The 144,179-nt window shown below is 38.8% G+C and overlaps 1 protein-coding gene across 12 annotated transcripts; it reads left to right on the plus strand.

The window, feature by feature from the left end:
• Nucleotides 1–17,738: 17,738 nt before the first annotated feature.
• SCAF8 (SR-related CTD associated factor 8) lies at nucleotides 17,739–112,262 on the plus strand. 12 transcript variants are annotated; one of them, XR_008971807.1, is made up of 23 exons: nucleotides 17,739–18,117; nucleotides 40,600–40,683; nucleotides 43,500–43,544; nucleotides 47,280–47,441; nucleotides 50,339–50,495; nucleotides 52,104–52,234; nucleotides 54,356–54,532; nucleotides 58,558–58,637; nucleotides 59,063–59,180; nucleotides 61,619–61,750; nucleotides 61,893–62,005; nucleotides 62,467–62,660; nucleotides 64,659–64,759; nucleotides 66,360–66,473; nucleotides 67,141–67,297; nucleotides 68,456–68,586; nucleotides 70,271–70,415; nucleotides 70,955–71,035; nucleotides 71,610–71,831; nucleotides 72,470–74,183; nucleotides 75,980–76,071; nucleotides 86,481–86,668; nucleotides 111,111–112,262. XR_008971807.1 is itself a non-coding variant. In XM_057406211.1 (21 exons), exons 1-20 carry the CDS (start codon nucleotides 18,088–18,090, stop codon nucleotides 74,167–74,169), a joined length of 4,074 nt encoding a protein of 1,357 aa, XP_057262194.1. In that variant the 5' UTR covers nucleotides 17,739–18,087; the 3' UTR covers nucleotides 74,170–74,183; nucleotides 111,111–112,262. The 12 variants fall into 12 exon arrangements, 6 of the variants coding, with proteins under 6 accessions (XP_057262194.1, XP_057262204.1, XP_057262221.1 ...); XR_008971810.1 differs by lacking the exon at nucleotides 86,481–86,668; XR_008971808.1 differs by lacking the exon at nucleotides 75,980–76,071.
• The last annotated feature ends 31,917 nt before the right edge of the window (nucleotides 112,263–144,179 follow it).

The raw sequence follows: 144,179 nt of genomic DNA on the forward strand, positions 1-144,179 counted from the left end.
CTGAGAAAGTTGGGGCTGTTCAGCCTGGAGAAGAGAAGGCTGCATGGAGACCTCATAGCAGCCTTCCAGTATCTGAAGGGGGCCTATAGGGATGCTGGGGAGGGACTCTTCATTAGAGACTGCAGTGATAGGACAAAGGGTAATGGGTTAAGACTTAAACAGGGGAACTTTAGGTTGGATATAAGGAGGAAATTCTTTCCTGTTAGGGTGGTGAGGCACTGGAATAGGTTGCCCAGGGAGGTTGTGAATGCTCCATCCCTGGCAGTGTTCAAGACCAGGTTGGATGAGGCCTTGGGTGATATGATTTAGCATAAGGTGTCCCTGCTCACAGCAAGGGGGTTGGAACTAGATGATCTTAAGGTCCTTTCCAACCCTAACTAGTCTATGATTCTATGATTCTAAGATCAGAGAAGCAGAGGATGGAAAAGGAGAGTTTACTATTTTCAGTCCAACAGAGCAAGTATTTTTTCTGATGTTCAAAGTGGGAGGTTTGATTTTCTATAAAAAACAGTTTCAACATTCCAAGACACTTTCTCTGGCTTGTAGGTTCAAAGGAAAAATGTGACCAGCCCGGATGAAAAGCCTTGTTCAATCATGGCTGATAAGCACATGCTTTATGGCACCTGTCCTGTAGATAGAGTCCTTCACCTTTCACAGAACACTGTAGCTATGGGACCACCTAGAGCAGGGAGATGTGGGACAGGCCATCTCCCTGTTTACTGTGGAAATAAAGAATAATGAGAATCTACAGCTGTAGGTGCCTATTAAAAGTATTTTAGTCTGAGCTTTGTGTTCTTAATAGGCCAAGGAAACCTTGTTAGATTAGTTGCATTGAGTTTACAAACCCTTAGAACAAGTTACTTATTACAGCAATACAATAACAGCAATTTTGCTTTTTTACTGATATTTTCTTTCCATTCCCTTAACTTTTTATCTTCTGGTTCTTCTTGCCCTCCATTTCATCTAATAATTTTAGTAAAATGTTCAAATTTATTTACATTTCAAAAAGTGCAGATTGTTGCATTCCTTTTTCAGCTAGTTGGAACTATGTTAGTTTAAATACCTCTCACAATGCTTGACCTCCTCATTCCCAAGACAAGAAAATCCTTCCAGTTTTAATGAAGGAGAACCACTCTGCACAAAGCAGATGACTAGTACTGAGAATAGTTGATTGTTTTCCAGCTTTTGCCATGTGCTCCTTTGGTGTTTTCCAGGAATTCATTTTGCTTTGCTATGCCTCAGTTCCCCATGTATGAAATAGAAGTAACATCCTGCAGCACGATATAGGAACATTTACAATTTTGTTTTGTGGTTCTAACATCCTAAAAATAAACAAGGAATATATACCTTTTCCATCAGAGAAGAAAACATATAAACACATTTCATCCACAGCATTATTTTTACACATGGGAATAAGAACTGCATTTATAAACTGAAAGAAGCAAGAAACATTATTTATCATGCTGTAAGAAATCCCAGCAGAGACAGCTTGATTGATTGCAGCGATCTTAGCACCCTGAGCAATCTTTACATACATAAATGAAGTCCATAAGTAATCGCTGTACTTTGTTACATGAATAGGGGCTCAGGATATCTGCTTCCCCAGGGAACTCTAAAGAAAGAAAGCATTAATAGTAGCTAAGAGAAAATAATTATTACCCAGTGACACCAACTAAAGTCACAACAAAAAAATCCAGTGATAAGAAACATCTGGCAATAAAAGAGAAAGAGGGAGATGTTTCCTGAGGAATTTGAGCCTCTTCAGGGCCAGAAAAAAAAAACGGATGACACATACAGTTTTATAGAACATATCTACCACTGTTTACTATCCATTTGCCCCAGGGCAGCTAAAAGGTTCACATTAGGAGCAGCATTCAATAAATATTTAACTTTTTTTAGAATGGATTTTCAGTGATCAAGAATTTCCTTTATATGGGATACAACTTCTGTCACATTGGCTAATACTTCATTTTTCACATACCCAGAGAGCAGCCATAAGTTTCAAGTTACTTTGAATTCATGGAAAAAAAAAAAAATAGCAGCATATGGGGAAAAAAGTTATGTTGCCATGAGAAAGCATAATGTGCAACTTCCTCTTTGAAACAGCAGAAGATAGTGGCTCTCTCCAGCATTCAGCAGACTGCTAGAAATGCAAAGACGAACTATGCAGAAGCACAAAACTAATCACTGTGTTATTAGGTACTTCCTACAGAGAACTGGACATAGACAGCGCTTGTGCCACCTGGGGCCACTGGAATGATCCCTTGACTTTTCCTTTTTTTTGTGGTGTTGGCGCAATCTACACGCTCCAGACCTTCTAGGGAGCCTGAGGGCCTGGATCGCTGTGCCTCCACCTTCTGGCACCGTCATCTTCTGGCAGAGGCATAACTCTGCAGAAATGGTGCACGAGGGCAGTCCAGCACATTAACCACTCAGAGCCCAGCCCAAAGCCTTGGACCTCCTTTCCCCCTCTGTTAGGCTGGAGCGCTCGAGGGATGCAACAGGAAAACCGGATTTCTCATTTGGCGCAAAAATCTGTTCAGGGCTGTGTTTGCGGGTCCTCGGGTTGCAGGGAGCCCCTCAGAGCGCTGCTTGCCCTCTGACTTGAAGCATTTTTCCCAGAACGGGAGGTTGCAGCGGGCGACTCTGCCCCCCAGCGCTGGGCTCCCGCCTGCGCACACCACCGCTCCCCCCCACCCCGGGGCGGTCCGTCCGGCTGCCTCGTCACACCTAAAGGCAGCTCCGAAATCATGCCATGTCTTTCCTGAATCTATTCTATAGATGTAGATATATATATATATATATATATATATATGCCCATAGATCTATTTTATAAATATAGCTGTATATGTTTCATAGATCTATATACATCCTATGAACATATCTACAGAAATATATCTTTTAATATTTATATATACGTGTCTGCCTATGTGTGTGTATATATATATATATATACACATGTATATCAAGACACAACTGTAAATATTTACACTTGTCCCATAGGAAAGCACATTTCCGCATACCCATCCCACATTGATACTTTTATCCTCGTTTGTATTGATATCAGCCTAGGGGACAAGTAATACAGCAATAAATATACGGGGGCATAGTGCCAGACTTGGTGAAGTACTGATAATTCAAGCAATTCTCAAATCTGTAACAAATGAAGGTCCACAAGTAATGAAGGTGGTGCTTCGTATCCTCATTTCACTTTCACAGCTGAATTCCAGACCAACAGGGAACATCCTGCTTTGTAAATGCATGCTTGCCCTCTTCTCCTCCCACCCCCTCCCTGTCCTCTGGTGCTCTTCTCCTAAAGTTTTATGATTATTTTTATTCCAAACTTTCCATAAGATATGGATTGACCTTTTATACCCAGCAAGAAAGCCATAATTAAAGCTAAACATTCCCTTCAGCTAGGGGCTTGTGTTCCTGAGTCATATTTTCCTCCATAAAATGCTTGGAAGACTTCCGAAAGAGTCCTGCAACACTTCCCAACAAATTGTGTGACTTCTGCTGGGAACAGTCAAAGTGTACTGCTAGAAAATAAATCATGCCTTGTGGGTCTATAGCTACCCTCTGGAACAATCTCATTGATGATCACAACTGGATGTCCAGCTGCTAGAAACACAGTCACTTTTGAGTATATGGGTGAAATTTTCATATGCAGATTAACACCAGTTTTACACTTTATTCTATATCAACTCTGCCAAAACTCAGAGACAGCCACCCTGTGAAAACTACAGAGGAAAGTTTGTTTTGCCATCTGCCCTCCCTCAGGTCATCCCCATCCTACCATGGTCATGTAGGTTATCCTACCTGCATAGAGCCCTACAGCGGTGAGTGACCACTACCATTTTCCAAGGATATGACCTAAAGTAAGGACTTAGCCTCATTATTTTAAATATAATCATCTTATGCTTACCATAGACATGATTAACCTGAGATCTGCCATGCCTTGGCTGGGCTCCAGTGCCTCCAATGCAGAACTGCATCCCCACAACCTCTGCAGGAGAGTTAGTCTGCCACGATTCTCCCTGGGCCTTCAGAAAGCACTCACACCAGATCGTCAGGATGACCCAGTGAACAACCCTTACCTCTCACAAAAAGGAAACTAATTCAGAGACCTAAATTAAGATGACAGACCTTAAAAGGTATGCAGCTATATAGCATCACAGAAAACAGACACTTTGAATAAATACAAGAGCTGGAAGAGAAGGAGTTGTACAAGGAGTTACTCAAGGCAAAATGTGGAAAAGCTGAGCTGCTTCAGGAAGAGCACAGTGTTCTCTGGGAAGAGGCACAACAAATTGTACTTTCCTTTTGATTTAATTAAGGCAAAGAACACAACTTCGGGGATACCTCAGAACCGTTGTTTTAATTAGGAGATGAAATGATAAAATACATGGACAATTAGTTTGATTTCAAATGGTAAAAACCTTTGTTGTGTTACACATTTTCAAATAAATGTATCAGGGTTAGACAGCTGTTAATATTTATATGCTTCCTAGCATATTTATTAATTTTGACTGCATTCCAACACTGGACCAGAACTTTTGATGTTTTGAGTTCATCCAGATAAGTATAAAAATGCCCTGGTGTACATGTTGCCCAAATACAGAAGAAGAATTTTCCTAGTCATGCTAAGCATGCTTACTTACACTGTACTCTCCAAGAAGCATGGATCAACAGAAAGACTGGCTTTATTGCTTTATTTTGAAAATAAAAATTTCGAATAATTTCTTAGCTACATAGGCACATTGGGTGCTGTAATGCAAAGGAAAGCATTTTAAGTTTGGAATAGCGCCTCTTTGTTACCGTAACAAACCCCAAAACTTACCTAAAGTAGGATTTGGGATTTTGCTATTAAAGGGTTGCAGCAGAGTCACTCTAGACACAGTAATGGCCTGCCACAGTTCAGTAAGACAATACATTAATCCCTTAGACATTCTTAAACTAATTTTGGAAATTGCCCTGCCATTCATAACACAACACTTTGTCTTCTCATATCCATTTTCTGCTACAGCTAGCAGTAGTTAATACTTTTTGACACTCCATCACCCTAGCAGCTGTTTTGTTTTGGTTTTGATACTGCCTGTGGAAAATGTGACATTTTAAAGTAGAAGGAAAGAAAGAAGAAAAAAAAGAGGAACCAAGCAAGCACTGAACAATGAGAGACTTTGCCTTCATGTGAGGGTAGCTCCACCGGGATGGAAATAGGTGAACTAGCAGATACAAAATCAAGGGAGGCTTTCCGGTGATTGCTGAATCATTTCTTCCTTTGTTATCACTACAGGGCTTACTGTCAGCAAGTCAATAGTGCATTCAGGATACTGCTTAAAGGCCAGATCCCATTCACTGAGGAGCCCCAATTAGCCATGTGATATCAGGGGACCTTTTCACATCTAACACATTCACATTGTACCAGAATAATGTTTATCCACTTCCAAAAGTAAAGGATTAAAGAGAACTGGAGCACACTCATGTACCACTTTTGGGGGCTACAACAGATTTTTTTCAGTGTGCATATCAAGATTTGTTCTGTTCTTCCCTTTTCATCCATCAGATAAGCATTATTCAACAGGATTTTCTTGCTGTTTTCATTTTAAAGGAACAGAACATAACATAATGCAGGCCCTTTAAGGGAATGAATACAAACATTTTACTGAGAATAAAATGGACTGAATTCAAAGTCTGACAGTCACCCTTGGGTTTGGGGTTATTGGATGAGGACCTCCAGATAACTAAGACTGAAAGCCCATTCTGACCTATTCTCTGCAAGATGCCTCGATTGCCCCAAACAGCAGCACAGGCTGAGAAAAAGCTAGGTAGGTGCTCCAGCTTTAGGCTACAGAAAAATGAGGCAGGCATTATATGCAATTTTCACCAACAGCTGGACTTTGACAGAAAGAGTCAAACAAGGCTAACTAACCAGAGGAGCCACCTCTGTCTCTTAGCACAGGTCCCTACTGAATCTTTCAGCAGCAGAGGTCTGACACCTCCAGCCAACAGAGTCCCGGGGGCAGCCTGGTCCCCATCAGAGACAGACACCGAAGGAAAAGCGCAGATTTGAACTGAACAATCAACTCCCACTATTCTCAGCTGACTCTTGGTTACGCCTTGCTCATTTTTATTTTTCCACAAGAAAAACAAAACGGCTCAAGATGACAAAAAGACAGCATAATTGTTAACAATGAAGAAGCAAGACTGCAGAAGCACTTTCCACTCAAAAAAAGGCCTCAAGCAAAAGTTATTCACCACCATCACACTCAGTAACCCTAGAGAAGTACTGAGAAGTGAGAGGAGCATATTTGTTGGTGGTTTTGTTTGAGTTTTTTTTTAAAAGAGAAACAACTAAAAAATAAACACAGGATTTGTTCTGCAGGGAACTCAACAAATAAGACATTACAACATGGCAGGTTAAGGTTCCAAAAGGTTTTTGCTGCAGATTAGTATTTGCAGGGTGACCTATTATTTTATTTGGGAGGTAGCATAGCTGTTGCCCATACTACCAATTTTTTAACCTGTGCTTGGCTAAGATCTCTTCTGCTCAATGCATGTACCAGACAGCAATAAAACTTGCCAGGCTGTAATAACTCCTCAGTGCTTACTTACTGTGTTACATTAGAAACCCAAATGACAGTGAATAGAACACACATTTTATTAATCTCTTCCTGCTAGTTCCATCTTATTTTAAGCATGCATCTTATTTCAAATGATGCAGGACTTCAGTTCTCAAGTAACAGCAACAAAGAAAACCCACCTGTGCTGGCAAAAATTGAAGTGATTTTATGAACTGGAACTAAACAATAAAATGCATAAAACAGTGGCTATGTTTCATATAAAGCAGCGTACATGAAATCTGCAGCAACAAGTAACATTTTGTTTGAAAATGCCTGTATCCAGAGCTCAAACTCTCAGGAGTTTGCCCACATAATTCATATCATAGTTTCATTCCAAAAGGAAATAACTAAAACAAGGACTATGTAGCCTGTTCTATTACCAAGATTACATTTGATGTCTCTTTAAATCCAGCTATAGTTGTCATGTTTTTTTTTCTTTAATTAAGCTAATTTCTCTAAACTCCTCCTCTGTTATAATAAACTAAATATCTCTGTAGGAATATTAATTACCCCCTACATCACACTTTCAGCATTTTCACTGAGATTTGGAAGAAAAAGAAAGAGATGACCCCAAGACTCCCAGCAAGCATAATCTTACAAGTAGGGGAGTTCACAAATATTCAGTTTGATTCAAGTTTTTGAAGATAAGTGAACACACATGTGACGGCGTGTTTTACATCAGGGAGGGACAGGGGTTTTGAGTTAATTTCTACTCCTCTTAACACATACATTGTTATAAATTTCAGGGTTTAAAGTTTTATTACTTACAACTTCAGACAGTCCCATCTCAGCTTTCAGGGTAACAGAACAAACACACAATATGTATACACAGCTTGAACAAAATACACTAATAAAAAACAAACAACTGGGTGTTACAATGAAAATATGCTATGCCACATCAAGTCACTATACGCATCTAAATAAAATGTACTTTTTTTTTAATAGACAAACTACAGAGTGATTAAATTATACAATAAAAAAGTCAGTTAACTAAATAGCATAAGATTTTTTTCTTTTTGTACTTTCTATACGAATCCTTTTCTTAGACAATCTTAGTACTCCCCTTTCTTTACTCATCTTTCTAACATAGCTCTATTTTCATAAGGCATTAAGCTTTCATCATTTATATTAGTCTTTGAGACAGAGCATTCATCTTGATTAGTGACAAGCAAGAAGATTAGTGATGAACAAGATACACCCATAGAACACACATACCAGAACCTCTCAGCTACAAACCCTCAGAATCAGCTTTTTGATTTTCAGCATCCAAAAGGAAAAGACAAACTTACAAACAAATACCTCTAAACTCCTTACCTCAGAAAACAATATTTTAGTAGCTTACCACTATGAAGTAAATAACCAACTCCCCTCAATAAACTACCTTAAGTAGGTTTCTGTCACCAGTCTCTTTTATTCTCATCAAGCACATTAAGTTATCTATTTAAGGTGTTTGGGTTCCCTCCCCCCCCCCTAATGCCACTTAGAAGATAAGAAAAGCAGTAAAGTAAGGTAGTTGCTGTACTTCTCTGCTGTTTAGCAGCTTCTGTGCTAAATGGGTAATGTAGATTACAACATACTTGTCAAACTTACAGTATGTGTTTTGGTTGTGATAAAAAAAGAGCTGTTTTCATTGTTATGTAAATAAGGTAATGGTTTAAAGTGCTTCAATTTTAAAGAATTTATAAATCCCTGGTTTTGGTTGTTTTTTTTTTTTTTTTTATTGTCATCTATGCTACAGCTAACAGAACTCATACTGCACTTTGCTAATTTACTGTCTAATGGTGCTCAAGAATACAAGTGGAACTGATGTAGAAAAGCAACCTAATTCTGCTCAGTGGTTGCTACTCCATGGTAGGAAAACTGAATTTTGTGTAAAGCCAGTCTCCAAGAGCTGTAGTTTACAGCCTGCCATACTAAGGTCAACCAGCACTTAATACATAGTGTTGCAAACTATTAGGCCAGGAGATCTTTATTTGTAGCTCAGCAGCACTTTTCCCAAAGCTAGGATAAATAATCAGAGCAGAATTATTTCTGCTGAGTTAAGTCTGCCCATGCTCATGAGTCAACAAAGTAGTTTAGTTGACTGACATCACTGAAGTGGTTAAACTATCTCAGGTGCTTTCAGTGAAGCAGGTGCTGTTAGTAATCCATGTGTCTGAGGTAAAGAAAATACTTAATTTGCTCTGGGTGTCAAGGTGATGATTCAGGTGGGGTTTTTTACCTCTCTTCTGAGAGTGTTTTTCCTCCATAGATACTGTTGTACATAAATTACGTAGAGAGGAAAAAAAATTTGTTGTTTTTTCTTTTTTCTCATGGGAACTTAGGTAAAGTGCAAACTCCTCTTTTGTTCCTCATGTATAGGGAAGCTGTGATACACCTATCTTTACTAAGAAAGCTATTGTACCACTGTGGTAGATTTGGAGGTGAAAAGATGTATGTGAAGCTGTACCCAAAAGGATGGGATGTGGGAGAGAAGCTTTTGTTACAGGTATCAAAGCTGAAGCATTTGAATACCAAAACAGTTCTGGGAGAACTTTTCTATGTGTTACCTTTCAATGTACTTATTACATGGCTATATTTCAATTTTTCTGGTGTCTACCTTTCTAGAACCAGGGTACTACATTTCCCTGTTCTGTATCAACCTGAGTGCTCTCCCCTGTTTTCCTGTACTGCTAAATATTGCTATGTTTGTGGCAGAGGGAAATTGTTTGTGGCAGAGTGAACACCACTGCTTTAGAATGGTGTTCATCTGTTAGTATTTGGTATTATCTTACTTATTCTAAGAGAGACTTCTTTTTCAGGTAAGTGCTCAGTCTGTTTAGGGAACTGCTGGAGAAGAGACTAGGAAAAAGGATAAATGCCTAGCAGGAACACAGTGATCATCCTGTAGCATGTTCTTAACATTCTAGGTGTAGCTTCCAATTAAGGCTTTTGTTAAAACAAAAATTCTTTTTCCTTAAAGCAATATTTATTGTATACATAAATTTAAGTCAGGCTTTTTGTTCATGAGGAAAAGCTTTTAATTCTGTTCCTTCCATACAAACAGATTAAATGCATTTCTTTTCTTTTCCTGTGTAATTATCATACGTACCTCTATGGAAAAAGCGATGTTGTATTTCTCTTCTCCTTAGATCCTAGCGTTAACCGTACAGTTTGAAGTCCAGTTAGGGCTTCTGCTAGCCTGGAAATATAAATTGTTACACTGTGGCTTTGGGAGTCATGTTTGGGAGTGGAACGTTATGGCTGGTAATGATGCTTAAAACAAATGTGCAGGATACTTTCAAGATTATGCAATTTAGACATGTTGATCATAATTTAAAAATTAATGCAAGCCATGTTTATTCCCTTATTTGGTGCAGTGAAGTTTATGTAGAAGTGGTCTCTGGAGGGAAATGGTGCAGAATTAGTGATCTGAATGCTAGGATTTTTTTATAGGTTTGGCTGCTTTTCAACTACAGTCCAATCAGATTTGACCTGCTTTTTGAAGTTGTTCTACAGTAGCATTTTCTTCTTTCTACTCTTTTCCAGGTATCCCTCAAATCTCTAAGTCCGCGTCTAGTTCAGCTATTACAGAAAGAACAGTATGTAATAAATCACAGCAGATGAAAACTCAATCCTAATTTTTTGTTGATAAACTCTGTGAAGGATTGCACCAGCAACTGCCAAAATTTTAAGGTCTACCTCTGAGCTGTGACACTGAAACTGTACAATAGCTTTTATTATTTCATTAGAGAAACAGTCATTGCTTGTTTTAGTTTCACTGGCAACAGAAGCATGAAATTTAGGTTTGCCTGTGACTGATTCCTTATGTTGCAGGTCCAGCCAATCTTTACTGAAATAGATTTGAAGAGAAGTCCTGGGGAACTGTCAACATCAGCTACAATCATGCAGAGCCTGATCCTATAATTGGATGCCACTTTGTTCCTTTATGTAAAACTTCAGAGGATTGCTCAGATCCATGAACTCAAGCAGTCAATTTGATGTCAGATTTGAGAAGAGTTACCATACTGATTTATTAGGACAAAATTTTGTATTAAATGCTTTTTCTTTGTTTTTTTTTTTCTTTGTCCACAGGAAAGTCTACAATAAGACAAACGTTGTGTTGGAGACACACTGTGCTTCCTTTTCCCTTTCAAAAGTGTATTCAACTAAAGATTCAGAAATCAGGTTGATAGCAGGTATCACTTACAGGTTGTACAGTAGTCTAGCAGATCTGATAGCAATATATGACCTTTTTCCTAGTTGATAAATATCCAAACATGAATTTAATTATTTGGGCAGTGGTTTGGGGCAGTAGCATAGGTTCATTTCTTTCTTATGGTTGCCTACCATAGCACTTGTTATAAATGATTTTTTCATTTGTTATTTTTATTGCTGCTGCCAATTCTTTAGCACCAGCTACAACTAGTTGTTTTTTTAACATACAGAGAACTTGTGCTTTTCTTTTTTGTTGTACTTGGGTCATGAGTACCACTATGAAATTACTACTGGCTGGGTTCCCTTTATTAGAATTAGGGCTTTAATTACAGGATTGTCAGACCTTATTAAGCAAGTGAAGGTGCTACAGCTGATAAACCTTATGTCTGTGGTTATCATGCACTTTATCCACATACAGCCTTAGTGTGGTTACATTATACTACAGGTTCAGCCCTACCTAAGGTTAAATCAGGAGTTCAGAGTTGTATAAAGAAGCCTGAAAATGAACCAGTACTAATGACTAGGAGCTTTGAGAGACCAAAATTAAGTCTGGAGTCCTGTCTCTGTATGCTGAGTTAGAAGCAGTCATTAATTTAGTCCTTAGGTAGCCTGTGACTGAACCAGAGAGCTCAGAATGTGAGGCAAAATTAAAGAGGAGGAAACCAAGGCATTAAAATCAAGAGAAACGATGAGTTTATAAAGGCATTAATGGACTGTCAGGATCCTGTTTTGTAACTACTTTATATAATAATTTCTCCATAAATGACTAGGAGGAGATAATGCAGGATATCTCTAGCAGAGGTGGCACTTGGATTTTCTTCAGCAGAGCAATGTATGAACACAGTGACTGATGGACAAAAGGTGCGTTCACAAGTTCTGGTCCTCAGCATGCAAAGCACGCTGGGTGTAATCCTGTTATTAAGACAAAGGAAATTCATACAGATCTCAGCTGATTTGGAATACCTAAACTGAATACGAGGGACAGATACGCAGAGAGGAAGGGAACCGCTTTTTCCTTCCGAAAAAGACAGCCTTGTGGCGACGCTGGCTGCCCGAGGGAGCGCCGTTCCCCATTTCCCCACGCGAGGGACGCCGTTTCCCCGGTGAAAGGCCCCGCTACCTAGGCCGCGTTCCTAGGGAGGCCATCAGGTGGCGCCATTGCGCCGCCGCCAGCCTGGGAGCGGCGCTACTGGCGCGGGTTGGGCGGGGGCTTCCCGGGAGAGAAGCAAAGCTAGAACGTATGGGATTGGGGAAGGAAGGTACTCTTCTGTGAGGAAGGCGTGGAAAGGGCCGGGGTTAGGCAACCCATCGTAAACGCCCACTTGAACGATGATCGAACGTCGTCGAAAGCAGACGTTTGAGGCTTTTGGGGACGCCGAGCGCTGTGTTTGCTCTTGAGGGCTTGCAGGGCTGCCTCCACGGAGAGCCAGGCTGACTTCTAGTCCCTCAGGACCAACAAAAAAGGATCCTGCAGGGCTTTAAGGCAGCCTAAGCCCAGACCTAAAATACTGTAATGCTTTTCACCAGCCGCTTTTCCACTTTTAAAACTGCCATTGGAGTTACTCAGTTCTCAGTTTACAGCTGGATGTCCAAGGCTGGGTGCAGGCTGACTTACCTACTGTGCTGGGTTAGTGATCAGTTCACAATATCATCAGCAAGCTCCACAGACCTGAATCTCCTTCCTAAGGCTTTTGGAAAGCAGTTTTGATGGTAAAGCACTATGACAATGTTGAGAACAGGCTGTATCCCAAAAACCCAGGAGTCCACAGTGCAGGCTTCTGTAAGTCGTTAAACATATGAGGTAGGAACTGCTTGTGCAAATTCTCCCTTGGGGATGCTGTTGTAATGCATTTAGTAAACATGGTCAGCATGCTAGGCAAATAGAGACTCATGGAAATCTTTTCTCAGAAATAACTCTCAGTATCTCTTATCTGAAGGACATAATGTTATTTTTCTGTATATGGATTTTAATATAGCAGAAAAAAGGCATTCCAACTTTTTCAAACTTGGGCAAAAGTTATTAATACATTACGCTTTTTGAATTATTTTTGCTGTTTGATAGTTTTTTGCATTTGATTTATCTGTGTACCATCACCAGAGTTGTTTTAGATCACATATTCATGAAATTGATAGTTTTGCAGGTTGTACATTAGCTTCTTGTCAGTTTAATCTATACTCAAATAGATGCATATGGAGCTGAAATACTGAATTTGGTCATGAGTGAATTTGGGGTTTTGGCCAGTAGGGCACATACAATATTTCTGTTAATGTAAGAGTTTTTAAATAATATAATCTTGTTTGTGAACTTTGCAAAGTAAGCATCAGACTGTGAAGAATCACTTGGCTCATAACAGTTCATTCTACCAATGGTTAGGTTTCAGTACCTATGTTATGTTTTGTTTTTTTCTTTTTCTTTTTTATCTACTGAAAAGCTATTTATAACTTTATTTTTGTTTGAGCTTCCCTCAAGCAAAAAATGGACATGCTTGTAGTTGGAATTGGCTATACGACATTTATAATGCCTTTTTAAGGTATTTGCAAGCTGAGATCATAAGGATGTTCTATCTCATACCATTAAAATGAGATAAGCATGCTATAATTGCTGCTGCAAAACCATTGTCTGACCTTTATTTTGAAAGAACCATCTTGTTAGGAGCAGAACTAAATAGTGACTATGCAGCTATTGGAAACAACGATCACTCTACCTTGTAATTGTACACTATAATCAGAAGTATGGTGGCACAAAGTTAAACCTCAAGATTAGAAACCCATACAGAATAAGAAAGCAGTACCTGGCTGAGCTTATTTTAGCGATGTTGGAAGTATCACAATACGTGTGACTTGTATTGCCAGCACACTTGCATCAGGTTATTTAAATCTCCTACAATCAAGTCTGAGAAATGTTACATGAAGGTAATTTCTAAGTCTCTTTCTTCTGCTTTCCTGATAAAAGCAGTTCCCTTTGAAATCAACACAGTCTTGGTGTATTCATCTGAGAACAGCAGCTGGCCTGTAAATTAAAGCAGCAGTTGCCTTTGAACATGTTTTTCCAATAAAGTAGTCTTGAGGTGATTTCTGTGGAGTCATGCTAAGAAAGTCTGACATCATCATTCTAGGATACGTGCAAGATACTCAGGATAAGTCAAGTTTGACCAGGAGAAACTATGGCGAGAACTAACTGGGGCTCCCAATCAACAGTCTGTCATGAGTAACGAGGTTACAAATACAGTGGTTCAAAATTTCTCTTACAATCTCTGAAATACATAAGTACTACCAAAAAAAAAAAAATATCACTCCTTATGTGACCATGTCTGTAACAAATTCAGAGGATGTTTAACAGAAAATTTGTTTCTCTACTTTTAGTTACAAATTAAGAGCTTTTATGATGGTTATAAAGGAGGAATTTCAACTGAAAATATGAATCGAAGTGGAAGATGAACTGTGTAAACAAAGAGAAATGTGCTAAAGGAGGTCAAAAGAGAGAAATGTGCTAAAGGAAGTCAAAGGAGAGAAATGTGCTAAAGCTCAGTCAAAAATGTAAGCAGCTCTTTCAAAACCCACTGAAAAATTAAGTAGAGATTGGCAATGTGCACAAAGGATATTCTTGTGGCTGTACATTCAAGAAAAGTGTGGAGAGTTATTGTGAAGAAAGCTTAGTGACATCCTCTTACCTTGAAGCTACAAGTGGCTTTCCTCTGTTCTCTGTGCCTACTGGAACACTAGCTCTCCTTCCTGATACTTGCATGTGGTTTCCTCTACTTGCTTAGATGGAGGACTTCTTAAGGGCGTTTGATAATATGACACTTCTGATCTATTCAGTCTATATTTGGAATTGTCAGAAGTAGCAAAGCAGCAGGCATACCTATTTTACCTTCTCTTGGTGGGGGGAACCCCTCACTAAACAGCAGGTTAAAGATTTATTCAGTCTTTTCTCTCAGAATTGCAAAGCTAGGTGTTTGCATCTGCACAGGAAGTGTGCCCCATCACTGCAAATCCCACACATAATTCATGGACATGTTGGAAAGCAAGTGGAATCTTATTTGCAAACCTGAAGCTTCTGGTATGAGTTTCAGCAGTTGTGCAGAGCATTGGAACAGCAGACAGGCTTGTTCTGTACATCAAGCTGTCACTCATTCTGCTCCACAGCACAATGAGAAATCTCCCAGCTTTGGTATGTTATGAGTAATAGTGCAAGTCATCTAATTAGTTTCATAGGGCAAGGTGGCCTTGCCCCAGAATGGGCCAGTGCTTCTGCACAGTAATATTGTTTTGATATCGCTTCATTTGTATGCTTGCTTAATTTAGAACATTTAAAATTAAAGATGTATTACAATATTCATTCTATAGCCTATTTCTTATTCTTGGATGATGGCTTCTTATGAGATCAGGACTGTGCTATGCTCCATGCTTTTTTCTACTGCTGGAATTAAATGGGGTTGTTATAAGAGCTTTATTACATAAATGCTTTAATTGGAAAATACATTTGTTCAAATTTTTATTACAGACCTACAGCAAACAAACTAAATATGAGGGGAGGGGAACAACTTAGCTTCAAATTCAGGCTTTGTGCTTTTGAGGTCAAGGCTTTTGTGCCTTTGTCTCCAAGTGTAAATCCTATCCCTCCTTCTCTGGTTTCTCCTTTGTTCACTCTATGCCTTCCTTCACTGGAATAACTTACACTTTTCGAATAAATATTCTGGAAAAGCAACTGTGTGGTATTCCATCCATTTTAGTAAGGAAAACTAGACTTGCTTCGCTTTCACCTAATAAGAAAGCTATGGGATCCTGGAGGCTTGTTTGTTACTACAGTATTTTAGTAAGTTTTCCAAAGCAGTACAAACACAATTTTGCCAGTTACTTTCGTAATACCATAAGTCCATGTAAAGCCTCCACAATAATTTGAAGTGAGTTGTCTCTTCACACTTTATTTACTCAGAATTCCTGCAAGAAAAAGAACAAAAGAGGAACAAAAGCCTTGTTACTCTTGGTAAGCAGAGTTTTCTCCTCTTAAATCACCTGTGAAGGGGGACTGCTTCTGGCAGAAGACTGCCAGAAGTTAGCACTCAGCTATGCGGTTCATATAGTAACGGTATTACTCAGCTTAGGGGGGGACCTAGTTTGTTCTCTGGTTCAATGTCTGCCTCAAAGCCAGATGACCTGTGTGTTCCGAGTGGGTTACTGAGGGCTTCATCCCATGGAACCTTGGAAGAGGATGGAGACTGCACAGCTTCTGCTCCACTGCTTGGCCATTTTTGCAGTGGAAAAGGCTTTCCTTTGACTGCATTAGAACCTCCCCTGCTTTAGTTTGAGACCACTGCCTGTTGACCTCCTGATGTGTACCTCTGTCAAAAAGCCTTATTCAATTGTTTCAGGTTGACCAAAAATACTAAGGAGCCTTATTCAGCCATTTTACTTTGCAGGTATTGGCTGGTACTGGACGCCAATCCCCTCCCTACCCCATGGCTGTCTTTTATTTCTGTCTGAACAGAGCCAGCTATCTCATCTGCTTCACATGGCATCTGCTCTAGCCTCCTGGCCCTCTTGGTGGCCTGATGATTGCTAGAGATGGGCTTTTTTTCTCTAAGGCTTTTGAGGAAGCGGGGAGAGACACTTCTAATTCTGTTTGTAACAAGACTTAATAATGTCTCTTGTATTCCTGTAAGAATAGAGCTCTAGGATTACAGGTCTGCCTCAAATGCTGCGCTTAGTTTACTTTATAAGTTACCTTGTTTGTTAAGCAAAGCTCGCTTCAGTTTAGAAGTCCCTGACTCTGGCCTGTAGTGGAAGTATCCACTGTCTATGAAGGGCAGTTGTGGCTCCAGATTGAGAGGCGCTTATGAGCACAGGAGAGTACAGTCTATCCAGCATGTGGCCTATTCGTGACTGGAAAATAATGAAATGCTATTCAGATCAGAGCCTAATTCAGGCTGTCATAGCTCTCCTGTATTGGTACAGTTGAAGAACATAACCTCTTGGAAAAACAGCAGCTAAAGGCAAAGCTAAGATTTCATCCTCAGTGCTTCTGAGCTCCTTGAGCTTCCCTGCTGAAGGTGAGTCATATGGCAGCCTCTGTGTTTGAGGGAACAAAATCTGTGCCCTGGAAGTAAATCCTGTTTGATGCAGCTGTTGCTGCTGGCATTTCTCAGGTGAGGTGTTGGTGCTTCAGGGGAGGTAGGTACCCTGCTGGGCTGGCATGGTGGGAGAGGATGTAGGTACCACTGCTGTTCGTGGGGAAGCACATCCTCCTCAAACTTAATCTGAGAGTATGCCCTGGGTAATGGCGCAGTGGTGACTTAACACCTATGAATACCTGACGCTGGGTTTGGAGACTTCTTAGTGTCAGATGGTCAAGTTACAATATTCAGGTGTTAAGTGCATTGGGACTTGTTACTGATTTGCAGTATGATTTTGTTGGTTTTCTCCTTTTGATTACTATTATTTGCTCACCGTTTGTGATTTTTCTTTTTTTTTTTTTAAATTATTTTCTCCTATGTCCCGCAGATACTTTTTCCTGGTGTTTGTCTTCAAGCCTGCATGCAGTTCCCGGTTTCGGCGGCGGGCCTTGCCGTGTGGTGGGGCTCTGCGGAAAGGTATCAGTAGGACCACTCCTCCGGGGATTCCGGCCTCCGGCTGGGACGCTAAAACAGCGTCTTCTCCCACAACTCCTGGACTTCCTCCGCTGAGAAAACACCATGGCGTTTCTCACCTTGCGTCCGTAACCCGCCACCTCACGCCAGCTCCCACGACCGGGCGCGGATGAAGGAGGCGTAGCCGGCGGCGCAGGGCGGGCCGGGACGCCATCCCGACAGCACCTCAGTGGCGCGGCCCGGCGGGCGGACGGGTAGGCGCTGCCCGACAGGTGGCGCTGTAGCCTCCTGCGCCGCTCTCTGCTGCTCTCGGAGCTGCGCTGCGAGGAGTCTCCGTGTGTCCGCCATATTGGTGCCCGCGCCGCAGCCACTGCGCGTTGTTCCTCCATCTCCTGCCGTTGCGGCCGAGCGGGAGAAGGGACGGGACGGGACGTCGGCGCCGCTGCCGGGCGGGAAGCGGGGCGAGGAGGCTGCGCGCTGCCGGGAGGAGACGGAAACGAGCGGGCCCCGCATCCCTCCGCGGCCGCCCCCTGCGCCACCCGCCATGGCGAGGAGGCCCGGCGGCCCCTGAGCGAGGCGCACACGCACAAACAGACCGAGACTAGCCATCCTCTGGGCCGCGGCCCGTCCCGGCCGCTATCAGCTGAGAGAAGCCGCCCGGCTCCCGCCTCCACCACGACATGGAGGCCGTGAAAGCTTTTAACAGCGAGGTGTGTAACCCCTCTACCCGCTCCTTCCCCTCGGGGTCGGGGAGCGGGCGGGGCCCCGGGGTCCGGCGTCTTCGCTGCCCTCTCCCGCTGCGATGCAGGGAAGGGGCGGGAACGGGGCAGACGGCGGCGGGGGGGGGCTATCCGGTGTGAGAGGTGCACCCAGGGGTTGTCCTCAAGTCGGGCAGGAGCGGGACTTTGTCGTTGACGCTGGAAACAGGAGCGGGGAGAGGGTCATGGAGTCACCCCCCCCACCTCCCCGCTCCTCCTTCCGCCGTGAGGCTGGGGGAGACTGGCCGTCGGAGGGCAGATCTGGCGGCGAGGACACGCGAGAGCGGGAGAAGGCCGAGAAGGAAGAGAAGGAGGCCTCTCGTGCGCCCGGGATTGCGGTGGGGCGAGTGATGCCCGGCCAACTTCATGCAGTGGCCGCAGGGGAGGCGGGGGGGCTTCCTGTAGAGCCGTGCAGTGCTCCTGCCACCCTCGTACTCCTTGCTCCTTACATGTGTGCCCAGACCTCGCCAGCGCGCCCTTTAGCACTTTTTGTAGCTGTGCTTTCAATCTGGGTATGGGGAGTACAAAGGCCCGGAGGCTCGTCGCCGTTTGAGAATTGTGTATTCGCTGTGCTCAGGATGGAAGCAGGCATTGCCTATGTGTTACACGTTGCTGTGGTCGTGCACCAAAGTACCGCGCTGAGAGTGGGCTAGGGCACCCACAAACACTCTTGCAGGCTCAGGTACTACGCGTATGGCACCTGGCTTCTCTTTTGTGCCTGTAGTTAATGTTTATTTTACTGCAGGATAGTTCTTTTGACAACTCTGCTTTGTTCCTCTTCAACAAGAGTTTGTGTCGTCTATATTTTGAAGTTGAGGCAAGAGCAAAGGAAATAAATATTTTCTTTTTAGGAAGTCATGTGTCTTAAATTAACTATAGACAGTATCAGCTGTGGTTACAATGTATATACTTCTACAGGCTGCTCTTGTACTGGAGGTCTGGGTTGCCCTCTTGCTATCCCCAGTGGGGAGGTGGTACAGTTTTAATGATTTTAAGTAATACAGTGCTGGTTTGGGTTCTTAAAATGTTAATTTGATTTGTCGTGGAACAATGTGCCAACCATGTTGTTTCTACAAGCCACAATAAGAGAGATTTTTAAAATGGGTAGTTCCTCTCTAGTAACTCAGTAGCAGTTGGACATCCCTAACTGATGTGCAGTTCTAGATGTTGCACTTCATGCAATTTGAATTCTTAAGTAGAAGTCGCACTGTAGCTACTAGAAGAAAAATAAACACTATAAACTATTTTTTTCCTTTTATTTGATTGGCTTATGGGCTGTATTATTAAGTGGGGAAAAAGAGGGTCTGCTCACAAGAATGTAAGTAGATTAGAACCTTTTTCTTGTATATATCTACTAGCATAAGCAGTCTTCACTTTCATACTGAAAAACAACTGGCTGACTTGCTGAGCACTCAGGTATAAGTAATGTAAAAATAATTAACTCTGAAGACTTATGGTAAGAACTGTGCTAAGGAGGAGAGATTTAGAATATGCCTGAAACTTTCGAAGTGCTTGAAAAACAGTAAACTTAGGGGTGTTGGAAAAGCAAATGTAGGAGATCAGGCAATGACACTTTGACCAACTTATCTCCTGTGGTATAAATAGACAGCATCTATGAATAGGCTTGTTTTTATGACTTCTTTTTCAGTTTTGTTTTAACTTCTGTTTCTGTATTTGAATGATGGACTACACTGATGGGAAGGTTTTAAAGATGCTATGAGTAAACCCCTGATCCTGGAAGTAAGCAGTACAAGAAAGACTTGCTACATTTGGGGAATCTTGAGTGTCATGGCTAGCCACTCTAACACCTCTGTACCCAGTGTAGAACTTCACATTAACTTAACTTTCCATCATTGTCTCTGGTCTAACTGGCCTATATACACTTTGCATTTAGAACTGTGAAATGATTAATAAATATTTAAAGTAGCTGAAATGTGTGTCTGTAAATTGTATTTTGTGCTATATCTAAATGTGTTTAGCTTACACAATATTTGTCTTTCACATCTGAAAATCCTTTTCTTTGTTTATATTATGTTTTAAGGTCATATTGCACTCCAGAAATCACATCAGATTTCTGTTCTAGAGATTTTTGGCTTAAAATAGATTTAAATTAAATTTAGGAGCAGATGGGGTAGACTAAATTGTACAGAAACTTTTACCATACAGTCTTACACAGTTTGAATTTCATTAATAATTTTATAGTATTTTATATAGCTTACTGGTGAAATCCAGATGACGCTTTAGAAAGAACATTCCAAATACATTTAAACACATAAGTCTGCAGGTTAGGTACTTCTGGGGTTGGGGTGGTTTTTTTTTTTGTTTGTTGGGGGGGGGAATTGTTGTGGTTTGTGTTTTTTTTTTTTATTCTTAAGATATTGTGTTTGAATTCTGCAGTAAAGCTAAAATAAAGGCAACTGTCCTTTTAGGTAGGATAACTTACTCCAAATGTGTGTATATTATACCTATCCTATGACAGTTGCGATTGAAGTGATTAGCATAGGCTTGTCATTAATTTGATTAGAAAGAAATACCTGAAGTTTATTTGAACTCTGACGATTGGAGATAATGCCAGCTATTATGCAAAGCTGTTCAATGTCTAGTGATGGTACATGGCACTGTCAGTGCTGTACCTAGTCATATGTATAAAATTAGCGCTAAGATTGAAAATCTTGGAAAAGATAAATTTAGATGAGAAATAATCACACTCCTAAATAAAACATGCTTGGTATTCTTTTTATGTAATGGTTGATATTTTACTGTTTAGTTAAAACTGCTAGGCAACCAAAAAATAGAATATAATACAACTGACTTAGTATGAGGTAATTGAGAGTGTTTTATACAACATAGTTTATCACTTGCTGCAGTTGCCATCATGAAGGCTAAGTCTTGCAGGATCATTTTCTCTCAGGTCTCAGTTCAGGCCCTGAGTTTTTTTCTGGAAATCACAATATCAAATTCAACAACAGTTCGTGACAGAATGACTGAAATGTTTCAAATTCTTTATGCATTCCACAAAATGTATTTTGTTAGAAAGGAATTGGACTAGAAGCAAGCATGCGTACCATCATAGTTCCGGCACTGGGTAATATTTTAGTTGCAAACTTACATAATTAAAACTCAGTATTTCTTTACATAGTTCAGAGTTAAAGTCTTGCTGCCAGCTTCAAATCTAGCTATTACACTGGTTTCAGGTACTGTACCTGAAGTTGGTTTTGGGTGCTATACTCCCCAGAATTTTCTTGCAATACTTGGCCTTTGTGCAGTAATATGAGCTTTGTTAAGTCTTGCTGAGCATGATGCTGCCCTTACTGATTTTTTTCCTTTTTTTTCATTTTTTTAATTTAAAAGCAAATCTCATGCAAATACATATATATGTGTGTATGGAGATATATATATATATATATATATATATATATATATATATATATATATATATACACACACATGTAGTATTTCATTTCATCATTGTCAAGTACTTGTACTTTCTAACTTGCAGAGGCCGGCACCTGCAGGTTTGAGCTATGGCCATGTAGGTTAATAATGATGGAACCTACCTAGGGCAGTTTGATAGGTTAAAAAAATCCCAAACCATACCTAATCAAAGAATTTACATTGTTGAATTCAGTTCTAAAATTTGGTCTGAAATGTAGTGGAAGAATTTCAGGTTTTGTATTTGTCTTACAACACAATATATTATGATATTGGAGAGGTGATTTTGAAAAGGGCAATTGTATGTTTTTAAAAAGAGAAAAAATATTAAGGCAAAGCTTCTCCCTAGAAGCCCAGGACTGAGAAAGTCGTGTATCTTCTGATTCCTTTCAGGAATGCTGTGTTCATTTGAGTGTTTTTTTTTTTTTTATGAAAAGTTTTAATTCCTCTTCTCTGTACTATTGGGTGCTGATCTTTTTATATACAAGGGAACTGAATGGAAAACCGTCACAGATGTGCAATTTGCTCTGTCTTAAAATTTTTCAATATGAGGGTGCACATAAAACACTGTAAGATTAAGATAGTGATTACAGTTTGCTTAAGGAGTGATGTGGGTTCCTGTGCATTTTCTTTTGTTAATCTAAATGTCTTCTAGGGTGTCACAAATAAAAATTCCACAGCATTGCTCAGCTGGGGTTCAGCTGTTTCTAACAGTGAAAATGGTTGTCCTCGCATAGGTCATTATAAAGTAGAGTCACAGTGAAGATTTGATGTTAGAATGGTTGTGGGAGCCACATAAGCCGATAAGTGATCACTGCTACTTTTGGATTAACTGGTTCTCCTGAAATTGGTCAGTGGTGGGGACATAACTATCACTGATCATTTGGTGGCAATGCTGTGGTCTGTATACTCCACTTGTACTTCATTGTCTGTTGGTGACCTTTATGATGATGTTTCTTTAGAAGATATGTTTTAAGTGGCAGTGGGGAAACAATTTAGTGAACTACAATATTAGAAATGCGACCCTTGGAAATAACCCACATTTTAATTATTGAGGGTTGGAGTATAGGTGCAAAAAAAGCACAGAAGTGTAAATCAGATATTCTGGTTTAGACTGTTTTATTTAAATGGCATATTCTAAATCAGAGGCAGCTTTTTCATGAAAGAATGCCAGTTGGTGCTAAAAAGAGCTAAATATTATGCCTCATGAAGATGCTAAATAGAGATTGATGCTGAATAGCTGGGGAGAGCAAAAAAAAAAAGGGGGGGGGGGGGATGCTCTTTGAAATAAGGAGCCAGGGTTTTGATTAGCACAAGTAGTGATATTAGTGATACATTTGAGGAACAGTGGAAGGGTGGAAGTTACTCCTTGGCAAGATATTTTTCTTAGGTTCTGCTGCATCTTTCATGTTAGCTGAAATACCTGAAACATCTGCAGGGCTTTTTTCCTAGCTGCTGAGAAAATGAGAACACTTTTGTCTGTTTCCTCTTCTCTATAATATTTTGCCAGTCATAAAAATAATGCACAACATTCATTTTCTCTGCTATTTTGAAGGATTCTGCAACTATGATACATTTAAATAAGCTTTCTTGGTTTTTGTTTATCTGGTACTGCAGTTATGGTCTGATATTTGTTAATTTTTGTTGTAGCAGATTGGGATGAAAGCTTTTGGTTTACCTTTATTCTTACTTTTCAGGAAAAAAACCAACTCCGTGATATTTTGGTGTGCATGTGAACACACATCTGAAAAGTCTGTTTTTTATTCTTAACCTCTGGGATGGATGTGAAAAAGGTCTTCTGTTTTATTTTGCTGTGTAATTCCGTGGTGCTCCTCAGAGGAAAAATGTTTAATCTGTATAAACTGTATGAATTCCCTTAAAAGATAGCAAGATACGTAAGAATTTTGCTTTTGATGTCAGGAACATTAAGAATAATGTCAGTGAAATGTAAATATTTCCACTCTGTTGTATCCCAGCAAGAGTTAACTTTTCTGGCTTTCAGCTATTTACCTTTTTTTAAAAGGGTATAGGGAAAGAAAGCCCATTTCTCTTAAAGATACAGTAAACATTCAATTGGTGTTCACCTTATTAAATGTCTCCGTGTGTACTTAATAAATATTTACAGTTTTAATATCACATTTTCAAATACTGATCTGACCTCAGACTTTCTCCAGCCACAGAATCTTGACTCTTGGCTGTGTAAAGACATCATCATGGGACGCTGTGGTGAAGGCCAAAATGTTAGGGGTTTTATTTTGTCCATATCTTGCTCAAGGATCTAATTTCTTTTGTGTAGTAGTATAGGACAGACACTGATTATTTCCCTGCCTTTGATATGTACACTTTAAATTTTTTCTTAAAGTATGGTTTAGATTAGGTACCTGTGAGTCTGGGAGGGTAAGGTAGATCTGTGGATTCACCTGATGCTTTTGGATTGTAACTGCATAGCTTAAAGTATGAGTATTGATCTTGCCTGCTACTCTTTTAGAGTGCAGTGAACTGTTTTGTAGTTTAAAACAAATGCACTTCTCAACTTCATGACTTCATTTCAGATCCTTTGATTTTCACCTACTCAGGAAGACCATGCCTGGGGCTACAATCTTTAGCAAAGTACTTGAAATTATTTTAACAGGTCTTATTTGAGTTTGCCATCAGCAATCTGTTTTCCTGTGGCAGTTGTAAAAGTGAAGTCGAGTAATCCAAATGGCTTTTTTACGGGGGGGGGGGGGGAATCATACAGAATAAAACTATTTGATAAAGCAGGTCTTAAAATACAGTCTAGACACTTGATTACTTTTGTGAGGATTTTTTTCACTTGGGAAGAGGCCTGCTTTTTTTTCTTGTCTGTAAAATTGGTCCGTCATTCTGCCTCCAGACAGCTACCAGGAAATTTATCCCGAGTGGCTGATTCAGCCTTGGTTAGAGCCCATGTTCCTGGCCTCAGCAACGGCTGGTGTAACTCTGTTGTGAGGCTTAGGACAGTGGTGCGTGTCACATGTGTACCAGAGTTCAGCAAGTCTGGCTTTGAACTCATAAATCATAGCAGTCCTTGTTCCTGTATACAAACTTCTTGTGAATTGCGTGTGTGTTTCTTCCACTTCTTCGTGTCTTTGGAGCTACTTTTCTGCAGTATTTCTCTGGGAGCACTGGCAGCAGCAGCAGTCAGCTAAGTAGCTGACTTAACCTTATTCAGCAGCTGCATCTACACTCTAGGGTACATCTTTCTTAAAAGAGGATCTTCAGGTACTGCTCTACCAGTTCTTGTTTTTGCCTCTCCTTGCCAGATGTACTGACCAAAAGAAGACTTTTTTTATTGTTATTTTTTTAAAAGCAATTAAAAAATATTGTTAACATTTGGAGGACGTAAGAGGAAATGAGCTTGTTGCCACCATGACCCTCTGCCAGATTTCTCTCCAGCATAAATGTGTGCTTGTAACAGCCTACTCTTTGTGCTGTTACACTTTTGGCAAGTGAGCTACCGTTTGTACAAAAATGGCAACTATGGATGCACAGTTTAGCACTTTTCACTTATTTCAAGAGTTTGTCTACAAAGCTTACCTGGCTTTACTGGGTCCAGTTTTTGATAGTATGAGTTGGGGGTTTTCTGTGTTTTGTTTTTGTTTGTTTGTTGTTTTGTTGTTGCTTTTACGTTGCAAATGAGTAATACTGGATTGCTATTTTTTTCTCCTAGCTTTGTGATCATACAAAGGTAGCTAATGGGCATTTTTCTGATGCTTTGACATTCAGAAATAAAATGCACCTGTTTAGTACAATAAAATGCATACATGGAAGGTACAGCTTAGCACCTTTGTTAGCATGTTTACTGTTGACTTTTTTTTTTTTTTTTTTTAGCATTGGCAGAGGTTGCTTTGGTTCCCGTTTACAAAAGAGGACCAAAAAGAAGACACTTAAAAGCAGGGAGGTGGAGATGAAACTCAGGAGGCAGTGGTAGCAAGGGGTGGTCGTTTGGGGGGGATAGTGGCTAAGCAATAAAATGGTGTAGAGTAGCAATAGCTGAGAGATCTAAGGCACCTATTTTGGAAGTCTTAAGATTTCTTTTTTTTGTGAAGTTCTGCCTATAAATTGATTTTGAAAGATTGGAGTAAATACTCTTTTTTACAAACACTGATGACAACGGCACAGGGTTTTTTATGCAGGGCAAGAAACAGCTGTCTTACATGCTTGAATTGGAATTTTTAATTGATATAGCATGCAATTTTTGGAAACATATTTCAGAAGATCCATCATCTTGTGTTGTTTGGACTAGGGTTCAGTGTTTCCAAATACTCATTCAGTTGGAGTTTGAGTGGTAGGGGTTTCCTTACTTTTTTTTTTGGTTTTCCATTTTTAGTATTTATTAATTACTTTCAAAAACTGAAGTAGAAGTAATTACGTGCATCCTTTACTTTCTATCCTTGTTATTCTACAGCTCTTTTTTTTTTTTTTTTCCTTAAAGAGGTATAAAATACTGTAAATTGCTGCTTACTCTAAAAATACTGGTTGAAAAATCTTTTCCTTATGGTGTGACTTCAGGGATCTCTCTTCATGGGTAGTTTAGAAATTAGCATGATAGATAAAAATACTAATATGTTGATACTGATGTGATTGCAGTTTTAAAAAGAGAAATAATCATGCTTAGAAATGTCTTTGGATTTTCCAGATGTTAAGTCCAAAGAGCTTAGAATGTATTAATTAGATTGCTGGAGGCCTATGGAAATACCTGTCAGGCTGGCTTTTTAGAATGCTGAATCTCCTATACATATGAAGAAAACAAAGCTGTTCATCTGAAAAAGAATATGTTATTCTCTCAGTCTCCTTAAATTACAGCCTCAGATAACATAGCTTAGTTACCAGGTATACCGTAGTAGCCCCAGCTGCTTAATTTTCAGAAAAGCAAAGTGGAACACTTAGTAGGAAAGGAGGAACATTTGTAACACAAATATATTGGCTGGAGAAATCCAATCCACTAAAAACTGTGAAGTTTCGTTGTGAATTTAATCATTATACCATATCTAAGGAGAAAACATTTTGAAACCAGCACTACAGGACAGCTTTTGTTGTGAGCCACTAAAACAGTTGGTAGAGAAAATTTGTGAGTCTTTGATTTTCATGATGGTTTGGATCTGTCCCTGTATTTCATGTCACAGTTGCAGAGATGTGATCATATTTGACTTCTCAAAGTCATTTAAGTCCATACTGCACCACACTTTAGAAAACCTGTGTGTTGCAACAGGAATGAAGGGCACTTCTCCAGTGTGGGCTGCCCCAAAGCTCACCTGTGGAAATCTAGAGAAATTGACATTGTGCCTGAAGCTGATCAGTTTTGCTGTTGATGATCTGGAATTAGCTATAAAATAATGATAAAATGTTAAGGATGGGAATTGGCCATATGGCAGGAACAATGAGAAGACTTCAGAAAGTGAAATACCCCTGTTAATATATCTTGTTTTCTTGTGCAGTATCCTTTCAAACATCATCTGGACTTTTTGATCAGTCTTTTCTTTCTGTTGTTGGGTGTTTGAGCATTGGTGAAGCGCTTAGTCTAGCCTAGCTGTTTTATGTGGTCCATTTAGGTTTTTTTAAGCTTTTTGTTGCTGTGCAGGAAACATCCTAAATTACTACAAAGAGAAGGATGGGAGTTGTATTTTATGGCTTGTAAAAGGCTAGGAGCAAGTGAAGTACATTCTAGGGGCTGTTCTGAACTAAACATTTGTTCCGTAGTTACATGCAGTTCAGGAGACCAGAGTTGAATCCAGGGAGTTTCTTTAAATTCCAATTTTGTGTTCATAGTCTTATTTGTACAAAGCAGCCTGTACCAACAGAATTTAGAAACTTTCTTTGAAAGTAGTATTGAAGAGGGCTTAGAGGAAATTGTAAATAGGCTGCAACGTGCCTTTTGGTTTGAATTTATGAAAACTAAAATGGAATTGGCATTCCGTCTTAAATCGCTCAGGTTCAGTAAATCTGAAAGTCATAATTGTGCTTCCTCAAAATGAAAGGGGCAGGAGAAAGACTGAGCAAAGGCAGTGATGGTAACACCTGACCTCTTCATGCATTGAAATGTGGTGGCCTGAAAAGACTGCTCTATCTCATTTCACTTAATTGCTTATCCTCTCAGTTGGGATGAATATTCATATGTCCTCTTTAAACATAAACATATGTTAAGAGTGCTGTATAATACATCTGCCGTGTAGGGGGTAAGCTTTTTGTGTAAGTGTTCTTGGTTGCTTTTAAATTTTTTATAAATCAATTAAGTGCACCAGTAAAAGGAAGACACACTGGGATATCAAGCATATTGTCTATTATTTTATGTTTGTTAATTTAAACTACATCATGTGCTTTAAATATTTTAAAACAATTGTATTAAGATAGTTGCTGTTGACTTGCAACCCTCTCTTCTGTGCTTTTCTTAATGTTGGATTTTGGCAACACATATTGTCTTGCTTGATTACTGGAAGAAAATAACTTTTCATTGTTTTCTGTCTGAACTGAAATACCTTTATACATAATGGAGCATCTGCCATTCTGGTTGACCTACATACGCATCTTTCATATACGTTTTAATATTTCTGTGCAGGGCAGAGAGCAGGCAATAAGGTGCTGATTGGATTTAAGTAACAGTTTGGGTCGCTAGGTCCTAGTTTGCATGAAGAAAAAGTCCTATTCACTGAGGGATGAGCTCGTGTAATTTAGGTAACTTTTCCTAGAGGTTAAATTTCAGGAGAGTATGTAAAATGTAATGTAATAGAAATTTGTTTATTCTTTCCATTTTTTAATAACTGACAATACTCTTGTTCTTTGCCGTGTGGTGGTATAAGTATTTGGTAAGCAATTCAGTGTCTATTTCTGTATATACAATTGGATTTAATTTAATGTTGTTGAAATGAGAAAAAAAGAACTTGTTAAGGTAATATGTATTAAGTCGTGACTTCTAAGTATATATTTTGTCTTTTACAACTCAAAATTGCGTACATTTAGTATTATATACAGTGTCTGGTTAGTGTTGTGTCCTGGAGCAGCCAGAGAAAAATGTAAACATATTTCAGTAAAGATATGTGTAATTGTTATCCCTGATACTGCTTCTTCTTGTAATCTCAGAGATTGGTCTGAATCTTAGAGTATCAGTATTCAAATGCTAATTCCCTTAGCTGCTGTAACAGTTTAACAGGTATTCATTTATATGAATATCTGTTCCTTTGGATCGTGTGAGACCAGAGGTGTCCATAGCTTTCAAGCCTTTTAAGAGGCAGAACTATTCATATATGAAAAAATATTTCCAAGCCACTCTTCTCCCGCTTTTGTAAGATGTGGCCAGAGGTATGAAAAAGGATATATAATTCATGAATCTGTGTTTTAATGAAGTTAGTAGTTCATTTTAATTTTCATTCAAAATTTTGATAGGGAAACACCTGTCTTGTCTCTTTCTTGCCTGTTGAATAAGGGTAGTGAAAGATCTTGGAATTAAGTGGTGGGCTTTGTGGAATTGTAGTATGCCACCCATGGAGATGCAGTAAGTAACTTGCTCTGTAAATGACTGACCATCCAGAGGTTCGTGTGCATGCTGCCTAGTCTTCACTTGAGAAATGTTAGACTGTAGCTTAGCACCGTGTAATATACTGCCTTGTAAGTTACAGTGATTTGCAATAGAGTACGTTTTTTACTGATATTTACAATAGATTTAACTTTCTAAGCACTTTCTGAATTACAGTTGTGATGATAAAAACATTGTTTGCATTACTGAACAATCAAAAATTTGAAATGCACTGATGAATTCCCAGATTTTCCGTTATCTTTCTCTTGAAGACCACTTTTCTTGACAGAATTAAATAAAAAATGCAGAGCTGAAACTCTGCTTTATCTATACCATCAACAGTATTTTTTGCCTTTTCCTCCACTTCCATTGTGTAATTTATATAGCTTATTAAATCTTTGAGCAAGCCCCTATCTTTTTCCCCAAAAGTTTGGAAATAGGACTTTGTTTACTTAGGATGATGTTGGGGACAGGGGGTATTAATGATACTGTTAAGTTTAACTTTTATGTACATTAGAATATTACATTTTATGTAGGTTCGTAACTCTTGATATCATTATTTGATGTGCAATCATTACATCCATTTATCACATAGAGGAAGGTATGAAATTGAGTATGATCGGCCTTATATACTAGCTTGGTCTGTTCTTGGATATGATATTTAAATGCACCTTTATTTAATAAATCCATTGCAATTGAAACCTGTTCTTTCTGGAGCATGTGCATGAGGAAATACCAGTTTTTCCATTGCCCAAAGAATGCAAACTAAGTCCCTGTGAGGACAATTTTCCATCTATTTTATGATGATATTGATTGCAGTGTAGAGAGTGGTATGGAGGAAATGTTTGTTTTAGGATATGATACTAAAAACTGGGTCTTTTAGGATTTTTTTTGTTTTTGTTTTGGGATTTTTTGTTGTTATTGTTAACTAATGTAAGAACAGCAAAGATATCTCTGTTGGAGGTGATAAGAAGTAGAAGACTGAATTTGTTTGAAACAATACACAGGTGAATATGATAAAATGAGGAAAAATTGGTGTAAATTTTATGAAAGAAAATAATGTGTCATGTATATACGAGGTTCTTTGCGAGAATTGGGAGGCACATGGACAGGGAAGAACAAGGTGGTGTTACTTGGATTTCTGAAAAGTAATTGAGAAGTTCCATCCCCAAAAGTTTGAAAAGAAGTTCAGTTTCAATGGAAAGTGCATCCTTACATTGATGAATGACTGCTAAAAGAAGAGATGGCAGAAAAGTTCATGTGTAAAAATAAATAATCTTTTTTTCTTATATGGGTTTCTGCTGAGGATCTGTGCATTTCAATGTATTTGTAAATGCTGTGGAAAAGGGATAGAATGATGAGGCAGAGAAATTTATTGAGAATATTAAGTTATACAGAATGTTGGTACTAAACAGCTAGCCATGAGGGACTGCAAAAGAACATTGCTGTACTGACTGTTAGATGGCATCCTATAATTTCATCAAGTTAAAATGTGGTAATGCAAGCTGGGGAGTATGGAAAAGGCAACCCTTGATTTACGTACACAGTGATGGGCACTGAAATTCTATAAATTGGTAATTAATAAGATCTTGCAACTGAAATGATAATGTCTGTTCAAAGTTCATCAGTAGTGAAAATCGGAATCCTGAAAATTGCTAGGAAAGAAACAGAAACTGATTATGCTACCAGTACCTCTCTATCTTATGCTACATGCAGTCTAGTTTGCACCTCATGACCATTCTGGTGGAACTGCATGTACAGAGAAGGACAGAAAGAACAGCCGAAGGAATGGAACAGGTCTGTATGAGAAATTACTAAATACTAATACATATATCAGACTAGAGCAGAGTTGTTTGAAAGATGATGGGGTAGGGGTCTATAGTACTGTAAATACAGAAGACATAGATCACTGTCTTCCCCAGTGGAGAAGCTAGGTAAATCTAGTGTCACCAGTGAGATGGTGTCACCATTTATTTTTTTTTTCAAATATAAAAAAAAAAAGAAAAAAAAAATGTTTCTTTACACGTTTGGATTAAACTTTGCTCCTTTGCCAAAAGATGTTGGGCATGCTAAAGACTTACGTTTGTTGAAAAGTAAATTTGAATTCCCTAAGTGGAGGGAATTCAGAGATTTATGAAAAAAATCAGTGCTGGCTCAGGAATCACTGAGCCTGTAGGTTGCTGGTAGCTAAAATAATATGGAAAGTATCACTAAAAGGGCAACTATATATTACCTCCCATAAACATTCTCTATTGAATGCTGTTTCTTTTTGTTTTCTGTGAACTAGTGGTATACATTAGTAAATAACATTTTCTACCATGCCCTAGCACAAAAAAAAATGAGAAGTGGGGACAGAAAGGGGGGCAAAAGAACAGGTAAAAAAGGAGGTGGAATTATTATGGGAAGGTAGGAAGGTGTTAAGAATAAAAACAATATTCGAGAAGTGAACCAGAGAGGGTCAGAGAGAAACAATTCTTATACCAACCATCACTTCTTGGTGGGATCCAGGTGGGAGTGGTTGCCCTTTGGTAATGCTCAGCCCAGAGACATGATTAGACAAGGCATTGAAACAGTTCCCAGGTCTCTGTTGTCAAGCTTCCTGCTTTTCCTGACACTTGAAATGGCCAAGCTGACTAGGCCTGGGTGAAGTTTGACAAGAACATCCCAAGACTTTGTGAGACTTCGGAAGTGGAGGGTAAATTAAAAAAGGAGTGCATATGCAGTTTCAGGACATTCTGAGGAACTGGAAAAGGAACATGGCATATTTGATAGCTGTATGGTGAGAGGGTCTTCCTCTTACCAGGGGATGGGTGTGAGTCAGGATCACATGAGCTTCTCTGTCTCAAGTCCTCCACTGAGAATTTTCCAACTTGCATCCCTGTTAAGCAATAGACTTAGTTAACAACATAAGCTACCACACTGGGTATGGCAGTAAGTCATGCTACTTAATGTTTTAGTGTGACACAAGGCCGAGTTGGAGGAGTGAAGCACAGCTGGATAGGGATGTCTTTTTGAGGTGTGATTCCAAGGTGAATTGGGTTAGCTGTTACACATCCTACTAAAGAGACATGAGGAGAAATTATTGATCGTTCTGGAGGTGTAATGCAGATTTGACCCACTGTGTCTCTCTGTTGCATTTCTGTACAGTTGAGTTAGGGTAAGAACTTGTAACAACATTTATTTTTGCAATTCAGACAGTAACAAAACAGGTTTAGGGAGTCTTAACAAAATCAGAATAAAAATCCACCCTTAAAACTACCTATTACTTTGATAATCTTGAAGACTTTCAGTGCTATCTGTCTCATAAGGTGTTCTGTGCTTACATGGCCATTTGGCTTGTATCTGATTCACACTTTGCAAGATCATTACCTTGGGAATTGCTTTCATTGAGACAGATTAGGATTTGGTGATAAGAGTATCCTTGTGGATTCATTTTGTCCCTGAAGTGCCATTCAGATTCAAGCCTTCCCTTAAAGATTTCCTGTGATTTATATTGAGTGTTAAATCAGACATGCATACTTCTGTCAATGATTTACTGATTGTCCCCCGACTAATTATCAAAATGGTGATGTGTGTAGGGCATGGCTGGGTGGAGTCGTCATCCGGTAAAGTAGTAAACCAGCTGCCCCACAGACAAGTTTACTGCTAATTGATCTTGTGTTTTCTTTAGCTGTAGAAGGGTTGGGAAGATTGTTTACTTGTGTTTTGTAGTTTCCAGTATTGTTTACAATGTGTTTGGGGCTGAGCATGTTCAGACGTTTATACTTGAGAGGGGTGGTTCGGAGTCCGGTCCACAGCTTTCTGCAATAAACTAATAGAACATGAAATTTTCACTGACATTTAAATGTATACTGCCGTTAAGTGTGTGGAGTTGAAAAAAATCACTGGCACTTTTTACAGTAACTTAAAAGTATTCTCTTTACTTTTGCTATGCTTTTTTTTCTCAGAGAGGAAAAGCCTGCATTTAATGTTCCTTCTAACTTGATTATTTAACATTTGGCTTTGTTTGGGGTTTGTTTTTTTTTGTTGTTGTTTGTGGTTTTTTTTTTTATTTATTTTACCAGTAGAGTCAGACTTTTGTGACTTGTCTCTGATTGTGTTACACTCCCCTATCCCCCTCAGTCAAATTCTGTAGAAGTTAAGTCCTTGTTCCTTCTTAACGTTTGTTCTTTGGCAGTCATTAATGTTGTTTTCTTTAGCATCAGACATGCAGTTGCTTTCTGTTGCTCAGTTAATTTTGTATGTGATAACGCTGTTTACCTCTAGGGAGGAAATGTCCCACTTTTAGTTTTCTGAGTAATGTGCTATAGTTCAGAATACACAATGCAAAGTAATGCTTTGTATGTTTTTTGTAATGGATTTTGTAGGGATTTATCAGGGTTTAACCTTTCAATTTATTCAAGTCAGTTGGTCTTACTAAAGTAGCATTCTCCCAAGTGTTGTGTTTGTGTTGCAACTTTGCTCAGGAGAGCCTTTTTTGCCAGAATGGCTCTTGGGTGAATACACGGCCCTTTCCAGTATTCTTTTCAGGGCAAATATCAGGAGACTCTTTCTCCCCTTAGATATTAGGATAGCTGGGAAGTATTTGTTTTGTTTAGATTAGGTTTTTGTTTGTCTTGTTGTTTTTGTTTCTGGTGCAAAATCAATTAATAAATGAACTGAGAGGGGGAGGAGGGAGAATTGATCCAACAGTGTGTTCTGTGTTGGTGTTTTTAAATTATATTTTGATATGTGTATGTATCATCAATTGGTGACAGCTGTGCAGTGTTTGGAGAGAAATATTTATTCTTTTAGCATACGTTTTAAAAAGAGATTCCAAAGTGTGATGCTCACTACAGCAGTGCCTCAAATTACAAAAGCAAGTTTCTGTACTTACTGATTTTTCACAAAGGAAATAGTGCAAATACTTTCAGAATATAACTCCGTCCAAATGTGAACCCAAGAAAACTAGAGAAAACAGGTTTTGTTGATGGTCAGGTAGCTATCAGAAGTGACCAAACACCTTAAATACTGATCAGTTTTGTCTTTTGAGGCAATTGTTTTGTATAGAATCATAGAAAATGGTTTGGCTTGGAAGGGACCTTAAAGGTCATTTAGTTCCACCCCACCTGCCACAGGAAGGGACACCTTCCACTATACCAGGTTGCTCACAGTCCCATCCAACCTGGCCTTGGTCATTTCCAGGAATGGGGCAGTCACAGGTTCTCTGGGCAGCCTGTGCCAGCGCCTCACCAGCTTCATAAGGAAGAATTTTTCTTAATGTCTAATTTAAATCTGCTCCCCCCACCGTGGGTTTATGTTTATCCAGAAAAGCAGGTAAATGGCTAGTGAGTAGAATTAAGCAGATTTTCTTGACTCTTCACAGAGTCAATGGTAGCAGAGCCATAAAGCATGCTTTTTGAAGTCTGCATAATGGTTTCTGTGTCTGTCCCTTTGATTTCTTCTTCCAGTTTGTATTGTAAATGTGACTAGCATGCTTTGAAACTTCTGAAACTTGTTTTGGGTTTGGTTTTTGCCACTTGAAGATTGCAGCTTTTCACTTTGGACCCTCTTAAATGAACTGTGCTTTTATTGTGGGGAAAAAAATGCAGCTGCCTGATGTGCTCGTGCTTCGAATGAGTTCTTTTAAACTGAGCGCTGCATTTTATACTAGGATACAGATAGCTAACTGTATTTTGTACATTTGTTAAAAATTGTGAGTGTGTTTCCTTATGACATCTGGGCGCAGACTTGTCAAGGTGGTAACAGTTCAGGAGTGTGTCAGGTCACTCCAAGACATGCCAGAGCTGCCCTCCCAGGCTCAGGAAAATCATGTCAGGCAATCTGGAGCCATATTCACCTGCGTGGCACTCACTCCCTACTTATCTGCTTTGGTGCACTCCTCCAGTCCCTCCTTCCCAGCTGATCTCCACTACTCAGATTGTATTGATGTCTGCCATCCCTTTAGTAACAGTATTTACAGGCTGAAGAGTCCTGGCCAGCTTTGTTCTTCACTTAAAAGCTTCTCCATAATTTTCATTATCCCTAATGATTTCATGCCAGCCTTGGAGATTAGAGGGGAGGGCAGAAATTCCAGAAGTATGGAGAGATTAAACACCCTCTGGGTTAGTTTAAATAATGTTGTGGTTCTGAAAGTCCATTTGCAGCATTTACTACTGAGGTTTTTCTGGTTTACTGAGTTGATGCCTTGAAAGAAATTCACGCCCATTGATTCTTTCAGAGAAGGACAATGGATTGAGATGTGGCTTTTCTAACAGCTGGATGGAATTATCTGTGTGCTCACTAATTATCTGTGTGCTCACTAATTCTTTTCTGCTATTAGAACTGAACTCTGTTGTTTCCTAATTCTCCCCTGGAACCCTTGTCAGAAATTCATGTTGCTTTTACTGTCTCAGAACTACAAGACTGAGGCTGTTTTATGTGAGAATTAATGCATCACAATGACTAGATCTTTCATTCTTGCGTTCCATCCTAGCACTTCATTATTTTTCACATTGTGAGCTTGTTCTTAACCTTTTTATAAACACACTTGAGGAGGATTCTGGTATGGGAAGACTCCACAGTTTTTCCACAATGTGTAGATCTAAAAAGAGAAGTGGAGGACCCTTTTTCTGTAGGGCTTTTTCTCCTGTGCATTGTTTGCCCTGGAGGAGCACTAATAGATCTGCTGTTCCTTCTCCCTTTTGAAAAGGGCTGATTTTTATGCATTTCCCTGTTTGTTTATGAAACTTGATTGCCTTATTATATTTCACATAGTTTCCCTGACTTTACTATTTAGTGATGTTGCCATTTTTTGTTAGTTTCTTTCAAGGCTTCTGTTACATGAGGGCAAGCAGTTATCTTCTGCCAATGAGCATGAATGCCTTATAAAAAAGCATGATGAGGAAATAATTATAACAAACTGTTTTGGCTAAGCATTTGTACAAAAGGCCATACAGGAAAAAATGAGCCAGAATGTAAGCACAGATATTAAAACCAAAAATATCTGGTTTTAACTCATTATTTTAGTATTTTACAATCCTGAATAAATAGCAGTTATTTTGCATTAACTAAGTTTAAAGAGTTCTTTAAAGGCCCACTGTCTTTCATCATCTATGCTAGATTAAAAAACAAAGTTTTCATTACTAGAGAGGCATAAAAATCTTGCTCCTCTAACCAGCCTAGCAGGAGAACGGATGGGTTTGATGGATGGACTATTGGATGGCTAAGAAGTTGGCTGGATGGCAGGGCCCAGAGAGTTGCAGTTAATGGCTCTTATGTCCAGATGCAGATCAGTCAGTCCTTCAGGGATCCATATTGGGACCAGTAGTATTTAGTATCTTAATTTAACAGCATAGACAGTGGGATTGAGAGTGCCCTCAACAAGTTTGCAGATGACACCAAGCAGAGTGGTTCAACTGATATGCTTGAGGGATGCTATCCAGGTGGGCTGCAACAGGCTTGAGGAGAGGGCCCACATGAACTTCATGAAGTTCAGCGAGGCAAAGTGCAGGGTCCTTCACCCAAGGCAGTGCAGTCACCAGTGTCTGAAGAGAGTGGGTGATGAATGGATTGAGAAGAGCCCTGTGGAGATCAGTTTGGGATGTTGCTAGATTAAAAAACAGACATGACCCAGCAATGTGAGCTTGCATCTTGGAAAGCCAACTGTATCCTGGGCTGCATAAAAAGAAATGTGCCCAGCAGGCTGAAGGAGGCTATTCTTCCTTTCTACTGTCTCCTGCAAGACCCCGCCTGGAGTACTGCATCGAGTTCTGGCATCCTCATCATAAGAAAGACATGGACTTGTTAGAGTTGATCCAGAGGAGAGCCATGACAATGGTCGGAGGACTGGAGTACCTCTCCTATGAAGAGAGGTGGAGAGAGTTGGGATTGTTCAGCCTGGAGAAAAGGAAGATTCAGGGAGACCTTACTGAGGCATACCAGTGCTTAAAGTGTGCTTAGAAGAATGCAGATGGAGAGACTTTCTATCAAAGCTTTATAGGACAAGGGGTAATGGTTTTAAACTAAAAGGAGGTAGATTTAGATTAGATACAAGAAGTTCTTTACTGTGAGGGTGGTGAGGCAGTGGCACAGGTTGGCCAGGGAAGCTGTAGCTGCCCTGTCCCTGAAGTGTTCAAGGCCAGGTTGGATGGGTGTCCCTTCCTGTGGCAGGTGGAGTGGAACTAGATGGTCTTTAGTGGTCCCTTCCAAACTAAAGTATTCTGTTTCTAACTGTGGTTGGATAACTGCTTATAAATGTATAAATTTGCTGAAGATAGAGGTAAGAATATGTGTGCTGTCAGTAGGTATTGAGAAAGATGTTTGTGCATATTACAGTATCTGCATTCAGAAAAGTGGGGGGTTTTTTTGTCCCTCTTTAATTTGGATCAAACTATGCTGGGGATGCCTGTATTTTATGGAATTAAATTCTGTTTAATACCGAAAGATTGAGTTAAGATATTTTAAGAAATGCCACATTATTTAATTTGGTAGAGAAACTTGAATATTTTTTATTTTTATTTTTTCCCTGAAAGCAAGTATTGCATTAAATGTTGTAAAATTGCAAGTAGGTATTTTGCACCATGTCCTCGCTTTGCCCGTGTACAAATACTGCTTCTTTGGACTTCTGCTGTGCGCTAACAGACCTAAATTGCCAGTTTTCCAAGTGAATGTATTTCTCAAAACAAAATGTATTTTTGGGAAATGAAAAGCTTCTACAAACAGATTTGCCCCCCCCCCCCCCCGCCTTTTGCATCTTCCAGGGGTTAAATTTAGGATTTGTGTTTTTCCTTTAAGTGGCTGTTAAAACCTGAAACATTGTATGCATTGTCCAAAAAGCCTACATTTATAGAAGTGTGTTCTTTATTTTGCTGTTTCTTTTGGTTCATTTTTTCTTTTTCTAGGTTGCATTATCTGTCCTTAATGCTAAACTTGCCTCTCTGTTACCTGGAGGAAAATAATGGGATGCTGGCAACAGCCCATGTTACCCTGTTGGGTTTTGGCATAATCTGGATGTGTGGTCCTAAAGTATCTGACTGCACACCACTGATGCTTCAGAATCACTCATGTCCACTTCCATGTTTCTCAGCACTGTGTTGTAGCTTTTTTGATGCTTTGAATTGCCCCGTCCCCTTTTTGTCCTGATCACTTCAAAGTTGATGCACTGGTCAGGTGTGGTCCCAGTATATCTTTGTGAGTCAGCGATTCTGCCTTGTAGCTATGTATGTCACAGGTGAAGGAGCTACTGTGCCTGTCTCTTCTGGGACTGTTTTTGGATTGGCAAAGTGGCTTTTTGAATCTAGGCTAATTTCATACTTGCTCTGTGAGTTGCTTTTACTAATGTTTTGGGTTTTGAGAGTGCTGACCAGGAATGCCCAAACTGACTCTGCTAAGGCGCTGTCTGAATGTAACCAAAACGTTTCTGGCACTGCAGTGGCCCCAGAAGTAGATGGGCTGTAGTTGCATATCATTCAGCAAAGCCAATAGCCAGGATGAGTGACCCGTGATTTTGTAAATCACCTGTGTGTAACTGGAAGTTGAGCACTGAGCTACGAGTATAAAACAGAGAAGAAACTGAAAGGAGACTCTTCATTTTCTGTCTCTTTTCTCCCTTTCCCCTGTGGTGTTGAAGAGTACTTAAACATTTGAATTCTAGAGGCATATTGCTTTTTTGTTGTGTAAGAAGTAATGTAGAATATTTTGCAACAGTAATTAGCATTACTGAGAAGTAGTAACAGTTGTTTTAAAAGTGGATGTCTAGCTGTGAACTTGTTATAATTTAACTGTTTTAATGGAAATCCTTTCAAGCTGAGAAGACAGATACTTAGGCTTGGTCAAACCAATTTTTTTCATTTTTTCTTTTGATAGCTATATGACGTTTTAGTTAAAACTATTTTTAACAGGAAAAGATAGGAAACAAAAAAGCATCTCATGTTTGCAGGGAGAATTGGAAAGGGAGTATTGCAGGGAGTATCTTGGAAACTCAAATATGACTGAAGAGTATCTACTTGTTAGCTTTGGAGTGGTACATTATTACAAGCATGGGCAGCATGACCTGTATTTAAGATTGTTTTATCCTTTCTACTGTCTAATCCTGTTTACTGTTACATTTTACCTTGTCAAATGTAAGCAAATATGAATTATGTTTTCTGAGGTTGAATAAATCTCAATAAATAAATTTATTGTTAATATCTGTGTGGATATTAATCTACTCCAATACATTGCATTGCTGAGGGTGTGTAGTAGAAGAGCAGACTGTTACTTTGGCTTTATTTCTGCTTCAATGACCATTTTATGGAAAGCCTTCAATTCTTCCTGTCTTTAGGAAGGAAATAAAAAATGGTCTATGGATGGTCATTCCCATTGTCAGGTTTCTCATTTTTGAGCAAACATGCTTCTAAATATGTGTTGTAAACCAAAATAAAATGTAAATTAGATCAGGAATATCAAAACGGGCTTGGCATTTTGTGTCTATTCTTCTTTTATGTATGGAAGCAGCAAATGCTAGACAGTCCCTTGTCTGTTAACACCTAGGATTGTTGGAGAAAAGAACAGTGTATTGTTCAAAGCTGTATATTGTGAATAATCAGAAGTTTTCACACTAAGTAAATAGCCTTGGATGATGGAGTCCTGACTCAGTGTGAAGGGAGGAGTTGTTTACAATTACCACCTATCAGTCATAGTTATGAAGTTAGTTCATACACAGTTCTCACAAGGTAGCAAATTTGTGATGAATATCTGTCATCCTGGATTGCTTCTGCTGGGAGGTGTATGTAGTAGTAAAAAGAATAGAGTTATTACTGCATCCGGGGAGAAAATTGTTGCTAAACTCTGCTACCTCTGTACTGTGGTTGTTAGGTGTTAATGAAGCTACAAAGCTGTGTTTAAAATGGAGAACCCAGCTGGATTTTTGCTTAAGCATTTGTAATACTCTTAAGTTAACACAGTGAATGAATTAAATCTGTACTTTTTCAATTTCTGTGGTTTTAAGTGGCAAAATTGCTACATGCTCATTCTCACTGGGCTACATGTTTTTGTTTAATGGAAAACAAAAGGATTTGATTCAGCAGGCATACAGTGATGAATATCGTAAATATTTGGTTAAGCTTCTGTTATGCTTCCATAAAGGTAGTCAAGTATATTAGGTGCCCTAGAAACAAAAAATGAGAGCTACTGTATTTGCATATTATATGTATTTTCTTTGTAACTTTACCTGCAGGTGTCTGCTGTATTTAGTACTAATAAAACTAGGTATATAGTGACCATTGCAAAGAAAAACTTCTTACCTTTTAAGAATGTTGGATCTTAATTTTTATTGGGCATTTTTTATTTTTAATTAGGGATGCCTTTTCTGGTGTAATATATGCTTAAAATCCTATGAAAATTAAAAGTGACATTTTCTTCTGGAAAAATAGTGTATTTTTATACTGCTTGCAACTGCAGAATATATTTCTGATAACTGGGTTTTGTTTAATTTTTTTTTTTTTTTTCAGTTGTACTCACTAAATGATTATAAGCCACCCATTTCTAAAGCTAAAATGACACAGATCACCAAGGCAGCAATCAAGGCTATAAAGGTAAGAACTTGTCTAACTTCTTTTGGCTTCCTTTCAGTTTCTCATCTGTGTTTAAATAACTGAACAGCTTAAAGAACTTGCTTCAGAACTTTCCACCTCCTTTGTTGTGTATATAACTTCCAAGTTATGATCAAATGTTATAGTGATGGGATTTTCAGGAGTGCAACATAAGGCTTAATGTGTTGTGTCACTTTCATTTGCTGGTTGTCATATGTGAGAAAGAATTATACCAGCTTGATTCTTCAGTCAGATCTGAAAGACAGTTGTTTGGTTTTTTTTTTCCTCGGTTTAAAAAGGAAACACGTTGCCTGAGAACAGATGAATAAATATAGAACTACAATCTGCCCCTTTCTGTCCACCCTAAAATCTAAGATGTGTGCCTTTGGATCAATATAGTTGTTTTAAGTTTTATTTGATTTTTGTAAATTCTTAACGTACGTTTTCACAGGTGTTGTTCATAGGTTTTATTTTTTATGTTGCCTGAATAGAAATTATTCCTAAGACTTTTTCTTGCCACAAAGTAAAACTAATTGCCAAACAGTAGTGGAGCAGCAGAGACAGCACTAAAAAGTGATGAAGTATGCCATTAGTGTTAAGTACTTAAAGCTAGAGAGGTAAAAAAGAGGATAGGATAGAAGCAAAAAAGTCATGAGGTTACGCTCTTCCTATGTACATTCCTCTGCTGAAAATGCAGATGTGTTTTTAGATAATTAAAATTGGTGTTTTGTGTAGTTTGGGGAGAGAGCAGTATGTCCTGGGTTCAGCTGTAACAGTTATTTCTCTCCTCCATAGTAGTTGGTGCAGTGCTTTGTTTCAGCTTTAGTCTGAGAATAGTGCTGTAACACGCCAATATTTTTAATTGCTGCTAAGTAATGCTTACCCCAATGGCTTTTCAGTTTCATGCTCTGCCAGTGAGGAGAGGCACAAGAACCCGGGAGGGAACAGATACAGGACACTTAACCCAAACTAGCCAAAGGGGTATTCCATACCACAGCACATCATGCCCAGGATATAAACTGGGGGAGTTACCCAGAAGGCCTATATCGCTCCTTGGGTCAGGCTGGGTATCGATAAGCAGGTGGTGAGCAATTGTATTGTACATCACTTGTGTTTGTTGTTTTTTTCTTTTCCCCTTTTAGTTTTATATTCTCACCTGTCGCCATTAATCCCAGCTGGTAACTCAGAACCATGCAGTTGCTTGCTCACTCCTCTCCCCCCCACTTCTTCTTCTGCCTGCTCCCAGAGGGATGGGGAGGAGAATCAGAAGAATGTAAGAGATAAGAACAGTCCAGTAGCTAAGGTATAACACAAAACCACTACTGCTGCCACCAATAATAATAATGATAAGGGAAATGACAAGGGGAGAGCATACAACTGCTCACCACCCGCCGACCGATACCCAGCCTGACCCGAACAGTGGTCTACCCCTTCCGGGTAACTCCCCCCAGTTTATATACTGGGAATGATGTACTGTGGCATGGAATACCCCTTTGGTTAGTTTGGGTCAGGTGTCCTGTCTTTGCTTCCTTCTGGCTTCCCCTCCTGCCTGGCAGAGCATGAGACTCACAAAGTCCTTGGTCAGAGTAAACATTACTGGGCAACAACTAAAACCATCGGTGTTATAAGCATTGTTCCCAGGCTGAAAGTCAAAAACTCAGCACTGCACCAGCTACTAGGAAGGAGAAAAATGACTGCTACTGTTGAACCCAGGACATCTCCCCTTGTTATTTCCTTTATTATTAATAGTAGTAATAGTGGTTTTGTATTATACCTTACTTATTGGACTGTTCTTATCTCAACCCATGGGATTTGCATTCTTTTGTTTCTCCTCCCTATCCCTCTGAGAGCAGGGAGGAGAGAAAAAGGGGGAGAGTGAGTAAGCCGCTGCATGGTTCCGAGTTACTGGCTGGGCTTAAACCACGACAGTATGATGACAGAAGAGTGAAATTCATTGGCATTCTTAAATAAGAGGAGCCTACATAAATTAAAATTTGTGTATTGCAGTATAATGAAAATGTGAAAACTTGCACTAAACATAAAGGAGTAGTAAACGATGTAAATGGTTCTATAAATTAAACAACTGCATGGTACCAAAATGTTTTTATCATCTGCTTAACTTGGAAATCCTGCTTCCTCTCTTATAATTTCAGTTACAATATTTGTGTAAGGTAGTTATTGGGGTGATACAGGGCCATTGTGATATGTGAGATTAAAAAAAATACCAACACAACAAAATATAAGCCCCGCCCCACCCAAAGAAAAAAAAAAACAAAACCAAAAAGCACCACCACAAAACCACACCTAAAAAGTTGCAAAACCTGACTAACGACCACCACCAAACCCCAACCAAAACCCATAAAAAAACCTGGCCAGGTCAACTTAAAAAAATAGAAGTATTCAGTGGATGCTATAAGGTCTTCCTATCTTCCTGTACTCATGCTTTTAGGTTATTAAAATGAACAGTTGGAAAATAAACATAGGGAAGTACATGCTGTACTTAATAACTTTAGGTTAACATCTTCAGTCATGTACAATGAAATAACCACGTTTTTGAAGGAACAGTTATGTTATTCTCTTAGTTCTCACTAAAGAAGTGCATGTTATTAAAAAAATGCAGTGTAAAAAACCTTCAGAAGGCAAGAAAAAGTGAGAGTTTTCTTTGTATGCTGTTCAGTGTTCTAAGGAAGACAGCAAACTCAGCTGTAGGTATTGGATTGCTATGTTTCTGTTCCTGGTTCTACTGTCAATATTGCATGACTTGAACAAATACACGGATCTTGAGTTTTTCTCCTCTGAAATACTGTTTTATTTTTCAGTTCTACAAGCACGTTGTACAGAGTGTTGAGAAATTCATTCAAAAGGTATGTCAGTTATGGGTGTTTTATGTTAGCACTGAGAAAAATTTCTTCATTTTGGATTACAGAGTATTGAGGAGAATTAGGGCTTAGGTACACATAGATTAGTATTTTTATCACATGTTAGTTTAGTTTTTAGTCACATTCAGTTTCTTCTTGTAATCAGTAGCTGACCCATGATGCAGAAAGACAATACTTTGTCCTCATTTTGTATGTGTGGTATACTTTGATCTCAATGACTGTAGATAATGTCTTAAGACTACTTCTGTATGTATTCATTTAATGTTACAAGAGGCTGTCAGGGTGGCCCATGTGAACAGAAAACTGCAAAAGAATTGACAGTGTTTTGGCGAGTGACAGCTGCTGTTGCTGTTCTGCCAGGTTTTCCCATAGTTTTTAAAGCTGAAGGGAAGATGACCATTCAGCCTTATCTTTTGTGTAGCAGGAGATGTAGCATTTCAGTTTGTGGTTCCTGCTAGTAATTTAAAACAAAAAAATATTTGTATGATTAGACTGGAATTACTTTTTGAGAAGATACAGGATTAATTTAAGGATTCTGAATAACAGAGAATCTTATTGCATTTTGTTTCCTTGCAATAATTAATATTCTTGGGTAAAACTGCGTGTTACCTCCAGTTGGAAAAGCATGGATTCCAATTTGTGAGTTTTCCTTCCTTGTCTGCATTGTACCTGATTGCTTAGTTGGTCATTTTAGTACTGAATTTTTCTCCTTCTGTAAATAGGAGTAAATTATGATCAAATTGCCTTTTTATTTTGACAAACAAGCTAGAGAAGTTAGTCTGTTAATGTTGCAATATTGGATGCAATTTTTCTTCTGTTGTCTATTTTACCATGCAGTCTGGATTGCTCTGTGTCAGTAACCTGTCTTTCTCACTACCTTTTGTTTCTTGGCGCCCAGTGCATGGTGCAGTGGCTTTTGGCAGTGGTTGAACAGTGTCAGCAGGGTTCAACTTCAGCCTGGTGTTTTTAACTGTCTCAGAACAGTTCATGAATTAATTATTTAGGTACTGGCACATCAGCCCTATGTGGAAAAGGTATCATATGTATGTTTCATGGCAGTAGCAAAGACTGGTAGTTTACCATCACTGCTAGTGTTTTGTGAAGTAGTTGTCTTTTAGGGCATTGTCTCTGACTTCTTCCACCTCTAAAAAGTGGTATTGATAACCTCTGATCCTTGGTTAATACTACAGGTGAACACAGGAGAATGAGAGCAGGTGTACATCTTACCCCTCTCAGATTGGTAGCACTTTGCAGTTCCATGTGCTAAAATTAATCTGGAATTGCCCAAGTTCCAAATACTGCTTTTTGTTGTGATGGTTGTGATTGATTATTCTGTATTCAGAGGCATGGGAGATTTATCCTCTGAATGAAAGCATGACCATTTGTCAGGAAATGGACTGGTTGTTCGTGACCTTTCCACAAGCTAGTAAGAGTACATTTGTGTTCAGTGTCTAGTACTACTTGATGAGGGAGTTCTGCACTGTTCATTGCTGGTTGGAGAAGGAAGGTGGGTGTTGTTACTGATAATCTTGTTAATGATCACTGGATTAGATGTTTCCCTTTAGTGGGCTTGATTTTTTTTTTTTTTTTTTTTGTCTTGGGGTTTGGGGGTTTTGTTTGTTTGTTTGGGGTTTGTTTTTTTTTCCAGTATTTCATGAACAATTGAGTGAAACACAATTTATGAACAACATCATATAATAGTAAGTTCCTATTTTAGTAGAATTGGAAATCAGCAGATGAAGGCTAGCTGTTTGATACTCATGGACTTACTCATGTTTGGAAGATAATTGGATTATTTTTTCTGGAAGCAGTCACTTCAAGTTAAAGCTCAAGATACTGACTCTTCTGTTAAAATACGCCATAGACTTGTCCAGAGTGCTATCAGTACTCTCTCAGTTATTTTACTGTTGATTCTTTACTACTCTATTTTCTTTCTTCAGAATTAATCTCATGAGGTTACTGAAACTCCAGGTGAAATAATTGCCTGTGACATTCTTTGTTTTGTGACACTTAACTCACTGGGCTGTTCTATTCTCTGTCGAAACATTTCACAGGTCTAATGACCACATTTCATATATGTAAGGATATTCCATTGTGAGAGCAAGACTTGAATAAATCCTTTGAGTAATCAAATTATCTTATTGCTTAGACCGACTCAGAAAATAAGTGAATATTTGTTATGGAAAATATCCACTGAGAATTTTGTTGTGGAAAACATCTACTGATATTCCACATTTGTTATGAAAAATGTCCATCTGAGATTAGGAATATGCAGGCTCACTGCCCCGGCTGTAACTCTTCTTTATGTTTTAACTTTTATTATCCTTTTTTATAAGATATATTATTAATTATAATATTTTTTCTTTCTGTATATGTCATGTTTTTAAATACTCCATTTGACATGTTTGCTGAGTTTTCATATTAAATATCTGTGCCTTTTATTAATTTGAATATTGTGAAATATTGTATACAGGTCTGTATCAGGAATGCTCTTGGTAATTTAACTTTTCAATAGCTACAGTACATTGAGGTTATTATCTGAAGACAGTTTACTATATCCTATTAGATTTTAATTTTGTAATTTCATAATGCACATTTATTCTTGAGAGGATGCTGCACACATCCTTAAAAATAAGGAATGCCATAGTTAACACTGAACATGTTTAGATCCTAAATAAATGCTTTATCAAGGTTGCAAATGTTAGCATATCAGCACTTTTCAGAAAAGGAAGTTTGTATGTAGGCTATAATAAAATTAATAGTCTGAATAGTTTGACACTATATTAGAGATTATGAATTTAGTGTGTTGCATAATATGTTTATAGACTATGTGGACCAGAGAGGGAATGGGTGTACTTTCCCATGTTTCCCTAGTACCTTGTGTGGTAAGTGTATACAACCAATATTCATGAAGTAAATCTGTGTCATAGTATAACTATATAGGTACAGTCACCATTCTGGTAATGACTTCGTTATGTCTTTGTGCTGCTTTTCATTCTGTCTTAAAACTTTTAGCAGTAGTTATTTATGGTGCAGTTACTTTGCAATTAAAACACAAAAGTTTTAACTTTACTTGTTAAGTAAAATTAACTAAGTAATTAGTATAGTTAGCAGACATGCTTTATAAATACCATGCTGTTCATAAATTACACAAGTTTTCCAGACCAGTATCACTAAATATTCTCAAACAAACAGATGTCCACATAAATATGTGGGTTTTTTTTCGCAAGGGGAGGATATGCCAAGCACTAATAAAATGTAAAGTAAAGTAAATGAATGTTAACTTTAATATTGACTTTGATCATAAAGAAGGACTGAAATATTTTGAATTGTACTTACAGCTAATACCAATGTACTGTTAAGAATTCGGCCATGCTTTATTCTGTTTTCTTAAAAAAAGATGTATGCGTTTAAAAAGGCTGTGTGGTTCGTGTGCTAATTTTTAATAGCTAGATTCTAAAATGTTATTTTTTTAGTGGTAGGAAATAGATTTTAAACCATTTACGTATTTGCAGAATACATATAGATGTGATAACTTGAATATTAAGGCTGGCTGGTTTTGAGTGAGTGTAATCTTTCAGGAGAATTTATTAAATAGAAAACATTTTATTAGTACTTTGCCTTGTTTAAAAATTAAAGAGGACTCATCACACTTGTTCTGCCATCAGTGTTTTTTGTTATTTTTCACATATGTGTATTTTAAATTACCATTCTTTGTAGTGCAAACCGGAATACAAGGTACCTGGTCTGTATGTCATTGACTCCATTGTGAGACAGTCCCGGCATCAGTTTGGACAAGAAAAGGATGTATTTGCTCCAAGGTTCAGTAATAACATCATCAGCACTTTCCAGAACTTGTACCGTTGTCCTGGGGATGATAAGGTAAACCACTTACAGATTTTTCTAATTAAGGCAATCTTTAGCATGTTATCTGTGAGGAAGAAAGATTTTGATCTTGCTTTCTGCTTGCTAGATTGGACCTAATTATAGACTTACATGTTTATATGTATTTCTTTGATTTTGCTTGTCTGAGTGTAGGGATGGGGGAAGACACTTCCATTAGATTAGTTAGACTTTTGGAAAGGTTTCTAAGAAGACCAGGTCGATTCAAGTTAATGTATTTTGATGGAGGGAAAAATTAAGTGGGCATGTGGTAGAACAGGGATTTATAGTCAGACTTTTATTGATTTCTTCCCCTCTTCAGTGAAAAAATGAGCAAGCAGGTTTTTTATAGTGTCAAGGAATAGACATCTTTCTTGGCAGCAGTATCTTCAGTGCAAGATAGTCTGTTTTGGACTGAAGGAGCAATAGAAGAGAAACAAAATATCTTAAAAGTTATCTTTCCTTTGATACTGAATCAGCCAACGACTGAATAAGGCTGAACTTAAATAGTTTGACCCAATAGTTCAGCTGTTCCCTTGGACCACAGTAGTCAAGACCGCTACCAAATTATCTTTATAATAGATTGGCTGGAAATAAGCAGCGTGTTCAGGCAGTTTAACTTCCTTTACATTTGTCACTAATCTTAAAAGAGCTGGAGTTTCTTCTTACTGAATTGAAAAATTACAAAAAGATGGGAAATGCTATAAGCTTTATCCTCCACATAAATTTGTGTAATAGAGTCATTAAGTGAAGTAGTGAGTGAGGGGGAACACTGCAGGAAGAGGAAGACAAGTTATTCTTGGAATACACATGCATTCATACAGCTGTAGTTTTCAATCAAAGATCTGGAAACTCCAGGCATGCATAGAAGATGATTAAGTAAGGCAAGTTCAGCCAGTGCATGTCTCCTAGAGTTGTTTTTAAGATTCCTGCCTTTTTAGAGGAGTTAGGACCTCTGTATGTCAGGATTTGCAAATTTTAAGTGGTTGGAAAAACTGCTGTGAATGTCTTCTCTTCTGCAACTGAGTTCTGAGATACTGTTGAACAGATCAAGTTAAATGACATTTTTCCAGTCTGGTTTTAGGTTATCTGCATGATCAACGTGTGCTGCTTTTATTCCATAGTGTTTTATATATAAATAGGCAAGATAGTTAACGTTTTTCTTCATATAGTTGTATTGCTTAAGCAGTATTAGTTTGTTTTGTGTAATCATTTGGTTTACTACTCTGGGAAATGCACTAATGCAGAAATAGCCTGACTTATTGAAGAAGGAGATCTGGCACAAGGGTGGGTGCAAGTACACAGTAAGTTTCTGGTTAAAAAAAAGTATAGTAAATTTATTGTAGGGTAAGAAATAGCACTACTCATGCTGTGATATTTCAGTGCATGGCAACTAATATCACATTAGACATGTTTAATGTGAAGGGGGTTAGTAAAGCAAAATCTGTTTGTAAAGCACCTGTCAGGTTCATTTGTAGAATCTTTTTCATCTCAGTTAGGGAAAATGTATTTTACAATATGAAGTCTTGCTGCTGTGTTGTGTATGGATTCGTTATTATAGGAAAGCCTTTGCTGTGAAAGTAGTTATATATCTAACCCAGCAAAAAATTATGCTGATGCTGTCAGAGATACCAAGATACGTTCCTGTTTTCTAGCATTTTGATGTTTAATGTGATTAAAAAGTGTGACTGACAGAGAAACACAAGTTATTGTTATATAAGCAAATGTGGTTTTGTTTTTAAATCGAGCAGAAATACAGTAGCGTTTTATTTAAAATAACAAAACAACTCCCCCTGATTCCTTTGGCTCAGTGATGGGAAGTACAGTGGGGAGATAGATACAGAGGCACAGAAGTAGTTTTATATTCCAGTTCTGGATGGAAGAAGGAACTCTACATCTTCCATGCAGTGAAAATTCATCATTTCTCACTATTAAAGTTAATTATTGTCTTGGAGTTCAGGGCAGACAGAGGTTCATATTTCACAAAATTTAAATAAGTAAATCATCTTTATGACAGCAAACATAAGCTCTTGTAAAGAACTTTCTGCTCTCTATGATACAGCAAACTTTCTGTTCCCTCATCTAAGCAAGGATCTTTTACTATCACATATATTTCTATTCAGCTTTTCAAAATAAAGCAAAATCTTGCCTTTTGGTAGAAGTGAAGCTGAGAAAAGAAAACATTTGGGAGCAGATCAAAACAGTGGAATAGAAATGCAAGCTGAACAATGAGTTACATGTAATGGAGTTGTATGAAATCTTAATTTTGATTTTTTCTTACCCATGATGCACAGTTTTTTAATGTTGCAGTGTAATTTCAATAGGTAGGAGTTGTGTTCCAGTTTAAATTTTTAAATTCCTTAGTTTATCAAGCGAGTTTGCAAAATATTGACGACTTTCCTAATAAATGTATGTAGCAGTCTTATTAGTATGTGCATATATTTCAGTGGACATAAAGAATTTTGGTTCATAGGTAGGTTAGAATTACATTCCTATATGTTGACTGTAGAAGTTGAGACTAGTAATTCCTCTGTTTAATTATTAATAATTCTTAAAAATACTTAAAACAATTGTTCTTCCATACCATCTTCTAAAAGTAAAGGTGCAGAAGAGCTAGATGCATTTGCTTGGCTTTAATATATTTAATTTTCTGTTGAGAAAAGACTGTCACTATATGCATAGTGTATCTTTACTGTTGGCTAGGGTCAGCTTCAGGTTCATAGCTTAGACATCTTTGGTGTGATCCAGTGTAACTGTTCTTAAGGCTTTTATGGTTTGTAAACTTAAAGGTGTTTCAGTCTAGATGGATTGACATTGCTAGTTAAGAATTTCGTAATTGATAATAACAAGAAAGATAATCATGACTCAGATCTTCTTTTATCCTTTCTTCCTTTTAGAGTAAAATTGTTAGAGTGCTGAATTTATGGCAGAAGAATAATGTGTTCAAGAGTGAAATTATTCAGCCTCTTTTGGATATGGCAGCAGGAATTCCTCCTCCAGTTGTGACCCCTGTCTTGCCCAGCACTACAGCTGCTATGAGTAACAATACACCAGGTAAATGAGGACGGGTTAAAACCATACTTAGGATCAAAACATTTGTGTCAGCTTTGGTGCATTGGCGGTTAACATGCTGAAAAATGTCACACGTTTCCCTTATACAAATCAAATAAATGCTAGAAAGAAACAGAGCCAGCATCTTGATCAGGGAAACGACAAAACCAAGAGGCAGCCTGCTGTGCTTACTTCCCAGCAATATATTATAAGTATATTCAGGTTGAGTAACAGTGCAGTGAGACCTAGTTTTGCTCTCTAAAGTCAGAACAGTAGATCACCGACAAGTTAAAAACCTAACACAGGGCTTAATACAGTCTTTGTTAGTGGTGCCACAACTGAGAGAAACGAAAGAGTACATCAGTAGTGTTTTGCTATCCATAGCATTGAGCTTGCTGGATAATGAAAAGAGAGTGCTCCTTTAACTTGTGCTGGCCAACAGACAGTGATTTCAAGGGAAAAAAAAACCACAATACAGACTGCAGCTGGTGACATACTTCTTTCTCCTTCAGATCTGAGATCTCTGCTGGAGAATCATAGGCAAAAAGTTGCTCATGGAGTATGTTCCTCTTTGCTAAACGTTAACATTACTGTGCATGCAGACTTGGTAATTTTGTGCTCTGTCTTCCTTACTCAGATGGCAGGGAGCTGGCTTTTCAACTTTTTTTGCTTGTGGAGATTCTTTTCATTCCAGATTGGGAGTATTTTACGTATAGAAATTGGGTTTTGGCACATGCAGACCTGCTCTTGTCACCCACCTTTAGCTGACACTGCTGAAAAGCAGTGAGGTGGACAAATGCACCTTACTTTTTGTGGGTGTTTGTAAATGTGTGAGATTTCCAGCTCATGGATTGTATTGACTGCATTTTCTAGCTGAGTGTTTTTTATTGTCATTAGTTTGATTAGTTGAAATTGCTGAAATCATAGGTCTACTCTAATGCTTTTTAAAATTCTGATGTAAATTGTCTTTAAAACAGCTAATCTAGTCATTTACACTTAGCATCCATTTTGGCATATTTCTGTTTCTGAGCTAAAAGCAGGACTATTTATGAGGATGGAGGATTCTTCTGGATTATGGCATGAAACTAGTTATCATTACTGATTTTGTCTCGGTGTTCCACTTGAGGGGAAAAAAAAAGAGGCTACAATAAGCAATCCTCATGAATCCAGCTGCTGCAGGTTAAAATTTCTAATAGTATCCTTTAGGCTTCTCTTGGGGTAAGGTGCAAGTCAAGCAAATTCTGGACTAACAGATGTTACTGATTAGATTACTAACAATTATCATTTGGTATATATTGTTTCCATTAAATGGTTTGGATTACTGTGTGAAATCTATTCATTTTGCATTTGTCAATGTTTTTGTTAGTAGTCCCCATAGGTCAGTAGTGGAAAGAGCTGTGAACTACACTTACAGTAATCCTGCTACCTGAGAAATGTTGATAAGAGTCTGTTATTTTTGTGTGCTCTATGTGTGTGTCAGAAAAATGGTTTCAACTGATGTTAATACAATTCTTTCTCAGTAATAGCCTTTTTTTTTTTTTTTCATTCTTCTAACACGGTTTCTAGTTCTCTATGTTAAAATATTTTGGCATTGGATTTTCTGGTTTTTAGGAACACCTGTGACTCCAGTTACTCCAGCCAATGTAGTGCAAAGTTTACCTGATCCTTGGGTGTCTCAGATTGCTAATACAGATACCCTTGCTGCTGTTGCACAAATTTTACAGAGTCCTCAAGGCCAACAGGTAAATATTTTGTAGACAGTTACCCTGTACACTGAGTGATACTTTGTGTCTTTACAGTACACTTAAGAAGTGGAATGCACTTTGTGAAATGTGGAGGAATAGCTTTTGAAGAAGGAAAGGATGTTAAGTGAGACTGGAAAGCGTGGAAAGTTAGTAATGTAATTTTAAAGAAAAAAAGGGTGAAGCAAAAGAAAACTATTATGCAGATGAGAAGTGAATGAAAGGTTTAAAACCTGCAAATCACAAAGAAATTACATTGGATATTTTGTTCAAAATGGTAAAATATTGAAGAAAATGGATTTGAGGAGAGGGAAAATATGGTCTTAAGTAGAAGCGTGGGGACAAACTGGATATACTGTAAATATGTACGTGCAGATCTTTAGGATTGGTAGGTGAACTGCAACATTTGCTTTGATTCTCTGTCTCTTTTTTCCTGTTCTTCATGCCACTCCACCTGCCCCCTTCCCAGGCACCAAAGTCTTTGATTTCATTTTAAAATTGTGTTTTATGTGTGAGAGTGCATGTAGGTAAGTTGGAAGTCTAGACATAGGAGAGGGCAGAGTGAAAAAGATGTGACCAGCAAGAACGTGAAAACAGCAAAAATGGTGACTACCCAGGATTTTCTCACTCTGCGGCTTCTATCTCTGCTTCTTCAGTTTGATTCCTTCCTACTCAGAGCAGTGAACAAGGTGGACCAGCCTTATTTGCTCATCTTCTGTGGATCAGCCAAGAACAGAGAGGGTAGCTCTTCAGCTGTACGTGTTGTAGTAAAGGTAGAAGAATAATGGAAGCATTTTCAGAGGCTCAGCTGTAGGAGTCTGTATGATTGTTTTTAAAAAAACAGGAAGAGTTGTTTCACATTATCAGAAGGTCACTGTAAAACAATCCTGAAAAAGGATCATACATCTTTGATGCATTGTGGAAAAGACGATCAGTGTAATTAGCTTGTGCAGAGTTTCTGATGATCCGTAGTAAGAAGGGAGGGATTGAACCCAAAAGAGATCAGTGGGGTACCCTACAAGGAGGTAGAATATGAATGTAAAGGTAATCAGGGTCTTTGAATCCAGAGACTGGATTTGCTCAACTTTTTTTCCAAGACTGCCCCAAAAGTAAGGCTCCAGGGGTTTACTTCTTGGAAGGTTAAAAGACAGCTTCTGCTAATTCCACGGTACATTAAGAAATCTTTTTTCCGTAGGATTAGTATTCTTTACTTTTTTGTTAAGGTAATTCTGTTCAAAACAAACCACTCCAATCACCACCCCCAAAACTATTTTTAAATAATATTTGAAACACCCAACGCTATTTTTAGATAGTATGTTTTAACATCTATCTTTTGATGTTACCCATACTTTGTTTTTACTGTAACATACTTTGGTGTTACTATACATCTGTTGCCCTGGAGTGGCTGCTTCTGGTTTAGCATTGCATCTAGGCAAATTTTATCGTGAGATAGTCCTATGTAGAGCCCAGAGTCTGTGTCATTGAAGGATGTCAGTTTATATTCCCAGTTGCTGGTCAATTTGCTTTTTGTCTTTTGTTAACAGAACAAAGGAATTGCATTCAGTCACCACAAACCTGAGTTTCAGCATGAGATTTTTCATTGTGACTAGAGACACTAGTGCAGACTTTTCATATAGTCCAAATGCATTAGCTTAAAGTGGAGCTTGCAACAGTGCGTTTACTTTCTCTACACAAATGTTACAGCATACAGATTTTCCTAATATACATGGGCCCTTAGGAAGCTGAAGTAGGCTAACAGATTTTTTTCAGGTCAGAAGGAATCAAACTGGAGAAACTTCTGAGGGGGAACCCTAGAAAGCAGGAAATCCTGAGTGGTGACTGGTCATCATGCAACCTGTCAGAGCAAGTTAGGAGAAAGAAGCATCTGCATGTCTTATCAGCTACAGAAAACAAATTAGCCAGTAAGTGGGAACAAAATTTGCCATAAATGAAAACAAATAAAGATGAAATATTAGCCATAGGTTAGATGGTACTGCATTCCTGAGGTCTGTCTTTTTTTTTTTTTTTTCCCCCTAAGTAGAAGGGAAGAATACTAGTTTTGATTTTTGCTTTAAAAAAATACTTTTTTGCTTAATGCATTTCTTATCTTTTCTCTTTTAGCTTCAGCAGTTGATACAGACGCTGCAGATACAGCAGCAGAAACCGCAGCCTTCACTACTGCAAGCTCTGGATGCTGGTCTTGTTGTTCAGTTGCAGGCCCTCACAGCACAACTTACAGCTGCAGCTGCTGCTGCTAACACACTTAATCCACTGGAACAAAGTGTCTCTTTTAATAAGGTAGAAGTAAAATAAGTTTGAAGAAATATCTGTTGTTAAAATATATGTAAGTCAAAGTCTTCTTTTGAATTTTACTGTTTGTCTTCAGAGATTTTAAAAATACATTATATATTGTGAAGTGCTCTATCTTGAAAATCAGAAAGTCTAGAGAGTGGTATAAATGAAAATACCAGTTTTATATGAGTTTAGGCATTTCATAGAATACTTTGAGTTGAAAGAGGCTATGGGTCCTCAGGGGTGAAGATGGATGTGATTTAACAAAGTTAAGCCATTGTTACATCTTTTTCTTCATCCTTTGTAATGTAACAGTGAGAACTGAGCATGTCTTATACTTCCCTTTCCTGTGTTTATGATCTGTGCGGTTTTCCCAATAGAGTAAAATGTAATTAGACTTGTAATTTTCATATATTATAAATGCCAAGAAAACTTGATCTTAGCCACAAAGTGATTGTAAGTGAAGAAATAAATATATGACTGTAGTTAAAACTAGTCATGTGACACTTTTTAGAGATGTCAAAATGTAAAAACAAAACCAACTCTGTAGGTAGAGAAACTTTGTATGCGTTGCAACAGATGTGCCTATCAAAAAAAGAAAGGAAAAAAAAAAGGCAACAACAAAATGCAGGAATTTAAGAAGATTAATGTAGCTGAATAACCATGCTAGAAAATACAGTAGTAATAGTATACTACCATTAGAATAAAAAAGGAAGAACTTCTATTCAAAGATTAAAAAATAAGTAAATAAATCTTGTCCCATTATCTTTGGAAGAAACAGTTTGTGTGTAGATAATATCTGTAGGATCATCCTGGAATGAATAAATAATAAAAATAAGGAAGTCAGAGAAGCAAAACTCCCTTTTTTTTCCCTAACCCAGATAACCTCTTTTTCAGGCAGTTAGCTGCTCAGAACTTCACAAGTGCTGAGTTAAAAGTTTTAGCACAATTTATCTTTTATTTCTCTAATTTGTCCAGCTAAGCTCAAATCTGTGAAATAATAAAGAGTTGTCATCACTAATGAAAGTAATGCAGCTGTAAAAATAAGTAAGGAACAAAATGGCCTGTACTCATGCTGTATCACAGCTGTAACCATCAACTCGAGTAGAGTAAAATCACAGAAAATGAATGCATTACTTAATAGGGACTGCCTTAGTATTTAGATGCAAAAATTAGTAATACGGCATTGTATTAGGGTTTGTTCTGCTGACTTCAATTCCAGCATTTACATGGATAGGCATGTTCATAGGTGTGGGTGTCTTGAATGTTGGACAACTTAACTGGAGAAAACAGAAGGAATTGGCATTCTGCTGAGTTGTTTATATACATTGTGTAAGTTCGGCTGGTGCTCTTCAGTTAGCTGATGCTAGTAATGGTATGTAGGAGTCTTGTTATTATGTGATTCTGATTTCTGGGACTTAGAAGGTAAGTGTTGTGGAACTAATTCTTCTGGCGGTGTGATAATTTACAATCAAACTTCCAGCAGGCATACGGTGTTGATTTGTTCTTGTAAGTTGTGGAAGACTTGTTTTCATAGTATGTGATCTGTGCCTCAGTTCTGCATTATACGAGTAGTGTCAGATTATAACACATCTCAAATTTGTGTTCAGTGTTATGTAGCATCCTTATGAATGAACTAATCCGTGTCTTGTTAGTCTATTGAGGCTTTTACTCAAAGATTATTTAGGCTGCGTGGGTTTTTTTTTTTTTAGTAGAACTTTGGTGTTACCATATCTATATTCTTCTTTTTCTGAGGTTTGAGGATATCTGAATCTAAGTCTAGGCATTATAGAAGAGTGTATATTAATATATATGTATTAATGATCAATCTTAATTTTGCAGTGAGGTTTGGGGATAATAATTTTCCCTGCTTTTTTAAATGGTTTTTATCAGCACCAATATCATCTGGCATATGAATCCTCGTTCTCAATATCTGAAGACCAGAAGTCATAATGATGTAATTGTTTATTCGACTATATCTGTTTTATTATATGCTACAATTTTATATCTATATTTTAGTAGACATGGCAGCCTTAATAAAAAAAGTGTTAAACAGGCAATATTTACTTTTATAGGAAGCACCTATAAGTGCAAGTGTTTTAGCTTGAATCGGGAGCATGCTTTTGAGGTGAAACTTTTGATTGTTTGTGTGTCCCCCACATCATTTCACATTGCAGAGCAACCTTGAATACGTAAAGTAGACGCATTTAGATTAAGCTAAAGCAAAAGATAGGCTACAACTGATGAGATGAACACTCAGTTAACAGAGCCAGACTGGAGCTGCTTCAGAGTAACTAGTGACAAAATCCAAATAGCATGCCCAAATAAAATAAAAACTGTAAACCAGATTTCTTTAAGAGGAAAGTTTTGGGAATGCTTTATATCCTGCTGACAAATTTAGGTCTTTCTTAGTGATCTTCCAGGATGCTCTGAAGTTCTAGAGTTTTTGTATGCATTTTAAAGAGCTTGCAATAGTTTTGTATTTAACACAAAATGCATGAATTGCAGTTGATGATACGGTTAGAGATGCAAGTGTCAAAACCCAGCGTTTCAGAACAGTGCAGTGAGCAGCAACGCTAGACTGTTTGTTTGAGTACCAGACATCCAGTTGCTTAATCTTTGGGGTTCTAGTCTTTATCAGAAAAGAAGTTAACAATTGAGCAGGATCCAGCAGGGTACCCTGGCAGCTAATACCATCCATGGCTGTGTGAACAGGAGTATAGTCAGGTGATTGATGGAAATGATCATCCCATTTAGACATCCAATCTACTCTAGAGATAGTATCACATCTGGTTTTGCTGCTTTGCCCCTGTACAAGAAAGACATTGACAAACTGGATGTTTCTGCTGTGTTTTCTCAGAGATATATTCAGCCCTGCTTTCATATATATATATATATATATATCAGATTATTTCATTGGGAAAATGGTTCTAAAAGTTCTTGATTGTTCAGTCTTTTAGTTATCTAATGCTTTGTTCTTCTTGCTGGACTCCAGTAATTGAGATTAGAGTATTCTGAGAAAGAAAACAGGCAACTGAATCATCATGGCTTGTTACTGGAGATGTTTTTGTCTTGGTATTTTGAGATGACTTGCCCCACTTTCTCATCCTTTTGTTTTTAACTTCTAAGCCCAGAAGAAGTTATGGCTGATAGTAGTACAACATTAAGTCTGCTTTTCAGAAAACTTTCAAGGTGTAAAGATGCATGCTTATGGGTTTGATAGCACTGCACTGTCAATACATACTTACTGAAAAAAATCCCATCTCAGTGGCAGATAATATTTTTATATTTCTTCATGCTTCTTCAGTCTTATCTTCAAGAAAGTAAAATGCTACTGAAATGCTCCTGGGCTATTTAAAAACTAATAAACCAAAATTTTTTAGTTCAACAGACCCTGCAGTGTAGACATTTTTACAGATAAAATAGATTTATCGAAGTTTTTCTTTTTCCCTGTCAGATACCTTTCTTTTTATCCCTCTAGAGGCTTATTCCTCTTTCATGATAACTACTTGCTTTGATATTTTTGCAGACTATATGAGAATTTGTCAAGGAGCATTATATTTGAAGGAATTCAGGTTGTCTAAATGACACGTGTATGTGAAAATACAGTAATTCTTTGCGAAGTAATCAAGCTGTAGGTCTTCTTTTGATATGAACAGAGCAGTTTGCTGGTTGCCAAAGGATTGAATAGTTGGTCTCTTTGTAGTAATTTCTTCTAATTAAAGGTACCATTACATAAAATTATCTTTATTTAAGCCTTTCTCCAAACTAGCTGTTACTGTGGAAAGAACATGTGGTTGTGCTTGTAACAGTAGCCAGAGCACAAGAAAGCCATGGACAAAATTTGGTATTTGATTCATTCAAGAGTTTGCTAGCAGTAGCAGTATGACATTTGATTTTATTTAGGGTATTTGCCATCCTTCTTTATTTTTTTCAACTTGAGAAATAAGAGTATTTTTCTTTTGAAAAGTAAATATACATAAAGGGACATATAAAGAGTACTCAGTTATGCTTACTTTGCTTTCTCCTAGAAGCTGATGGACAGGTTTGACTTTGGGGAAGAATCTGAACAAAATGAAGAGCCTAAAAAAGAAGCTCCCACTTCACAACTGTAAGATCAAGCTATGTTTCTTACGGAAAATGCTAAAATCTGCCTGACATTAGTTGAACATTAGGATTAAATAATAAGGAAAATGTTGTCTCCTTTAAGAGCATAAGTATACTATACCATAAGGAAGAGAAAAGAGAGTTTCCTAAATTTATGAAACATACACATTTTAAAAATATTTAATACAAGTCTCTGTACCAGAACTTTTGTTGATTTCATCTTAGAAATTAGCATGTTCTTTACTTTGTTAATTAAATTCATAGTGTTAATGTGATGGTGATGGTACCAGAAGGTAGAACTAGTTACATTGTCTTCATTATTTTACATTTTCAGTTAAACTAAAACTCAGTTGTGAGGATCTGTTTACCAACTGTTTAAACCAAGAGAAAAACTTTTTTTTTTTTTTAATTTAAATTATTTCATTTTAGGCCTTTAGTACCAGAATCTGTGAATAGCTCCCTTTTTCACCAACTAGCTGAACAGCTACAGCAACAAAATCTAGAACACCTTAGACAACAGCTTCTGGAGCAACAGCAGCCTCAAAAGGTAAGAACTCCATCTTGTGGCCGTTGTTAATTATGATGTTCTCCACTGATAAAATTCATACTCCAGGACAAGAAAAAATTGTCTTGTTACTGACACTTCTCTTATAATAAAAATCTTTGTCGCTAGCTGATCATCCAACAGAAGCTGACAGAGTAAGTGGAATAAGCAGAAGAAAGCACTTAAAGTAAGGGGAAAAAAATGCAGCCAAATTTTTGGGGTGTACATTTTGCTTCTCTTGGGAAAGAGAAACTTTTAGCTGAGTTACAGACTGAGTGTGCTTTAGGTGTTCAGCTCTTTAAGAAGGCTTTTTCCCTGCTGTCAGAAGGAAAGTGGTGAGCACTGGAATGATTATGTCCCTGATGTGAATTGAGGGCAGCGTGCAAACTGCTGCTGCAGAACCATCGAGAGGACAGAACAGAGAATGAGGATAACTTCTGTTTCCTCTACCAAGCTTGAAGTCTTGACTAATGAATGTCTCATTCTGTTGAAGAATCTGAGCTAGATAGAGTCATGAATTTCCTTAGAAATTATCAATTAAGAACTGATGCTGTAGACAACCGAAGAGTCCTTCTTAACTGTGTGAATTGGGCCCTCTGTCTCCTTTGAAGTAAACTGGATTGTTTCTTCTGAGGTTTGTCCTTGGTATTTAGCTGCTTTTTTCCCTTCCTGATCCCAATGCCTGATCAATTAGAAAAAAGAAAAGACCCTGAAAGTTTATTCTGTCTTTCTTTGTATCCGCTGACCAGATACAAAGTGGACTTTCTGTGACGTTTTGGAACTAGTTTCACAGTAAAATAAAAATCTCAGAAAGAAAATCTAAGGGAGCAGAAACTGAACAAACATCTGGTGGGGGTTTTAGTTTAACCTGTGTGAAAGTGCAGTTGCTCAGCTTTCAATCAAGAACATCATTTGAGTTTTGAATTTGTGACTTTAAGTTTAGTAAAATAGTATAATTTTAACTAGATAGTATTTTCTTATTTTACTGCTTTGTTCTACTATGTTTTATTTTCATTTTTCATTTAAGCACAGTTGCTAAGGCAGATTGTACAACATAGCTACAGATTAAATGTCTTTTTTGTATGTTGGTAGATGTCTAACAGTTTCTGGGTTTTAAACACTAAAATGTTGTAAAGCAATATAACTGTGAAGGGTGCATCTGTTTTAGGAGCTTTTAATGTGATATACCTAAAAGTAGCGAATTTGAAAATAAAAATGCTGAATGCCTACTTTACTGTAAAATAAACAGAATTATAGTTTACATTACTTGCATTTACATTACATTATCTATGCAATTACGTTACAGTGCATTTATGGGTATAGTGTTTGTATGACTCACCTCTTAATATTTGATCTTCTATTACAAGTCCAGAGTCTGTTTCCATTCAGATCAACTCAGTTTCTCGAGTTTCTTGTATAGTCGGTACAGAGACAAAGTTTATTTTCACCTTGAAAGCAGCCTAAAGGTACAAACTTCTGCTGTAATGACAGCAGTGTGTTATGAGGAAAATTTTCTTGAATTTCATGTTTAAGCATCAGTGAGAAAGATTAAGGGAAAAAGAAGGAAAGATAAAACACAAACCAAATTTATTACACATCTGATTAGAAGCAGAGGGAGAGGAGGAGAGGATAGAGGACAGAGACAGAAGGAGCAACAAGAAATGTAGGAGTTGAGATCGAGAAACAGATTGTTGAAGAATAATTAAATATAAGGAAAATGAGACAATGTTAGAAGCAAACGCATTAACTAAATTATAGCAGAATTTTGTATTTTTCTGCAGACTGTTATTATAAGCTGTTCAAAAATATGAAGGTAAAGCAAACAAACCTTGGTGCTACATGTCATTCTGCTAAATTTCTACCATTTTTCTGGCAGATAGAATACCCAGCATTTGTTTAATTGAAATGAAAATGTACTGTGAATCACTGAAATGGTGACCTGCAATATTATAGGATTATAAGTCTAGTATTACTTTTCAAACTTGTTCTAATAGCATTTGTATGTATTTTCACGACATTATCTGCATTTCTTGAATATCTTTCATACCTACAGATATTTATGCCAAATCTGTGCTTTCAGTCCAGTGTATAGGCCCTTACAGCTTTTCCTCTAGCAAATCAGCAGCACATTTAGTATTTTACATTTTTAAATTTTGGTGGTTTTGAAAGACTGCTTGTTTTGTTAGGTCTCCTGTTCTGTCATTTATGCCAACACGTCAATTACAACTTCCTTTATCTTGTAGTAATTAGTTGTCTGAAATCACACATTGTAGGAACCTTTGTAGTTTTTAACTAGTTAAATTGGTATTGCAAATAAAAGAAACTTGCTAAATAGTTTTTCAGAGATATTTGAACAATTGGTTCATATAGTGTTCCATTTTGACACAGTAAGCATTTTGAATTATGAGGCTTTTTATGGTGTATTATTATTTGTTATTTAGGCAAGCCCTGAGCAGAATCAAGAAGGAAATTTTGGTTCAGAGCACTCTGCATCACCATCACAAGGGAGTAGTCAGCAGCAGTTTTTAGAAGTGGAAACAAATGTAGATGATTCAATGGATATTCAACAACAGGTAAAACTATTATAAATTTGATTACAGAAGTTGGAAGGAAAATACATACTAAGATGATTTCAAAATGTATGCTTTCATATAGTCATATATACTGTGAGTATATTTTTAAATGTTATTGAACAACTGTTATGTTTGATCTCAGGACATGGATATAGATGAAGGACAGGATGTTGCTGAAGAAGAGATTTTTGAACAAGAAGAAAAGAAATCAGCTGTTCGTTCAAGATCAAGAACTCGCTCAAGATCTCGTTCAAGGTTTCATGATTAACTTGTATTACATAAATGAAGATTTTTTTGAATCAAAGTTGCAAGTTGTGTTTATCAGTCTTAATTCTGTATTTTCCAAAATTGCAATAAGCAGTTTTTGGAAATTAAAAATATGTGTTCATTTAATATTTGTGTGTTAGATGCAGACTTTCTGTATGAGTTCATTTTTCATATCTATGTTTTATTTTAAACTTTTTAAGACTTATCCAGGTGACAAAAATAACTTACACTAGCCAGCTGGACAGGTTTTCTATACCAGAGAAATACTGTTAACGGAACATTTTCTAGTTCTCACACTAATGACATTAAGCTTATTTCCTGAAGCGGTTTTGCTGAACATAACAGAAATGTCTATAACATGCTTAAAGTTTATAGTTAGAAGACAACTAATTTTTTTTTTTAAATTTTTTTTTTTTTAACTTAGCATACTGAAATTAAGTGTTTTGTAGGTCACCAAGAAAACGAAGGTCAAGATCACGGTCTGGTTCTCGTAAGCGTAAACACAGAAAACGTTCACGCTCAAGATCAAGAGAAAGGAAGAGAAAGTCATCTCGGTCATATTCCAGTGAGAGAAGGGCTAGGGAAAGGGAAAAAGAACGTCAGAAAAAGGGTTTGCCTCCTATACGGTCAAAAACACTAAGTGGTAAGTAGCAGCTGCTTACTCTTTTAATAATGTAGTATTAAAGGGAGCAAAGGCTTTTTTTTTTCACTGAAAAAATAAAATTTAGCTTGAGTACTCTTAAAAAATATAGTAACCATATTCTCATCGTATAAGTTTCACTTCTGATGTTTCGCACAATTTACGGTCATTTCATCTTAGAGGAAAGGAAGTGTAGTGTTCTACCGATGATTTTACGCATAGTGTTGCACCAGTGATTTTAATTCTGAACAGAGAGTAGCAAGGGTTGTCCCTAAGTTACAGTCTGCTTTCTCTTTAATGCCTTCTTCTGTGAGGCATTTGAAGATGATTGCGCTTGGTCTGAAAGTTGGTATGCTGATATCACTGTATCATTTATCTATAAGATAAGAAGTTCAAAATTCATTATTACAAAGGAAAGACTGTTCTGTTCTCTTCACATTGATACTTTACATCATTCCAGGGTAGCTTTAAATTCAGACCTGTATTATAGTTTAGATGAGTGGCTTTGTTTTTTTTTTTTTTCCTTCTGACTGTTCACATGAAAAGAGACAAATCAGTTTTATAATGTAGACTTCTCCCAGCAGCCCACAAAGCAGGGGACTATGATCAGAGTGGATGGGAGCTGGGAGGCAGGGATGTTAAGTGACCTGATGACAAGCAGCAGCGATTGAGGTCCCATGAAGCGACCTGGCTCGTGGAAAGGAGATATTAAGAAGGCTGAAGCATGGAAACTTTGGGGGAGGGGGGGCTGGGGGTAAATAAATAAATGAATAGGTAATTAACATGACAAGTGTTCTGCTTCATAAAATTTGTTCATTGACAGCCACTTGATGAGGTCTGAAGAATTATTTCATAGAGTTTAACACCCTGAGAAACAACAGGGCCATCTACAAGCATGGTTGTCCAAGAGAAATCTTACGGCTAGTCTTTCGCAGTACTGCTGAGTACTGCTGTCTATTGAAAGTGTTAGCTGATGGAGGAATGCACAAGACTTGTTTCCAGTTGAGTGCAGCAAGATTGGTACAGGAAGGACGTGTGACGTATCAAGATGATGAAGAAGACAGAATATTTTCTTGGTTTAAGATAAGGTAGCCTAAGAGATCCAGGTTCTCTGGTTTTGTTCTGCCTTCAGTTCTTGAAGATCCTGGGTGGATTAATCAGCTGAATTACCAGTTACCAGAGTAATTGGTGGTTGAGGAAAACCACCAATATTAGCCTAATCAGATAACTCTTTTAAGTGGAGTTAAGTTCTCCGAATGTTTCAAGGCTTGCACAAATAGGTTGGGAAATATTTTGGAGACAAAATGATTGGAAACATATACGATGCAGGAGAATGAAGGTTTAGCTCACGTCTGTGAGTATTTATATTTGACAAGGAGGACAAAGGGTAGGCGTTTGGGAGACAGATTACAGGGATCTGGGCTAGTGGTGGAATTGACAAGAGTCGGAAGCATCAAGGACATCTTCAGCTCAGTGGTGGGCCTCAGCCAAGTTTGTGTTTCTGGGATGTTCCCACAGGTAAAGTAAAAATATAGTTTCTGTATCTTTCATGTGAAAATGCAGCGAGTCATACTGCAATTAAGTTTCTTCCATAATACACTTCTAGCTAGTTAGAACTTAGTTGTCCTTCTTTAGAACTGTCTTTATATCCTAGAGGCATGTTTTTTATGGAACATGGAATTTTTTTTTCCTAAGTGATTTCTATTGCAGTTTAATAATCTACATATTTTTTCCTAATTTCTTTCAAAACAACTATTTTCTTTGAAAGAAAATGAAACAAGAAGAGTGAACACTTGTACTGAATATTTATTTGGTGTCTTTTAACCCTTTAACATTTTTGTTAATGTACTTAAACTCTGTATAGTAAACAGTAGATTTACTGTTCTTACCTTTTGATCAGTGATTTCTATGTAATTGTAAAGCCCTTTATATCCATGCTATAGAGTGTTTTATAAGCTAACATTCTAATAGTTGTATTGACAGTAATGTGTCTCTTGACAGTTTGCAGTACCACTCTTTGGGTAGGTCAAGTAGACAAGAAGGCTACACAGCAAGATTTAACTAACTTATTTGAAGAATTTGGACAAATAGAGTCAATTAATGTAAGTAAGCATGTTATCATGCATTTTCAGGAATTACGGACTTGTAACTTAAATATGTTTATGCCTCTGAATTCCCTTTAGCAGCTTAAGCTTGTATTTAGGAGATTTTTTTTAATGGCTTTAGAAGCTGTGGCTATGATATTTGATTATTGGTTTCCATGTACTGCCTTTTGAAGCATGAAAGTACGCTTTCTGGTAAAATGTCTTTTCCCAAGGACTAACGGTTTACACAGGGGGTAAACCAGCATCCAAACAACTAAAAAGTTACGTCTTTTATCTTTTTTGTGATACGGCACACGTCAGGTATCATTTTTCCTTGGACTAATGGGCACAGGCTGGTGTGTATCCCCATTATTCTTGGTTACGTTTAATACAGAGGCTCCCTAAAGTAGAATTAATTTAGACGAACATTTAGAAGGAAATAAATGGTACTGTAAACAAGTGTTTATTCTAAAATGTGACAGTTAAACTGTTTCTTATAATTAGGAGCTATATTTCTCATGATTCAAAGTAATTTAGATTTAGCTGTTCAGAGTTGTATTTTAGTATTGCCTACAATTCAGCTTCAAGAGAAAGTATTTTTCTCCTAATGTAACACATCCGCATGAGAGACATTTGGATTTTTCTCTCTTGCACCAGCAGTTTTAAAGTTCTTCTCATACAATTTCATTCATGTCAGATAATATTTCTAGTATTTTTCCTATTATGTTAATATATTCAACTATATAGTTAATAAGGAATAGTTTTATGGCATTACAGAATCTTTTAAAAAGCTTCACAAGCCTGACATTTAAACACCATTTTGATTTTCAGGAACTAGCAATTAAGAAATTTAAAAGGAAGGTAATGTAACAATCATGATGTCCTAATGCCTGTTAGATTTCAGAGGCAAACCGTACTGTAAATAGGTCATCCTACGTGTTCCACAAAGCTTTAAGTACTTGGGATGATGTTGTAAATCTTAAAACATATTTTCATAAGAACTGTATTAAAGGTTGTCATTTTAAATATTTTTGTTCATTACATTACTGTGTGCTCCTAAGCAAAATAAAAACACCTATATTATTGACTAAAATAAGTAGTTGTCATACATGATTTGCAAACTTTCAGAGATTATGCGCTGCATCATACTTTTCTTTCCTAAATAAAACATTAAAATTAGTGGAAATCACGCTTCAGGAAGGAGGACTTGCACTTTTGAAAGTTAAAGATAGTTTTAATCACTAGCTTGCGCCTCTGTTGAAGGTTGTCATTCAGCTCACAGTGGATATGGAGCTTAAGAGGTATCAACCTCTGATTTTCTGAAGTTGTCATAGTAGAACTCCCAGGTTTTGCCTCCTCCATGTTATTCAGATCTTTCACGTAATTTTTAGCACCCATTCTTCAGCTTGCTGCTGATGCTTGACAATGTTGTAACTGAAGTTCTCTGCCAATATCATTCTTTATTTTTGCTGCTCAAAATGGTTAATATTGCTGATTAAGCTAACAATTGTTTTCAATGTAAGCCTCCCCTTTGTTAGTATTAGGATACAGTTAGTGTAGTTACATAATCTGCAGTGCTGGTTCTCCTACTTTTTAAGACTATTGCTTTTTTCCATAGATGATTCCCCCAAGAGGGTGTGCTTATGTCTGTATGGTTCATAGACAAGATGCGTATCGTGCTCTTCAGAAACTTAGTTCTGGGTCCTATAAAATTGGATCTAAAATTATTAAGGTAAGTTGATTTTAATCTAAGAATGCTATCCCTTTCGAGTTCAGTTTTAATATGATGATTTGTCATGTGGCAGTGGTTCATTCAAATCTGCAATATGAAGAAGAAGAATGAAACAATAAGGGGTAAATGTGTAAATTGTTTTTTTCCTCTCTGTGTAAAATGCAGCTTCTAAGAGATGATTTGAAAGTAAAGTGAAATGATTACTTAGGAAGTGCTTGGTTAGTGTTTTGTGTATGTGCTAGCGATAAAGAGTACAGGACTGTAAACAGCCTAAGTCCTTTACCTGATTTTTGTGGATCACTTAATATTGCATTTGATAGTATTCTTAGAGTTAAGTATATGATTAAATGTTGTGGGTTTTTTCTGTGTTCTTTGATATATTAGGATGATTCCTTGAAATACTGTATTTTTAATTTCCCCAAATATATGTCAGAATTAATGTAGAACAAATTTGAGCTGTTAGATGTAATTAATCTTCCACATAACTGTTGCAGAGGCCAAGAAGTCTTCCTACAGGTTCATTTAAAATTAAAACCTTATTAAAACTTTAATAAATAGACACAGAAGGTTGACCTGCAGTGACAGAAACATGAAGGAAATTATCTGAAATATTTTGTTCATGGGTTATATGATTTAACGGGATTATCTGGTTGGGTTTTATTTTCAGATTGCCTGGGCTTTGAATAAAGGTGTGAAAACAGAATACAAGCAATTCTGGGATGTGGATCTAGGAGTTTCATATATTCCTTGGGAGAAAGTAAAATTAGATGATTTGGAGGGCTTTGCTGAAGGTGGCATGATTGATCAGGAAACAGTAAATACAGGTATGGACACTACTAATGATTGTTATAATTAGAAAATGTCTTTATTTTGGTAATTGTAAGTCCTCACAAAGTTTGTTCTTTAGATATTACATACTCTTTTTCAATGTACATAAATTTTACTTGCTACATATAAATGGCACTAATTATGAAGCGTAGATGGTGTTTGTAGGTGTGTACCTAGTTGATTGTCAAGACATTGAAGAATTAGTGACGAAAGCAAATTAATTTAGGCAAGTTAATAAAGGTTAGCATTTTTTAAAAGTTACGAATTTTCTGTGCACTAGTTTCCAAATTAATTTATGCAAATTATAATCTGCTTGTGATTGTGAAACGTTTTATATTTAGGTATAAGGTTTAAGATTGAGTTGGAACACATCCAAATTGGCATAGCTTAGCTGAACCTTGAGGTATTTCCTCCATGAAATCAAAGAGACAGGAAAGCAAGTGATGATAGAACTTAGTCTAAAACCCAGTTAATTGAGAGGCTTGTGAGGTTTGTAAAAGATTCACAAGTACTGTGTTTTCTTGAAGCAGATCTAGTACCAAATGACTGGACTCTACTGAAGTAAACAGTAGATCAAAACTGTTTATAACAGTGACAGTAATTTTTCAAATCATAATGCAGTCTTGCTTCGAGTAAAAATTGAATATAACGGAAAAAGTAAAACATAGAACATTACTGAAATGCATTCACTATGTTGTACTTGACATACAAAACTTTCTGAGGAAGTTACAGAAAGAAGAAATGGGGGTTGGGGTGAGGTTTGCTCAACATGAGGATGTTCTGTCGTTGTACAGTAGCCAGCTGATAACACAGATGTGTTGACAACAGCAGTTTGTAAAAAACTGGAGCATACCCTACGTTAAAAATTATTAACAGAATGATTGGTGAAAAAAACTTGGTAATTTTTGAAAAATCGGTTTGTATACAGGCAGAATTGAATGGTGTCACAGGTGATTAACGATATTTTACATTTTTTAAAATATATAGTAATAAATAATTACACTTCCTTCTTTCCACAGCTTGGTGGTTATTTTCCATGTATCTGTACAAATACCAGATAAAAGTTTCTTTAGAAGGAAGGGGACTTTTTAGTATTTAAATACAAATGCCACAAAAATTTTTATATTTGAAATACACCCTTTTTTTTTTTTCAGAATGGGAAACAGCCAGAAGCTCAGAAGCTGCTAAAGAAAATACTCAAACTACACAGAGTGCTGCAGTTGATAAGAATACAGTTATTACAACACAGACAGAAGCTTACACGCAACCAGTCACTATGCTGCAGGTTTGTATTGGTCTGAGTATGCAAAAAATCCACAGAACTGAAGGGCAAACTTTTTATTCCATATATCTAAACTTTAATGCTGAGTTAAAGTACTTCAGTCAAATATACCTAGGTCTTGTGTCCATATGTGTTTATCCATGAAATATTTTAAGAGTAGAATCAGTTGTCGTGGTTCAGCAAACTCCCTAGTTTCATGCACAACATATCCCAAACATGTACAATCTCAAATGAAGGTTTAAATGTTCAAGACAGATCAATTGGAAAAAAAAACAAACCAAACCACACAAAAATCCCCAAGAACAACAAAAAAACCCACAACCATAAAAAAAAAACCAAAACATCAAAAAAACCCCAAAACAGCCTCCCCCCAGACAAGCCCCAAAGCAAATACTGCCATGTCATTTTTTTAAGGACAAATTAAAATGAGCTTACGGAAAGTATTTTCCTTAAAGCAAAGCATCTTTCTGCAACCTAAGCAATGAAATTTTTTTTTTTGCTTGTGCTTGTTTCTTTTCTATCTATGTGCTTTTCGCCATATCAGCTTTGACTATAAGTGTAATTATCTTTTTCAGTAATTTTGAACAGGATTTCATAAGGGCAGTCTCATCTGTAAAAGATCCGATTATTCAGGTAGTGTGCTGTTGCACTCCTTAGGCGGTAATTCATGAGTTTTTGATTCTCTGCTGTATTTGTTTTGCTTCTGGTAAACCAGAGAATTATTAGCATCCATTTGGTAACAAAGTTTTGTGGAAGGATTGAATAATACAGTTTTAATTTGTATGAGTATACAAAAGTACAGATACTGATCAAGTATAAGTACAGATAATTTCTGTAAAACTCTTTAAATCGTTTTTAGAATGACCATATGAAAATCTCATTTTCAGTGACAGTGAAAATTAGGAGTTGCTTAATGCAAAATTTTTTGTATTTGTATTATTACTCTTACCTTTCCTAATATGTATAGACATTTCCAGTACTTGAGCTGATGTAGTTACTGTGAAAGTTAACATATTTGCATTTACTTGCATTGAATTTTGAACTTTTTTCTTGTCACAAAAAATTGTCTTCAGTCTTATTTCAACTGCTTCCTAGTGTACGCTGTGATCAGTATATATTTAAATACATGTGTATTGGTTTTATTCTGCTCCTAATGACTTTTAATTATGCTGCACTGTATCAAAACACATACCTCAAACAGAAGTTTGAGAAATATTAAATACTTTTAAGGATTTCACCAGGATTAATAGCATTATAATTACATACACTAAACTCAACTTTCCAGTACTGTTCTAAAATATTTCTAGTGAGAATGAAATTACTGTTTTCTAAGTGCTCTCAAATTGCCAAACTACCTAATTTTCCTTCCTTTTCACTCTCCTCCCTTTTGTATTCACCTCTCTCCCACAGGTACATTTTTATTCATGAATAAATATAGTGTTTATCCACGTATTTTTCTGTTCTTTTTAGAATAAAGCAAAGGTAAGTGTAGAATTCTTCCAGTGTCCTTGTTTAACCTTAGTGTAGGTATCATTTCAAAATGCAGTCTAATTCTTCAGGGTGTTCAGAATATATACAGAGCCTTTGGTACATGCAGAGTTTAACATGAATAGCAATTAAATCAGTTTTCCTCTTTACAGTAAGTATTGAAATTGCTTGTTTTGTTTTTTTTTTTCCATGAAAAAAGATTCCAGTAGCTCCAGCTGTGCCTGCTGTTAGCTTGGTTCCACCTGCTTTTCCTGTCACAATGTCTGTCCCTCCTCCTGGTTATAGCGCAATTCCTCCTCCACCCTTCTTGCGTGCAAGTTTCAACCCTTCACAGCCACCTCCAGGTAAGTTAGTAAAAGTGAAGTTGAGTATGTAATGAGTATACTTAGTTTGTGTGCTTCCATATATATCATGCTTTGTATGGTTTCCTGTCAGCTACTGGTTACTCTTTAAGCCAGTTGACCTTTGAATCTCAGATTTCCCTCTAAATTAAAATTATTTATGTCTAACTTGGTATTATTTTTACTTTAGTAATTATTCTGTTGAGAATAGGAATTACACCATTTTTTCTTTTTTATAACTTTGATCAAAATGAAAATTTAAAAACCTTCAAGATCAATCTTTCTTTTGAAAATTTTGACACTCACACATTTTCTTCTTTGGACACTGCTGGCAGAAATAACTTCTAAAGATGCACATGCAAATCATCTTTAGTGAAGATTGGGTTGCTTTTGAAAGCAAGAGTTGTACATTTCTTCCCGTACATTTGTTATTTACTATTCTTCAGTGATGCAGCTTTCCGGGGTGAATAATATAGGCAAGCTTTTACTGCAAAACTTTTTTTTGCCTTCCTTGTAATAGTTTGTCATTTTTTTCCATTTAGGTTATATGCCTCCCCCAGTTCCACCTGTGGTTCCACCGCCTGTTGTCCCACCACCTGTTGTTCCACCAGTTGTTCCAACACGTAAGTTTGAGTCTTCTAATAATTGTTTATGTGCTATAAAAAGCTCATTTTTTTTAATATCCTGCTTGTTATTTAATCAAAAGCAAGATAATCCTGTGTAATAGAAAATAGCAACACAAAACTTAGTGTTTAGCTGGTATAAGCAGGTATTGGGAAAAAGATTTACAGAGCTTTTCAAGTTGATGGCAAAATGATACTTACCCTGGAGTTCAAGTGGAGAAAAACAAGTTATATTTGAACCTGTCTGTAAAAGATGTAACTGTTATTGATCTGTTTGATGTTAGTCACTGAATAATTTATAATAATAATTTATTTTTTTAGCCTTTTAACTAAATGTATTCATTTAACATTTAAAACTATCTGTAATATTACTTAGGTCGCCTGCAGTTCATGGTCTCTACAAAAAAAATATTAAATATTAAAATGCTGATTGAGGATAAGAAATTATTATCAAAAAATGTTACTTAGGGTTATTAATTTGACTTATTTTGATGTATCAGCCTGACCTTTGTCAAGCTAATCTGAAGGCTTGAGTGTATGATTACTGTGATACACTTGTGTTATTTTTCTGCAGCTTTGGTACAGCCTCCATTACCAATTGCACAAGAGACGATGAAGGATGTTCCTTTTACTAGCCTTGTTCTACCAGTTGGCACAGTTACTAGCAATCTAGCTACTCCAACGTTATCTGCTGGAAATGTTTTTAATCCTCTGCCAATCAACAAACCAGAATCAGATGAAAAGGGATCACATCTTGCAGACCTTCAGATTTCTTCCAGTGAAAACAATAGATCTGGTAAGAAATGTCTTCTATTGTCTGATATGATCACATATAGGAAACATGCTTCTGAGGTGTTTCTTTGCAAATTGTAGTCCGTTGCACTAATAACTATAGAGTAGGAAGTTTTAGGCTGGGTATGATTTTCAGTTTAAGTTGGAGGAGTGGTGGGAACCATCTTTGTCATCATCTGATCATTGATTTCTAGCAGCTTATACTCAGAGTTGTTCTCTTTGTACACTCAAGAAGTAAAGCTGAGTCTGAGAGCCCTTTAGAAAACTTCTTAAAAGTGCATTCTTACTATGCAAGTGGCAATTGAAAGGAGCAGGAGAGGGTAGGATAGTATGGCATTTAGAGCTTTATACCAAAGATTTTAATACTTGCATTGCATAAATTGGGTGATGGCTGTGGGGTTTGTGGATATTAAGCTGCTCTACATTCTTTAATATGTAGAGACTTAATTTCTGTATCATAATGTCCATTTTTCACCAATGTGATTAAAGGCACATATGTTCACTATAGAAACTGGGATAGACCTTGTCAGCAGTATCCTCACTGAATGCATTAACTGAATATGGATCAAGCTGTGTTTTGTTTGGAATTCTATGTGTTACACTGGCATTTTTTTAACTCTTCTTCTTGTTGCTGCATTTTAGTGCAAAATGATGTTTCGAGTAGCTCCGGACTTGTTGGAGGAGTGCAGCCATGTAGTGTCTCAAGCAGTTCTGGCCTTACTGGAGAAGGGCAACCACCCAGCGTCTCAAGTAGCTCTGGACTTGCAGGAGGAGTACAGCCACCCAGTGTTTCAAGCAGCTCTGGACTTGTAGGAGGAGTGCAACCATCACCTGTTTCAAGCAGTTCTGGTCTTGCAGGAGGAGTGCAGCTGCCAGCTGTCTCCAGTAGCTCTTCTCTTGCCGGCGGAGTTCAGCCAACCAGCGTCTCAAGTAGCTCTGGACTTATGGCTGGAGTGCAACCACCAAATGTCTCAAGTAGCTCAGGGCTTATAGCAGGAGTGCATCCACCCAGTGTCTCAAGCAGCCCTGGCCTTTTGACAGGAATGCAGCCACCCAGTGTCTCAAGCAGCTCAGGAGTTCTGGCAGGAGTACAGCCACCTAGTGTCTCTAGCAACTCTGGGCTTCTCATAATGCCACCGCCCAATGTTTCAAGTAGTTCTGGACCGATGGGTGTGCCACCACCAAATATTTCAAATAGTTCTGGACTTCTGGCAATGCAACATCCAGCTGGGGTTCCAAATATGCCTCATTTAAATATTAGTAGTCAAAGGATGCCAGGAATACCTCTTATAGATATCCGTCCAGGCCTAATGCCTCATTCAGCTGGACCAAGGTTTCCATTAATGCAGCCAGGAATGCCACCACAGCGTAGTATTCCTCCTCCAGCAATTCTTGATCCATCTCTTCACCCGCCACCTCGAGGTCCTTTTCCTCCAGGAGATATTTTTACTCAAACAGAAAGACCTTTTGGAACACCAGGAAGACAAAATATCGACAACATTTCTAATCCAGAGAAAAGACTACCACTTGGAGGTGATAACATTCAGCAGGAAGGAGACAGAGATTATCGCTTTCCTCCAGTGGAAAACAGAGATAATCTTAACAGGCCTTCTCCAGTGGATGTCAGAGATTCTGTTGGGCGACCACCAGTTGATCCAAGAGAGAGTGTAGGAAGGCCTCCACTAGATGGAAGAGAACACTTTGCAAGACCACATGTAGACATGAGAGAAAATTTTGGAAGGCCAGGTATTGATAACCTTGGTCGAAGAGAGCATTTTGGTTTCAATTCAGACAAGCACTGGGGACAGAGAGGAGATTATGATGAAAGAGAGCACCACGCCTTCCCTATTTATGGTGGCCCTAAAGGCTTCCATGAAGACAGAGAGAGGTTTCGGCATGTAAACTATAGATTTGATAGTAGAAGTGGTCCCAATTGGAATAGAGGATTTGAACAGGATGCTCACAGAGATTTTGATGACCGCAGAAGACCCTGGGAAAGACAGAGGGATAGGGATGACAGAGATTTTAATTTTTGCAGAGAAGTTAATGGGAACAGGTTTGGAAGAGACAGAATGTCAAACAACTGGATCCCCCCTCCACATCCACGGGTTTTTGAATATTTTGATGGGGCCACTTCCCAGCGCAAAGTTGAAAATCTGCCCCAGGTAAATGGTGAAAATACAGAGACAGAAAGTCAGCCACCAAATGCACAGGTGCAGGATGATCCTGAACTTTATGAAAAACTGACATCTTCCGTCGAGATAAACAAAGAGAAGAGTGACACAGAAGCTGATACAGAGAGTGAAGCAGTGGTAGAAAGCACAGAAACTGAGGGGACATAATCATCACTCAGTAGGTAAAAGATACCTTTTGTAAAGTTGTCATCTCTCTGTAATAGATAAATGGCTGACTGGACCGTAGCAGTTCACTTTTGTCTGCCAGACTTAAGTTAATCTGATGTTCATGTTCATCTTTCACTTAAATAACTGTACAACTGACTTGTATAGAACACTGTTCTTAATTTGAACATAGTAGGTAAACTTTTTTTTTTTTAATTATTTCTCTGGTAAAGCATAAACTTGCCCCCACTTGCTTTTAATTTCACAAAGATAAAATAACAGCTTGTCAAACAAAGACTTCCTATGGAAGAAAATGGAATTTTTTAGATACTACCCTTAGGTTGGCTATTGAAATTGTTATACTTGAAAACAGGTGCTGGTGTGTCTTGTCCGTGTTTTTAGGCTGCTGCAGAATTTTAAAGTATAGACAAAGCTGGGATATTTTATGTTCCTACAATTCGGCAGAAAAAGGAATGGCCCATGTTATTAAAGGAGCATAATACAGAGATTAAAAGTGATTTTGTAAAATCGACACTATAGTCTCTGTTTTCTCTAAAGTAAGTGTTTGTGATTTGTTCCTCGTACTGCAGTGGGTTTAAAAAAAAAATATGAAAAAGTACATTTTAATGTTGGGTGCATTTTGTTTTTAGATGCCAATAAAGCATATTTGTTTGATAACAGTGTTCTAGGTATTGTATTTTTTTAAAAAACTGCAAGCTCTAAAAACTTGGAATCAGCTATGATATGTTCTTAGTTGTTGCAAAAGGTTTATATTACTTCTGTAAGACCAATGCAACAGTTATATGTTCAAGAAGCCTATGGTTTTTACATTGAAAATCATGCAGTGATATTAGTTTATGTAAATAATATGTATGTAAATATTTGTGTAAACTGTTTGTAGATACCACTTTTTCTGTGTGTGCCTGTGTATGTGCATGCACTCACAGAATATTGTAGACAGTTCAATAAAACTGAAATCAAACTAGGGTATAAAAATTTGCCTTTCACCTTCTATAGGTAGTGAGATAACAAAACTTCCTTCACTACAGTACTCTCGAGCTTATATTTACTTTCTCATGCTCATTGTTACAGTGTTCTTATTACTTCTAGAAGGTGGAACATGATATACTGTAAGAGTATACAGTAGGATTTTAGCTTACTTTTTAAAATGCAGATATGCATGAAGCCAAAACTAAAGCAAATATTGCATTGTCTTATTTTGTAACAAATTTGGTATTCTGGATAGCTAGTGGTAGCATTCAAGTACTTTGTGGTTATTTCTTTTTAGTGACTCAAACTCCAGAAATGTTGCACGAAAAGTAAAAAGCTGTTGTTGGTCTTAAAAAAAAACCTACATTTTTTTTTTTTAACAGAAATAAGGGGGGGCTTTGTCTTTTGATGGTTTAATCTTGAAGTAGAACCTCTTACTAAATCTTTGAGATGAATTGGCTGCTTAGGAAATTAGTAGTTCTGTTCTCTCCTGTTTCACCTACTTTGCTGCTTGTGTATTCTCTAAATTGGTGGTGAAAGATGTTGTCTATAGGGTGATGTCAGATTTTGAGTTTGTTGCACTCAAGTGCATTTCACCAACTTAGTTCAACATAGCATTTGTTAAAATACGTGTCTGAAAGCATCTTTTCACTCAGTTTTGAGAAGGTTGTTTTTTCTCTTGCATAATAAGATCCAAGGGTAGATTCTGTTACATTAATGCCCCTTTGGTAGAAGAAACAGTTTTATCTCAGATTAGAATTTTGATCTTTAACATTAAAGCATTAACATGCAAGTTTTAATTCCCCTTCTGCTTCCCCCAAAGGGATGAAAGTATGAGAATGTCACGTGTCATAAGCATGCCTTTGAACATAGAAGCAAGTTACGCATGCCTGTGTTGTCCTCTTCCTCTGGGAGGTAGGGTGTTTTTTCATGCTGTGTCATGATTCATTTTTTCAATTACAGGGACTTTTTATTCTGGATAGTAAACAAACTGTCAGCTTAATGAAGGGAGCCTTCTGAAAGCGTGGACTTTAGTGAATGATTCTTTATCTACTGCACAAGTAGCGGTCATTAGGATGTAGCAAGCATTAAATAACTATTGCTTTTTAATAGACCTTGCTGATGTGTTTATTACCAGAACGTGTCTCAGGAGCTGAGATGAACACTGTTTAAGGTAAAAGTACCTTCATGGGCAGACACTGATTCAAAGAACTTGACTGATGCTGCTGCACCACTTACTGGTAGTATTGTGGTCAGGCAAAGATGGTTGTGTGAAAGTCCAAACGCACAAAATAGCCGTGAGGATATTCTATGAACTTAAGGGATTTTATTTTAATATGTGCAGTTTCAAAGTGCTCAAGTCATAGACCACATAAATACCCAGAATCAAACACATATTGGCAGTAGCTTTTACTTTTCAAACATTTTGTTAATTGCCGCTTTAAAACTGAAAGTTAATCTGTTTTTCTTCTTCTAAACTGGGACTGGCAGCATGCTAAATTGCTCATAGTATGAAGCTTTAGGTAAATTACCAGGTGAGAGATGTTAAACAATTTGGTTGGTAGTGGTATAAAGCAATGTATGATTTACTGATTTTTTTCATCTTTGTTAATATCTTTTAAGCATTAATAAATTGGCTACTGTACATATGTGTTACACCATCAATTTCTAACAAGTATTTTATTTTTGTAGAATAAAAATTTGTTGTACAGTCTTCAGTTTCATTGTGTTTACAGCTAGAACTTTTCCATTTCTTATTTTATTAATATAGTGTTCAGATATGACCAGAATAGCCATATTCAGAAATTTGGAAGGGACTTAGTTTTGTAGGTTAAGCAACCGTAAACAGCACATGCAGTGAAACAAGCTGTCCCGTGACCCAGATCAGTTCTTTGATGTGGTTCACTGTAGTGTCATGGAATTTTTGCTGTTGCAAAGGAAAGAGTGAGATTGGGACTGAAAGAAGTTGGGGGCCAGAGATTTGGGCAGCAGTTCTGGCTTATGCCTGTTAAAGCTTGCTCTAGTGATGAAAGGTGTCAATTCTAGTCACAGAAGAAAGCTGATCTACTATTTGCATAACACACATACTGACAAATTTTTCAGGTAGCTTTGCAGGCAATACAATACATTTAGGCATATGAATTTACTTGAAAAACTTATGCATTAGTAACTTGTTTGATGTATTTATTACCTTTTCAAACAGCCTGTGATTCTGACCTTACACCATACTGTATTTGAGCAGAATGCTACATCCCTAAAGATTACAAAGACAAAACATAGTCTCCATTTGCTCTAAGGACATGATTTCTTTGCTGAAGCCTTTTTCTGTGAAATATTGGTACACTTTCATTTTTATTTGTAGTGCTTCATGTTGTTATTACAAACTCAAGGGAGTAGATTCTGATTGATTCCTTTGCTTAAGTAGAGTACTATACCATTCTTCAAGCCATTTTAGTGATTTAAATGACTGTTTATGAAGTTAAGGTACTCTTAGCCTGAATAAGGCAAGACGGGAACGCCATAATGAAGCCAGTAGTGTGGCATGCATAGGGATTACTTAAGCACAGTTTGAAAATTATCAAACTGTCTGTAGAAGGTATTTATAAAATAAGCCAATTTATCGCAGAACTCTCAAAATACAATGACAGCAGTTTTGATGGCATGCAAGGATACTTTATGCTGGTCAACGCTCAAAAGTATGCATTTTCTTAGTTCATGTTCCTCTAACTCAAATCTTTGTGTCATTTGATTTGCAGCTGGTAAAAATGGATGGCAAATTCTTTTTATTTTCAGTAGTGTGTTTAAACTTAACATGATACTAAGGTGACTTTTTTGTCTCTTGATAAAGGGAGTTGAATAAATATAATTTAAAAACATATTCAGAGTATCAGGAGTCATCAAGAGTAACTAGGCCAATTTTTGTTGTTAATTCAGGCAACGAAAGGATCCTTTTTCCCCCTGTTGACAGCTATTGTTTATTCTGTGACTTTTACATTAGTCATGTTTTCCTTTCAAGTGCCGAGCTTTCACAAGTAAGCATGTACTGTGAGGCCATTGACTTGTGTAGATGAGAGATTGATCTAAAAGTCGTAAAGGCAGGATACTTTTTTAAATTTGAAGCTGTTTATTTGAAGAAAAATGGTAAAAGCTTATTTCTGCCATGTTGCTGTACTGTGTTCATTCACATCAACAGAAACTTTACAGTGGCAAAGAGAATATCATAGTGCAGGCCTTTCTTAATTGTAACTAGTCTTATGTTTTTCCTTGAAGGGTCTTCCTAGTGACATTATTTGCTCCACTTAGTCTGTACAAGTTCTTTGGGTACTCAAACATTTTTAATTTTAGTAACATGCGTGCCTATTTCATAGTGAAGAAAAGTCAAGTAGAACTACTAGAAAGAAAATTTATTACATCTCTTTAGGAGTAATAACTTCCAGGAAAGGTGTATAGGATCTGAAAAGTGATTCATGTCAGTGATGGGATGGCACGAAAATCTGTTAAGGTTTCTTTTGAAGTGGGCAAGCAGTAGAATTATAATTGCCATAATTCTATGTTGCACAGACCTGATGAAAAAGGGTAGTCTGTTTGAATATCCTGATCTTAGTATCTTTTAGATCCTCTGCTGCCAAAGATCGGAGGAGGGGAGGATCTAGTGGTCTGAGCATTCTTAAAACAGGTTGTTAGGATATGTTGTGCAGTTGAAGATGAATGTATTTTCTCTTTTTGAGAAGTTTAAAATACACATTTCAGTACTTACATAGTAACAGTGATGTTAGCGGTGTCACTGGTTTACTAGTGTTATTCTGTACTTTGCCAGTTTTCTTTTTAACTCGCTAATTTTAAATTTTCTTATCAGATGAAATCATACTAGTGCCCTCAGACAAGACTCTATTTTGTGCTTTACAAAAAAACCCTAAACCAAACAAAACTGGTCAGAGAGTAGATTGGTTTAAATGAACATTTTTTCTTTCCTGATTTAATGCTTTAATACGGCAACTTTCCTCTTAAATGATTATGCATTATCTGTGTTACAACGGATATGTGTCTACATTAGCATGTATTAAGCTTTCTGTTGAAATGGAGAAAAATTGTGAAATTCTTAGAGGTAGATGACTTCTTGTGTTTCTAAAATAGGGTAAACTACACAGCCATATTGATTTGTATCCTGGAGCATTAGAATTGTGTTGGAGTGATACAAGCCAGTGGAAAAAAATCCTTAAAAGGTGAAGAGTATCAAATGGATCCAGAATTGTTAACTTGGATGTAGATTGGTAGGATTCGCATACACCATAGATGCAGGGACTTTGGATCTGAATGTCACTTCCACATTGAATTATAATTACATCTGGGAAAATAAGTGTAGCTTTTTTCTTGTTAACACCAGGAATTAAGTAGAAGTAATCCTGGTGTTTGAAGTCCTTCCTAAAATTGTATAAGCCTTTATCTACTCAAAGTAAGCTCTACGATTGTCTTTTTAGTTGGTCAAGGGAAAAAAAATTACTTTAGAGTTATGCTGTTTCTGAGGTAATCAGATCTCATTCAGCAATGCAGTGAAATGCAATTTTAAGTTTTAAATGTAGTTTGAAAGTTTTAATACTTAAGTGCCTTAATTTTTTTCCTGTACAGTATGACTATTAATATAGGTAATTCACTGTTGAGAACCTTATTTTTCAAGCTATCTGCGATTAAAAGTAAAATACTAAAAACAGATTGAAATGCTTACTGATTAATTTGGAATGTTTTTATTTATTGAAAGCAAAATAATGGCATCCTTTCAAATTTCATGTTGATTTGAAAAATTCATCACTTTAAAAGTGTGAACCTGATGGGCTGTAATAATTATGAATTGATAAAATGAGGCACCCATTATTTTTATTAGAATGTAAACCCTTGAAGTTATTAGGATAAATATGTAATACAAAATACTGAAATGTAGTCTTAAGTTTTGTGTGCATACTGTCTGCAGTTTCTGTGTGTACACTTTATGCACACTTTACACCTGCAATCCTCACTGCGTAGTCAGAAAACAGGAAAACTGTGGAAATCAGGAAAGTGACGTGAAATAGAAAGTTCGAGCAGACACCAGAAATGCTATACAGATTGGATCCATACGTAATATGTGAATAGGTAATGTTGTTTCAGAGGCAATAGCTTATTAGTCTAATTGGAAATTGGGTATAACCTCAGTTATAAAGCATAAATAAACCTTCCTTATTTCAGATTTAATAAAAGTTATTGCACATGTTCTGATTAAATATTCACTAATTAACAAGTAAGCATTCAAAGATTTTAAGTAGTTAGTCCTGAGAATTTTTCTTCATGTTACTCGTACCTTAATTAAAACTAACAAAAAAAAACCAAGAACAGCAAGAGCAAAACTTGTACAACTACAACAAAAACTGAAACCGACTAACCAAAAAAAAACACCAAACCAAAACCAGAAAGGTGTAAATATATTTGTAAGATGGTAAGAAGTACGTTGATATAAATGTTAATATACCTATTTGGGTATTTTTAAGTTTACCTGCCGAATCTAGGCAAGAGTATGATAAAGAACTACCTCACTTGCAAGCAATGTGCTGAACTGAGGTGTTAGTGTAAGAACCAAGGTTTTTTTTTTAATTCTTTCTTTATCTCCCAGACCAATACTGACCTTGTTCAGGGTTCCACTCTGAATGTTGACCAGAGATTATTCTGATGAATGCATATGTATTTTGTCTAATACATAGTACATCATATGTATTACATCACTGTAATATAGACGGCTATTGAGAAGTTAGGAATGATGTTTGGGGCAAAACCATCAGAGAAATCAAAAGAGGAAATTACTAAATTGTGTGAACCATCAATCTGAAACATTGTTATTGAGGAATGTCTGTTTAGTATGGAGACACCATTTTCTTTTAAGTAACTCAGTAGTTAAAAGGGTGCACTTCATAGTAGTTATCCTAGTTTGGAAAATCCTAGCTACTGTATCACTTGCTTTCTGCTATCTTTAGAAAATGTAATTATTTCCATCAAGAAAATCATGTTACCTTTCGTGTTATTTCTACAGACTTTAAAATAATGCTGCTTCAGTCTTACTACTAACCCAATTTGTGATATACAGCCTCACTCATTTACTAATGGGACACTGCTATTAGCTTCATGGGATCCATAATTTCAAATGCTTTTTCTTGCATGTCTCTGCTTTCTTCTTTAGCAGCCTTTAGAAAAGCAGGTGGTAGAAGATTATCTGGTTCTAGTTTCATGGATTTTCTTCTGCTTTTTAAGCCCAAAACCTTCCAGGGGATAATTTTTTATCTTTCGAATCCATTTCCCTGTGTAAGTATTTATGAGCAGGCACCACTAATAAAAATGCTTTGAGATTCTGTGAGTATGATGGAATAGATTATACAAAGTGTCTGAAAAAAAAGGCAAGTGCTACACTTGTCCTGTGCGAGGAAGGAAATTCATGGAGTGAAAGAAAGCAAACAAAGCTAGTCAAGGGCAGTGGGTTTATCTTCTGATTCTTCCCAGATGATCATATTCTCTAAGTAGATCTTTTCACTGAAGCACGTTGAGCAGCCCTGTAATAGACGGTCAGTGTTCTTTTTTTAGGATCCTTTAATGTCTTCTAGATTTCTTTACCCTGTTTGCTTATGGCATTTTTTGAAAGGTTGTGTTTTATTTAAATAGCTTTTTTTCTTCAAATGATCTAAAGAAAACTAAGTGCACTAGGTTAATAAAGTTTTCTTACTTCATTTTAGAATGTGCTGCCTAACTCTCTTCAATAAATTTTCTTCTCCAATGAAAAGTTCTTACATTTCTGTATTACCCAGAATAGAAATAATGGATGACATGTAAAAAAAGAAATAAAACTTTTATCCAAAATCACATATTTTTGTCATGATAGTCTGGTTCCAGCATCTTCAAGAACATAACTAAAATGGCGCCTTTCACACCACCTACTACTTTATTCTGTCTCTGATACTCAAAAAGTCATACACAGTGTTCAGGACCAGGTTGGACGAGGCCTTGGGTGATATAGTTTAGTGTGAGGTGTCCCTGCCCATGGCAGGGGGGTTGGAACTTGATCTTAAGGTCCTTTCCAACCCTAACTCTTCTATGATTCTAAGTTAGAGTGACCTCAGGAGCTGTCCTGTGAAACACTTACACACTAGGGAATACAGGGTTTTGCATTCCCCTTCTCTGTTCCTTACCTCGTCACTAGATATTTTAAACTTTCTTATTCACAGTAAAGAAATTTAACCAAGAAATTGTCTGAAAATTATGAATTTAAGTTTTCCCAGCTTTAAGAATTAATTTGTATCTCATCTTGATACAGAAAAGCAAGCAAACACAAATCCAAAAGGAGGAAGTTTGAAACCAATTTTCTAAACATTTCTAGCACTTTATGGGTAAGAAAACAAGACCCAAGGAAAGTCTGCTGGAGAATTGGAAAGGTTTTAATACATGGTTTGTGTTGCCATCCTATTGGCCTTTTTTGAAAGTCATCTATTTGAAAATTATGTCTTCTTAGAGGTCCTTCCCAAAAAATTTCACTGTTGTTCTGTCTCATTCATCTTTCCAAAACTGGGACCTATTAAGCATCTTATTATACAGCTTTGAAATTATATATGTTGTCTTACAGTAATTGTCTAACATTGATTTGAGCTACATACCACAAGATGCACAATACATTAGAATTTATTATTGTTGAATGATTGCTCGTGTACATACCAGTTTAATAGAAGCTTCTGGAAAGCTTAGCTGCAGCATTTCCAGTCTGCACCATAGAAAGGGAAACAGAGTACAGTATAAACTCTTCCTCTTGCTGTACATGTTACACTCATGGTATGCCTTCAGCCACTGCATCTTTGTTTTGGCTTCCACTCCTGCTATGTCAAAGGAGTCAAAATTAGACATGGGTGTGTTCATGTGTAGATTTAAGTGCACAGCATCTCTGAAAATCAGGTGAATATTTAAATATTAGATATTAAGTTAGGGTTATAAATTCAGCTTCCTATAAAACACTGGGTTTGTTACACCAGAGTTCTACACTACGTAATTGGTAGGATCTTACTTTTTTAGTAGCTAAAATGAAACAAAATGTTCCTGTGTACATAGGAAAGGTTCAAGAATATTAAGCTCTCAATCTATAGAAAATAGTGTTCTGGTGGACTGTGACAGGCAAAGCATTAATTTTGGCATTTGGCTAGAAAAAACATCTACCACAACTTTTCATCTCAGGCTATGAGGTAAAGCAGGAAGTGAGAACAGCTTGAGATAAATCACTGTGCTTTATGGTTGCACAGATGGAGACCTCAAGGATGCACTGAGCTTAAGCCATGTAGATACAAGGCTCATCTTCACCTGGGGATCAAGGTTTCCTTTTCTGTCTGATACACAATAACAGTATTATTATAGCAGGCAGCAGAATAGTCTTTTTATGCTGAGCTTTGTCACACGGTTTATATTTATAAATAGAAGTATTTAAAGTGTTTGTCAAGTTAATCGTTGCTGGCAAGTCAGGTGAATCAGGTGCTCTACTTGAACCCTGCCACAAGCAAGAAAGTTGAGAGATGGTTAAACCAGTGTAGGTGCTTTTTTGCATTGTTTTGAAACAGAACTGTGTCTGAGGATATTGTAGGTATGCGATGCCTACTTCTAGGTCTCATTTTCTGGGAAAAGGCCATGGGTTATATTCTAAAACTTCATGGTTCTGACCTGCTGAAATACTAGCAGTAGGTGGATATCTCAAATATGCTATTCACTTGCATTTGCTTTTCCATTCCTTGTGTGGTCCTGACCATGCTTGGTAACAATTGTCACAGAAGTGCCAATCATCATCATCATCACCACTGTTCCTAACCAAAATGTTCCTAAGTTTTCTTCAGTGTTCTTTTGAATACTACTGACGCCACTGTTCTCCATTTCTAAGGAGTTTGAAATAGGAAATTTGGTGAGTTTTCCTATGGCACAAAGCCTCTACTGGAGTGACAGAATAGCTCCCCAGTTTGTATTTTCTCTCATTCCTTGTCTTTGACAAAAGCTCTTTGCAGTAAGCATTTCAATGCTGATCATTATAAGCATGGTTTCCAGTGCCTTCAATCTGAAAGTGAAGCTTTGACGTGTTTTAAAGGAACAAGTTTCATATACTCTTGGTGTTCTTTTATCCTTTTCCCACCAGCAGAAAGGAGTAGTGTCCAGCCAGCTACTGCAGCCTATGTTCTTAAAAAGGAACGTCCAGTGTGTCCAAAAAAGGTACTTGCAACTTTGTTGAGGAGAGGCTGCTGGAGCATGCAAAAAAAGCTTGTCTTGCTAGGACACCTTACCCAGGTTTTGAACCCCTCTTTGCAGCTAGCCGGTGGATATAGGAAGATGAGAATGATAGCTGGATGAGCTGCCCCCCATAGCTATCATCTGCACTGGGGCTCAGTGGCCTTAAATGAACTACAAGGCCAGCAGCTGGCTATCCCTTTTGTGGAGCATGGCCAATTCTGACATACTTGTTCTGAACACTTGAAACGCCAAGCAAAGCTCTAAGTCCTACTATTACCCATGAAGTACACAGATACTGGCTATTGCAGAGTCTTGTCTGTGACATGAGGCAAGCGCTGTCTTCCCCACATGCTTTTTTCTGTCTCCTTCAGAAAAAAAACATTACTGCTGTTTGCATGTAAGCCTTTTATGATTTCCTATTTAATTCTCTCCTGAATAAAATAAAGCTAGATGGATACAGCAGTGGTGAGAGGAGTTCCATATCCTCTGCTCACAGAAGTAATTAATATAGTCAGGATCTTATAGTCTGCACCAGTGCCATTAAATTTGTTGTTTTCAGGTGGCAGGTAAATCTTGGATCACAGTATTTCTGTAAAAAAATGCATGTGCTCTGGTTGTACAGACTGCAGTATAAAAAGAACTTGAATCAGTTTCTTTTAATTCTTTATCCTTTATTCTTTATATCCTGCACCCCTGTATATTTGTTCTATGTACAGTGTGCTCCTAAAAATAGTAATTAGTTTATTAACTTGCTTCTCAAACAAAAAAGGAATTTTTTGCATTTATTTCTATCTGAGTATATCATAACATAATGAAGTGAGAGGAGGATGTAAAAATCAGCAGCCAAGCAACAACAGAATAGCAAAGGAACTAGGAAATCTGTTCTAGCAGGACTGAGGAGTCAGTGGAGTGCAGGAACAGGAGAGAACTTTGAAACTCAGTCACCTTACCCATAGTTAACAATGTAATATTTTATTCTGCGCTCTAAAACGATTAGCACTTTCATAATCAAATCCACAGACGTAACGAGCTGTCAGTGGCAGAGTACCATGGGATTTTTCTATCAAGAGATCCTTGCTTTGTGAAAATTATAGAGGCTCCTCTCAGAAAGGTGTGAAATGTTGCATGTTCTAAAACATTTTCTAAGCCCTTGTAGATTTTGTTAGTGATTCAACAAACCTGAGATTTTTATATTCCTTTCTTTAGTGTTTTAGTACCGACTAAATATGTGTTTAATGTGTCAGCAGTGACCAAAGGGAGTTTACTGTGGATTTGAAGAATTGTGAAATTAAAGGATTTGTCAGGTGTCCTGGGTTCAGCAGTAGCAGTCATTTTTAAACCACGACATCAGGTTACTGAGTTCTATGTGTATTTTCATTTGGTTATAAAGTGGAATTAGTGCCTAACTAGCTGGGTTCTGTTAAGGGTTAATACTTCAGCATTTTGTTTTGATTTAGGTTTTGGTAATTTCAAACATTCAAGACTTTAGGTTATGTCAGCTTTACAGACCATGGAGATTCATGTTTAACCTGTGAACAGTCCAGAGGAGTCTTGTAAACTAAGGACAAACATGACGGTAGTAAAAGCTATGTTAAAGGCAAAAGAAGTGATTCTGAAAGTAAGAAATGTTGAATCCTGTGTTTATGAGAGTAGGGTGTCTTTCTTAGTGTGACAGAAACTGTAAGGAAAAGCAGCTGAAATATCTGGTAGGAGAATATCTGGCTTCTAAAAAAAAGTCATCACTGACAAGTTTCTTTGCTAAGGTCTGTAAGATTAGTCTATTTGAGTTGTTCTCTTGAAAAAGCACAGGATACTGAAATCTAACCAAATGCTTACTTAAAAGTCTTTTGAAAAAACTCAAGTAGACTTAAGCAACTAATAAGCTACAATAGAAACATAGGGCCAATAATTTGCAATCTGTACCGAGTATCTTTGAGCAAGGGGTGCTACCCAATAATTAATTTTCTTTTTGTAATTTCAAAATAAGATGTTTTTGCAAATATTAATTTCTTTTAATTTTTGAAAGTAATTTTGGTGTCTCTTTTTACTGTTGCTTGCAGTGAAGATGGCTTTTCTTCCCCGGATTTTGCTTCTATTTTCTTAAATGTCTTTCCTGAGCCGTGGTTGCTTGCTGCTGTGAAACCAGCAGAGGGTGCACAGAACATACATATTCGTGGCTGTTTCTTCACAGTCCACTGTGGTGCTGACATGTGGAAACCAGGTAGCTGTCCTCTTAAATCCTATTCAGGTGAGCTACCATGAGATTTGAATATGATTCTCAAAATAATCCACTGTTGTGCTTTAGCGCACTGTTTTCCATCTGATTCATGTGTGTACACGTTAACTGGGGGTAGTTCTTCCCCTGTATTGTATGCTAGGCTCAGAGTAATGTACAAGTTCCTACTCACCTGGCCTTTAAACGCTTGCTGTAATTAACAGGGATTATACAGTCATAATTTTCACACCTCAAAGCCTACTTTAAAGAATGCTGGTGAATCGTAGTTGTTTATCACCATGATATTTTATGAGAAAGGTCTGTGGAAGCAGATTGTTAGGTATTTTTTTTTTTTGACGGACCACAACAAAACCACTCCTGATGCTAAACTGCATTAGCACACAGAGGCTCTGCTGATGGCTGCCACCCTCCCCCCCCCTCCCACCAGCAAGCCTTGCCTGCTAATTCCCAATTTCTATCTAATCTGGCCTGTTACAAAATACCTCATGGACTTGGATAACTTTTGAAAGTTTGTCTCCTTTTACAAGTCCTGGGCTCCTTTTTGTCAGAGTGTTTCTGCTTTGCTTGATCCTGAAGTGTTTTTACTTTATACATCAGAGAAGCATGGTCAGGAGGCCTCAGTTAATAAATGTAGCTGAGGAAATTTGCGTTTCATTATCTTTAGAATTTTTTTTTTTTTTGCATGTAGAAATGCTCTATTTAACTACCATTTAGTAAGTTTTATTCTTTTGAGTGCACTTTTAACTGTGTAGTGTATCATGGCTGGAAGGGGATCAGCCAAGTATGCCTCTGGAAAGAACTGGATAAAAAACTTTTACCTAAACCCACCTGCTCTAGTGGTGGGGGTTAGGATTTGTAGCTTTGTAGATTTATGACAGCTTTTAGTGGGACAGTTTTGATCCTATCTATAATCTTTTGCAAATTAATCTGATATATTTACGTAGACCCTTAATGATACTGGTTTTCTTTGTAGAGTAACTTTTATGGGCTTGCATGTATTTAGAATAATTTATCTGATCCTTCTCTGGACAGGATTGTAGGAGTGTTCTGACCCAGTAAAATATTATAAAACTTGTTTCCAGATAGGAATGTTGTAAATATGTTCATATGTTTTTGATATTTGCGGATAATGTGACTGGTGAGATGTATGTTTCAGTAGATAGGTATTTCCGTTGTTTTAGACTGCTTGTTTTGTCTTATTATCAACTGTGTAGGAAGTCAGTGTGCTGACAGAGGTAATGGAGTACTACTCCAGAGGAGATCAGCAGCTCCCAATAACAGGCTGCCTTCAAATCCTCTCTCTCTGACAGGGATTCCCTTTTTCCTGGCAGTTATCTCCTGCCTCCTGGCAGGGCTTGCAGGTGTCTGACTGTTCCTTGAGAGTGAGAACTGTTGTAGCGCTTGTCTGTGCAGTCCCATTTATATCTCAGTTTTGATGTCCATGTGCATATCCTACCAATTGCAACAGTTCAGAAATGGGAAAGTAGCTGAAATCTTCCATTTTCAGCTATAAACAGACTCTAACATCAGTCCTGTGAGAAATACTATGAATGCTCTAAAATTTTTTTGCATGGTGGTTTGGTCCTTTATATAATGAAGTCTAATGAATAATACAGACCTTTGGCTTTAACCACTTATAAAGTTGATCAAAATGAACCATATTTACTTTACTACACTCATCTGAAAGATTTCTTAATGAAGTCATTGCCTTCAGGTACTCTGCTTTAACACTGAATGTATTGCAATAGTGAATATATCATACAAGATGAAAACCATTTATCTGTGTATTAGTATTTAATAATAACTTATTGAATATTTTTAGTATATTGAAAATGAGTGCATTTTATGTGTAATTTCATATCTTAATGTAAAATGCATCACAGGTACTATTTTCTAAGACATAAAAGGAGTCTTACTAAGCTTAACATGTAGGACCATATGGCTGTGGCACTTAAATGGCCCTCCCTAATTTAATTTCCATAAGAATTACCTGAGGGGAAGGAAGGAAAAAACAATCTTTAGTTTAGTTTCACAATATGAACCTTAATATAAACTTTTCATCAGTGTGATACATTTTCATACTACTACTTTGAAGGATTTTTTTTGTCCCTCAGTTAAGCGCTTTTATCCTGTGCTTGATTTTACTCTTATGTCTGTCTGAATTTCTAATGCTTGCTTGTTAGAATAAGTGCCTAATTCTGAGTTAGCCTGCCATAAATCCCTGAAATATACTCATTAGATCCATTTCCTGTTAACGTGTTTCTGCTTTGTAATTTCTCCTGTTTAGAACCTTTTTTCAAAAGCATCTTGTTTTTCCAGTATCTTGCTGGAATCAAGATCCTTGCATGAAATGCAACTTGATTTTTGTTTATTTATAGCAGACCAAGCTCATTTCTAGCTGCTTTACACTGTAATTAAATGTCTTACTTTCAATGTCAAAGCTTTAAAAAAAATTCTTTGTATTATTACTTGTAAGAAAAATATTTCATCATTCCAATTGAGTCTTATTTTTGTAGCTCTTAGGTGAAAACAGAAACCAAAAACCTGCAGTTGTCCTAAAAGCATTTTCTTGTGGATTTACAGATACTGTCTTATGTTCTTCCTCTCACCCATCCCCCCATGCTGATTGTCCTTGTACAGGTAGGAAAATGTCAAACCACCTCTGGATAACTGGTATAGAATCAAGGTTCGAAGCTTCTTCAGCCTGCTGAGATCCCTCAAAATGTTTTAATGTTAGTTGGAACACTTCAATGTCAAAGAGCAAGTTTTAGCCTACTTGTGGTGGGGTTTGCTTTCTTAGGCAGTTCTTTGCTGACTCTACACCATAGTCCATTGGCATCTGGGATGCACAGACTGGAAAACAATGACTTAGGCAGCTCATTACGTATATAATGCCAGCACTTCTTTTTTTTCCCAGATAAACACCATTTCTGCCTCAAAGAATGCTCAGATGCGAGTAAGGTAGCTAAGGCCTGTGATGTCTTTAACTCGGGCTGTTCTTACGCAACAACATGGGCTCTGCAGGGAAATGCAGTGCCCAGTTGCAAGTACAGTAGGCTTGAAGTGTAACATTGTACCGACTTACTGTTAGTCTCATTTCTAGTGGCTTGAAATGGCTGGGAGGAAGGGTGATGAAAAGAGGTTGGCACCTTAAAAAGCAAGTGATTTGAGGTCTGCTTTGCTTTACTAAAATCTTAATCTCATTTGTACTAAAATTAGTTTGAGTGTGGGTCAGCTGAGGTTTGACTTCATGAGGGTGTTGCTTCTACATCTGTTTCCTTAATCTAGCGTTACCTTTAATACTTTGGAATAGTAGCTGGATTTTGTATTTCATTTTTTTCACAGTGCTTTGTACTGAATGCATCAAGAGCAACCCACAGGTTTACTCTTACAGTGTTGAAATGTGAAAGGAAATGCCAGAAAAGTAGAGATTTTAGTATGATAGCCTTTGTTGTGAGTGACTAATTTCTTACTCATGTCTTTATTAATATCTTTTGTGGTTCTTCTCTGAAGTTCTAATTCTTTCTGTGTTTTTCCTCCATACTACCATCTTCTTACTCTGTTCAAGATCAATGTGACTGTAGTATTGCCTACAGCTGCTGAGTATGATTAAAATATGTTCTTTACTGTGAATTGAAGGATGGAAGTTGTTCTGGGTTCAGCTGTGGCAGTTTTTTTTCTCCTTCCTAATGGCTGGTGCAGTGCTGGGCTTAAACCACAACAGAAGTAAAGAAGAATCTGGGTGTACAACTCTTTGAGCTCTTAGGGTATAACTACACTTTCAGTTTTTACATGGGCATGAAGCCCATCTGTCAAATACAGATTCAACAAGGGTTTTTTTAGAACTGTTGCTTAAAAGATCCGTGGTAGTTGATTTTTGTGGTAAACAGTAGGAAGGAAGAATTTTTGAAGTTTTATTTATATCAACAAAGAAGGGAACTGCTGTGAAGTCCTTTTCCTCTTGTTAGAATCAGTTGTGTGAAGGAGGTGCAAAGTGTACTTTCCACAGAGCAATACCTGTATTTGATCCAGTAGAGGTTATATTATTTGATCGCTGCTAGAATTATCCTTATCAGGGTAGTACAGTAGGTCTATCGCGTGCATCTGGGCAGGTCTCCCTGTGTGGAGCCGTGTCATTCATGACCTCATATTGTTGCTTGTCTGTCTTGGATTCTTCTACTCTGTTACCATCTTGCCACTGTGTTACTGAGGGCATGTTGGTACAGTAAAATCTCATGTGGTCCCTTCCTCCTGTCAAGAGCTCTGCTTCTGCACTTTTTTTGTAGCAGAGAGAAGGAAAAGTCTCCCAGCTTCCAGATTTTCTAAATCAGGCTGTCCTGCTCCTGTGGAGACAGAAGAGAAGCAGCATTTGAATGTTTAGTGAGCAGCAAGGGGAGAGGTGGCAACAGGGATGGCTTCAAAGACAGCTTGGGTGAAGAAGCACTGCAGCAATATGTGTAACAGCAGAGCATAAAGGCTATTCTTCACAGTGGAGTTAAGGGTGTAAGGAGATGGATGATGGGCTTTAGTACAGTCACTTTGTTTGCATGACAGATGAAGGAATACATAGGGACATACCCACAAAAACTGTTATTACCTGTGTAAAGCAAGAGACAAATTTCATTGCATAGATGACTACAAAACAAATGGAAATTTGATTAGGTCTTCAAGTATTGTTTACAAATAATGACTGTACATAGAGTCAAAAGGTGAGAATCAAAAATAACTCAAACTTATCACCTTGAAAATAAGATACATAATATTTATCGTTCTCTTAGATGTAAGAAATCAAGATTTGAATATGTATTAAATTATATAATTGCTAAACAAATTTATGTCGATATATTACATTCTCTCAGCAAAAAGTATAACAGCTCTATTTAATTCCAAATCGGTATGTTTAGGTGGTTATTTTAGTTAAAGACCTAGCTACAGGAAAAAATGGAAAACAAGATTAAATAAATTATCAAAATACTCTTCTCTTTTTACTGATTTAAATAGCTTCAAAATAAAACTAAAATAATTTCATCTTAAACAGTCTATCTGAAGGTAATTTTACTTTTCCACGTTTTGCACTGCCAACGTCAATGCCAGACTTGAGGTTCCCAGGCTTCCATGTCAGGCCACAGCATCAGGAAGGGGACACGCAGCCCAGTGGGTGCTTTCCTTCTCTATGTGCCCATGCTGTGGACATAATTGCTTAGCAGCTCTGTCCACAGTGTTTGGTACATGGGTTGTCCTGGGAAAGCACAAGTTGCCATAGCGGTGGGGCAGGAAGGAACGAGGAAGTCATTTCCATCTCTTTGTTGATCAAGTAAATGCAGGTGCGGAAAGTTCTCATTGCTTCTAGAGCAAAGTGCAAGCTTTCCCTGGGGTTTTCCAGGGGTGGGTGTACTGCACAGTAAATAGTATCAGTTTCCAAAGGTCAGCTTTCTTAAAGATAGTTGAAGTATTGAGAGAATACTTCTTTTTCGCATGCTAGTGTCATTGTGGTATGAGCCACCCACCCTAGTGTTGCTTGTCCACCTGCAACAAAGCCCCAGCAAGGTGATGTTTCCCAAATGAGTTTCTTTGACACAACATCTCAGACCTGTCCCGCTGAGAAACAGCTCTCCAGCAAACAGTGATAAAACTGCTGCTTCTCATTTTATTTTAACAGCATTCCTATCTTTCCTTTAAGATGCTTATAAAAACCTGACAGACGACCAAGGAGAAATCATAGTATCATTTGGAAGGAGTCAACAAAATTACTTACTGTTATTTTCAATTCTCAGTCTCCAACATGGCAAACTTTTTACTGCTTAGGAAAGGGATGAGATTTTGAGATCAGGAACTATGTATGTCTTCTAGAAAACATTCCTATTCTACATTGTTACTCTGCAAATTTGAGCTTGCATGTGAAAGTATGAAAGGAACTTACACAGATGAGAGTCTGTATTGCTGGAGTTTTCCATGTTTATCAGGGCATTGTGGTTCCCCATTGTTGCTCCAGGCATGTTCTATATCCCAAACAAAAATTTGTTATTCTAAAGCGTGTCTTAAATATTCAATGGTGACACAACTAGAGACACTAACTTACTTTAACTCAGAGGTCACTGTGGACAGCAGGACTTAGTTATGATAGAAATTGTTCCTGGACTGGTGAGATGTCTGCTTCACCTGTTTCCCAAATTCCTGCTTAAAGCACTTGGTAATTTCCAGTAGCAGTGATGGGCACAGGCCCATCAGCTCCGGTGTCGGGAGCAGACACTCATCCTGCTCAGCCAGCCTCCCAAGAGGGTGAGGAAGGCACCCCTCAAATGGCCACGGAGCTGAAGCCAAGCTGTAACCTCTACGTCAGGATCAGTACCCATCCATAATCATTTCAAGAATGTATGAAGTTAATAATATTGAAAAATACACTGCTCAAATATTAGTTAAAGTGAAGCATTTATAATTAGATCAGTTTCTCCTCTAGTAAAGATAGTTTCATAATTATTAGATGATTCCTTGTCGGGGACAGGTCAATGAATTCAAGAAAATTCATGACCAGTTCATATTACAGAGCAGATAGCATGTTTCTTCATTTTGTCTTATGTGTAAGCTGATGGCGGATGGGATGGATGTTGTTTTGGTAGCTATTGATTACATGGTTGCTTTGTGCATCAGTAGTGACCATCTGAAAGCAATAGTTCTTACTTAAATATGGTATGTAATTGAAAACTCTCCTGCCTAATAATAAATGTCTCTGATTTCTTGTCTACTTTGTAACGCATCTTGACCTGCTTCCCCCCCCCCCGATTATGTTGTTTGTTTTAACTGCTCCTTTTTATGGTTAAATTTAAGAATCCGCTTACTAATCCAGCAAAGCACATTTAAAATGTGACTAGTCTGATTAAAATAACTGGAATTTCTTATGTGCTTAGATTTAAGCACATGTGAGTGCATAGTTGCAGTAGTGCCTACATGAAAAAGGGTAAATAAGGCAAGTATGGAGAAACAGAAAATAATGTAAATGCCAATTATAAAAAATGGAAAGATGAGTTTAAAAACAGCACTTATGTAAATGATTGTTCGCTTACTTGGAGTAAGCATGATTGATAAAACAGTGGCAAGTTGTTAAGTCTAATATGTTAAAACACACCGCTTGTTTGTCCTTTTGTTGAGTTTATGGTTCTGTTTCCCAGGTTTCTGTTTTCCTGATATTTTGGTTTAAGGTAGATGAGCCTGTGAGATTATCTGGGTTTTTTTCTAGTGAAAGAATTCTTGTCTGCCTAGAACATGCAGTGCTACTCTAATTGAAGAAAAAAAAAAAGTCATTTCATGAAACTGGGTTGGTTTCCATAAGTTTCATATTAAAAGTTAGGGAAATATACACAGAAACTACCATCCCACCTGTGAGCTCTTGCTTGATGGAGTTAACTTTGGTGAATTTCTAAGTGTTTCCATTAAGGAGTTTAATCCTCTGAAATTCTCTGTGCATTATCGTTAACAAATTATTCCCTCAGATTCTCCTTCTTCCCATCTGCTTTCAGGAACACTGCACATTTTTTGTAGGAGCAGAAGCCGGATTTTTCATTAGCACTGTGAGATACGATACTTTCCTTGGCTTTTAATTAGGTTCTTATAAAGCAGTTACGTTTTCCAGGCTGCAAGGCTTTCAACTGAGACACATTTCAGTGATGTTTTATTTATGTGTATTAAACCATATTTTAATACCTACAAATGCCTGGGTATTGTCTGAGTAAATATCTTGTCACCAAGATCCTTGAAGTTTTAATTACAGTCTTCCTGGTGTGTGAATGCTTTTAGTCCAATGTAATATTTAGCTCTTTTAAACAGACTGAAATTCACAACACTTTTCAAGTCACTATTTGACAGGCAGGAAATAGATGTAAATAGCTACGCATCCTTAACTTGATTCTTTATCACCTTTTATTTTTGTGACCTTTGAAACTGTATTGTTGAATTATTGCACTGTTTAAACACGAAAGACTCAAAGATGTGATTTGTATGGAAGTTGCTCTGCAAAGTAAAGTTGCATTTTAGTTACCTCCAAACATCAATGTGTCCTGACACTGAAGGATTCCTATGCCATAATAGATTATTTTTGCTTTGCAGCATATGAAAGTGCCATTTTATTCTTTGCTCTTGAAAAATCTATTTTTCAGTGCAGGAAATGAGTACTTCCACTTTTATCAGGTTTCTTTAGCGTATAGTTGTACAACTATGAAAAGTAATCAATTACAAGGCATGGTGATCTGGCCTTCAGTACTAAAGATAAAATAATTATTTCAGTCTCAAAGGTTACACAAGTTCATTATTCCCGTCATTTGAGGCATCTGTTCATCCTGAGCGTGATGCAGAGCACAGTATAAAAGCACAAGTTTTCAAAGACACAAATTTTGTTCTTCAGCAGGTGAGTGTAAATCCCACTGGAATTGCACTTGGGAAGTATAGCAGATTTTAAATCAAAAGATTTGATAGTTCCTGGTAGTTGTGCTGAAATCAGCCTATCTAGGATTAGGTTATCAAGGAATAAGCATTCTACGTGTGCTTATAGATCTGCACTTACATAGACTTTCGTGATGGATTTTCCTGTCTCTTTCCACAAAGTGTAATATTTCCTGTGATCATAAGTTCCCTTTATTCAAGAACCACTCAGCTCTTGCACATACCATCATCTCATTTCTCAAGGCACTTAAATCAGTACTTACCTTTGTGTCCAAAGATTTTAACTTGAAATAGTTGAAGTACAATGCTGAAAAAGGCTGTATTCTTTTTGAATCATGGCTAGTTATACAAATGTGCTGTTTTATCTTTCAAGCTCTCATGCTAAGATATTTGTAAAATAAACCAGTGAAGTTAGGAATAAGATAGGGCTTTTATGGTGATGGTTAGAGTATTGTGTTTACTGATTTTCTGTAAATTCCTTCTTTTTCCTTGCTTTTCAGAGATCAGAGGGAAGTACAGTATTAACTTCCATAAACTTTGACCTCTTATTGCATCTTTTTTTCTCCCTTTTGTATCTCATCATGAATTTGATTTTCCTAGGGTAAAAGCTGTAGTCTGCATTGTAATGCAAGGAGAAAATTTCAGAGTGCTGACTATATTATCCAGTCTTTACACGTGACTAAGTGTAACAGCAGACTATTTGGCTATGTTTGCATTGCTCTCCATTTTTTTTTTTTTTTTTTTTTTTTTTTTTTAATGGGGAGTATTTGGTTTTTATAGGTAATTTTGTTTAAAACACTGACAAGAGAAGTGGAAGTGTTTCACTCTGCACTCTGATTGCTCACACTGTAGTTCAGAAAATGGATTTGCTTCGTTGGGGAGGCTTCAAATCAAGGCAGGGTGCTTTATACCAAACATGGCTGTAGTTGGGCACAGGGTGTGTGTAGTACAGGGGAAAAGCCCACAGAGGGACTTGGCAGCAGGTACCCTCACACAGGTACCCCAACAACACCATCTGGCCATGCAGCCTCTTCCTCTGTGAACCAGTGAGCCCCACTTGCCATCTTACATGTGTGTTTATTTTAGAAAATCCCTGTCAACTTAGTTGAATTCTATACTTAACAAAAAAAAAATTTGATAATATTAGTTGTAAGAGACTTGTTGTGAATCCACCGGTGTACAGGTCGAAGCTACTCCAAGGGTCTGCACGCTTGGGTTACCCTTCTGTGAGGGGATAGGACCTTTCATGCCCTGTTTTCCCTGGTCTTTACTCCTCAGACTCTTCTAAAGGTGGCAAAACTCAAGGGCCTCATTCCTGATGTTCTCCAAAGGAATGCTGTCCTCCCCTCTCCCTGTTGTACTAAGGTTTCTGATCTTTTCCCAACCTGCAGTGAACAGTTTACACACCCTAACCCAAAAGAGATTTAGCACCAGCAGCTACTGGCTGTGCCTCTGTAGCAGGAACCTTCCGGCACATCAAGCTCTTGGCACATCACCCCTTTTCTTCTGCCTGCCGTTTGCCTTCTCGAGGTCATCACCACCGTCATTGCCAGCCTGGTCCCTGCCAGGCATCTCTACAGCCTTGGCCCTACCTGTTTCTTTTAAAGCCTCTTCAGCTCATTTCTTCATGGGTCTCCCAGTGGTATGTACTGCATCAATCCTTATAAGACTGGGAAAAGGGCTGTTGGCAGCAAAGGTAGAGTAAATAAAGGCATGGTTGAGCACGAGCATGTTAAGTAAGAGAGTGTGTAGTGGTGACTGAGCAGGTCCTCTCTGGTACTTCTAGCCAATTGAATTAATTAGCTAAACAGATTTGGTAGGTCCATCCCTTGTCCTGCAGCCTCCATCCTTCCTGGCAAGCATCTCAAGGCAAATGACAATTGTGTATATCACGGTATTTAGTCTCTGATAAAAGCTCTGATCTGTGCCTTGTATCTGTGGCCAAGCATGAGGCATAAGGCTGGACGGGATCTCACACAGGATCACCTGAGCTGTTCACCCAGTTTTGGAGAGGATCAAGCATACCTCTCCTCATCTTGTGTTTGTCTTAACTGCTCCCATTGCTTCCTGTGACAGCATTACATGTAATACCTGGAGATAACCTGCTGCTGGGCTGATTGTCCCTGTGCTAGAAAGCTCTTCTCAACTGCATTAATAAGTCTTGTCTTTAGCATGATGAGCATGGATAACAATTAGTCACTATCCTCATAACAAACTTTTACGTATTTTAAATATATTATCATGTGTCCACTTTTTCTAGACTAAACAATCTAATCCTTTCAACCCTCCCTTGTTCTCCGTTACTTTTTTTTTTGTGGGTTTTACCTGGACTCCCTCCAAGTGTCTCCTTCCTTTGACAGCCCCATAGGCAGAGCTGGACACAGCATTAATGCACTCAGGGCCTTGCCGCTGCTGGTAGGGCAAAATAATTACTTGATTTGCTTACAGTATTACTGTGAATGTGTAGCAGGCTGCCTTTTTCTGCAACTGGATATCATCCTGATTTATAATTTACTTATAGACCACTGTAACTCCCCTGCAGATCCTTTTTGCAGCGCAGTTGCCTAGCAAGTCTCCTTTGTAAACTTGGGTGCGCTTGATTTATCGTTCTGTGGTAATTTGCACTTCTCTTTGTGGGTATAATGCATTAATTTCAGAACATTTATCCAAATTACTGTGATTATGGTGCATTCTAATGCACTTTTGTAAACTGCTTGCAACCTCACAGTTTTAACCATGACAATATCACATCAGATTTTACAAATCTCTTGTCACCAAAGTACCAGATCCTCAGATACACAGGCACCAGAATTACAGCTAGCTTGTTTTGAGAAACCCGAGGAAAGGTCTGGTTGTGCCCTGTTGCTCACCTCTCTGATGAGCGAGCAGCAGTTATGTTGTAGGATGTAGTCAAACTTTTCTCTGCTCATCAGTGTGCCAGCACATGATGCCTGGAGGTAACTGACATTTCAGCTGTCAAAGGCAGCACTCAGATGCTAAATAAGCCTGTGCAGAGCTCCAGGGACAGCAGCAGTATTCTCTCAGGCAGAGCTTATTCTGAGCTAGTAAGGTGGTTCTATGTTGCATTTCTTTTTATAACATGTTTGCAGGGTTTTTTTTTATATTTCATACTTGTTCTTTTCCCTGTGTCTTTGCATGGTGAATTCTTTGTAGTTCTCCCAACATACGAGGCCGTGTGTACTTACTGATACCTTTTAAATTACTCCTTTGGGGCTTTAAGATAATTGAGTATCTCCTGACATAGTATACTGCTTGCTTACTCTGCACGGGGTTAATTTGCTGCTGTGCCTTTAGAGCTGCCTTTCTGTAGATTTGTCCTCTCATCTGAACTTTTTCCCCCTTGGATCACCTTTGCCTGGAGGTATCTTGGATTAGTCCCTGGAGCTGCTGTGACTGCATTCCCCTAGCATTTGTCTGCTATTTCTTTCCTAGGAATCCTGAAATCTGTCTTTTTATAATCACTTTCATTTTATTTTCATCACTAAATTCTTAACAGTTCTTCTACAAAACTAAAGTTAAAGCTAGAATGCCACCACCTGTGTAGTGTCTTTTATCCCTTTATTACCTGGCAGATTACTTCTTCAGCAAATAACTGAATATATTTTTCTCCAGGAGAAATAAAAGAGGTGTTTGATACCAAATTTTGTCTGTATTCTAATTTTGAAAGCCTTTTGAGTTTTTATGTGCTTTCATGGAGGAGTTCTTCCATGCAGGAAGCCAATAGAAGTCTGTTTCAGAGGTTGTCTTCACTCCTAGAAGTAGCCAGGGGAATATTTTCATGAGCTAGTAATCTAATCCTTTCTGCAAAGCAATTGCAACGAAAAACCACAGCCTTGGAAGTCTAGCATTGTTTTAAAACATATTCTGCAGCTTTTTAAAATGCATCTGGAAGAAACTTCCCAAGGAAATGTGGATTCTCTGCCTTGTCAGTATAATGGCAACCACAAAGAGATGATGTATAACCAGCTATGACCTTACCCTTGCAATAGGCAGTCAACATGTAGTATAATAAATATAATCTTCCCTTAGCAGCAAAGAAAGCAAAGCTAAGGCTGACAGGGACTTCTACAACCTATGTGAACGTAAAAAAAGAGATGGACAAGGTAAATCCTATGCTGGAGAACACCCAGTGTGAGCACTGGTCTCAGAGTGAAAACTTTATGGTTGCCTTCTGTCTTATGGGCTAGACCGCAACCCTGAATCTGCAGCCTTTTGGACACAAAGGGTGTGAGTGGTTCAGCTACTTGAGCATGTTTCTTGTTTTGTTTGTTTAAAAAATGTTTTGTGATAGTTATTTCGGACCTCTGTAAATGGATGACAAATAGCCACATTTTTGTTCAAACATAACTTTATAGCCACTTCTTACCCTGCTATCAGTGCTATTTCAGGAGCTCTGTGGGTAACAACAGCATTTTTCTTTCTTTGGAGGCTCCAAATATTAGAATTATTTTAAGGGAGTGGTTTTGGATACAGTTTGGATTTGTACTGATGGGTTATATATCATGGGTATTATATAATGCCTGTAATTTAAGCGTCCACAAAGAAAACAAAATGTTTATTATATTCTAAGGCATTTCCAGGGAGTGAATAACTATGATTAAGTGAATAGGCCATTAGCTACCACTATTTCTCTGCTTAAATGCAGCTGAAATAGCATTTCTTTAGTGGTAAAAATATTTGGCAGCACTGCACTCACAGAAAAGAAAAAAACAAAAAAAAAACCAAAAAACTTACAAACGACATTTTTGGAAAGTCCTCTACATTCTTAGGAACCTCCAAAGAAGCTGCATTTAAAGGCACCAAACCCAATTTTCCTAGGCTGAAACTGTTTAAGAAAAACAATAAGTATATAATTTAAGTGAATGTTATCTTTTGACAATCTTATGCCCACATATGTAGGAATTTGATAATTGAAGTAGCTATGGGGATGAGGTTTTCTTTGGGTTAATCAACCCTTGTTACTCAGTTATCTCCATTACATTGTACATATTTATTTCTGGTCAGATGCATTTGTTCTCTGCAGTACAGATGTTTTTCCAACTATTGATATCACTGCAGAAACATGTTCTACAGTTAGAGAAAAAAAAAAAAAAAGTTGGTTCATTTTATAATAGCAGAATTACTAATGAAATACTGATGATAGCAAGATTTTTCTCTTAGTGCTATGAACCAAAGAGCATGACCTAACAGTTAATAATTACTTTTTTGCTTCTGGGGTTTGTTTGTTTGTTTTAATGCTATTTTGGCATTCAGATTGTTGTTTTTATTACATTTTAAATACCTTTTATTACTATGCTTTGGTTTACTAAAAGCTTTTCTTACGGCAAAGGAATTTTCCTTTGTGCTGAATTTTGTTCAAAAGAAGGAATAGAGTATGCCTTCAAGGTAAAGCTAAGTGTCTTCAGATTACATTTTAATTTAAGATTCATGACAGCTTAATCTGATTAGAAAACAGCTATCCTCTGAAATTTCTTTATCTTCCTTTGCCTCAAACAACTTGTTACTGTATTTTCGATCCCTTCAGAAATGATGGTGTTAGTTACAGTAAGAAAAGATTATAGTAATTAGCAAAAATATTTCTGGTTTAAATCCTTTGGTGAACAGGAATGCTATGAATTTGGCTATGTTGCTCTCTGGAGATCCCTGGCATCCAGAGCAGGCTGCATTCCTCTGCTGACTGGAGCTGATGGATAACTTTCTGTAGTTTGGGTGGAACAAAGACCTTAGTTTTACTGACTGTCTTTTTTAGGGGAAAAAAACCCACCAAAAACTGTCTCTGCACAACTGAATGAATTTTATTTTAATTTTCCCATTTCTTGGAAAAATAGTATCTACTGACAACAGTATATTTGGAAAAGCTTAAGACATTTAGGGGCCTAATATTGAATGCCCAAAACTAAATCCCACAGTTTCAGTAGTGAGCATGTGCAAAACGGATCATTTTAAAAGCAGTGATTATCAAGCAAATGCAACTACCATCTTTTAAAAACAGGTTGAAGCCTTTGTTCATCAGTGTTAATGGAGAAGAACAGTGGTGATGGAGATGTTTCTGTGCCTGGGTCTGTATTTTTAGAAGAAAGATGGGCCTAGTAACTTTAAAATACTAAATGCTCTTGTCTTCTCCATTAAGGTTTCTTTTGGTTCTTGCAGTAGTGTGAATAATACTGCTTATTCAGGTATTGTGCTAGTTATTATTTATACAGAACCAATTCAGTTGTTTTTCATTAAGAAGGATAGTAAAGCTTTTTAATTTTTTTTAAGAGCTAGATTTAGGTATTCTGACATGTCTAAAATGTTACATGAGTGAATGTAGAAACAAAATTTACTGAACAGTTCATCCAGTTAAACTTCCAGTATGGACTTAATAGTAAGTTGCTGGGAGACTATAGCTGGCATAATAGCAGCCAATAGTCAGGTGCAAGAGCCTGGCCTGTGCCCTGAAGCTGTGTCATCCCATAATCGTTATCTCAGGCATTTTTTGTATGTTGTGGTATTTGGTAACACCAATATAGGTTCAATCAGTGGTTTTAGAATTTACAGAGAGACAGTTGACTAGGAAATGCAGTTAATGATCTGAAAGAAAATGACCTACAGGAGGAGTATCTTTTGCTTATTTAATGCTGGATGGATCTACCATCAATACAGAGACATTTACAGAATAACAGGAGTATGGGAGAAAAAGGCATTCTGTTTCATAATTTATAAATTTTAAAAGTGACAAAATATTTTTAGTGCCAGGCCTGACAAGACAGAGTCAGCAATGGAATTACTGGTTTTGTGATCAATAGTAGCTAAGGTCACCGAGAAACCACAAGTAATGACAGGTCATAACTTGCACCTAAAATAAAGTTATTTAGGACATCAATTAAAGCTAAATGTAGATAATTGCATTTAAATGTAGACTAGAATTTTTAAGCAATTTTCATGATCTTAAAGAGAAGCTCTGTGCTGCAAGGTTCACCTTTCATGGCTATTCGTACATTTCTAATTCATTAAGGATACAATTCCTACACTATGGCTACCGAAAATGGTATTGCCACTGCAGAGTGGGAACTGCAAAGGGCACCTGGGAGGGAAGCTGATGGTCTCCATTGTGTGGCTAAGGTCAGGCAGACAACATAATTCTTAGACAGCTGTTGTGGTTTAAACCCAGCCAGGTAACTCGTTCACTCACTCCCCCCCCTTCTTTCCCTCCCCCTACTCCCAGAGGGACGGAGAGAATTGAAAAGAATGCAGCTCCCACGGGTTGAGATAAGAACAGTTTAGTAACTAAGGTATAACACAAATCACTACTGCTACCACCAATAATAATAATGATAAAGGAAATAACAAGGGAAGAGAATACGACATCTCACCACCAGCCAACCGATAACTTGTCCCCCCAAGCCCGACCAAGCATCGACCCATACCTCCTCCAACCCTGTTGTCTCCTAGCCTTTCTGGGTAACTCTCAGTTACATCCTGGGCATGACGTGCTGTGGTGTGGAATACCTCTTTGGTCAGTTTGGGTCAGGTGTCCTGTCTCTGCTTCCTCCCGGCTTCCCCTCCTCCCTGGCAGAGCATGAGGCTCACAAAGTCCTTGGCCAAACCAAAACATCATTGTTATCAGCTCTGTTCCCAGGCAGAAAGTCAAAACACAGCACTACACTAGTTACCAAGAAGGAGAAAAATGACTGCTACTGCTAAACCCAGGACAGACAGCAGACAGGCACATAGACACAGTAAACACGTTCATTCTGCAGACTGGTAAAACCCTAGGGGGCAACTGCCTTTTCCTCATCCACTAAGCAGGTCATAGAGGAGATCACATTGGTCAAGCAGGACCTGCCCTTCATAAATCCATGCTGACTGTGCCTGATCAACTCCTTGTCCTGCGTCATGGCACTGAAGATGATCTACTCCGTAACCTTCCCCAGCGCCGAGGTCAGTCTGACAGGCTTGTAGCTGCCCAGATCTTCCTTCTGGCCTTTTTGGTAGATGGGTGTCACATTTGCTAACCTCCAGTCCACTGGGAACCTCCCCAGTTAGCCAGGACTGCTGATAAATGATTGAAAGTGGCTTGGTGAGCCCTTCTGCTCCCTCAGTACTCTTGGGTGGATCCCATCCAGCCCCATAGACTTGTTTGTGTCTTAAGTGCTGTAGCAGATGGATGATAATTTCCCCTTGGATTATGGGGCCTTCATTCTGCTTCCTGTCCTGGTCTTCAGCTCAGTGGGCTGGGTACCCTGAGACCAACTGGTCTTACTACTGAAGCCTAAGGCAAAGAAGACATTAAGTACCTCAGCCTTTTCCTCAACCTTTGTCACTATGTTTCCCCCCACATCCAGTAAAGGATGGAGAATTTTCTTAGCCCTCTTCTCATTGCTGATGTATTTATAGAAACATTTTAAATTTACTTTTATGGCAGTAGCCTTCAAGTAGTGCACACCATTAAAAACCAGAAAATCTGCTAATTGTAGACACAAACCTCAGGGTTATAAATTGGTCATGAATAAATATCATCTGCAAATTAGAAAAAAAAAAGATTCTAGCCAGCAGAGCAATGAATTTCTGGAACAGTAAGAAAAAGATGATAGAAAAAAACCCAACTCAGACAACTTTTAGGATAGAGCTTGGTCAGTTAATGTAAAGGATTAAGAGGAGCCTGCACACTGAGAAATTTCTGTCTCCTGTTCCCCTACTTTGTACCCCTCCCATTCTACATAGCAAAGGACTGTGGACAGTTTTGGGAACCAGACAGTTATAAGTATTCAGTGAGGTGGGACACAACAGTAAAAAAAGGAAGAAAACACTTCCGCTGTGAGAGAGAATTAAAATCTAGGTTTGTTGTTTGTCTCAGGATCTTGACAAGCCAGCAGTATGATGTAGCCCTGACAAACGCTGAGAGAGGTGTAAGATGCTTCAAGTCCATTGCAGGGTAGACATGCTGATTTCATTTTCAGCTTGCTTTCTCCATATTATTGGAAGCCCAGCCATCACTTACTGCTTTGAGACAGTACAAGGAGCTGCTCTGTGCTACTGCCAGACAATTTGTTAGCTGACTCCAGCTGATATTCAGTGGCTGCACGATGACTTATTGTCTACCTTGTCCAGTGTGACCAGTTGTGGAAATGCATCAGCCCCTCAACTAGGAGGCAGCATCACCCAACCTGTCTGTTGGCTGAGAGAGGTGCCGATGGTGAGCACCCCCCTCTACCTGCTGGCTTACACCAGAGGAAAGCAGAGTTTGGGACAGACTGCATTTACCTGGACTTTGGCAGCAAACAGCTCCCTAAATCAGTCACAGCCACCCATAGGCTGCCCTGGATCCTGCAAGGTGATGGAGGTCCAGGTTATGCCAAGGTTTATCCTGCAGGACTGATGCAACATGGGAGCAGTTGTGCTGTAGGCTCCTGGCTCTCCCAGGGGCCATGTGGCTGTGTGGTGGGAATGCTCTCACCATGCATGCCAGCTCTTGGTACCACCCAATACTGTGAACCCATCCCTCAATGCTTCAGCACAGCACAAAAGGGTTCACTTGAACTGGCCCTGCTGTGTTTATTGGATGTGCCTTTGTCTTGAAGCAAACCAGAAGCATTCTCACACTCAAGCCCAGCTGAGGAGCGATTAAGGCTGTTCTTCATTAACACCCTGAAGTGTTGTTTGCAGTTTCCACCTCACACCCTCTGTCATAGTATAGCCACCCTAATGAGTACTGTTTGGCTTGAATGTAGATGAAGTGTTCTAGCAAGTATGTCAAGAGCTGGCTCATGGTCGAGTCAGTCACGTTAACTATGCAGACATACCCCCAAATGAACATATATCTTTGTCTCCCTTGTGGCGTGGCAGCCTCCAAAGCTTGAAGACAGCAAACTTGCATGTTTGTTGTCTTGCAAATGTGAAACATTCAGAAATTGTGGCTTCAAAAATCATGAGACTGGCTTTAAAATTTTGAAATCTCAAAATTAAGGCTCTGGAAATCCCTCTTATTTTGCCTTCTATTTTCTTCAGCCTTTTCTGAGCCTATCAGCATGTAAAACCGTATTTTGCACTTTTTCTGTGCAAATATACTAAAATATGAAAACTCAGATTCTCACATAAGCAGCTCTCTTCAGAAGGAGCAGCTTTGCAGAAAAACATCACGTCATGGAGCTTACAACTCTCCAGAGTTGACAGCGCTGGATTTGATAAAGCCAAGGACTGAGTTTGGCCAGAGTTCACACAGCTGCAATGAGTATATAGTTAGCATTACAGAATTCTTGCTGAAGGAAGATATGTACGGACTGAAAAAAACCAGGCATAGATTATCTGAAAGGAGGGGAAGAAAGTGAAGAGGTCAGAGGTGGCTACAGTTGTTGGCTTGTGCAGTGCAGTACATGCATTTGCAGTCACACACCAGGGAAACTACTGCAAGGCTGTGAAATTCCTTCTCCATCATAGAATTCACCCACTCCCATGAAGAGCTGCCAGATCCTGCCCTGTATTTTGGAGAACTGTCAACTGGATTATCACTTGGTACCCTAATTGGGTTTTAAGTAGAGAATGCAATGTGCCACTGGACTATTCATTTCTAACTGATACTGCATGCAACACTATATTCAGTGCAGAAAAGCTTTAAAAGTTAACCAGATTCTAAAATCATGTTGTATAGGACTTTTTCTAATGATTTTGAATTGTTTTAAAGAATAGTGTACACTGCTTTTCTGTCTAGTCTAGGGTCTTCTCATATTTTAAACTCTTTTGTGTGATTATTAAACTGTCAGATCCTTGTTACTTTAAAAATATATTTATCAATAAATTCTTTAAAAATTTAGAGATCTTGTTAGCCATTGTAATTAAGTGTAATTTGAATTTAGTACATTGTAGATTCCCTTTTCCCTTATATTTTGATATCTTTATGATGTCAAGACTGAGATATATTCTAATACTTCTGCTTAATGTTTCCTGTTAATTTGTAAAAAAAAAAAAAAAAATCTTTTTTTATACAGGAACACAAATAATACAGTAATTCAGATATCAGATACTGACCGTTACTCTTCATTTCTTCTTCCCAAAACAAACTTAGATTGAGTCATATAAAACTATCATAATTTTCAGATTTCCTACTACCTATTTAGTTATGACACCAAAATACATAACATCACATTATTTATTACCTTAAAAGAGATTTTTCTAACATCAAGGACAGGGGTATCATAATTCAACTCAAGTATATACAGTCATCATCATTTCCTTATTGGAAAGTCTAAGACATTTGCCTTCAAGGAACAAACAGATCAAGGTATTTCAGTATCAATAGTCTACTCTCTACCTGTGAACTTTCACTAAAATTTAAAGTAATTTAAATTATGTAGGTTTTATGCTGCTTGCTAACATCAGGAAAAGTTTTGCAATTGCTATTTATCTCTATCTGGTAACTTCAGCCTTAATTACACTGAGCGTTACTAATTTTCCCCCTATCAATCACCACTCTAAGGTCACACTGTTTTATATACAGATTCCTATTTCTGCTTTTGAAGAAAATGCGTGGGATTCATCTCACTTCACTTTACCCTTGCAAAACATTTACACTGCGAAGCTGACTGTTTTGTCTCTAGCGCAGAGCGAGTGCTATGTACTGGGGGTGGGACACCCACAAATGTCTCCCAGCTGTGTTTTAGACACTTAGGTGAGCGTGGGACAAATTCTCCTCCCATCACTGACTGGCTCCAGATAATTCTGTCTGGGCACGTGACATTTATCATGGGTTTGCTTGCCTAAACAGTAGTGTCTAGTGCCACTAAAGATATCCTGATGGTTCCCATGCTAATGAGGCAGGAAACCTTTAGGGAATCTGAAAAAGCACTAGACACCTAAGCATAGATAACTGAGTCCCATCCTTGGGTACCCGACTCAGGTGCAATGAGTGTATCCCCTCCTGTTGTTCCAGGAAGACTGGAGTGGCTCACCTACACGTTGTGTTAGGCTTAAGAAAAGATTTTGTGCAGATTGGAACTGCATCTCTGTGTGCAACTTCAGCCCCTGTGGAAAAGCAGCAGTAGCTCAGGAAAAAAATGCACTCAACATTACAAAACCATGCAGCAGGATTATACAAGGTTCTTGGACCACTGTAAAATTACTGCACAGACATTGTCTTTATTTCCAGCCTAGATGGTTTCAGGTCACAGTAACATCAACCCATCCACTTTGTCTTTTTGCCTGCAGAAGGGGGGCATTGCTGACACCACGTGCCCAGCTTTACCTTGTGCATCGCAAGCTTTGCCTGCACTCAGCCTGGCCCACCCTTGGGCCTGTGAGACACATCCCACTGTGGTGGCAGGACCCAGCTGGTGCCAACAGGCCAGTGCCTCTCCAGTTTTTCCTCCCTTTTTCTCCCTTTTTCCCAGAGGGATTTCATCAGATCTGTGTTTATGGGTTGGGAAACACTCCAGTAACTTCAGGCAAGCTGAGCAGATTTTGTTTCTGGATCACAAAAAGAACGATGGTCTTTTAAGAGAAAAATCACCATGACACATGCATCTTAACATGTCAACAGGGTATCCACTTTTCTGCTCCCGAGCAAGCTGCTGCCTAGGTTTTCTTTCAGGTGTGTTTCTGACCGAGCAGTTTGTCTTTCCCTTTCATTGTTGTTAGCAAAAGTCTTAATCCCAGGAAAGGTTGGAAATCCTAGCCCTGACTGACAAAAAGACAAAGGTAATTTTGGTATCTGGATGTCTACAATTCTTGGAGAAGTCTCTTAAATCTTTATATTTTAAAATCCCTAGAGCTGTTCTTGGAGGGGCGCAGACATCTGGTTTATCTCAGCCTCAGGACTTTTGACTTCCTGAACAAGCAAATTTTTGTGGGAATCCTTCTGTGCCTCAGCAGCTAGACAGTGGGCTGTACGTCACGATTGGTCCAGGGGCAGGCTGGATTGCCCATCCTTCCTTCTCCTTCTGTTCCCTTCTTTTCTGCTGGAGAAAGTAGAAAATATCTGTGTGTATTCTGTATGCTGCTGTCTGTATTCACGTGTTTTTCAGAGGAAAGTCAATCTCTTCTTTTTACTTGAAAACCAATGGGATATATCCCCAAGTATCAAACCAAATTGGATTTATTGTTAATTGAAAGTGTGCTTTGTGTTGTATTTACTGATTAGTTTGTATTTCAATTTCTGCTGGCCTTCAAAATACAGTATTGTACATCACTGGGAAAGAACGGGGGGCTCTCTCCACCTCAGGAAGCAAGTTTTTTCACTTTTTTTGAGTAGCTCAGATATATCATAGAGTGAGAAGTAGAAAGGCTCTGCCAAATAACCCCAGTTGGGTAAAAGGAGTGATCTGTGCCTCCTGTATTTGTGGAATTGGCTTGTATCTCCACAAAGATTAATGTGAATGGTAATTGTTTCTTTGAAAGGCCCAGTATCATCAGTCCTGTTGGTGTTAGCCATTCTCTTTCAGTATGTTTCTGATCAAGAACTTATGCAAAATAAATAGTAAACAGTAATTTTGCAGCTTGGAGTTTTTTGAAGCTGTACAGCTGATTTATTTGCAAAGGAGGTATTGTAGGGGTATGTCTTTTGTTGCTTTCTCAGTGGAGGTTTCCACTGAGCAAAACTCAGTTTAGAAAGGCTATAAAAGACTTCCATTAAGCCTAAATTGAACAATATTCCAGTAGAGCACATACTTAATGGAAGTAGCCACATGGATATAAAATCAGTTGTCAGCAAGACTGTATTCTCACTTTTAATCTTTTCTCCATAATGCTTTCATTTTCAAAGTGTATGCAATACTTTATTTCAAAAGATTTACTAGTATTATCTGCTTTATTTGAATAAGACTGTATGGCAAAATATTTCAGTTGTTATTATTCTCATGTATGCTAGGGAAGCTGGGCTAGAATAAATTATTGTTACGTGAGTGCATAAATGATTTGGAAGCCATACACAGAAAGTAGTTCTCAATGATATACCATTAAGTGCAGTTCTGCAAGTTTTTTTCCTTGTTCTGCTGCTATTCAGTATTCTTTCTGACAGCTTGGATGAAAGGTTAGGAATTACGCTTAATAAATTCATAGATCAGAACATGCCTGTTGGAAGCAAGGCAATTGAAAATTACCTTGATAAAGTAGCAGAGTAGCCTAGAAAATATCAGGTTTCCAGCAGTTACATTAGAGCAAATGGAGAATTGTACATATGGCTCAATGTAGTCAGCTGCACATAAATGCAGATGGAAAACAGCTGCCCAAGCACCCATTCTGCAGAAAATGCATCTATCATAGTGATCCCAAACTGAACATGCACCAGTGATGTTGTGCTACTGCAAACAGGGCCAGTGCTAATGTGGGTTATAGAAAGGGGAGTAATAACACATAAAATGTAATTATTTTGCTCTACTCGGCACTGATAAGGTCTCAGTGCCAGAGCTTTACTCACTTGCGGAAACCACAGCTCATATGGGATCCAGCAAGAGAGCAAGCTGGGCTCAAAGATCTAAACCACATGGGCCTTCAAGGAAAGGTTGAAGGGTTGTTTAGTCTAGAGATGAGAGGAGGAAAGGAAGACATGATAGCTGCTTTCATATAACAGTGGGGTGACTCTAAAGAGGAAGGGATTTAGCTGTCCTGTATGCTCTCTGTACAGAAAAGCAGTAATAGGCTTAGATCTCAACAAGGATGATTTAGTTTAAGCGTCAGGGGAAAACGAAACTGGCAAGGAAAAGTGGAGCTCTGGAATAGGTTGTGTAGGAGAAGTTCATGGAATCTTCCACCTTGCAGATGTTTTTTAGGTTAGATGTTTTTCTAACCTATTTTTGTAGGTTAGACAAACGTCAGTAGGCATGGCATAGATCAAATCACCTGCTAGCTCTCTTCCTTTAGTGCTTTCTATCTATGTGATAAGGATAATAATTATACATCCAAATTATTGTTTAATGTGGATATCTCCACAAAATTTCAGGGTCTATAACAAAAAATTTTAAACTAGTTCAGGAATTTATTGCATGGTGTATGTATTTACTTTAGATTGAAGCAATTATACTTTTTCTATTTTTGCCCATGTTAGTATTGATTGAAAATTACTATGGTCTGATGGCTTTGTGAATAGTCTTTGTGAAATATATAGGTGAACATAGTCAGATACCTGTGGTAGGATACAAAGCACTCACTGCTAGCCGTGAGAGAGTTTGGTCTTTAGTCTGTTTATAGTCCATGGAAAAGAAGCAGATTGACACCTTTTAGAGATTACCTAAGGAGTGGGTGAATTACCCTCCAAAGGTACCTCTGCCTCTCCTTCTGCCTATTCTGCAGGAAACATATATTGGAGGCATATTCTTGGTCTTACCTTTTTCCTTTAGTCTGTGATACTAAAAAAGAAAGTGGTTTTCGGAGAAACAAAGTGCTTGAACTTTCACTCTCTGGAAAAATAACTGGCAGGAAATCAGAGTAGATTTCCTTGGGTTCAGCGAAGCCCATTCAGTGAGTCATTTATGGAGGATTTATAGCTGTTAGGATTAATAGTTGCTGTCAATACATAATGGACATAGCCAATGTGTATTAGAGAGACACCAAACTTGCATAAACCGTGTATTATTCTGTTGGATGCTTACTTGTTAATTGTTTATTAATCCTCTAAATTGCTTACGCTGTATCATGTGTACAGTGTGAGAGAGACAGTACAGAACTTTCAGCCAGAAAATCTGCTATACAAAATTATGCTTTACAGAGATAATATTTTAATTAAGATTTTAAAGTACTAAGCTATCGGGCACTGAAAGGGAAAATTAGTAATACTTTAAAATAATGGTATGTTTAATCCTGGATAATATTTTAGGAACTATGCAGTGTGAGATACCTTTCTCCCTCATAAGCATCCTGTGGCTAACAGAGAGACTGTAAACTTTATCCCAAATCTGTTATTTAAGAAACATTTGCTATTGCCTGGTAAAAAAGAGAAAAAGAAGACTCATCTCATTTGTAGGGCATTTTAAAAATTGGAATTGCGCTCCAGCAACCAGTGATGACTAGTTATTGTTCCTTTTGTCAACAGGCAAGATGAAGGAGGTTCTGGCAGCTTACCAGGTCCGGGGCTCTGCAGAGTTAAGTGAGAAGTGCGCCCATGTTCTAGCATGCATCACATCGCATCTTGGGTCTGAAGTGCCAGAAGGATCCCAGCGCTGCAGACTGAGACGGCTCTGAGCACCTCAGTACCCCGTTTCTGACAGAACCCAGGGATGACAAACGTACATATCAGTATTACCTGTCTGGGGCAGGTTTAATTTTATAAATTAAACCCATAAACTCTGTGAGTTTCTAGACCATATTTCTGCTATTGAGGATGATCTGCTCAGATGAACAGTTTTGCATCCATCGGAGGGACAGGTTCTTCTGCTGGACCAGAAGATGACAGTGGGCTCTATCTTGTAACTAATACCATTTGTAGCATCTTCTAGTGCAAATAATTGAAGAACAGGTTACAAGAAAATCCTGTAGGGAATAAGACATGCTTTGTTTTAATCTACAGATTTTAAGAAATGTTTTGTTTTTTTAAAGAGAACCACTTTTACAGAACACTAAGTGTGCAGTCTATGTGCAGCTCTTCACTGTGGCTATCTGTATTCCAGAGATGATGAATTCCCTGTGAGACACCTGAACCTTTTCAGATTTGTGATGAATCCTTAAATTATGAGAGTACAAGAAAAACTGGGCGGGAAAAGTCCCAGGGCTTTTATTAGACTAGATGTCTACAATTACTTCCTGCTGGTGTCCTGAAAGTAGGAGGAGAGGACAGGAAGTAGGAATGAAATACAAAAAAATTACAATGCATTTCTTTTTTTGCATATGCATCTATCTGAATGTGTGTTTGATCTAATAGCCAAGGGGAAAGAAACAGCTAAGTTAGCTGAGACCTCACATGAAAGGTCTGCATTTTTGGGCAGTATTTGCTAATTTTGTCTCTTGAATAGCTATAGGAAAGAAAGAATATGTATATGCCCCACCATATGTGAAAAGTACATCCTTGCCATTCCTTTATTTATTTTTGCTCTTTTAAAAATTAAAGTGCCAGTTACTTGGAATGCTGTAGTCTGTGGTCTCTTTACATTTGTTTAGTGAGATCCTTTCAGCAAGATCATACCCATTATAGTGTAACTGCATGGTGACCACAGCTTTGGGCCTGTATAATAAAGATCTAAATTCAAAATTTTATTTCTCATCATTTTCTCTATTTTTATGTTGTATCTGCCAGTCTTTGATTGGAATCCCACTTATTGCTGATCACTGTTTAGAACAATTTAGAATTGACAAAAAATGTTAGAGGAAGGCGTTTGTACCTTTGGACGTTGTTCTCCTTTGTATCAATCTTTACACAGGTCAGTAGGCAGAGGGATAGAAAATGTTAGCAAATCAGTAGTGATGCTTAAATTCAATTTGCACATGAGGCCCCAGGGCAATAAGGAGATCAGGCTCTTCACATCCTGTATTTAAGGCCATACTAAAGTATTGACATCTGGTTTCTATTAATTAGTAATCCTGGAAAGGTATGGGAGGAAAAAGCTGCAGAAAAGCTGAGTCTAAGCTGGCTTTGATTTGCTGCGTGTGTCATACATTGCGCTGAATATACGTACATCAGAATTTAAAACCCAATTAGACTCTTTTTCCTTCCTCCTCCTTCTTCAATGACAAAATTTTAAACTATAAAAAATGTTATTCATGTAGCAATTAAGTTTATGTGAGCAAAGACTGCATTTCAAATATTAATGTGGTCCTCACAAGGCTGCGCTAGCTATGCTGCACTGTAGGCAGGGTTTTCAGGCATAGTGCTGATGCTATAATTAGCTTATAGCAAACAGAGCATCCTTAACCTTCAGAACCTGTTAGTACAGCATCCCTCTTATCCTGCATCTTATGTAGTTACTTATGGATGGCAGAGTGCTGACTGCTGCGAAGTACACACCAGAGTGTTTCACCATGAGTGAGGGCAGACAAGAGCATCCCAGTGCATTTTCCTGATCAGTCTGAGCTATTTAAGGCAGTGCTCCTCCTCACAAGGGGCAGTCCTGTCTTCCCCTTCTGCCTCACTCACCCCTTCCCTCTACCTCCCTGGAAGAGCCACACACCTATGAGGCTTCCTGGTCTGACTGAAAACATCCCCATGTAAGAGTTAGCTCTTGTGCTGGCTCTGACACTATGGAAAGGCTGGGAACAACCAACAGTTTATCAGCAGTTACTGATGGAGGAACCATGCCTTCAGGTGCCTCTAACTGTTGATTAACTAATCCTATTACCTAAACTTTCTATTTAAGCATATTGCTTTCATATGGCTAAGAAGTATTCCTTGATTCAGTAACGTTGCAAATTAAATAAAGCACTGGAAATTAATTAAATCCATAGATTTAATTATAACACCTTTAAAATTACCTGTGCAGTGGCAGTATGTGAGTAACCACAAAAATACACTGTTATGAGACGAATACATACTTGCCAGTCAAATTACTCTGAAGACCAAAACTTTTTCAGAAAAACAAGTAAAATCTGTGTGCCGCAGCAGTACCAGGGCAGCATAAGCCTCCTGTGCGAGCAGACCTGTAGCTGTTGATGAGGTATATGCTCAGAATGCGGCCGGATGGACCCTCCAGAGCTGTAGATGCTTGAGCTTGACCATGGCACCATTTGAATTTGAATTTGAATGTCAGAATGACTTGCCCGGAGATCAGGGACTGTTTTGGAGAAACAGCCTTTTGTCTGTACTATACAGGGAGCTGCTGGAAGCTTGACTGTCCTGTTGGGTGAGCTTTTCTGACAAAACGTGTGACTGCTGCCCATCTGTTGAAGGAGCCATTATAAAACAAAACACAGCAAAACAGGCAAACCTCCCAGCACTCCAGTTAGGGCAGAGGTTGGAGTTTTTTGTTCTTCGGCTGAATTCCCCTTTGAGAAGCCTCCCAGTGCTTCCCCTTGGCATCTGGACAAGCTCTCCTTTGTGAAAGGACATGAATATGGAGAGACCTGCAGTGCACCCGTCTCTTCAGCCAGCTTCAAAGGAAAGTTTCACAAGTCATTCTTTTCTGGCAACTTTAAACATCCGAACTGAGGCAGTGCTGGCTTTACAAACAGTATTAGTTGACTTTGGTGACTTGGAGCAATTCAGTGTTTGCACGATTAGAACAAGTACTTGGACTATACATGGACTGTGTAGCTTAGCAGGCAAGAGTGTTGCTTTTGCTGACTGAATGTAATGTGAATATGTAGTTTACATTCAAATAAGATGGTCTTAATTCCTTAGCAGACAATAATCCATTCCAAGAAAAAGAACATCTGTCCAGGAACCAGACCTGAAATAAATAGCAGTGTAGAGACAAGTCTTTTGTCCAGCATTGTTTGGGTATTAGACATCTAAGAAGCAGTTGACTCTCCAGGTCACAGCTGGCGTTCTGTTGACAGAGTAAGAGCATTTCTCTGCTACAGCTGTGACTGTAGTTCTGTTCCTACTGCCAGTCTGCATCACTGCGATAGCATGGGCTTTTATAAATACCAGCTTGCTTTAGATTACTTACAGTAACATTGCCTTAGTTTTGAATTGTGTGTGTGTACATGCAGCTGTTGATCCATCATATTCACGCAAGGGAAAACCCAGCAGTGGCTATCATATTGTCATTTATCTCAAAAAAAGCCCAAGTTTTTTTTAAGAAATTATGACCATATTTCATAAGCAATAATCTATCTTATTTTTTTTAAATTCTGTTGCAACCTCCATATAGGAATCTCCAAATGCTTGCCAAATACTAAATAAGAGAGTTTCACAGAAGTTTCCAGGCAGCATACATTTTATTCTAATGTATAAGTAGATAAGCCAAGTCTCTGGAGAGCTAAGTAACCACACTTGCTGCACAGCAATTAAAAATGTACAAAACTAGTGATAAATATGTAAGAAAATCAACATCATTAACAGTTATTGGCGTGATTTTTCTCATTCCCTGTTGTGCTTGCCTTCTAAGCTAAGGAAAGCTCCTCTGTTAGCAGCTTCACCTCAGCTCTGTACCTGTCCCCTCTCCATCCTGCAAGAAACAATTACATTGTATTACTTCACCTGATAATCTTAACTGCCACACACAATCGCTGTGAAGGGTCACCTTTTGACTTTGTGTTGGGTTACTTCTTGACCGGTTTCAAGGCTGTCTTCTTCTCTGTCATGGCTGCCACTTTTTCCTCCTAATAAATGATGCTCTTGAGGTAATGTCTGGTTTTGAAGTTAGTCTTTGCTGATGAAGTCAGAGGGAGAGAACATGTTCCTGGCTACGTTATAAAGAAGGAGGGTTTCTGTGGCGTGAACAAGTCCCTCAGTAGGTGGTGATGTGCAGCCACTCTGGGTGTTGAATATGAGGTGCAGAGTTAATGAAATACTGACAGTCAGTCATGACTTTATTTCCCATATGTTGTCACTGTTTTCTTAAACCCCACTGCAGAGCTAGAAGTTGAAGTGATGGGCAGAATTAACAGCACTCATAAAGGCAGATAGCAAACTTGACTGGGAAACCCCTGTCCTTACAAAGAACTCCCCATGCAATTACTTAGGTTAAAAGAGGCAAGGCAGCCAGGCGTGCTCTCTCAAACAAACTTAAAACGTGGACTGGTGAAGTCAGAAGATTGCAAGGCAGCACTGAAAATGGACCATGTGCTGTTCACAGCAGTTCCGCTTTTCACAGAGGCTTCCTATTGCCAGCACAGGTCTTTAAAAGACTTTCTTCCTTTTTGTTACTCCTGCTAAGGATAAACAGAAAATATTTTTATCAACTTTAAAAGAAAAATGAGTGTAAAAAAAGCATTGTCAATATTCTGACATTCTTAAAGCAATAAATAAACATTCCCAAGGAGTGTGGTGGATTCACTGTCCGGGAGAATACTTAAGTGAAGCTTCGTAGTCATTCAAAGGGTGGCAATGTCCCCATGCAGGCAGAAGCATTGTGCTTGACATGGGGACTGTTGCTGACATGTGCTCTGTGGAGGGTTATGAAGACCTCAGACATAGTGATCTAAATGACCCCAAGCTCCCTGTTATTTAATCCCATCACCTTTCACAGCTACCACCCTCACTTTACTCCCGTGCTCACTTTGTATATATGCACTAGGGAGTTCATGCTCTGTCTCCATGGGAAGCTGGAAGTGCAGAGCTCTAAAACAGCAGAGCAAGTTAGAAAAATAACAATTTCAGTTGTACCTGTGGTAGTCAGCTGAACAATATTTTTCTTAAAATCCTAACTATGTAAGTTCAGAGTGAATAAAGCCCCAGACTCTTATTTAGGCACAAAGCTCCCTATTAAATCCAGTTAAACTGGAAAACAAGAAATGGAATATTCAAAACTGTGTTACTTATCTCCTTCAGTAAAGTTCTGGAAGCTGGCCAAAACCAGGAAAGTGTTTACTTATTTGTGAACAAGAGGTTTGGTTTTGAAAAACAGCCCAAAATATATGTGTGAGATACAGGTCAGGTTCTTATCATGAAAGTGCTATAAAACATTTCTGTTAGTCTTGCTTTTGCTGTGACACTGAAGTGTCCTGCACAGTACAGATTTGGATGGTTTCAGGAATTCTCCTCCCAACAGCCTTGTTTATAGCAGCTGGATTTCTAACCGATAACCTTCACAAGGCCCAGACTAGGATTTGCTCTTTGGTTTATTTTGGTTTTGTTATTATTGTTTGTAAACAAAAGAACCACAAAATAAAAGTCAGAAGGTAAAAGTGAGTCCAGGTAAGCTAAAACAGAGACCTTTGTGGTTTCCAGCTAAGAGTTCCTGTCTGATGCCACATGTACCCCCCACTCCCCAGCAGTGGGTATATTCAGCAACTAATTAGAGATGTTCTCTCTGATGAAAGCCCTGCCCTGCCCAAAATCCTGATGATGCTACATGGCCAATGTGATGTTCTAAGCACCTTGGCTTTCTTTAGCTTGAGTAAAAACTGAAGCACTTGCAGACCTGAAGTAGTCGGCTTTCTGACAGTTTCAAGCCAGAGCTTGACAAAGATGGGGCCTGTTACTTGTGTTTGCTGAAAGAGCTCCTTTGCACAGCGGGGGAAGCAAGAACAGCCTCTAGTATAAATAAAAGCATTCCCACAGAGTTTGAACAATTATTGTCATCTGTATCTGGAAGACATTCAAACGAAATAAAACATCTTTTTCTTTTTTAATTATTATTTTTTAGAGTGTGCCTTCTGTACATGAGCCAGTGCTGTTTCCATGGGCGTTCTCACAGCTTCTCCGTATTTATCACAGTGACAGTAAGAGAAAGACTTGTTAGCTTGGCTTTGAAATTGTCAAAATTTCTTCACTCAGTATTGCAGCTTAACTTCACATAACTGACTTCAAGTTCTGTTACAATAAGAGCATGGAATTTACTTAGCTGTTAACGTTATCTGTGAAGAGAAAGATACTCACTCCTATTCCAGCTCCACTTCTCAGTCAGTTTCACAATCGGCTTTTGCAGGGGCTACTGGAGCAGTGATTCGTTGTGAAGGGCAGTCCATCCCATACCATCTCCATTAGATTTCCTAGAAGTCAGAATTTATAAAATACAGTTAATGATGAGGCTCCATTTTTTGTGCTGTCATTGACCTTTTCTGTGCTTGTTTTTAAGATTTTCCAACCCAGAGATAGTGGTGGTTTTTGTTGTTTGTTTGGTTTTTTTTTCTTTTTCCCTCTTTATTCATAGGCATAAATTCTGGAGCTTCAGGAACTCTAAGCAACATATAATAGGAGATGAATCAAAACAGTCTTGGAAAGCTTCATGTTCCATGGCAGAGGCGATAAGTAACAGAACCTGTACATAGCAAATTAGTCCTGTAATGAATTTCCTGGGCCTTTCTTATACATAATCACTTTGTTGTCTCTTCCCATCATAGTACAGAGCATGTATTTTGCAGGATATATTTGTGCTAAGAATTACAGACTGAATTCTTGTAATTCAATTGTCTCTTAATGTCCATGGCAAAACTTGCACAAGCTTCTGTGTGACCAAGCCTTGGCTCAGAATGGTAAATATTTATCAGTGCACAGCAGAGACACCACATGCTATGCAGAAAATCATGGTTCTTTGCCACGTACTGGAGCTTGTGCCTATATCATGGTGACATCCCTGTGTGACTGAACTTGCTGTGAGCCAGTGTAGACATAGAAATTCAAGGGAGAAAAGAATGTCCTTTGATGATGAAGACATCCATGTCATGTGAGTCTGTTCAGTAACATATCAGGTTCTTTCCTCACTGAAGTCAGTGAGCATCAATTAGTCCTAAATATTCAAGGCTAGAAACACCATAACCCAAAAGAAACAAGAAGCAAGCATGGAAATACAGAATGGCACAATGCATTTTCTTAAATAAATTCATTTCTACTCTTTCAAAAACCCCAAAGGAAAATTCAGATACCATAAGCTCCCAGTGGTTCCAGGGGCACACTAGGCTCTGAGGCCAAACAAGAGCTCTCGTGCCCCTAAAATTCCTGGTCTCTAGTCAAGAACAGTAGAAAAAATAATAGAAACACCTGAAGAGCAGTTAAAAGATGAAGTCTTTTCAGCAGAGGTAGCACTTCAAATGATGAATGCTGTCATTCAGGTTTGGAAAGGCAACTTCAAAGTCAGTGATGTGTTTACCTGGCTTGGTCCCCTGTGGGTCTTTCCTCCCATCCTTGCTGTGTTTCTATTTGTGCACAGGAAAGGTAAACCCATGCTCTCAGTCATGGTCATGCAATGAAGTTGAATTCCATGACTAGTTTTGCTTCGTTATAATGAGTGCCGCTGATGCTGGCAATGTTGGTCAGTGCTTTGTGGCAAAGCTGTGCACATCCTTTCAGGGCAGTTTGCCGCAGCAGAGCCAGGATAAGTGTGTGGCCGCCTTTGATCTGGTGATGCACACTCACAGCAAAACAGCTGCCAAGGTCCACGGTAAATCAAGGAGGAATATCTGAGGTCAGAACTCCAGCAGCACAGCAAAGCATTCTGGTGTAGACAGCTACCAACCTGCTGCAGCTGGGAAGTGTGGATCATGCAGCTTTCAAATGCAGATGAATAGGGCCTTGTAATAAAACTTCAGTCTTAGGCTCTTCAGTTTTTAAATACAGATTCTTTGCCATTCCCTTTGCTACCAAATGCCCAGTTACATATAATTCCAGTCAGACTAATGCTTTTCATCCATCTTCTTAAAAAGCCCAGGTTGTTAGGCCCCTTTTTATATTTATTTAATCTTTTTAAGTATCGCACATGCTTTGAGTGTGCTTTTTCATGGCAGCTTTATGTTCTTACAGGTGAGTACTGTATCTTAGATGGGTTTAAGAGCAGCAGTTGGCCATGTTTCACACTTTGTATCAGCAAAGTCTTCCTAGGGCAGCTTGTGCCCCCTGGTCAAGGCAGGGCGGTGGAAGGTATCTTCCTTTCCCTGCTGCAGCACTTGCCACCCTTTCTGCTGTGGCCCATGGCTGGAGTGGCAGGTCCCCTGTGCTGGGCCCAGGGGCAGGAGACATGTCCTGATGGACTTACCAGGAGTTAAAAAGGGCTGAGGCAGAACCCGAGAGCTGGGTTGTTGCCACTGCAGACTCCAGACAGGAGGGGTCTTTGGCAGCATTCCTGGGGTTCCACGTGAAGGCAAAGGGAGCCAATTGCTAGCTAAATGTAATTATATACTCACTCGAAGTTTAGACAAGACAGAGTAACTGATTGCAGTACTTGGGAGACTTGAATAAAAAGAACTCTCAAAAGAGCTCTTACTCAGAAGCAAGGACTGTTTGCCCAACTACGTTTTCCTTCTGTCCCATGTAAATCTAGCACATTTTTTTCCCCGTGCGCTGTTAAATCTTTTCAGCCTTTCGGAATCAGAGGGGCTTTAGGCCTCTTTTGCTTTCCCTTTACTTTTTCCTGGCTCATTTTCCCTTACATGCAGGGTGGCCCCGGGTGTCCAGCACCACTTACGAGCGGGTCGTTTCCCCACATCACTAGCAGGGCTCCGGCTCTCCCCTGGTTCCTGCCGAGAGTGGCAAGGGCTGGAGAAAGACCCCCGCAACCTGCGGCAGCTTTTCCCCGCAGCCACCACAGGAGGGAGCCCTTGGCGTTCCGGGGGCCGCCGCCCGGGACCGGGACCGGGACCGGAGGCGCTCCGCTCCTGGTAACGGGGGAATGCGCCGGCTGTGGGCTGAAGCGGGTGTTGGTGATTTCTGTCCGTGCCCGCAAAGCTGCGCTTTCCCATTCGAAACAATTTCAATTAAAAGCGAAAAATGCAATCTGGGGGGTCAGGGATTTATAACCGGTTTTGCCCTTCAGAGGTCTGGGTGCACCCAGGGGGGTTACTGCTTTCATACTCCAGCCCACTCACACCCTTCCCCTATTATTTGAGGAAGCCTTTCACACAGCAACAGGGAAGAAAAAAAAATATTGAAGACATAAACAGAGAAATGTCATTTTGAGTGTGGCCCTATATTTTTACAGCCCAGTCCATCACTACTTCCATGGGAAATGACATATCCCCCTGCAATGACCATTGTCAGTTTTATTGCAGAAATTTTCTACATTCAGCTGCGCTGGAGCCCATCTACAGGCTGCCCAGCAGAAGGGAAACACCCGCATGTGTCTCTGCACACTGAAGCTGGGTCTGGGGATTAGCAACTAATTAAGAGATTAACTTTTATGCCTGGGCACTGGAGCATTCACAGCATTTGCTACCTGACCCAGCCTGTGTGCCTGGCCACAAAGGAATGGCTCAGTGCCGAGCCCAAAAGCAGGTAACTAGCCTGGCACTTTCCATAGCCTACCTGGGCACCCTGTCAGCACCTGGCTTCAAGTTTTGTTTCTCAAACTCAGTGTGGGAGCTTGCTGGTGTGAACAGAGCAATGGAGGTGTGGAGGTGCTTTCTAGCAGGACAGCTTCACCCAAGCATAGCTGTGCATGGAAACCGCTGCTACTGGTTCTCTTACATCTAAGTAGCACAGTCAGTACTGACTTGGCACTGTGCTGTGCAGATGTAGCTTGACAGATCCTATTTTGACCAGACCTCCATATGGTGAAAAAACTGAATGTAGCTGCCCAATAAAGAGTTGAAATGACCTTTGAGGCGCTTTGTAATGGAAGAAAGACTGAGAAGGGATGTGAAGCCAAATTCTTCACCTACCAACCCGCTAAGATGCCACAAAATTTTGCAGTGATTGCAGAGCACACAAACACACAGTATTTGAGAATGAGCAAAGATGTTCCCTGAAGAGAGGGCTATGGATACGTGTAGAGAACTTTTATTGCCTCCTTGCTGTCTTTGTGAAAAGTCAGAGATGGGGAACTGTGAAGGGAGTTACAGTACACAGCTGGGCACACTGGGAAAAGAAAAAATGACTTGCCCAGAAGAGTAACCACATCTCTTCTTCACACAGCATGGGGACCTTGATGCTTGGAGAAGTCAGTGTGCATATTCAAACCAGGCAGGCTGTAATGTGAGCAGTGAAAGAAAGTGCTGCAGTCAGGCAGAGGCTGAGGAATGTAGGTTCCCTGGCATACTGGTTAGCAACTGTCTGTGTTTTCAGGCAAGATTCAATCCAAAGATGGATTGAAGTAACAGACTGCTCTATTTGATTGTAGAAGGAGATGAGGGAAACACAGAAAAACGGACAAGGAGGTCTCTTATAACTCAGCCAGAATAGAAGGAAATACTGAGATTTCCTCCATCAGGTGGGGTGTTTATTGTCCCAGACAGAAAGCTTCTACCTTTGGCATTAAACCTGAAAGACCCAGAAACATCTAGCTGCTGTAGCCAAAGCAGCTAAACCTAGGTTGAGCAGCTGGAAGAAATGCCTCGTTGGAGCAGAGGTGGCAGCCAGGGTAGTAATACTCATTCACTTGGACAGATGTGTCTTTTCTTCCATTTAAACAGTGGCTCTGTCTGCTTCTCTTTATGTTTCTCAGCAGCTGTAGCACTCACTTTCCACATCAGGCAGCCAGGGACATGCTGAGGAGCAAGAAATACAGTGATCTCCTTAGTGCTTTAGCAAGACCAAGCCCTTGCCCTGTCTTGTGTTCCTTCCTCTCTGCCCTCCTCAACACACTTCTCTTTCCAGTCTGTTGTACCTTTACCGGGTTCACGTCTGCTTTTGCAGTCCTACTGCTGGTCTGAGGCTGGTGGCCCCAGCACGGATGTGCTTTACCAAGCCCCATGCGGCCTTTCCCAGAGTGTTGCCAGAAGGTGCCCAGAACCACGTTTCAAGCAGAAGGAAAGGGTTACATGCGTCATTAACAGGCCATGTTTACAGAGAAAAAACAAGACTCCTCAAAGAACGTGACGTATGCACACAGGGAGGCCAGTTGCCTGTTTTAAAACACAGTGACACACTTGAAGGCTGCCAGATTCTGCAGCTCTCACACGGTACATGCATGGTGAAGTTTTTCATACTGTTCAGCATTTGCCTACATCTGATTTTAGTTAAAAACAGATTGAGAAGCTGGGGGAAAAAATAGAAAAAGAAACAAGAATTAGGAATTACAAAAGCCAAACACAAACCCTCTGATAATTGTTGCTGCTTGGAGTTACAACATATGCAGAAGACGGCAGAACCTCTGCCAGTGAATCACCGTGGAATGCGTCTATTTGTTTAACTCCTCAGGAGTTGTGACATGACTCATTTCCAACCTGGAGACCAAAGAGAGGTTTTGAAGGGAAAGTGTAGGATAAAGCAGGCTCCTTGCAAAAGTATGAGGACAGTTTTAATTCTAGCCTTTGAGTTCCAATTCATTAATGCTTTGCAATGTGATTGCAAAACATGGCCATCCCCATTTGGTAACATCAGATGCTTGCATTCAGTAGCACAAATTGGCTACATGTGGGCTGGACAATGCTGAGCTAGGCTTTATTTCTGTCACTGTCAATTGCTTTCTAATATTTTGAGGTGTCTTTCCATACAGTTTTGAAAAGCCAGTTTTGAAATCAGTGTACCTGATTTGCAGACAGGGTCCTTTAAAGCTGTTAGGTGCTATAAACGATACTGCTCAAAAGAAGCCATCCGTTCTCAGTGGAGATTTGTCAACCATTGCATCTGATTCACATGGGAAAAGAAATTTTGACCGTATGAGTCACTTCAGCCTTTGGATACTTAACAAAAAGCACGGTGTGATTTGATGCATGACTAATGCGTTTGTGTATTCAAGAGTCTGCGGATGCTAATGGAAGTTAGAGTCATATCTAGAAATGAAGACACTTCAGAGTATACCGGCTCATTAACTTTCATCTATACATAATCATCTGCTGTTTTATAGGTCTAAAAAATTCCTTAATGCTCTGTATGTTTTAGGAGTGGGTTTTAAAAGTCGTCTACATTAATTCTTTGTTTAAACATCCCACTTATCTAGCATTAACCATCTCATTGTATTTCACTTCAGTTCATTTGCAAAGCTTGTGCCTTATCTAATTAATACACATTTTGTTGCTTGCTGGGAACTTCCCTTCTCCAATCTGTCACTCCCAAGGATGTTCACGAGAAATTTCAACCTCCTTTTGTTAATAACATTTGCAAAGCGACCTTTATTCTCTCTGGATACCTTCATTATTCACAGGTAGTTACTAAGTAACCCGTACAATTGCTGTAGGCCATGCATCTCTTATTAAGAGCAGTGATCTCTGGCTATTCAGTGTTGGTGTTGTGGGACTGAGGGCCTGAACCCTCTGGTGTTGGCTCTACCCTCCATTTGAAAAGGGTGTTCATGAACCACACTTTTGAAACTTTTAAATTAACAGGGATTTTCAAATGACAAACTGGGCCTGAAATAGTAAGGCAAAATATAGGAAAAAAGTCCTTCTATTCATCATTCTCTTTAACGTTTGCAAGAAATAAGTGAAATATATTTCTCGATTAAAGTTTTTTTAACTGTTTTTCCCCAGTTAGCAAATTATCTATATTGCCACTGTTTTTTCTTCTTAATGGATGAAAAGCTACAAAAAATTCTTTAGGAAAAGAGGTGAACTTTGTTTTTGTTTTAATTTCAGCTAAAACTGTAACTGAAGCTTTTAATCATTGAAACAAAATCATTAGTTCTATTTTTAATTAATGCAATAATGAAAATAATTTCAATCCACCCTAATTGTGGATCACCATGGTAAGAAGTCATACTGAGAATTGCTCACATTAATTTTAGTGAAACTTTGTGAATATTTTCATTTACAACTGGTAGCAGTCAGAAACACATTGCTATTGTATCTTATCATTCTTTGAATAATTATCACTACCATTTAAGGCTTATTTTATGCACATATATTCTTCAGCTCCCTGATGTATACTCTCTTGACTTATATACTTTCCTTTCCCACTTTTGGCTATGTTTTGCACAGGTATTATCATGATGTTGGGACCCCTATCACATTACTTTGGCACAGCACTGTAAAGAGGTATGTGGGCAGAATGGACCAGAAATGAATTTTGGGCTCGGGTCCAAGTCCATCTCAGTTTGACACAGGTAACATTATCTTTATCTCATCCTTCTGCTGTTAGTACTGAGCAGAGATGTCATGGCATGAAGGAGCCAGGAAAACCAAAAATACCTTCTGACTCTGTCTCAGGTCAAATATAGTGCCACCCCAGTCCTGTGTTGAATTTCAAGTAGTTCCAGTAGTGATGCCAGACAGTGACTTCTGTACCTAATTCTGCAAAAATGACATAATAGAAACATAAACTTTCAACTAGACTGCCCCAGGACAGTAGGACCAGAAAGCATTTTCAATGATCCCACCACTGGTGTTAGACCCGTAAGAAAGAAATGAGGGCTTTTTGTCAAGTCTGCAGTACTATGTCCATGATATGCAAAAGTGCCTTCTCAGCAAATGATAACCCCTTTAGGTGGTCAGCGTTAACCCATTAGTGGAAGGATTTGCCAGCCACTATTTATTGAGCCACTTAACAACTTTTGTCTGTTCTATTAAACAAGAACAAAGGCCAAATGCATGTAGCAAAGGGGACACTGATCCCATCCTCTTCTGAAAATGCACGTGCTATGAACACAGACCTCTGTGTCAGCCCACTGCTGACAGTCTTAGCAATAAACACTCCTTGGTAACATTGCAAAAAACCTGCTCCTTTCACATTTTATGTGTCATGCTATTGTAATTGTTGCTGCACAGAGTAGCGCTAAAACATTGCCCTTCCTTTCCCAGAAACAGTACAGATCTGTACATGGGTGTTGCAACTGCATCTGTCATTAAGTTGGCTGCTAGGCAGCATTACAGATGCCAAGTGCATTGTAGTATTTTTCACCTACAAGGCAGCACAATTATCAGACACCAATTTGGGATTATTCTGTTTCCCCACAAGAGGTGACATTCATGCTGTTCGGCACTCATCGGGATTATGACACGGCCTTGGCTTTTGCCAGCAGGTGCCTGGTGCCTTGCAACGCTGCTGACTTCTGCAGCAGGCATGGGAGAGCTGAGGGTGGCTGCAGATCCTGCTGGGATCAAGCTCTGTAACAGTAGTGTCAAACTGCTGAACTTAATTGAAGGGGAAGACGTGTTGATTTAGAAACAGTGCAGGCAGTGTCATGTTTTTGAGGAGCTCTTAAGCGCTTAGTCCTTCGGGAGCCAGCTGTGGAGCTGTGGTCTGGATGCAGGTCCTGGCATACTGCAGGTATTGAAGAGGGATAGGTTTACTCCTTGCTAATATCTGTTTACCCCTGGTAAAAAGTTCCAGCAGATTTTTGTTTCTTGTTTATTTTGTTACAAGTGCCTTTTGGGAAAGCAAATTTATTCATGCATCTGTGCTCTGGCTTTGTTTGACATATTGACTGGCAGTTTTCATTTTGCTTAAGTTGCCCTCACCCACTGTACTGTTTGACATAAATGGATAAATACAGGAGAAGCATGTTTTGAGAAAAGAGAGGAGAAATTGCAGTGTTTTCAGTGAGGTGAAATGGCAAAGCTTGTCTGAAGTGAAGGGAAGCTCTTATTGCTGCGCCAGTTCTGCTGTAAAGATGCAATAGTGTTTGATATCAAGAAGCCTCGTGCAAATTTGAGCTACCAGACTACCGACTTTCTGGCAACAGGGGTTTCTTTATTTTCCTGAAGCAGGCTGGTATCTGGTATCTGCAACCGGTTGCTGAGACAGTACAATGTCCTCTTTCTGATCTAAAAAGGTACCACTTGCCACCCTATGGACCCAGTGCCCACAACATGTCTTGCTATTGGACTGGACAGTCACCCTAAGTGCTCAAGGGAAGCTTCTGTTTCCATGAACATTAATTTCTTTGCAGTGGCCAGGAGTGCCAGGCCGTTGCAGTAGTGCGTTTGAGGATTTCTCACGGCTGTGCTTCACCTTGGTTGAAAAGGAGGTCAACTCTTTGTCAAAGGACACAACTGTATTTCACACCAGGCAGCTGAGTAACCATAGCAGAGTAATATGTGGTGACCGGAGTTAAAGTCCAGACAGAGGAATATAGTGATGAGCTTTCCATCTTGCAGAAGAAACCTTGCTGGTTTTCCCTTTCACCACAGGCTGACCAGTGGTCACAACAGCTCTCTGCTTCTCAGGCAAAAGTATTTAACAAAATTTTATGTCCTTACTGTGTGACTGATACAGAGGCGGGAGTATTTCCCTTTCATGCAATCCTGAAGTGTGTCACTACGTGATGCAGAGCTACCCCATTACTCACTTTGTGAGCCTTGCAAAATTTTGGATTTTTGGTGTGTGGTTCATTCATCACACCTCTAAGTCTATTCTTGCACAGGCAGAGGGTATGTGAGGAGAGGCTGGAAAATGGAAAACCAGAGCTCTTATTGTCAAGGCTTAAAATGCAGGGTCAAAAGTGCTGCCAGTGGTGAAAGACTGTATTTGTGTCTTTATGACAGTATGCTGATCCATCAGTGCTGGAGCATGCTGGAGACCCGTGTGACAGCCTTCACAAAGCTGTACATCAAACTACTGGCACACACGAGTGCCTTTGGAAAAATGGCGCTTGAAAAGCTCATTTTCCCCTGGTGACATATTCAAATTCTGTGGATAGATCACTGTAGATAAAAAGCAGATAAAGAAAATTGGGTGGAGCATTGTGAAATTGGAAAAAAATACTGTATAGTATAGTCAGGGTCATGGTTTATAGTGCATTAGGTAGACAAAGACCTCTCCTTGATTTCTTCCTCTCCCATTCACCATTACAGTACTATGGCATGGTAAGAAGCTGTAACAACCCAGTCATTTCTAATTTGTTTCAAAAGAATACAACTGTACTTGTCAGGAAAAACTAGTCAGTTGAGCAGAATTTTGTAAAAAACAAATGTTACTGTTTGGAGAAAAAGATTTGGCTTTGGGCTAGGCTCTATAATCTTATGGGGAGATAGAAAGCGGTGTTCATTATGAGGAGAGAAAAGGAAGTGTTCATTTTATATTTTTTCTCCCTTCAACCCAAAAGGATGGTGAGGAGCATGCATAATTGTGTATGTCCCAGGGCAGCCAACACAAGGGGATCTCCTTCGCTCCTTCTCAGCAAATAAAAAAGCCAAGGCAGAAGAGCAGCTTGTGAACATCACACCAGTGAAGTCAACGAGAACAGACAATGCCAGAAGACCTGAGGTCATTCTGGCCAGCTTGGTGTTTACTTGCTTCCAGCTCCTGTTTTAAATGATGTTACTGAGAACATGCATTTTCAGTGTGTTCCAAACCCAAGGGAGACAAGCAGTAAAAAAAATTGCATATAGTCAGTGCAACGGGAGAAGTTTGGTGACTTAAGAAGTGGAATTGTCTCACCACAAAACCAAAGTTAGCCTTGCTAGCCTGAGTGTGAAGGGTTTTCCCAGTGGGTCCTGATACAGGTATCTGGGCCACCAGAGGTAGCCACATACAGTGTTTGGCAGTACCAGTTTCTATCTATCATGAGCTACAAAAACTGGTCCTTGACCACGAGAGCCTGGAAAGCAGGCAGGTGAGAGTGGACACTCGTTTCTTACAATGTGTAAAATGCGTCTGCATAAAGCTTGGAGCCTCTATTTGTTCTCCTGGCATGAGACTTTGGGAGGTTTGGAGACCCTGGTTTGCGTATGTGCTTCTGTGAATCCCAATGTAGATCTGCTCCTGATGTAAATACAGTGAATACAGAATTTATCATTATTTTCACATCAAATGCTGCAGGTCGGTGTCTCTGAATTGGTCTATTTTCTTGCATAACCTATAGCAACAGCCAGACTATCCCAGTGATCTGTCTGATGGAGGAGCATTAATTTGCACTTCCTGAGGACACAGACCACCAAACAACAGGAATGTCAGTAACCGAGGATTTTTTATCAGAACAGAACAGAAACAGATAACTGTTTCAGCTATCTATGGGCTAAAATAGTTACACAAGTGGTCTGTTACTGCACTCTATAGACTTTTCCTCGTAATTTAGACTTGTTGAAACCCGAGCTGTGACAAACAACAACTGGTCTTCAGGCTTTACATGATAGCATTTGATAAAGACTATGTATCAATGAAGGGCTGCTAAACTGCAGAATCGTAAGAATTTCTCTCTCATATTCTCTTGACTTTTCTCTGCCATTTGCTAATCCATCACTACTCTTCACATCCTAGTCCTTTCTGTTGCTGCAAATGATCCCTGCATAAAAAAATATCAGAAGAGGCAAATATAATATTTGCCTTCATTTGATTGATACTCTTTTTAATGTGATTGTTCTCCCACATGGGTGGCTCTGTAGCACCAATTTATGCTGGTGAAATGTGCATATATATAACATCCTGAGCTCATTCATGGTGGTAGGACCCAGAGACCTAAGCAAGATACAGGCTTTTCATATCTAGGTCAACAGTGTGCAAGTAAGTCACAAATAAGTAGGTCACTAAGGAGTGGAAATAGGTTATCCAATTGTAACATGGGGTGAGGGGTGCCGGTCCACTTCTTGGGTACATTTCCAGAGTACAATAGCATCACAACTGACATTGACATTGACTGGTGTCCCCCCTGGCGATCTCCGTGGAGATGCCATGAAATAAATTGACAAGGAAATAAAACTACACTGTCACATGGGAGAGGGCACACTCAGGTCTTGGTGCAGGCATACTGGGAGAGCAGCACATAGCCTGGCTGGTGAAGCTTTTGCTTTTCCATCCATTCTGTGCCTGATTAATGGACAGAAAAAGGACTTCATTTTCCAGGACTTTATTCTGACACATTTCATCAGCACTATCACTTGCGAATACATATACGACAAATAGTTTCATCCTATTATGTCAGAACAAATAGCAGCCTGCAGGCCTGATATTCTGCTCCATTATGCCACTTCTATGCTGGTGCAATTTTACTGAGCACTTATGAGCTCCACCAGACTAAAACCAGCACCACTCTGCATGAAGATGTAGGGTCTTTATCTTCCAGAGGATGGAAGATAAAGCTCCAAGCCCCTGCTGCATTAATAGTAGTGCTCCTAAGCACAGACTTCATGAAAAGTAGAGCCAGATACTGCACTTTGAAGCTAGGACATTTCTACAACAAGGAACAGGAAGACATAGTCACGGTATTTGTGCAGTAGTTGTGTTACAGCAGGTCCTGGTTTGGCTCTGTCAGGTTTCTATGCTTCGTGCTGGGAGGCACAGGTTACAGAAGGAACCGATGGCTTGTTCCCAGAGCTGTACAGGGCTGACGGCAATTCAGAGCAGTGTTGCCCCTCAGCTCTGGGTCTGTTTCCCTCTCAGCCCTGGGTAAAAGCATTTCACAAACTGTTTGAAAGAAGGTACGTCTGTAGTAACTATTCAGTGGTCTTTGTAAAGAAACAGCTGCTCAGAGTGAGGGGGAGAGGAAGCAAGAGAATGCAAAGCAGATGCTATGTGGTGCTTTGTAAGAGCAAAGACTCCTGCAAACTGCTATTTAATTTATTTTTTTGCTATTGGGGTCCTCAGAAGTACGTGAGAATGATGGATGACTGGATTTGTTAAGTTGGTCCAGAGTTTGTCCTGGTTTCCTAAGTTCCTCCAGCTGGCCCCATGAAGCCGGTGAGCTCGAAGATGAGGAGGAAATGGTCATACTATTTCCCACCTGCCTTATGTAGTTTCTTTGCTCATCTTCCAGTGTACTAGCACCCCATCCAGGCTGATTTAGATATAAAATCAAATTGAAACGGGGAGGAGAGGAATGAAGACATACATTAATCCAAATAAATCAGACAAATTGTGTATGTTACTTTTGCCTCTCTCTGGGATTAGAGTCTGTGTTTATATCCTAGCTTTTAACTGAATTATCTTTAAGTACAAATGCATGTGAGCACTAAGCCTTTCAACAGCTGCAATGAGCTCCAGCTCACTCATAAAGTCTTCTGTGACAGTTTGACAATAGGAATAACTGATGCCATGTTAAGCAAAGACAAAATACATGACTACAGTGATCTCAGCTGAAAAAAAAATACCCTGAAAAGAAACCAGAGTGCTTTTAGTTTTTTGTGGTTTGTTTTTTTTTTTAAATAGGAATTTCATCAATAACCACCCATGTAATATCTGACCACTCCATTCCATTCTTTCCCTTGCTCTTTCTGCTTTGTCCTAGCCCTATCTTAAGCCCTTACAAACATCAGGCACGCTACTATTATCTGCAGTTTTCCGGGTGCAGCATAACATGTGATCCAAGAACATCCTTCCTCTCCACTTCCCATCTCTGTAGATAACAGTGCTTTGCAAACAGCGCTTCCAAAACCTCTGCATTTTCCTTTGCTAGGAGCTGAAGACTGCTGGTATGTGTAATTTAGTGTGGTTCCCTTCGATTTATGAATTATCTGTTGGATTTGTTCTATGTAGCTCTTGCATGGTAGGGAAAAAAAACCCTCATCCCTGTGTAAGAAGAGTAACCAAGCATGGATGCTTGGAAATGGCTTGATTTTTATAGGGGAGATAAGCATTCTCAGAAACCTTATTTAAGCAGCAGCATGCGTCAATCCCTTGAAGACTTTTCCATAAGAATAAATGTTATACTCTGCAACATACGTATATGAAGTAGACTTGAGGACAAATAGTTGCTATTTAGTTCCAGATAGAAAATTTCAGAGCACTTAAATAGATTATAATCCCAATTCACTGTAAGGTAGGTAAGCAACAACAATTTCACTACTTTTTTACTCTTCATCAGCTGTACTCTCCCTGACTCAGGGAGGCATGGGCTGCAGCTATACTAGCAATTTAATGCCCAGGACCACTCTCTGGACTGAAGCCAACTGTGTTCCTATTCTTAAATTCTCCTGCCCTCCAGAACAGCATGGCTGCACCCAAACTGCCTATGGGGAGTGGCACTTGTCCTACCAAAAAGACAGTGGGCCAAACTATGGTGTCACAACCTAAAAAGGTAGTGTTAGCTGTAAATTAGATTATTCTGGTACTTAAGCACCTAAATTCACTGTCACTAATGTATAAGAAGGGCATTGTGTTGACACATTTGCAGGAAAACTCTAAGTGTTACTCTAAGTCACATTTCACTTATATTCACATTTCTATATAGCCTTTTTGCAGTGCTCCTGCTCTAAGCAGAACTTCCTATTAGTCATCCAATTCAAACTAATCATCATGACAAAAGAAGCTTTCTGTGCTTGCAGAGAAAGCAATGGCTTTTCATGGGCTGTTTGATGTCCTAACATTTCAGGAGAGAGAAAAAAACATACGGAAAAGAGGAAGAAGGGCCAGACAGTAAGGAAACAAAACCAGGGAAATATTTTGATTGCAGAGAAAGTTGGCTAGTCAAAGAGTCCTTGTCTCCGTATAATACTGTTTATTTTCTGATCAATCTGGGGTACTGGGTATTATTTATTGGACATTGGATAGTGGATATTAGATAGCAAGACAATTGTGAAGAAAATTTCCTAGCAGGTGAGACTGGTTTTATGGCCCATTAAGCTGTTGCAGAATAACCATAAAGAGTGCATTAAGTCAGTACCTTCAGCAAAGCTCTGAAAGGCAGAGTTGCGCCCTCACATGTGCATATTTCACACACCCCCCGCCCTTTTTCATTAAAGGCATTTGTGCATGTGATTTCCTTGTAGTGAAGAAAGAGTATATATTAAGCATGCAGTGAGTCAAGGGAAGGGCAGTAATATTGCAAACCGGTACAGGGGAACCTCAGTAGGCAAGGGAGACTTTGAACTTCAGCAGCCATTTCAAGTCAGAATTATGAGGGATTAAAAAAAATACTTTGGACAATCCTTATGCAGTTTTACAAGGTGAGAGAATAAGCAGGGTATGCAATACGCACCCAATCAGGCCTACATAGCTCTCTACCACCATGCAATAATTCACTGGAAATCCACAGATTTATTTTTTATTTTTTAGTTGCTAGTACCCTCATAGGGTTTAAGAGTAACAAGAATTGACCAAGAATAATGATGTTACTGAACTAACCTGTGCATACAAGGACAACAGAAAAAATCCTAACTAAGAAAATATAATTTATTATTAGGTTTTCATTAAAGACATTTTTTCTACATCCTTCTGGTGGGCTATACAGTATATTGCTTGGGCAAAGAAAGGAACCGATTCCCTAAGGTCAGTAATTCTAGGTATCAGTTTCTCTTCACACCATTTCTGAGGTAGCTCCATCTCTGTCCAAGTATATATTGGCATGATTTTTTTATACCACTTATGGGGGTAAAAACAGTCATATGCATCAAAATGCATCAAAAAGAGTGTGTTCAGCAGGTTGAGGAAGGTGATTCTGACCCTCTACTCTGCTTTCATGAGATCCCACTTGGAGTACTGTGTTCAGCTTTGGGGCCCCCAACACAAGAGGGATGTGGAGCAAGTTCAGAGAAAGCCCACAAAGATGCTCAGAGGGCTTTAGCACCTCTCCTATGAAGACAGGCTGAGAGACCTGGGCTTGTTCAGCCTGGAGAAGAGAAGGCTCCAGGGAGACCTTAGAGCAACTTCCAGTACCTAAAGAGGGCCTGCAAGAAATCTGGAGGGGGACTTTTCACAAGGGCATGTAGGGATGGGACAAGGGGGAATGGCTTTAAACGGAAAGAGGGGAGATTTAGGTTAGACATTAGGAAAGAATTCTTCACTGTGAGGATGTTGAAACACTGGCACAGGTTGCCCGGAGAAGCTGTGGCTGCCTCATGCCTGGGAGTGTTCAAGGCCAGTTTGGATGGAGCTTTGAGCAACCTGGTCTAGTGGAAGGTGCTGCTGCCCATGGTACTGGGGTTAGAACTAGATGATCTTTAAGGTCCCTGCCATCCCAAACCATTCTATAAGTCTGTCAAATTATACATTTGGGAAGGATCTTTCCTGTTATTGATGTGGCATAATCAGAAATCTGCTGTGTGATCACAAATTGCACACAAATCTTGGAGGTCTTTATTTGTAGGAGCTTAGGTGACAGTTTGCAACACTGTCCTCTTGAGTATTGGAAAAATCCTGATCACTTAGTCTCAGTAACTGCATTTGTAAAGAAAGGTCGGTTGTCACCTGGTAGCTGCAACAGTATCGTGACAACCAGTTATTCAGTGTTTGCAAAAGGATCTGGTAATGAAATATGCTCAAGACTGCTTGTATCCTGTGTATAAAGCATTAGATTGTCTTAATACAGCATTAAAAAGCTGCCTATCTCCAGGGACTGTTCCCCCTAAATGTAATGCATACCTGTAAAAAGAATGTGCAGAAAGCACACTTAGACTCCCTGTTTTTCATAACTGCCTCAAAAGCATGTGGTCCACCAGTGAGAAAAAGCAAAGGCTCTTATCAGGCAGTAATAGGTAGGGATGTCATATATTTGTTTCCTACTCCTCAATGTCTCCCACCATTTGTGTTTTATCTCCAGAAATACTCAAAGGCTGTAGCTGGGGTCTTCTGAAGGCAAAGCTAACAAGCCTTTGCTGTTCTCAGTTCAGGGACTGTACCCTTGAGGAAGCTGGCAATGACACGCTTGGTGTTTCAGTCATTGCTTCAAGCTGTCCCTTGTCAAATCAGACTTTGCTCATGTGTGGAAAATGTGTTCAAACCAGTTAGCTCCTCCTGAAACCATTCAGAACCACACAGAGGGAGGTCTTGAAAAAAACCCCCCAAAAAACACAACTAAATATATCTGAATATTGATGTATCTCTTTCTATATATATCTGTATATATAGATCTTGGTATTTATATATATTACTATTTATATATTTATATGTGTATGTAATTATGAACTATCCTCTTGAGAACTGAACAGAAGGAAAGCCTAACTTTCATAATGAAGTGAGCAGCATACAGTCATGTGACAGATAGTTTATTTTCACTATGTGAGTCTGAGAGAGCAGGGCACAAAAAAAAAGAGTAAAAACCCCAAGGGGCCTAAACTGCTCCTGGGTTTTGAAGTCAAGCCAACGTATTAAGGCTGGTGCTTTTCAAGAGCTTCTAGAGCACATACAAGATGGAAAACGAGACACGTAGTCAAATCTTGACTTTTTTTTCAACAAACGCAGTCACTAGCTGCAGTGATGAGGCTGTGGTCAACAGCAATGAGGATTTTGTTGGAATTCTGCAAGGGAATGAATCTGAAGCAGCTGGAGGAGAGAAACTGTCTGTCCAAGTGGGTTATATTGTGAGACTCTGCTGTACTCTCACTATAAACTTGTGCCATATTTTCCTGCATTTATTCCCACTTCCCAAAACTTTTTTTTGTGTCCCCATTGCCTCTTCATCCCTGTGTCACTAACAGCTCCCTCAGGTCAATTCTCCCCTACCTCCATCTCCTTCACAGGTCTTCCACCTTTACTTATCCCAGCAGCTGTGCTTTGTGGCTTTCCCAGAAGCCATGCAGAAATTGCTGTTTTGGCAGCCATCTACACTAGTGCTAACTGGCCAACTGATTCTCCTAAATCCCTTTAAACAAACCGAAAGGTAATGACTGTCTTTCCATCACCAGCAGCATTAATGTGGCCACTTCTCTATCTCCTTAACAGACTTACATTAAATGTAGGCAGCTTTGAGAGCTCTTTCACTACATTTGCTTGAAATTGATTAAAGTTCAAAAGGTATTGCATATAGCATCATTGATGATGAAGAACACCGATGGACAGGCAGTAGACAGCAGTTCGTGTTAAGTCTAGCTTCCTTAGGAGCTAGACTGAAAGCAAATTAAGAATGTTTTTTAAAACAAAACAAAACAAGTCCCTAAAACCCCCAACATCTTTTTGCTTGTACTTTGTGGTTAACAGATCTGGGATTTATGCTGTTGTTGCAATGGGTTCTTTGTTACTGTGTACTTCATAATATAATAGTACCAAAGAGGGTTAGTTCCAGGAGATAAGAGGTAAGTCTGTTGTCACATCAACTTCAATGCAGTCCAAGGGATATGATGCTGTGCTCTAATTAATACTGACTTCAAACACCTCAATCTCAAATTAACATGCTCAACTGACTTGTGGGTAAGACAAAGATGAGGAATGTGTGCTGTTCAGCCCTGGACTATGAGAACCATGAACAGGACACAGCCCTTCTGTTTTTTTATTAGGCATCTAGACTCGTAAAATACACCCCATGTAGACTTGTCCTTACTTTGTCTTCTGTCTCTGAAAGCCCTGTATGCTTGGCTTCAGCCTTCCCTCTCTCTGGCCAGGCATGGTACTTATCTAATGTCCCTCTGGGTGTGCTTGGTGCTGCCCAAACCCTGGGTGGAGCACAGCAGCAGTGACCTGCCTTCTCACCAGCAAGCCCTCAAAGTGACCTGAAAGGCTCCTTCAGCACTGGAGTAGCTCTGCTGGAATGTCAAAGACCTAGTAGTAGAACTCATTTCTACCATGTCAGGACAAGCAAGCTGTGCCTTCATGCCAATGTTGATCTTTTCTCTCTTCTCACAAAGGGAATTCCTTCAAATCCTTCTCTCTGAGGAGGGATATGACTGCTGTCTACAAACCTGAGGAGGAAAACACCAGAAAAGAAATTTTATCTAGAATACATTACTCAGTCAAGAAGAAAGAAATATGAACTGATAATGCCTATAACCTGGCTATTCAAATGCTTCTAATTGACAGAGGAATGAGGTAACAAATGATTAGAACAGCAAAAGAGACGAAACCCTGGTAATTTAAGCTCAGTCAACGTAAAGGGAAAACAAAAGGCATTTACCTACCAAAGGTTTGTGTCTGCCAACATAGCAGTACCCTCTTTCCTAAACTCTTGGGGACTGCTCTCATACCAACACCTCTTCCTAACTCAGGTGCTGAAGCTGCAGTTACCCAGCAAGTGTGGGCTGTGAGTCATTCCATGCAAAACTATTCCCTTTGTGTGGAGACTGATGTGAGTAAAGGACCACAATGTCACCTAATGCAAGTGGTCAGTGCCATAAACTGCCATCTCTGCTATGGTCACAGGGCCTTCATTTGTGATACTAAGCATGATCCACTACTGCTGCTCAGGATGTGCTCTTATTACAGTATTGGCTGCAACTTTCAGCTTGCCCCTAGTTTCCTACTAAACACTCCTCTTTGAACCCACCATCAGTCTTCATCTCCTACCAATTCCTTCCTTTAGGAAGTTCTTGTGCTGGCAAGGACTCCATCAAACTTTCCACCAGAATTATCCACATGCCCCCGTCTTCCTCTGAAAATCAAAAAGGAAATAGGTACTCAGATTTCATGGTGATGAAAACCCCTATAAAGCCCCTAAGAAGGAAGGGAAGCAGTCTGTCTTAAAGGCCTAAAATGACATCTACAGCATGATCCTATGATGGAGGACCAGGAAAACTGGGTCTCTGCTTTGATTCTGGATTGTCTGCCTGGTGTAAATCAATGAAAGTCAGATCTGTGGGTCACACACAGCTAGACCCTTGTTGTCTTGCTCCACAATTATCTGCAAAGCTACAGCAGAGACTAGCAGTAGACCCTTTTAAAGGGTCTGTTCCTCATCAGGATTTGATTATGAAAAATCTGCCTGCTGCAGAAACTTGTGGTCTGAGATTCAGTGGTACAGGCTTATTATGTAAAGGGATACGAGCTTGCCTCTCAGACATGTAATGCTGTCTCTTTCCTCTGCTCAAGCCCTCCTCTGGAGCAAACTGCTGGCAAACAAGTAATAAGTCACTGCTGGGCAGCTTTGAGTCCAAATGCTACAGCACATAGGGAAGAGCAATAGAGTAATTTTCTTGTTCCAGGAAGAAGTTCAGTCATCTATACCAGGTTAAACTAGGACATGTGGCATATCTAGAAGTCCTCTAATATGTTCAGTCTTACATCTCTTGGCCTGTGTCTGTATCTGGCTAGGGTGTTTTGGTTTTTTTTTTGACTTGTCTAAGTAGCCACTAGCTTTTGAGACGCATACAGCCTTCTACTTCGCGTGTACAAGCGGCCAGAGTGTGCACAACACTTTTCCTACTATTTGCATTTCACGTGCTAATAAGGTTCAGAGACAGTTAGTTCTTGCATGAGAGGCCTCCAAAGAAACCCTGTGTGTGTGCACCAAGGCTGAAGTCGGCATTTTAGGGCTGGACTCCAGATGACATCTTGGCTCAGGACAACATGTAGGCACATGCTTCAGTCTGTTTAAACCTGCAACCTAATTAGAACACACCCATTTTTTTTTGAGCCAGCAGTAAATCGATGTAAAAACCAAGTCACAGCTGCCTGGCTCTGCCATGGCTGTTAACGATCGGACAGACAGGAAGGTGGGATGAAAACCATGCAAACGAGTGATAATATTACATGTTTTACTCGAAATTCATACCAAAAGTCTGGGCCAGATAGTGTTGATTGTACAAAGAAGTGAGACCTTGTTCTAGTCAGTTTACAAAGCCATGTCTGTATGAAGAAAAATATTTTTAAGGAAGCATTGATTATGCATTTTTAACTAATATGTTAAACATGCTTTGGCACCTATTGAGGACTCAAAGGAAAACTGAACTGCAATCATTAGTCGCATGACATTGCTTATATGCTTTCTTTACAGATGATAAATACAGCTCTGAAATTGGAAGGAAGAAAGTACAAATGCAGAAGTTCCTTTAAGGAGCATGCTTGTTTTAGAAAGTTAGTGTATAAAAAAGTGTCAGCATACTGTATAGTAAATCTGCTCCCTCATTCTATTTGGAGTCATGTCTGCTGCTACCAAGGGAGAAAGGGGAGATTACCCTTTTATTTTTCCTAGCAGTAAGGGGCTATTCAGTAAGCAGAATTCACAGGAGAACAGGACTTATGTACTGCCCACTGTAACAACTCCTAAATGAAGTAATGGAGAGCACAGTCCCTCATATGAGCTGTTTTGTAGGTTGGCATGTGTTAATACAATAAGGCAAGTGGAGAGTCTGTAAACACCGTGCTATGAAAGATAAGATATGTTGTGACTCTCGTATCTTTTCTAGCAGTGATGGTATCAGTGTTAGCAGAAGCATTGGTCTCTTTTTGGTTAGGAAAGTGGTTGTGTCAGCAGTCCTGGCAGTTCTGCCACTTCTGACTTGTGATAAAAGCTTGAGAAAGACTTTGATATGGAGTCTCACCAGTCATCACTCCATCGATGTTTTGAGAATGTAAGTATGTGCTAAACCCCAAAGTTTTGTTACCTCAAAGTGAAATTGGTATCTCTAAGTGAAATTATCATCTTGAAGGAGCTGAGGGGCCAGGCTTTGCCTTGCACAGAGGGAGCTTTGTGGAAACTGTGAACTTTTGGAAACTGTGAAATTAGGCACAACTTTTTGTTTTCCAAAGGCTGCCGTTTCCTTGTCTTCCCCCTCTGTTGGTGTCTAACAGGCCAAACTACCTTCATCAGAGAATGTGCTCATATTAACAGTCATCTTTAGAAAGAAAATTTTTCTTTTGGGGCCTAAGGTCAATCTGGTTTAATTCAGTATAAAACCACTGGCTTTACAGACTTCAGACAAGGGTGATTTGATGCACCAGAAAAATCCAAGCATCCCAGACTGGCCTCAGAGCACCCGTTTGTTGAAGACTTTGGCCAGGGCGTTTTCTGTGCAGGCAATGGTGGGTGTTAGAGGAGACGAGGACCTGACAGGGTAGGTGAGCCTCTCCCACTCAAGGGATTCTGACTCCAGGGGATCGTGCAGAGGGGTCTCTGAGAGGCGCCATGCATGCTTCACTGTGCACCACTCCCTGACTGTCCTGGCTGGTGTGATGGCTAAAGGACAGAGAAAACATTTTTTGTTCTTGTATAGTTTGCATGCAATAACAGCCAGGGGCTCTGAAATAATATAAGACTGGTGATAAGTTAAGCCATGCACACAGCGGGGTGAGCACACGGGAGGAGGGGCTGTGCTTCCAGGAACTGCAAGAGACTTTAGATGAAGATCAGCAGAAATTAGCCCATGCATTGATTATTTTAAGGACCACAATGCCATTGCTTTCATTTGCACTCTCAATGCAAAGAAGTGGCTTTGTCTTGTGGTGGTATAGTCCCAGATACCTACTCACATGGAAAATATTAACAGAGAATAATGCCACAGCCAAGAGCGTTGTCTGAAGTTAGTCTTGCAAAGGGACATAAGCAAGAGGGGTTTAAGGAGCTTGAATCTTTGCTGCTTATTTTCTCTTTGAGCCCATCAGATCCCTCATTCAATTTTAAGCTTTTTCTGCCATTTTTAAAGTGGTAAATCTGCAGAACAGCTCCCTATTTTTACTTTTTTTTTTTTTTAAGAGAGATGCCTTCAGTTCTTTACGTGTAATATCTTGAATTAAACTGCACATCAGCTATTTGAACAATCCATAACTTATTCTTTAGTAATTAATAAAAAATACTTGGTGAGGGGGGCAATCTAATTTTTTTTAATCTCAAATTGTCCCATCTCGACATCTTATAGCTTAAAAGAACGCAGATATTACTCAGCAGGCCTCTCAGCTCCGCAGCTATGGCAGCTCTGGACCCTTTCCGCACCTGAACCAGGACTGGTAGGTCTTCTGGGGTTTGGATGTGCTTTGAATTGCTTTGCCTTCCTGCTGAAAGCTTCTGGCTGGTAAAGCCCAGTCCCGCTGATACCAGTGAGGCCAGTGCAGGTTTCAGCATTGGTCTTCTAGATGATGAGCATGGCTCTAATAGAACTTCTATCTAAGTTTTATGCCCTTGTCTGTTTTCCTCTGTGTATGTTTATGCTTGTATCAAATACGTAATTTTATCTTTGTGGATTTTTCCATAATTTATTTTTGAAATAACATTTTTCCTTTCAATGCCTAAGATCAAAATATTGACACGTGTATATTTTTACCTATATAGTATACAGAGAGTGATAAATAAGTTTTTGTAATTCATTTTTGATGGGGAAAAATGCATAAAGGAGGAAGGTTTTGCACTAACAAATTGGAAATTACAAAGGAATTTATGCAACATCCCATCCACAGACAACCATATTTAGAAGTTGCTCATTTTCTTAGGAATTTTTAGAGTGCTCTGTCAGCTTTGGACATCTCTCTTTTAGCATTTAAAAATATTTTGAGTCTGAATGTATGTTTGGGAAAATAATTTTGAAATTACAATTCTGCAGGATTAGTAAACTTACTTATCCTTTGTAGTAATTTTATTAGTGTGGTTAACTAATTTTGCTAATGTGCCAGTATAGTCAGTAATTCCAATACAACTTTTTAAAGTACCTTTGTTAATACAGATGCGTAAAGGCCAGCCAGTAGAGGGCACAGAAGCCAAAACACTGTTTTGGTTATGTTTGGTTATTGGACACAAGCATTTTTTCCTAAGTGTGTTTGTGTATGTGTGCATGTGTGTGCATGCAAAGAGTAGAAGAGAAACATTTTCGTATTCTTTAATTTACCTTTGCTAATTTACTCAGTGAAAACGTGTTCTGTCTTAATTACAAACACTCTAAAGAGACTGTTTCATTAACTATGTTGAAAGAAAGTGTGTTTACAGAAGATATATAGCATTGCCCATCTGATGATTTACATCATGTATACAATTTTCCAATATCAGAGCTAGAAACTGCCTGTGTGCTTCCATACTGTACTGGCAAGAAAAGCAGGGGCAATAGAAAGGATCCCAAATATTTAAGGAGTCCCAGGCTCCTGAGTGGCAGAATACCATGATTTTATGAGTTGTCATTTAGGGAATAGCCAGCTCCACAGTCTTTACCCCTTGTGCTGTGGATGTGAGGGCCCCAGGGGAACATGCAGAGGCAGATGACTGCTGCAGCCAGATGGAACATGGATGGCTGCCGGAGAGCAGAGAACAAAAGTAAAGCAGATGCCCAGAAGCCAGACATGCAGAGAGGTCAGGAGGGGACAGATAAAGGATTTTACTACTTAAAATGGGGAGAGAGAGACACTTGAAGGGCAAGAAGGAACACCAACCACTGAGAGAAAATCCACACAAGCACTGGCTCAGTCAGACACTTTGCTCCACAGCAAACCAAAGGGAGGAGGATTAAAGAGGTAGTTAAGAGTGAAGAAACATCTAACACCCTTGTGGGGGAAAACCAAGGAATACAAGGGGCAAAGCGGAGACTGAATAATCTTACAAAAACAGCACTTTATTTGTACCTTGGGAACCTGGTGTGCACCAGGAACAGCCACAGATGGCGTCTGCTAAAGCCTACTTAGCCAGCACATTGATGGGTGAAGGCCCATCGGAAGTCCTTCAATAATCTTAAATGAGAATTAAGATCCAAATCTGAAACTCTGGGTCCACATGAGGAACCAGACTGCCTTAAAAGACCAGAGTGTTTCTACCCCTGTTTGGATTTTGACTAATCTTTTTTTTCGTTGCCAAATTCCCATTTACCTCAATAGATGTTTTACTTGAGTGAGTCATTAGGTAAGGACTAAGCCTGAGACTCCAAAACATTGCAATATGTGAATCTGCATGTGACATGATGTTTTCAAGAATTTTATTGGTGGTCTTCAGAGTAAATTTACAGTATGTAGCATTTGATGGTGATACTGGCTTTAAATATTTGTGACAGGATGAAGGTTTCTGGTATGACTCTTGCGTCTTTCAATAGGCAACTGATTCAGCATTTTTGCAAGAGTAAAGATTTTCCTTCCTGGAATACAGTACAAACTGAATTTACTACTAATATGAGTTCACTATAAACATAATCTATTACAGCAGAACAAAGGTATAGGGCTCAGTGAGGCATTAATGACTCCATCACCACTTTCACAGTGCTACCAACACCACAGATATTAGTATTATAAATGATATTCAGTTTGTTTTTAAATCCCTGGCTCCAAAGGTCATTTGAGTATGAGATAATTTCAAGCTTGCTTTTTTTTTTTAAAAGTAAGTAGTTAGCTCTCAGTCCTGTGAAATAAAAAATTGGAAACTCAACCCTGGCATGATCCTGAAAGTTCAAGAGCTGGCTGTTGAAGAACAAATAGTTTTTAAGGGCTTCCATATGGCTTTTCAGATTACTTTTTCATATGCCGTATTAGCAGTACTGCCACTGATGGTTTCCAATAGCTACCCATGAGTCTGTACTGCCACTGATGGTTTCCAATAGCTACCCATGAGTCTGTACTGCCACTGATGGTTTCCAATAGCTACCCATGAGTCTGTTCTGCTCCACCTCCTGCTGAACGCACAGAGCTGACACCATACATATCAGCTGTAAGTCTGTCCCTAGAGTCTTTATTGAGGGGTGATGCATGTAGGCAGAGGAGCATAGGCATTCCCAAGGAGGAGAAGGTGATCGGGAAGAGGGCAAACACCTCAATCCCAAATTAAATGTCCTAATTATGTAACAGATACCCTTGTACACACAGACGTTGGTTAAACCATAACGTGGTGCAGGTGGCTCCTCTGCATAATCTTCAGCCAGACTCTTTCCATCCTGCACTAGAAAGTTTGCTGCTTTTTTTCTGAATGATAAATACGATGAAAGAGACTTATTTTTGACTGATAACTAGCCTGATACTTGCCTAAGAAAAAATAGCTGTGTTCTAATAGTTCTGCAGTGTTCCTCTGCTTCCTTTCATCAGCAATGATGACCAGGTATATTCCTAGGTATATAGAGTTGTACTGTAAAGAGTACATCTTGCTTAAATATTCTCTGCAAGATCAGGAGAAACCATATCAGTGGGAGATGCTACTCAGTCTTAAAACTGTTTAGAGCTTTATATTTAAAAAGCTCATAGTCACTGTACAGGTTGCTTTATTGAAATGACATAAACCCAATGGGCTAAGCTAGTTTGTAGGGCAGGAGTGCTATCAGTATCCCTCACTGACAATACACTTAGGCATTCTACTTTGCACAGGTAGTTTTATCTGACCGTAGGCACTGGCCAGAAGAGCCTCTTCTCTCCTGACAGACTATGATTCTGATGACTCTGTCTCTCACTAGATTACAGAAATGAAATTTCAGGCATGAAGCCAGCAGAAAACTCCAACTAACACAGTATATTGTCTAAGAAGCCAAGCCTGCCATGAACATATGTCCATCCTTTCCTTCTCACTTCAGCCTCCTGTAGAGATTCACTTGCATTGTTTTGCTACTCATGCAATGAACCTCTCTGCAGATAGGGTATAGCCTGCCTGGGGAGGGGGGGGAGACAAAACTTTAAGGGCTGGCTTTGGCATCAGAGCTGATAAATATGACTTTCAGTAGGGAAAGTCGGTAAACAAAACCAAATCAAAGGAAACAAGAACTGTCAGGGGAAAAACCCAATCCAACTGACTACCTCGAAATAAAGCCCTCCTCCCCAAGCTTGCAACTGCCCTGGGGAGCGAATGACAGGGCTACCAACATAGCAACGCTCAATTATGTAATATGGAAGTGAACTGTGCTTGCACAGTGCAATAATAGTAATAAATGCGCCGGAACTGAACCCAGCAGACAATTGCAGGTGGTGCGCCTGCTCCTCCGTCCTCAGGACTCGGCTGGGCAGACGCAGTGACCTGCCCTAGCTTTCCTCAACAGCTGCAAGAATTGCAGCTGTGCTGCCAGAGCCGTTCTTTGCAATTCGTCCTGCTGTGGAACCCCTCTTAGAAGAGCTCTCTCAAAAGAGAAAAACCTCTTCCACTAAAAACCTGCGTGGGGAAAACCCCGAGAGGTCTGAGGTTTAATTTCCCCCGCTGCTGTTTTAACGGGGTAGATAACTCGCAGTAAATTTGTAAATAAACGACGACTAAAACTCAGAAGGGCTTGCTGAGGCAAACGGAGGACGATGGGGCGTCACCGCCTGGATCCCGCACCCTTTGCTGGCCCTTGCAGGGACCCGGCGCGTACAGGTGAGCACCCCAGC

This window comes from Pezoporus wallicus, unplaced genomic scaffold (assembly GCF_028554395.1).
Source record: "Pezoporus wallicus isolate ANWC-B61680 ecotype Strahan unplaced genomic scaffold, APGP_CSIRO_Pwel_v1 contig_3817, whole genome shotgun sequence".
NCBI classification, from domain to species: Eukaryota; Metazoa; Chordata; class Aves; order Psittaciformes; family Psittacidae; genus Pezoporus; species Pezoporus wallicus.

What these genes read in the sequence shown, in the direction of transcription:
- SCAF8 (XM_057406211.1), top strand. Translation starts at nt 18,088, where the DNA reads ATGGAGGCCGTGAAAGCTTTTAACAGCGAG. An exon ending in GAAGCTCCCACTTCACAACT is followed by an intron (nt 58,638 to 59,062) that starts GTAAGATCAAGC and finishes ATTTCATTTTAG; the next exon opens with GCCTTTAGTACCAGAATCTG. An exon ending in TCCACCAGTTGTTCCAACAC is followed by an intron (nt 71,036 to 71,609) that starts GTAAGTTTGAGT and finishes ATTTTTCTGCAG; the next exon opens with CTTTGGTACAGCCTCCATTA.